This window comes from Diprion similis, chromosome 12 (assembly GCF_021155765.1).
Source record: "Diprion similis isolate iyDipSimi1 chromosome 12, iyDipSimi1.1, whole genome shotgun sequence".
Taxonomy (NCBI): Eukaryota; Metazoa; Arthropoda; class Insecta; order Hymenoptera; family Diprionidae; genus Diprion; species Diprion similis.
The window spans coordinates 3,157,831-3,301,071 of record NC_060116.1 but is presented as its reverse complement, the minus strand read 5'-3'; the positions used below and the strand labels follow the sequence as shown (position 1 = coordinate 3,301,071).

The 143,241-nt window shown below is 38.1% G+C and overlaps 13 protein-coding genes across 15 annotated transcripts in view; 8 read left to right on the top strand and 5 right to left on the bottom strand.

Moving 5' to 3' along the window:
* LOC124413263 (mucin-3A) overlaps positions 1 to 274 on the bottom strand; it is a 6,700-nt gene extending 6,426 nt beyond the window's left edge. The window contains exon 1 of the mRNA XM_046893729.1: positions 127 to 274. Coding sequence (XP_046749685.1) covers positions 127 to 129 — 3 coding nt within the window. The 5' untranslated portion in view covers positions 130 to 274. The remainder of the gene's footprint in view (positions 1 to 126) is intronic.
* Positions 275 to 3,694: 3,420 nt separating this feature from the next.
* On the top strand, positions 3,695 to 16,277 carry LOC124413264. Its single transcript, XM_046893731.1, has 6 exons — positions 3,695 to 4,005; positions 10,585 to 10,780; positions 11,779 to 12,010; positions 13,563 to 13,719; positions 14,018 to 14,158; positions 15,825 to 16,277. Exons 1-6 carry the CDS (start codon positions 3,894 to 3,896, stop codon positions 16,058 to 16,060), a joined length of 1,074 nt encoding a protein of 357 aa, XP_046749687.1. The 5' UTR covers positions 3,695 to 3,893; the 3' UTR covers positions 16,061 to 16,277.
* Positions 16,278 to 32,836: 16,559 nt separating this feature from the next.
* Positions 32,837 to 38,900, top strand: LOC124413065. The gene is made up of 3 exons (XM_046893394.1): positions 32,837 to 32,989; positions 35,167 to 35,244; positions 37,754 to 38,900. The coding sequence occupies exons 1-3, from the start codon at positions 32,837 to 32,839 to the stop codon at positions 38,717 to 38,719; spliced, it is 1,197 nt and encodes a 398-aa protein (XP_046749350.1). The 3' UTR covers positions 38,720 to 38,900.
* A 3,981-nt stretch (positions 38,901 to 42,881) lies between these two features.
* On the top strand, positions 42,882 to 45,022 carry LOC124413176 (actophorin-like). Its single transcript, XM_046893571.1, has 3 exons — positions 42,882 to 43,023; positions 43,883 to 44,112; positions 44,441 to 45,022. The coding sequence occupies exons 1-3, from the start codon at positions 42,978 to 42,980 to the stop codon at positions 44,633 to 44,635; spliced, it is 471 nt and encodes a 156-aa protein (XP_046749527.1). The 5' UTR covers positions 42,882 to 42,977; the 3' UTR covers positions 44,636 to 45,022.
* A 2,848-nt stretch (positions 45,023 to 47,870) lies between these two features.
* LOC124413175 (delta-like protein C) lies at positions 47,871 to 56,997 on the top strand. Of its 2 annotated transcripts, none has more exons than XM_046893570.1 (7): positions 47,871 to 48,045; positions 49,528 to 49,631; positions 51,435 to 51,591; positions 52,755 to 52,877; positions 52,972 to 53,102; positions 55,359 to 55,635; positions 56,522 to 56,997. In XM_046893570.1, exons 1-7 carry the CDS (start codon positions 47,906 to 47,908, stop codon positions 56,919 to 56,921), a joined length of 1,332 nt encoding a protein of 443 aa, XP_046749526.1. In that variant the 5' UTR covers positions 47,871 to 47,905; the 3' UTR covers positions 56,922 to 56,997. The 2 variants fall into 2 exon arrangements, with proteins under 2 accessions (XP_046749526.1, XP_046749524.1); XM_046893568.1 differs by having other exon boundaries at positions 47,872 to 48,045; positions 49,525 to 49,631.
* Positions 56,998 to 72,284: 15,287 nt separating this feature from the next.
* On the top strand, positions 72,285 to 75,692 carry LOC124413124 (cuticle protein 63-like). Its single transcript, XM_046893497.1, has 4 exons — positions 72,285 to 72,360; positions 73,096 to 73,329; positions 74,010 to 74,177; positions 75,381 to 75,692. Exons 1-4 carry the CDS (start codon positions 72,349 to 72,351, stop codon positions 75,513 to 75,515), a joined length of 549 nt encoding a protein of 182 aa, XP_046749453.1. The 5' UTR covers positions 72,285 to 72,348; the 3' UTR covers positions 75,516 to 75,692.
* An 861-nt stretch (positions 75,693 to 76,553) lies between these two features.
* Positions 76,554 to 77,743, bottom strand: LOC124413613 (pre-mRNA-splicing factor CWC25-like). Its single transcript, XM_046894334.1, has 3 exons — positions 77,476 to 77,743; positions 77,076 to 77,337; positions 76,554 to 76,989 (listed from the first exon to the last, which is right to left on the bottom strand). Exons 2-3 carry the CDS (start codon positions 77,276 to 77,278, stop codon positions 76,554 to 76,556), a joined length of 639 nt encoding a protein of 212 aa, XP_046750290.1. The 5' UTR covers positions 77,279 to 77,337; positions 77,476 to 77,743.
* A 4,651-nt stretch (positions 77,744 to 82,394) lies between these two features.
* LOC124413121 (tetra-peptide repeat homeobox protein 1-like) lies at positions 82,395 to 85,562 on the top strand. Of its 2 annotated transcripts, XM_046893495.1 has the most exons (4): positions 82,395 to 82,421; positions 83,358 to 83,635; positions 83,666 to 83,792; positions 84,799 to 85,562. In XM_046893495.1, the coding sequence occupies exons 1-4, from the start codon at positions 82,410 to 82,412 to the stop codon at positions 85,087 to 85,089; spliced, it is 708 nt and encodes a 235-aa protein (XP_046749451.1). In that variant the 5' UTR covers positions 82,395 to 82,409; the 3' UTR covers positions 85,090 to 85,562. The 2 variants fall into 2 exon arrangements, with proteins under 2 accessions (XP_046749451.1, XP_046749450.1); XM_046893494.1 differs by having other exon boundaries at positions 83,358 to 83,792.
* Positions 85,563 to 88,891: 3,329 nt separating this feature from the next.
* Positions 88,892 to 90,304, bottom strand: LOC124413123 (MAGE-like protein 2). Its single transcript, XM_046893496.1, has 3 exons — positions 90,157 to 90,304; positions 89,663 to 89,839; positions 88,892 to 89,494 (listed from the first exon to the last, which is right to left on the bottom strand). Exons 1-3 carry the CDS (start codon positions 90,220 to 90,222, stop codon positions 89,045 to 89,047), a joined length of 693 nt encoding a protein of 230 aa, XP_046749452.1. The 5' UTR covers positions 90,223 to 90,304; the 3' UTR covers positions 88,892 to 89,044.
* Positions 90,305 to 106,168: 15,864 nt separating this feature from the next.
* Positions 106,169 to 114,530, top strand: LOC124413612 (mucin-19-like). The gene is made up of 17 exons (XM_046894333.1): positions 106,169 to 106,231; positions 106,608 to 107,100; positions 107,293 to 107,446; positions 108,048 to 108,190; positions 108,324 to 108,806; positions 108,940 to 109,302; positions 109,443 to 109,454; positions 109,943 to 110,465; positions 110,565 to 110,794; positions 110,997 to 111,311; positions 111,514 to 111,828; positions 112,031 to 112,345; positions 112,548 to 112,862; positions 113,014 to 113,379; positions 113,531 to 113,890; positions 114,022 to 114,062; positions 114,126 to 114,530. Exons 1-17 carry the CDS (start codon positions 106,169 to 106,171, stop codon positions 114,528 to 114,530), a joined length of 4,896 nt encoding a protein of 1,631 aa, XP_046750289.1.
* A 3,924-nt stretch (positions 114,531 to 118,454) lies between these two features.
* LOC124412841 (rho GTPase-activating protein gacF-like) lies at positions 118,455 to 122,122 on the top strand. The gene is made up of 7 exons (XM_046892994.1): positions 118,455 to 118,575; positions 119,054 to 119,347; positions 119,458 to 119,659; positions 119,734 to 120,024; positions 120,206 to 120,565; positions 120,669 to 120,977; positions 121,120 to 122,122. Exons 1-7 carry the CDS (start codon positions 118,558 to 118,560, stop codon positions 121,947 to 121,949), a joined length of 2,304 nt encoding a protein of 767 aa, XP_046748950.1. The 5' UTR covers positions 118,455 to 118,557; the 3' UTR covers positions 121,950 to 122,122.
* LOC124412840 (endothelin-converting enzyme homolog) lies at positions 122,117 to 130,068 on the bottom strand. The gene is made up of 17 exons (XM_046892993.1): positions 129,969 to 130,068; positions 127,420 to 127,486; positions 126,837 to 126,934; positions 126,667 to 126,717; positions 126,540 to 126,597; positions 126,278 to 126,465; positions 125,925 to 126,162; positions 125,583 to 125,832; positions 124,179 to 124,455; positions 123,929 to 124,084; positions 123,608 to 123,843; positions 123,407 to 123,516; positions 123,268 to 123,326; positions 123,008 to 123,056; positions 122,715 to 122,901; positions 122,475 to 122,651; positions 122,117 to 122,398 (listed from the first exon to the last, which is right to left on the bottom strand). Exons 1-17 carry the CDS (start codon positions 129,982 to 129,984, stop codon positions 122,225 to 122,227), a joined length of 2,391 nt encoding a protein of 796 aa, XP_046748949.1. The 5' UTR covers positions 129,985 to 130,068; the 3' UTR covers positions 122,117 to 122,224.
* Positions 130,069 to 134,369: 4,301 nt separating this feature from the next.
* LOC124413352 lies at positions 134,370 to 136,952 on the bottom strand. Its single transcript, XM_046893879.1, has 3 exons — positions 136,909 to 136,952; positions 136,245 to 136,316; positions 134,370 to 135,326 (listed from the first exon to the last, which is right to left on the bottom strand). Exons 1-3 carry the CDS (start codon positions 136,918 to 136,920, stop codon positions 135,030 to 135,032), a joined length of 381 nt encoding a protein of 126 aa, XP_046749835.1. The 5' UTR covers positions 136,921 to 136,952; the 3' UTR covers positions 134,370 to 135,029.
* Positions 136,953 to 143,241: the final 6,289 nt, after the last annotated feature.

Below are 143,241 nucleotides of genomic sequence, written 5' to 3'. Positions count from 1 at the left end.
GAGAAATGATATGAAAATTACTTTGGCAAAATCGGAATATTTTCTCACAAATTTGATAAGGATTGAACCGGGTGTCTATCACTTTGAGTTATAAAGTATTGACTGAAATCCGGTGTAGAGACTTACCATGTCGACGTCCAAACGGTCCGAGTCACAGTCTAGCACTGACTGAGCCAGTGAGGCCTACTTTCCAACTCTCTCCCTATCTTCCATACTGGATTCTCTTTCGTCGCACCGCAGTCGATCACTGCTCTTAGACGATTTATGACGACATTATACTGCAGCCGTGTCGGAATTATAAGTGAAGATGTACCTACGCCATCGAACTTTCCTTGTTGATAGTGTATTCTGCCTTATAAGCAAACAACTTGTGAGTGCCACGCGTCGTGCGCAATCTGAGATCTGCAACGCGATGGAGAAGCATAAACGAGTAAGTAATAAATGCGGTAAAGCAATGATGAATTTCGAGATAAATTGTCTTGAATAAACGAGTGAAACTTTTCCTTGATCAAATAAATGCAGAATTTCTATCAACCCTACATTTCATTTCACATGAAATCCTTTTACTGCGGAGAAACGGCATTCCGATCAATTTACAGTTCTGCGCTTCTGGATCAAGTATTGGGTCAGGACGCGCTTTTTATACCTCAGCATCGCCTGTCTTTCACATTTCTTATCTCATGCTATTTTCCATCAATTTTATCGATTCATGGACGTTTAATTTTGAGACGCACTGATCTGCTTAATTTTCTCTTTCGTCACGCGATAACCACGCTCGAAAATTTACAGAACTTGTGTTCTCATTCAAAAACTAGATCAGTAGATACCGGAAGAAAGAAAGCGACAGCTTCCTCTGTGCCAGTGCAGTCTGGGACTCGAGATTACATGGATCTTGTTACTTGAGTTAGTTATAATTTCCCACAGTTGATGATCTGTAGTGTAACAGTGTTTGACTTTCCTCCTCCCGCCTCATGCGTACCGAGTTTGCCAATTTTTAACCGGTTCAACTGAAATGGGACTCATTCGAACGGTATCTTCACGTACTCAGGTGTACAAAAATGCGTTTCATTTCCAATAGAACATGCTTTGTGTATTTCGGTACTTGTAATATTCATTTCTATGAAATTTTTAGATTTATACTGTAAATTCTCATGTGTTAAATTCTTGTTGATGTTTCCCGATGACATGAAATTTGAAAAAATATCAGAGATACCAAAGATCTTAGAGATCACATCATGAACATGCATTGATATTCTGTTGAATGCTTAAAATAACCTCCGATTATTTCACATAAATTTTCGTTCTTGTATTTTTTGGTTCTCTTCATTTTTTATCGACTAAAATGAAAAAATTTACTATACCAAGTGAGTAGGAAGTTTCTTTGATCAAAACGATATTCTTTTACCATTGAGAGATCATGTTTTGTAGCTGCAACTGATTTTAGAAGAATCAAATTGCAAATGATACCAAATCAATGTGAATTGAATTCTCGACTTCAAGTGTTTTCACCGCTGGTAAACCGAAAGATAACAATTTATTGTGTTTTCAATTTAGGCCTGTGATCGGTTTCGCAAAAACTTTTTGGCGTTATTCATTATTACACAGAAAGTATATAAAGCACCAAACTTTGTCCGTAACCTCATAAACGCACTTTTTATAATATTAATCGGCAATGATTTCATGCAATGGCTGAAAAAATATCAGAGTATTTACGTCACCTAATATTACGGTAATGGATAGGAATAACTTTTGAAAGCCTGTAATTAACCGTTAATACGATAATAAGCAGTAAACATTTTTTTTTTTTTTTTGTATTTTAATCCAACAGTTTTTCACGAGATATCGCCAACTCTCAAAATCTCTTCCTACTTCTTTCTAATCCATGGCAGATCATCACCAAACTGTCGATTTTCGAAACCCATAACCCAGGGTCGCTTGTTAACTGCAGATAAGACAGGCCACAACCGTTTCGACCAGTAGCTGTAGGCAACAAAAAATTACCGTCGGGTGCTAAGTCTGTTTTATCTACAGTTAAGGACGGTCGGTATTAGCGGGCACTTGAATATAGGATCTTTCAGAGGAGAAATGCGTGAAATGAGGGCCACGTAAAAGCGATCGAAAAAGTTGCCGGGCAGCTTTGATTGCTTCTTCGAATCCAATGTCGGGATCGAATGAGAGATCAATTTCACGAATCCCCGGTCTTCGTTAAAGCGAGATGAATCCGTTTTTCAACAGTTTGATATCCGTATCTCCCGACTTGTACTTATACTGTGTTTTATAATTGAGAAGTTCGCATTAGCTGCAGGTATCACGGAAACAACGTGTAGAACTGACCTACAACAGTAACGATGTCGCGTTACGCCTATGTAGCGAGAAACTGAAAGTATGAATTCATATTCATAGCAATAAGAAACTATATAGGTGCTAACCCAACCACGTGCGTGTGACAAGTGGAATTTTTCAATTGATCTTTACGCTGCACACCGGGGTCAAAATGACCCCACAGCATATTTACCGTAAATTCCATACGAAGAACATCGTTAAAATCGTTGATTCATTTGTTTTTCAAAAATTCAACTTCACGCACTCAAATAAATACTTTTTTTTCTTTCACAGTATCTCTATATTATTATTATTTTTTTCTTAAATGGCTGTGTCTTGAGAATCACGTAGTCAATTTTCAACTCAATATAATGGAAATTCAGTGAATTATGATTTTTTGAGTAGAATCAACAATTTTCCGATATTTTGTTGTTTTATGAATTTCTTTTTTATATTCAAAATTTCATTTTGCTAAGGACAACCAATTTTCTTTAAAACATAACAGTTAAAGAGCATCTCAGAATTTTTTCTAGTTATTGAATGGATATCTCCGTTTCTACGCAATGACGTTTCATGTGGGGTCTTCAGCGACCCCGGTGTGACACCAGTGTTCTGTGCTCAGTGACGAAATTCAAGTTTGCAAGCACTTCTGCAATCTAAAGTCGTGTTGTAAGAAAGTGAAATGTTCAAACTTTCGGGACCAACAACTGTCAAGTTAAAAAAAAAAAAAACATATAGAATAAAACTAATCGAAACTAGAAGCCAAACCACAGCACGGACGACACCAACGCAATAATGGACAAAAAGAATGCTGCACCCTTCATATCCTAAGCTTAAGTTTCCAAACTTATGTAGGAAAGGGCGAAGCACTTTACATGGAGATACACATGACGGATTTCGAATTTGAAGTAAAAAATGATTGTCAAAATTGCTCGCAAAACTATGTAAATATATATATATACTCAATGTAATGTGTTCACTGACATTAGAGAAAAACAAATAAATTAAACTAATAGATGAATTCGGTGTTGACGTCTCTTTGAAATGATCCAAAACTCCTCCTCATCACATGCACACTGACGGTCTTCTCTTTTCGCTCATGGAGCATCTCAGGCTGCCCAAGTTGTGAAAAATCATTAAATGTACCTGCACTAGGTATCAACAGTAGCTATTCTTCCGCAAGGCTTATGAGAAAAGTGTTTCAAACCATAATACTGGAACCGAATCCCCGAGTTTATCGCCATTCGCTTGATTTCTCACTCAGTCTTCTACCTGTAAGTAGAAAAAGGTATGGTTACGAAATTATCACGATGTCGAGGGTAAAAGTGGGAGAGTGGATTACATGGTCCCAAGACTTGGCTGCTCTGCAAGTTCTTATGCTTCAGTCACTGACTCTCACCGTGGAACGCGTGCCGCCGATAGAAACTCGGTTCTGACTATTCAAGTGACTGTTTTCATTCGCGTTTAGCCATATTTGCAAGATGCACCGACGGTTCCACGCATGAAACTGGGAGAAGTTCGATATTCACCGAAATCAAAATCACTGCGTCAGCGATCAAATAGCCATCATAATGGTCGAGATGACTAAAAATTTTTCGTTTGATTACGAGCACAGTCAACATCTCATCATGAACGAGTCCTGCGACTGGAATCTGGTGCCTAGTGCGGTGGAATATATTGAGAGTGAGTAGTTTCTGAAGTTGCAAATTAACAAAGGAAAAACACGAGTGGATAAAACAACTATAAAGGGACTAGATTTAGTAGATCCATGGTTCGATACACTTCTACAACACGCTTCTTGATCATTACTTCCTGGTTACGTATGTGTTTAGGGGTTCAACGATCTCAAACATTTCTTGAATATTTGTGTGCGTACGTTTCTGCGTCATGTTTCATCTAACGAAAAGGAATATAAATAATGATAGTGAAAGATCTAGGTTTCTCTTGCCTTTCACGGTGTAGCTAGCTCCATGGCTGAGATCCGATCTAGAATAAATCGCGAGTTGCGCAGAACGTTCAGCAATCCTTGAATGCGTTTACGAGTTCGCACAGCTAACTTGCAGCCAACTACCTGCTGACGTAATTCCATACCATATAACGGAGAAAGTGCAACCTGATGCATCGCTCGTTCTTTCCGCAGAAATCTGTGTTGTCGTGTCGTTGAAAAATATAGAATGCTCAGCTATAATAATGCTATTAACTGGAATAAGTTCGTTGAAATTGCAGTGAAAATCTCTAATGTTTTCTTCAACTTCTGGACATTTATAATAATGAATCAAAGAATTCTGCCACACCTATTTGATAACATCGATGCATGCAAACACCGTCCCATTTGGTCATGAACCAACGTCAAATCGCTATCGGAGCTTAGCGTTTATGCAAATATACTCTTGACGCAAATCATTTCCTTTAATTAGCGTGTAGTTAACTGAATTCCATGCGAATCACTTTGGCACTGTATCAAGCATTACATGTTCAGTTTATCCAACGATGTCTCAAGGCTTTGCTTTCATAAGCGTTTCTCGCGAACGTCTCACCGAACTTGAAGACACTTTTCAAGAATACACTCTACAGTTCCGGTTCACGATCATCGAGAGTTCCGGAGTAACAGCAACTCCTGCTGATCTGTGTATAGTATTAATTCTAAGATGAACTTTTCTCACGCTGGAAATCATTCTACACTTACTGAAATGTCAATAATCCGTAAGAATAATTTGCTAAGTGCGATGTCTTGTGTTTACAGAAGCGTTCGAGTAGCACTTGACATTCATTTTCGTCTTCGATGTAGTTAAACAATGATCTCACGTTTAACAATGATTCGCAGCAAAACACAGTTTTTGGCCCCATGGAATACACGGTTTGAAGATTACAATAAACACTTCCGGTACACCATGGTAATGAATACTTAGAATTTACCGAATGGCCGCGTATTGATCATGAACAGCGGAGCCGTGATTCCCAAGCATCGCTAGAGGCCATTACTATTACCCAACGTGATTCCTTCATACTAAAAGTGCTCATGTCTTACACCAACTCGCTATTTCTTTCATTAAAATCTTCACGAAGTTGTCAAAATACGTTTTACTTGCAATTTAACTGTAGCGTACTGCTGTCTCAAATTCCATGACTGATTATTTTATTTTTTTCTTCTTTTTTACAAGCAACGCAAAACACGGTTTACCTACTTTCGAATAAGAATAATCAAACCCGCTTAACGTCAAAGTGAAATGTAAAAGTTTTGCCTGGGGTCTGAGTTCACAATAACGTGACACTCGTTTCTTGAATTCTGTTTGGTGATATAGAAGAGCTGTTATAACAACTCGGAACTCGGAACTTTAATTGCTTACAGTAAATCGTGTGTTTAGACTCACGTCCACCATATACGTTTAGCACACGGAGGAAATAAAAAGAAGATTTCAGAAAAATAAAGATGCAGCTTTCCAGTCTATTTTGTTCTCCTTCGCGAAGTAGAAACAAACTTGATAATAGAAAATGTGAGTTTTACTATTCTGCTAGTAATTACAATAAAAATTTTCATGATCAAATAGTCAATTTCTCTTCAACGAGATATTTTTCTGCGAACTACTGAAACTTTTGCCTTGAAGCAATTGAAATCGAAGATCACGTCCAAGGAGCAAATAATTTCATCGAGCAGAGTCAGAGATCCGTTTATAACTGGTTATACGTCAGCACACTTTCCATTGAAAACATGAGTGCATGAACCAATCATTTTTTTTTCTAAACAGTACCTCTACAACTGTTGTAATGTGCCTGAGGTGATGCAATGTACATTAACCTGGGCTAACGAAATACTCGTAGCGTATAATTCAGCGAATGACAGCGCTTATTCATCCTCGCTGTAATCACGTTGCTAATTATTGCTGAATAGCGATGAAACAGCAGCAAATAATGAGGATATTTCTTGCATCAAATCGAACCGGCAATTCGAAGTGTGAAAAATTCAGCATTGCAAAATAAATAGCTATTTATGTGGCATGCCCGTAAACCACCTGTTTTTTTGGCAAGGATAAAGATTTCAGGACGAGCTGAAGGCGAGCCGGAAGCGAGTACTGAAATTATCCGAGCCAAAAAACGGTTTACGGGCATGCCACATACAATATTTTTTACGGTGTGGGCATTGAAAAGCAAAACGAAGAGTGAGGTTATGTCGCGATCTGTTCGACGAAGCTACTTTATTCGGCAGTTTGGGATGCGCACTTCGAACTGCGCATCAAAACTCCGGAATAAAGACTTTATTCCGCAACTTTGTTCGCTGCCGTATAAAGCGTCACTTTACGGAACGAAAACTGCCGCAAAAAGTGGAATTTTCAATGCCCATGCCGTAAAATAAGTATTTATGTTTTCTTTTGCACGTACAGAAAAAGTATAAAATAGAGAAAATGAGTATAGATGTTTCCGAGGCTTAGTTCAATTTTCAGATATTCGAATCACCAGAAATGCAATTCTAATTTTTTTTGTTGCTGCGATTCATGGAGTAGATACTTTTTCTGGCGTTTTGACTGAAGAGATGTGTGATTTGAATAGTTTCTTTTGCTAAGGTGTGATGTCTAGAGTTTTCCTGTTCGTTGCTGAGTAAAGTTTGAGTCATAAAAACCCGAAATACCACCGAGTGTATTCTGATCCCAAAATTTCGTTAATTTTTAACAATTTTCAACAACATTTTTAATTTTTAACAAAAATCGTATTCAAGTTTTTCACTCAAATATTGCAGTTGCTGGAAAGTAGATAATTGAATAGGTGTTGTAAAAACATTACGTCAGTATGATCTTAGCAATACTTAGATTGAGTAACGATTGTGAAGCCGTGAGAAACTACTTAACTTCAGCATGCTTATACAATACACACAGTATCTAGTATTTTCCGTCATAGGAAAAACAGTCGATTGCATTGATCCAATCAAATGTAAAACTGTGATTGTTCGCAAAATAAATTGTGAAAAGGAGTTTTGATTAGATAATACGATGGCGCCATTTTTTCAGCAATTCAAAACTTGAATATCGATCAAATTTTATTGTAATAGTAAAAATCGCGGTATCGGTTCCAATCGATTCACAAAAATGTAAGATCCTGTGGCTCAGCGGCGAGATTTTTCCTCCAGTGCTTTTCAGAATCTCCTGATTCTTTTTCCAGAAATATTTATAGTCCCTGTGCTCTTGAGTATGTGTGGACAGTATCCACCCTGAAGGAAGTAGGTAAGAAGAATCAGTACTCAAAATAGAAACGAGGAAAAAACCGTAAGCACAACCGACTATAAATCTCTCATCGACGACACATAGCTTGTAAATGCAAGTCACGTTTACTACCACCAGTTTCCATGTGTGGGACCTTTTCGACTCAAAATTTTCGAAATTCCCACAGTTTTTTTAATATCAAGCCATCACTGGTGCAAGATTTTCGCAAATATTGACTTGTGGTTCATAAGTTATTACATTGGATCGGCGTTTATTCTTTGGACCATACATTTGATTGCAACGACGCATTTTGCGATGTACTTACTCAAAGAATCGAAGTTAATGCAGTGCTCTCGTCCATACAGATAATTTCATCCCGTGATTGTCACAGACGACAATTTCAACGCAGACTCTGTGAACCAGAACGTTAGCCACGTGGCTACGCGTTCAGCGAAACTCATCAATCCCACCTAATCAGCCGTGGTCCATAACTCTCTATGACTCTCCACACCCCAAAATTCTCGCTTTCATGGGCCAGAGACACCCGGTCACCCCACGCTCGTATTTCTACATACCGGGTGCTCGTTGTAACACGCAAACACCCGATGCATGCTGATGCTGTGGTCACTTTCAGTAATAGCGAAATTTTCCGTGTGGCAGTAAAGGAGAGTTTGGAACTTGAGAAGGTTGGTGAGTCGAAGTTGAACCCTTTCGGTTGTTTTATTATGTTACGAAATCGTCAAACACTCACAAGGAGTATTTTTCAAATTTGTAAATTCCTGTAATTTCTTGAATATTATGAAAGAACATGTATACTAAACTTATAGACAAGAGTTCAGACATCTAATTTTCATTTCAAATTGCTTAAAAATAGTCGAGGATCTAGGAGATTCATTCTGTAACAATGTCCTTTATCAAATAGAAGAAGGGGTATGTACAAGAAATTCGTTCCAAAAATTTCAAGCTATTTATTTCCAACTTAAAGAACCCTTGGTCTGAATCCAATACTTGAAATTGGCCTGAATATTTATAGTGCTTATAGAATAACAGAAATAACGATTGTCTTCGTGGTTTCAACAAAGCAAAACGATCATTTATTTTCAAACACTGCATCGATATCCATAAGCAAAAAGAAAATCGTTCGGCTCTTTTTTATTCTCAATGTCTCGTTCCGTCGAAAATTTAAGAAGCTGAGAAAACCCAGAGACTTACCAGTCACGGTGTTACGCCCCTCTTAAACCAGCGTCACTTTCAGGGGAAATATTTTTGGGTTTCTAAGAGCGAGAGAGGGACTCTTAGTTATGGAATGCCAAGGGACACCCACCTTGTGACCAGATAACCAGATACGAATATAGCAAGACCACGATACTTTTGAGGGGCGTCTGCTGCAGCCTCCGGCAACGAGTCCCCAAAGAGTAGCCAACCATCCCTCATGGCACGTTGTATACTTGTACAGATCGATGAAGAGTCCATTCCTAATCTCTAGTGGGTTAGTCTCACGTTTTTGTCCAGCTTTCAAATCACGAATAAAAACCATTGAGAGAAATAAAATTTAATTAGTAATTTTTTGAAAATAATTTACATTCTATTGTTGTCGGTATTGTAAGTTATATTTTTAACGTTTGAATGTTGTTTATTGAAAACAATGAGAACAACGCTTAATTGCGTCAACTTTTTTTTCGCAGAGAAAAGAAAAGATGTTAATATCCATTTTAATCGATTATCCTCAGATGTAAAGTTAGATTTATGGCGGGTGAAAGAAACTTGAAACCACAAAACTCCCTAAGCCGGGTTCAACTTTTTACTTGATTTATCCCAAAATCATATCGCATTTCCGATAGGCTTTTTTTGTGACCGATCGAGTTACTTTTACCATTATCTATAAAATTTGACAAAATCAGAATCCTGATTGGACTTACTTTTCAAAAGATTTCTTCAGCTGTTATTACGCTTGTCGAGGTTTAACCACCTGCATTCGTTCATCCGTTACGAGTCACTCGGTTTAATAGGAGAGTTCGGACGAGAAAGTTACAGACTGATTCATTCCCCGTGTGAAGTAATTTTCAGAGAAAAGTTAAGAGAGAGGCAGCAATATTTAGGCCTTGAGAGTTCGCTGCTTGCGTCAAAACTCAACGCGACTCTCTTCGCTTTGAAGATAGTTTCGATTCTTCGCCTATACTTACACTCACGTCCTCGTCTATATATGTGTTTACGTTACACGTTTCACCGGGCAACGACTTTGGTTGATACAGCACTGTTGTGCAATTCCAAGCAACTTCGCAATATTCTATGTATATATGCGTCATTGCTGCATATGTGCTGCGTCATTGGTATCCAAAATTATTGTCATTTACTTGTGAAATGGTTCGAATTCGATGGAACAAAAGCACCAATCCCTTTTGATTCTCATTTTCGCACAAAACATTATTTTTATCAATGGATTTGTGAAACGCTTTCAGATTATTTGATTTTGATTGAGTAATTCCGCGAATGTTTTTCGGAAAAATTCACCAATTCAGGTGACTATAAATTTGTGTTCCAATATCGTAGAGAAAATCGATATTCCGCCAATGGTCTTGTTTAATTTGTACGATTCCGCCATAACTTGTGCAATCGGTATTTCAGAATCCGTATTCTATTGTAACAAGTCATTAATTTACTGGCCATAATACGCTCAGCTAGATTTTTCGTTGCCTTTATTATTACAATAAATTGCATTACCAACAAATTTAGTACACCAACGAGTCTTCTTTCAATAATTTTCTTCTTAAAAAGTCTGAGGTAAAGAATTGATAATAAATTTTCTGCGACAAAGCTGAATTAAAAAATGACATACTTGACTGAAATTTTTTTTCAACATAAAACTTAGATATCGAGTAGCGTGTTTATAAATTTAAACATGAATCCAGACAGTAGACTTTGGTAAATAAAACCGAGTTCGGATCAACTAATCGGTGATCTCGACTCTCAACTTTCTCATTCTATACCTGAGAATATCTAATCCGCCTTTCAACGGATTACGACCAACGCGTCAGCCGGTCACAGCACGTCATAATTTTTATAATTTCAGGTTTGGGATCGTTCGGGGTTGGTCTGATCGGCGTGGGTTCCGTGCTCACCGTCCTCACCTTCTACCTCATAGTAGACGCCGTTTACAACATCACATTGCAGAATGAGACGGTTGCTTACAAGACCAACTGTCTCATCATACTTTCCATCTACCCAATCGCCAGTCTCTGCAGTCTATTAGCCACAGCCATGCCCAGGTGAGAAAAAATTCGACGTTGAAGCCGCGTTTAATAGTTCGTGTCGATTTTAATATCACCACGAAAATCTTTCGCAAAACCCTGAGGCAGTATTTGGAAATAGTGAAAAGTTGTTTATTTCCAAAGAGTTATGCGGTTTGGAAATATACATTGCTGAAATAATTTTTCGGATAACATTATTCTCTGAATCTGATTAAATTTCATGATCGAATTTTTGATTTTCTTCATTTTCTTTTTCAAACTTCATTCTACCTATCGAATAGATGACTTACAATTTTTTTTACCGTCCAAAACATTTTAAAAATAATCAAAAGATTATGTCTGATATGAATCGCAAACTTTTTTAAATTCCGGATAAAAAAAAAAAAGTTCCAGCTTATTTTCTTAGCTCTCCAAAGTACCGAGCACTTCACAAATTTCAAGCCAAGATACCTTGTAGACTGATTAGTCGTTACTTTGTCACGATTTGTATAAATTTGAATGTTTTACAAGGAAAAATTTTTCCTCCCACATTTGGTAAAATATTGGACAAAATTTTGAAATGAAAAAAAAAATAAACAAACAAAACTTACACCAAGCGGATAATCCATTATTATCTTCAATCTCCACCAGCGAGTTGAGTTCCTTCGACGTTGAGCAGTTTCCTCCGTGTACCTAGCAGCAAACATTGACACAGCAACAGTTACACAACAACTTTTGAGGGATTTGTCGGCTTGCCTCTGGATTAGTGTTGACTTAGGATTTCGTTTGTTTTTGAGGTGTGGACCAGCGAATTTCAGGCCCGAATTACGAGGCGAAGTAAAAGTTTCTTCTGGGGAATATAGAATCGACTCTAGCTGACTTCTTCGGGGTATCAAAACACGCACCGAGTTGGTTCAAAAACTCACGCACACACCTCGGCCCTAATGGGGGTTGACAGTATTGATTAATAGGCAACGGTTAGCGCCCTAATGGTCCCCGACATCGGGATCTGACTCTTTCCCTTCTCTGTCACACAGGGCCCAACTGCTGTCGGAGAGCCTGACTCAGATATGCCTGACGGTCTCCCTTTATCGGCTGTTTCTTCTCCTAATTGACTTGGGGCACAGAAGCGTCAGTAAACCGCCCCCCATGCTCCTCAAGGTTGGGCCCTGCTGCTGCTGGCCTTGTCTACCCTTCCCCAACCCTGAAATGAACAGAATCAACCTTACGTGGCTTCGGCTGTGTGTTCTTCAGTTCACCATCGTTCAGGTTAGTCTGATTCTCATGCAGAATTTGTGATACGAAATGTTGAAAACGTAATTTTATAAGAACTCTCGGTTTTTCAGACAAGAATCATTGTTTTTTCGGTTTGTTCTCACGTGCATAATCAATTAAAAATATGATAGTCGTACGAATAAGAATATTCTATATTTGACCAGAGCACAGCTCATTGTAAGAAATCAGGGCTTCGTTTATGACTGTGGCCTGAAAGTTGAAAGAAAAAAATTTATTTTCTTACTAAATGGCTAAATTTTTATAAACCTAGAATGAAAATTAATATATTCCAAATACGAGATGAAATTCCCGCAGATTTTCAGGTTTTTTTCCAGGTGATACCAAATTCCCTGATTTCATAATTTCCATGAATACTGGACACCCTGATAATGTTTCTGATTTCGGTACCAGAATGTTTCAAATCGTTTCATTATCGTCGAAATATCAAATTATTTTGTTTATACTCGACTCATCCACAATGTTATTTTTTATTTTTTTTTCTTTCACCTGAAGCTGGTTTTTCCTCTTAAGTTTTTTCCCGAAAGTTGATGTGTCACATCTTAGCTCTCGATGTGTGGCATTTGGTGGGACGAATTTCGTGAATAGGACGGAAATGCTTAACAGGAAAGAGGGAGAAGCGCGCGCTCGTCGATTCATTCGATTTACTATAATATGATTCTTTGTTGCGGCCTACAGTTGTTAGCGAGACCAACGAACACCAGCATTTTCAAAACGTTTGAACAGAAAGAGAGAGAGAGAGAGAAAAAGGGAGAAAGAGAAAAATTGCACTCGTTACCGAGATTAGATGTTACTCATTATTTTTACCTATTGCGAGACTCGCTAAATATTTCTGGTTTTCTCTCTTTCTCTTCCATTTTGAACTACATCTCTCTCTATTATAATTGATTATCATATGAATTGTTGATGTAGCTAATATAAAATAAAGGCCAGACAATTATTTTTATTATGTTTATAAGATTTTTTTGTATACTTTATATTTTACTTTTAAAAATTTACCGTGCATCCATGGTACGAAAATATATTCAACAATTCAAGTCATAAGATCATTCTAAACCTCGCATATATAGGAATAATGATTGAAATTTTTTCTTCGGAGCTCTTGTTTTATAATTAGTTTAATTTTTGACAACTTGTTCTCTTCGCTTCGTGCTCATTCTAAATTTCGCAAAAAGTTTCCATCAAAAACACTGTGTGAATACTAAAGTACAGATTCAATTCAGCTGGGTATAATTTCAGACAAGTGTTCTCAAACTTTTACGCGCTAATTGCTTCACTGTAATTTACTGCAGAGTTATACGGAGTGAAAAAATTGAGGGGAAGTTTCAAAGGCTTGCTCACATAGGCGGAATAATACATGTTCAAACGTTGGAAGATCAAATGAAATGAAAATATATCCACATATTTATACACGTTATACTCCCTAGGTGATCACGGAGAAATTTTTTACCATGATTATTATTTTCAAATACGAAACTTGTTTAAAATTATTGCATATGTTAGACTAAAGCATCGCCGAATTTTACAGGGCTTAACGAGCTGCGTTATCCTCTTCTTGGATGCGGAAGGATCTCTACTTGCACGAGTTTACGGAGCATACTTGCAGCCAATGGCTTTGACTAGTCTGCTTATTGGCCTCTACGGATTAACTGTGGCAACCAAAAGTTTGCAGGATTGCTCTCCAGGTAATTTAAAGTGTTTATAAGGTCAAAAAACAAATTATTCGCTGTATAGATTTGCCGAGAACTTCATCGTTGAATTTTAATCGCGAATGAAATCGGACTTGAAGCTTTTCAAAAGTCTTTGCCAAAGTTAGTAGGTAAATTAATTTTAATCCACTCCAGCATGCTGGTGAAATTGCAAGCTAATCAAAATTACTGCAATCCAAAAAAAGTTTTCATAAACAATCGTGGCACAAAATTCAATCCAATAATTTCGGCTTTATTCTTACGTCAGATATCGGAAATCACTAATCTTTTTCAGACCCATCCCTTCCTCGCAGGACAATGGTGTGTCAAATGGTTTTACTGTTTTCCAAACTCCAGGGATTCATCGTGAAAAGCCTCCCCAGCGCTGGGGTCTTTCCCTGCCACCCTCCGTTAACACCCGAAATTTATGCTAACCGTGAGTAAAAGTTTATCACTTTTATTACTTTCGGCTGTCGCGTTCGGTTCCTTTCAAAATAACTCGTAATTATCCAATTTGACACGAGGCGACGCTTATTCGAGCCTAAAAACACGCTTCCGCTCATGGCGGTAACGTATGTAACAAACTTACGTCCTGCATCGTCTAATTTTCTCTGAAAAGCCAGCGAAGCGAAAAGTGTTCAAGTGAGTAAATGAGGAAACCCTCGTCAATGATTAACGTCTCAGCTTTTATTAATGCCGGTTTATTTCATTGCTCGATTTAAAACGAGTTCGTATTCATCACCATTTGTTCTCAAACATTTATTTGGAATAAATTTAATAAGCCTGTAGTGATACATAAAGATTATTTCGTGCCATTTTCAAAACTGGAATGAGTTTTATTCAGTTTCATTTGGGTAAAGTCAGTGCTAATATTTTCCAAGATGGCTTTTATCAGTGATTATGAATATGAGTTTTGGAAAAAATTGGAGGAACATTAAATTTTGACGTTGTTAAATATTTTCTTGCACAAAAATCTAATTTTGAAGAGAAAAAAACCAGTTTTTATAAACAATTTTTTTCCAAAATTTTTATTCATATTAACAATTCATCGATATAACATATTTTATTAATATCGATAGATATCAGTTGAATAAATGGCGAAAAAATAGATTTCACGTTTCAAAATGGCCCAAAACGTTCGTCAACAAACTTAGAATGATTTAAACTGCCTATAAATAATTCGCAATAGTCATTCATACAAGCTTGCAACATTGAAGCAATGAAAAGAATTACACCGCAGACAGTGCAAGTGTCAAAAGTGTATTGAAAATACGTGTTTTTCAAATCACCACATATTTAGCAGCAATTAGCTCTCCGCAGAATTTTCGCAAGTAATTCTCTGCCTCTTTCCCATGTGTCGAAACGTACGAATTTTTTCTACTCGATTTTATATCCATGTAAAACTGTACTATTAATTATTTTAAAATAATCCGTGAAGAAGCTGGAATAAATGAATGAGAAAATATAACATCTTGCTAGGAACTTCTCATTATCAAAAATAAAATAAAACTTATAATCTTTCGAAGGATTGGTTTTTTCAAGTGACAATTAACCCTTACGTTGCACGCTGGGGTCAATACGACCCCACGATATGTTCACTGTGAATTGCATACGAACAACGTCAAAAATAGTCTAATTTAATCCAAAATAAATGAGGAAACATCGTGAAAATCATTAATTCATCCTTTTCCAAAAGTTCAACTACTCTCACTTAAATAAGTACCTTTTATTTTATCGCGCAGTATCTTCAAATTTTTTTTTTCTTTTCCTAAATATCTGTGTCTTAAGAGCTTTGCAGCCAATTTTCAGCTCAAACTACTTAAAATTCAGTGATTTATGATTTTTTGAGTGGAACGATCTATTATGAATTTTTGTTTTCCGATTCAAAATTTCATTTTCACGTAATGATTTTCGACCTGGGGTCTCCAGCGACCCCTATAATATGAAACTGTGGTATTAAACACAGAATATGAGCAAAAAACAAGGATTAATGATCAAATAATTCATTCCAACAAACAAAAAAATTATCCATCATTTAAAAAACAGTCTAGAACAAAGTCCACGTCAGAATTTTTCAACGATTCTTTCTTCTATAATTTTAGTAACCTACAACTTCCTGATGCTTATCGAGATGATGATGCTGGCCTACGCGGCTAGGAAGATATACGTGAAGGTGGAGGGTCGAACCGAGGAAGCGGTGATAATTGAAACCTGCGTGACTAAAAATATCCTGGTTCCGGCGGAAGTCAGGGGTAACAATGAACTGGCGAACGTACAACATCCGGTACCGATAACCGCACTCACTACATCCGAAGACGTTCACTCTCGCGTGCCCTAAATAGCTTTTGAGATCTACCGAAAAGCTTAGGGTAGGAAATATTGACTCAAATTTCTTGTTTTTCTTTCCCCACGGACTCTGGAAAAACGTTCGCTTCCGGTTTCCGCATGCAGCTCGGTTAATTCCCTGATTTCGCAAATGTGGAACTGCAGGCGTTAGACTTGAACGGACAAAAAGAAAACCAAAACACAAATGAAAGATGATCAATCTGGACTATCTTCATCGTGATAATTCAAGTTCGGATCAAGCTAACTTAAGTGAATGGAATTTATCAGCAACATATTCCTGGTGATATACGTAAAAATATTTTTTAGACAAAATGGATTAACGTTAATATTAAAAAAAAAGATTTCGTTCTTCAAAATGACTTCTATAAGTCAAAATGTCAAATGTCAAATAGTCAAAATAACTTCTATATCTACTTCTATACATTATTGTTTATTATTTTGAATTTTCAAAAAAAAAAAAATTTTCTCACCTCACATCTGAAAATTATTTTTATTTACTTTGGTTACAATTACAAAAAAAAAAAAAAAAAAAAAAACCAAAAAGATTTAGCGTATTCGAGTCCGCGAAAATTAAGTGTATTTCTTTGAATACCCGTTTTGCCCCCCCCCCCCCCCCTTGCCCCCTCTAAGTAAATTATTACATGTATAGCGAAAGAAAAAAATGACAAGACTGTACGTACCGTGTTATAATTAGTACGTATAAACTAATTACTTTCTGTAAATAATTTAATTCGTCTAAACGAACCTTATGAATAATAAATTGTTTAACTTGCACACGTAATAATATTGATGTTGGAAAGAAAAATCCAGCGCAAGTGTGTTTGTGTATATATATTATAAACATATATATTAGGGTGGCGTGAAAAAACCTACTGTTTTTTTTTTTTTTGAGTCTCGTGTGACAAAATGTTAGCTTCTGATGTTTCAAGAGCCAACTCCAAAAGACAGTTTAAAACAAAAATTTCTAAGAGGTCGCTCCACATTTTTTAAAACGTCAGAAATCGTTAAAAAACGATTTTTTTCTAATTTTTTTTCTCGTTACGGTATAATTTTATAGACAAAAAAAAATAAGTTTCTGAAAGTTTCAGTGCAAAATTTCAATTTTGAAAGGTCGCTAATAATTTTTTTTCAATATTTTGGTGCATTTCTTTAGATCTTTTCGAACGACCTTTTAATATTCATATTAAAATTTCATACATTTTTTTTCTTTAATTTGGTAAGAAAGAATCGATAACAATACACCACGACATGAATTAAAAATCGAACAAAATACTGAAAATGTAATTTTTTTAATTTAATTTTTTGACGAATTTTGACATTTTAAAAAATTTGGAGAGACCTCTTAAAATTTTTTTTTGAGCTGTCCTGTGAAGTGGACTCTTAAAACATCAAAAACTAACATTTTGTCACACGAGACTCAAAAAAAAAACATCGTTTTTTTGCGCCACCCTAATATACATATACATATATATAATAAATCCTGTATCGCACGTGGGAATGTATAAAGTAATTACCTAATTAATTGCTGTTTGTATTAATGAAATAGAGATCTGGGACTCGCAATGACGGTTTACAATTAATAATCTAGTCCGATGTAATAAATCAGTCGAACAATGAAAAGAAATAGGCGCAGCAATAAAATTGCCACCCTGCTCCGGATCCAGTCTTTACGGATCTCGTGTGAATGTGGCGTACGTCTGTAACACCGCATAACGTCGCACTAATTAGCACCCTAGGGCTCGAAATAAATCAATGCTTGATGCCGATATTTTCCCAACGAATCCTCAACGATCCCAACGCACTTCGCTCCCTTCCGACTCAATTTATTCTAGCTTGGTTTGGTCCACGATTATATATGTATATATTTATATACCTGTATATTTATATACCTTAACGAAAATAGAAACTCCTGTAGGCATTATACTCCAGACGTCTAAGGAGGAATGGAAAGGAGTCAGTGGTAGCTTAATTGCAGCTCTGACAGTAACACGTTCTTCGTCTTGTTGTTCTATACCTGTTATGCGCCACGATTTCACTATTGTTACGATATCTGAACGCTGTTGGGTCATAGCGGTTGGTGTAATTATAAACTTTTAATATATCTACATCTGCTTAATAGATGAGATTTCTAAAGTTGTACACTTAACAAAAGAAGTATTTTTACATCGTTGAAATTACGCGAATTCCTGTATTGTTAGAAAAAAGAAAAAGAAAAAAACTGAAATTTAAGATGGAGCAGAATTTTAATAATGTTTATATGAATTCAGAATTAACACAGTCTTAAGTGAACTGTGTACTGATAAGTGTTGAACACAATTTGGTTGAGTAATCATTTTTCATAATGAAAATATATTGAACTGATTGAGTGGATTTAAAAATCCAGAAGGGAAATTCAATTTCTCTTTTTTTAAAGACCATTGAAAACGTATCGTGGAATTTTGAAAAAAAGCTTGTAATTTTCGTCAAACCTCAAAACGCTCGAGGGTTTCAAAATCAAGGCAATCGTCACCTCTTAAAATAGTTTCGACGTATAATAATTAAAAGATGTGGAAATATGATGACAATCATAACGTGCATTCAATCAAATTTTGAAAAATGTAAAAATCTTCTCTGAAAAATTTTCAACGATTCCACAGCTGTACGATCTTGATTGTATAAAGAAGAAAAGCTGGCATCCAATTTGCGATTGGACAGAAAAATCCTGGTCAATCAAACTTTAGGGGATATAATTAAAATTTTGCGAGGATTGAAAAAGTATGAAAGGGTGGGCAAAGTGGGCCCCTTAAGAAAATAATACCTAAAATCAGAATAAAATGTTTAAGTCTTCATATAAACAATTATGCTAAATTATTATCTAACTTTCTCGAGAAAAAGTAATCATAAATTCAAGTTCAGAAAATTATTTGACTTTGACCAGTTGAGAGTAAAGCACAATTCGAAACGTTTCGCGTTATGAACTGTGTTCAATTAGTCGAGTAAATGATTTCCGAACAATTCATATTTAAAAAAAATTTCGGGTAGTTAATTTTATCCCTCGTTATTTAAAAAATTTCCGGCGGACAACTTTGCCCCAAAATTTTTTCAGGTATCAAAATTTTAAAGTTGTTGTTTCTGTAAAGTTTCACCGACGCGTCCCCTTAATAACACTGTTCTGCAACGAAATCCTCCTTCAAACAAAAATATGATCAAAATGAAAGTATAAAAGTGCCGAATCTATATCAGCTTTTCATTTTATGCTATTACGTATGTATATTACGTGATATGATTTTTTGTTTTGTTCAAAACTTAGGATTTCCCACACTTAGGAGATTTTTTTGAAGAATATGAAAACGCTTAAATCAATTCGAGTTCAAGGGCTTTATTATTTGTAGTTTCAGGAAGGTTTTAAAAAAATTTCATTTCAAAATTAACGACAAAATCGCGGCATGACGTATACAAATAGCAAACGATATGTGCCATTCCGCCATTTTGTCATTAATTTCAATGAAAATTTTTGAAAACGTTCCTCAAACTATAAATAATAAAGCCCTTGAACTAGAATTGCTTTAAGCGTCTTCATTTTCTTAAAAAAAAAAATAATAATCTCCTAAAAATGACAAATTCTAAGTCTTGAACAATAAAAAAAAATCATATTACGTTATATATACGTGATGACATAAAATGGAAATCTGATCTAGATTCGGTAATTCTATACCTTAATTTCTGTTGTATTTTTGTTTGAAGGAGAATTTCGTTGCAGAACAGTGTAACTACTATGCTGTGCAAATTTCTATCGCAACATTATTTTGTGACGACATCTTTAGCTTACATCGTCGCTTCCTAGGCATACCTCAAACCACCCTAACAACCCGTAACTTCAAGGAAGGACGAGATTCTCTTCGGCACGGTGGGCGGCTGGTTTTCAGCTTTGACTCACACCCCAGGGATGAAGTGGCAAAAATGTTTAGAGAGTGAAAGCGAGTCCTGCGGGGCATCGCGGGTCGTATTTCAATCGAGAAAACTGACTGTCAAATTAGTTTATTGTCGGCCGATGGTTTCTCCGAGCGGCAGCAAACTCCGAGCGAATTTCCCTCAAGGCCCAAACCAGTGGAAAAGGAGCCGAAACGGTAGCTCGATGGTCGGTTGAACGCTAAGTCAAAAAATCAACAGACTAACCTCGGCCGGAGGGTTCGGGGCCCAAGGCCCAAAGGCCCAAAGGACCCGGGTTTCCGAAGGCCCGAAGCGCCAAGGGACTGACCTGCAATCCACCCCGTGCGAAGTACGTACGCAAATAACTCTTCGGGGAAAACCTCTGGGCAAATAATTATTTTTGAACAATGGGACGCATCCCTTCCTTGGGCCTTCCTTTGGCGCTCTTTTGAATTTCAGTAATTGTAAGAAACACGTGCAAGCAGGTATGAAACTGTGAACGCGTGCTTTGTCGAGGATTCACGCGGTTGCATTTTGGCGAGGATTAAAGGTGGGATGCCGTTAGATGAGGCCTGAATTTGTTGCTTCCTTGTTTTGCTAAATCGCTAATAAAGCGAGAGATTTAGTGTTTAATTATTATTGTCTTGATTCAACAATTGAAACTGGAGGAATTTGGAGAAATGAATTGTTTACGTATAAGATTAGAATTGGACTTTATAAAAACAAAACTATTTTCATCCAAGATTTGTAAAAATTTTTCAATTAACGTAGAATAACGAATAATTTTAGAACTGTTTGTTTGAAACCGCAGTCGATTTTCCCTGCTTGTTATACATTCGTTTAACATACTGACATGATTAATTTATAACAATAGCTTATACGATATTGATTGAATATTGAAAAAATGAAATAACAATCACGATTTTCGAATAATAAAGAAAAAAAAAACATTTTTTTTAATTATTACTTATCAATCTAACATTGTCTGACGTTAAATATCCGAATGTCCCACAATAATTATTAATCTGGTAAATTTTAACTACGCCAATTTTTTTTCAGAGTACACATTTCCTCTTCGTTTCTCCGTCAGAGAAGCCTAAAACCCACGTGATGCGTGTTGTATATGTATATGTGGATGTAGATAGATGCATACGTCCATATCCACTGATCAGGAGACAAATTCTAAGCTCAAGGGACACAAAAGTTTCGCGTAAAACCCGACGGTTCTATATATCTACGTGTATATATATATTATTCTTCTTCTTCTTCTCTTTTCCTTCTTCTATATGTATATGTGTATATAAATGTATATATATGTAGGCATTGTGTAAGGCGAAGCCTAAACATCCCGGCACACGCGGTCATTTTACGACCAATTTCAGGAATAGCTCGCCATTATGAGTTCGTCGCTTACAGAAGGAGAAGAAGGGAGAGAAGAAGAAGAAGAAGAAGAAAAAAAAATAGGACATGCTATGATGGACCACGCGAGATTTCCTGGAAGTCGGATGAACTCTCGTCGGGCTCAAAAATGGGGGGGGGGGGAGGGGGGTCAAAATTTTAAGAAGAATGCAAGTGAAGTGCTTTATATCTAAATATTTGAACTGGTAAAAAGAGAATCGTTTATTTAGAAAAAGCAATAAGGCGAAGAAGTACGTGTTTGTCGATCTATTTCCGGTAAAAGCAGAAGTTCGAATTAAACGGAATATTACAATTTTACATGCCCATCATATTATTGTGAAATTTTGTAAGTTAAAAATTTTTTCTTTTTCTAAAAATCTGTTTTTCGGATTTCGGAGGTTCGGAAATCGAAGGATTCGTTGAAATTTGGAAAAATTATTTTCCAACGAAATCAATACCTTTGCTTGTCTTTTTATTTTTCAAATTTTTTTCTCCGAAATCAGAGAATTAACTATACAAGTTGAAAAGACACTGGACGAATAATAATCGATAGAAAAAAATATATGAATACGGATCAGTCTAAAACGAAAGTAGGCAGGACTTGCATGAATAAAACATCGCGCATATCATCTATAGATGGAAAAAAAAAAATTTATAATGCATTATAAGCATGCGTGTATAGAGCGGATGACTAGCGTGCATTCCTGTACATACATAAATACATACATACATAAATTCGTCGATCCTATTTTGTTATTCACGATCACGTTCCTACGCCGGATACGCAATAAGGGGATGAACGATTTTACCTCCGACGAATTTCCAAGCCAGCACCCGATCCCCGCTGCTGGGCCTGATGGGCCCCTCATTTTTCAAACGACGGAGGAGGCATACCTGCCATGCAATCTCTTTCGGGTTGGGCCTGAGGCCCCGAGGACTGGATTCTGGATCCTAGCTCGGTCTATAATAGATTTAACAGTTTCCTTGGTCTATTCTCAGACGTTTGACGGAGGAGCTGCCGAAGGGCGAAGGAAGGGATGCGATTGTTGCGTACAAATTTCGGATTGACCAGGCGTGAAATCGTTTGGCGGAGAATCGCCCTTTGAATTTTCTTCCGCCTAGGTACGTCGTCTCTTTCCGGATCGCCGAACGGCCATATTGTTTCTTGAGGATTTTATAAGGAAAACCTACCGTCAACCCCACTTTCGACTTCACAGCTGTTGTAATTACTACACGACAGGTTGGCTCGGCGATATTAATTAGCTCACGTGACTTGGCGGTAATTCTGTTTCCAACCACTGGAACTCGACTCCCTCCATCCGTGTAACGGGCTGACGTAAAACCTTCTGTCTGTACTACGAGATACGAAAACCCTCAAATTTTTGGGCCTTAAGGATAAATTAAAAGAAGAAGAAAAAAATGTATAAACGAAGCTTAATATACACATTTTTTGACAAATTATATCCCGATTAAATTGAAGAATTTGCTGATATATAAATTTTTGAAAATTAGCCACTTCTTCACCCCCTTGATAAGGTAGATTTCCTAATTATCTCCGCGTCGCGAGCGGTTTGTTTGCTCAAAGCACGACGTGGTATCGGGCGTGTAAATCTGTTAGAAATATGTGTCAATAAATTCGAAAAGCCAAGTTTTTAATAAGCTGAGACTCGGTGTCCCGCACGTGACCATCGATTCCGGCAATAAAATGCTGCCGTGTGTCGTGTAAGCTGCCAACGACAATATGAGCAACGAATTTAAGACTCGGAGGAAGTCAAGCGAGTCAAATTCCAATGCCAATTAAGAAAAGAATATATCTGGAAGCTGAGATCGTCCCATATTCGAGCTCTTGCCCAAGTCGGTGGTCTCCGAGACCGTCGAGTCGTATTTCAGGTACTAGAGAACCAGAAAATAACCATCCGTGAAACGATTTCATTCCGAGTATACTTTCCGAATGTGGAATAACGTTTTGGATTTTCTGTTCAAAGTTACTGGATTTTTTTCCGTTCTTAGATTTTTCTAATCAAACGATCAGGGCATAAATTTAGAATTTTACGTCATGTATTCCCGAAGATCTATCTATCAATTAGAATTAAAAGGTTTCCAAAACGTTTGGGGAAAAATCGTGATTTCAAAATTCAGAAGTTTTTGTTGAAAATATTAGAATTTCCGGAGAAATTTCTTTGAGTTACGTACAAAATTTATTGCTTATGTAATGAATTTTTTAACCGTACTACGTGAGCTTTTCCCAAAGTACGATTAACCCAATTTTGTGAAAATCTGAGAACCACGCAGAATTCCAAGAGTGGCAATTTTTCAATGGACGAATAATTCGCAGGTAGAAAAAAACACGTATGAAATGAAAAACGATTACCGTAAGTCGGAACGAATTTAAGAAATACGTATATTCCAGTAATACTTTTTTACACTAATTTTACGTTTCACACTCCATGTAAAATGCCTATTTTTCACGTTATATTTAACGTACAGCGATTTCCTTTTTTCTATTTCAAATACAAATTTGGTCATATTTTATGCCTCCTACTTAACATACACTGATATACGAGCATTGAACCCAGACTTTTGTCTGGAATTAGAGTTTAAAACGCATTTAAAACGCAGTGTCTTATAATATGTAAATCGCGGTGAACGGTTAGATTATTGGAACTGATTTTCCCTCATTTCCGTTTAGGCTTCTACTTTACGATTATAATTATTAAGGCGCACTGCTTCTATAATCCTATTCGAATGTGAAACTTGCCGGAATTTAATCAACGCAGTGAGAATCGATTCGAGTATTTTTGGTAAAGGCGTGGATTCGAAGCGGATGTTTTGATAAGAACGATAGATTAGTTATTGTGTGAAAATCAAAGTGAAGATTTCTAAATTCTTAGTCCTGGCATCTCGAACTAAAAACGTAACTTCCTGTTTTCACGACTTTGCGGTAAGTCGTACATATTCTATTGTAATTACCTGGGATTATCGAGGCTTTGACTAATTTCCGGTTTGATAATGTACTATTTCCTGAACAGATATAAGTAAGTGTTATTATCAATCTGTTGGATAAACCCTGCGCTGTCACACCTTAATTATGCTGGTAACAAGAATTCGAAAAGTTTCCGGTAATTTGCTAAGAAATACGTCTATCGGCAAAACTCTACCGAATCCCGAATTCTTTCTTAATTATTATATATTTAGCTATTTTAAAATTAGAACAAATTACCGAAAGTCATTAAAAACCACTTGCATTCACAGTATGCGAAAATCGTAATTATCCACTTTACTTCACGGGGTTCGATACGATAAGTAAGTAATCACCACGAATTTGCTTCAACAATTGTGGAAAATACAAAATCAAATAATTATTTTCTAGAACATACAATTTTCCAGAGAAATGAATAAAATTAATGGCAAAAACGAATGATGAAAATTTTTGAAACTCGTTTTAACTTAACCGTCGTTACCATTTGGAAATAATTCGGTTTTTGTAAGATTCTTTGATAAGATTGATAAAAAAAAATCGGTTCATCACGATATCCTTAATTTTCGACTAAAATTATCGTCTGATAATTTCGAGTGAATTTAACCGGCATGATAAGGGACAGAAAAGTTCGTGCAAGCTATTGAACTTTTATTTCTTTACACTGAATTGATACAGAGTGAAATGAAGAATAAAAAAGTGTTTTTATAATTAAATACGATTCGGGTGGCTTAATATTGTTTTTTAGAGCTTTAGTTCAGTCAAAATAGGTCTGCCTTAAAAATATTCGGAATATGATTTATTTTTGTTTACATGGATTTTCGACACTCATGAACTCAAAATTTGAGTTATTTTTGAGTTGCATAACCGGCATTTCGATAAAACAGGAAAATTTGACGTCTTTTGCATTTTCTGCAAAAACTGCTATCGATAGATAAAAAATTACTTGATCATCGTGTAGAACGGAAAATTCTACATCGACTTAAGTCTTCGTATGTCAGAATCGGAATCGGCTTAACGAATTAAAAAAAAAAGAAATTTGGTGAAATAAGTTCTTATTTCTTAAACTGTAAATCCAACTGTTTCCGACACACGAAGAGATAATTCGACGTAGAATTTTGCGCTTTACACGATGATCAGGTAATTTTTTATCTACCGATAGCAGTTTTCGAAAAAACCGCAAAACACGTGAAAGTTTGCTGTTTCCTGGAAACGCCTATTGTGCAGTTAAAAAATGACTTCAAATTTGAGTTCACGAGGATCGGAAACCACTGTACCACAAAAAAACGCAGCCATGTTCCGAACATTTTTAATTCAGACCCAACTTTGACCGAACTAAGTTGGTTTATTTCTGTTCTCACGTGAGCCAAGGATAAACAGTTCGTCGATCGGACTACCGCAATACCGAGACTGGAAAAAGCGTTGAAGTCGGTACGAAAGAGGATGTATTTGAAGGCAAAAAGGAGGATGAGGAGATAGAGAAGTATTGACACGCTATACCGTAGGCTGCGGTTGCCTAGCTAGCCGCGGTGAGAAATCATTAAAAATGAAATATTTCTACGCTACGTAGTCGCAGGAAGGCATGCGAGGCATGAGCCACAATATATCTCATGAAACTTATTAAGTCGGCAAAGAGTAATAAAAAGAGAATAAAAAACGGGAGGATTTTGGTCGGGTCCAGCCGATCGACGGTTTAAACTCGTTTTTAAACGCCGAAAATTGCCTAGCGCTAGATTATTATACTCCGAGTCTTGTAACTTTCATAATTCGTAAATAACAACGTTCCCCTCATCGGCTTGTGGGTGAGCTTCGCTTAGCATATTTTACAGAGACTGCAGCAGCACCGAGCAGCGGCAGCAGCAGCAGCAGCAGCAGCACGCGGGCTCAAAATTCAAATTAAAAATTCCGAATTATGAAATTATACTCGAAACCGGGCCCGGGAAGAGCAATTTTCGGGCAATTTTCAAGGGTCTAAAAATAATGACCTGCCTTCGGCAACCATATGGTCGTGGGCACTCGCCCCATAGCGAAAGCTGCGAGTCCAACTTCACTTCCACCATCACCGTTGAGATGAAAAGCATTTGTTCCGATTCCAAAAAAACTCATTTTACGATTCAAATATTTCTAAAGGTATAAACTTTTTGGTCTGATTATACTTGTCAATGCTTATACACTTTGTGCTTCAGGAAACAACAAATCTCTTTCTTTGCAATAATTACAAAATGTTTATCACCATGTCTACGGCTACGAAACTAATTTTTATTTTCTAATCATGAAACCAGTTGGTAACCATAACTAGAAAAGAAAGAAAAATTAAATATGAGTAGAATAATTATGTTATTCATTGACATCGAATGAAATTTTTTTTTATCCGATTAACTGTTGTTCTTTTATTATAAAAAAAATGAATTTTTTTTTTCTTTAAACCTACTCAAAATATGTAATTAAATTATATTTCTGATTAATGAAAAATTTTCATATCACAAACGATTTACCAAATACAATTGTAGTCTTGAATAAATATCGTTCAGTTCAACATTTTGAACTAATTTCTGATCTGACCGAACTCGCGAGTCGTTTAAATCTGACGCTGGTTTGGGTTTTAGGCAAGAATAAGAAGGTATTCATCCGTGTTCCACGGGTCCTGGACCAGGCATCGCGTCTGCCGTTCTCCTGTTCTGTTTCAAAGTTGCGCGCGTGTGTGTGTGTTTGTTTTTTTTCTACGTTTCATCTTCCTTTTTCTACTACTAGCCGAAGATAAGCCGCGCGCACAGAGCGTTCGACTGCCATATGTTGCCGATTTCGAAAAATGCTTTTTCCGATTTCACTGGACCGCTTAAACAGATGGCTCTACGCTGCATCATCGTCGCGGTGCGTCGTCGGGTCCTTTGGATCCTCTGCATTATCCTCATCCTCTTTTCCAAATACCGACCGTTCGAATTTAAAGGTTTACAGCTGCGCTGCCGCTGATATAATGTTGGTAGTTTTGATTTACACGACGTTTCTCAAGTGCGGCCACTTTATATTATAAGTGCCGGCATCTTCGAATCTAACACAACAGATTCAAATCGTGCGAGTCTGTCAAAGGCAATTAAGATTATTAACCGGCGGTGAGATCTGAACTGCAATGGAAACTTTTATTTCCATGGAAATCAGCTGATTCCGACTCCTGCTTCTGAGACTGATGAATTCTTAATTTATTTATCAAAGAGCACTGACTATTCGTCAACTAATTCAATAGCGATATATATTTCACTAGAATTCCCTAGTAAACATAAAAATAGAATTTTTATCAGTTTTATCATTTTTTTCTTCCCACTCGGATTACCAGAAACTCATTTCCGCTGAGAGAAATTTTAGTCAAATTGACATCTCTATAATTATGTGTCAACAAGTATTATCTTATTAGTGTCTTTATAGTTATCGATGCTATATAATTTGTTCAAGCGTAGAAATAAAAAGCGAAAAGCAAATTAAAAATCATTGTCCATAATCCGGTGATTCAGAAGGCTTCTGGTTCGCATCTGTCAAGAAAATGGATCCTATTTATGCAGTTTATGAAATATAATAAGATTTTTGAAGATCTGTTTCCCCGATTGTGAAAGCTGTGTGAAAATTTGGCGCAGAATTTAATACTCGGCACTTTCTCTCTCCTTGAAATACGCGGAAAGCTTTTCGCACGTAAAGTGAAAAGTCTAGCGAATCAACGACGAGGTTAAATATTATAATTGAAAATTTCCAGGATTACCAGGAAGGTGAGAACGCAAAGCGCCAAACGAAAGTGAGAACTATCGGGTGAGCATAAAACTTACGGATTTGCCTATAGAAAGGTCTATGTAGAACAATAGGGTAATAAATAATAATTTACAGCCGAAAACGGAAGTCACCGCATGACTCCGGCCGGCCGCAAAAGCGAAACACTCGAAGCTGCAGTAAAACTTTCGCGTAATTGCGGCCCTAAAATCCGGTCCGCAAAAGTCGGAGCATACTGTCTCGTAACTTCCGCAAAAACGCGTTCGTCGACCCGTTTTGGTGAACAAAGTTGGCCATAAAATCAGGTATTCACCACAGGACACACAAAGGTGCGCGGTGAGAAGTTGGGCGTTAAAATCCAAGCGATTTCGTCTCTGGCAGTAGCGACTAATCGTCGAAAAAGCGAGCTTAAGGGATGATGAAAAACTGTTTTACTCCGGGGTTTAGGGGAAGAAATATTCGGAAAAAAGAGATCGAGACACAGTCTCCGGTTACCACCTGTCTCCGAGTCGAACCACGGACCGTGAATAGAAAAGTAAGAGAGAGAGAGAGAGAGAGAGAGGAAGGGAGGGAGAAAAGGAAAAGAAAGAAATCCCTGCAGGATCAGTAGGTAAGACGCGCGACGCCTAATCCCCACAAAGAAAATTTGTCTCCGACGTATTTGACGCGAAAAATATTTTCAAAGGCGGGTCTATCCCCCTCCCCCCTCCTCGTCCTTCCGTCTCTTCATTCTAAGGTTTGGAACTCACGCGGACCAGGAAAATTTTCCGCTTTGTTAGGCCTCCTGCGGATTTGGATTTGGCCAAGAGACCGGGACGAGGATGGCTCAGGCTGCTGCTGCTGCTGCTGCTTTCTTGGCCCGACCCTATACGTCGAGTAAGGTGTGAGATGCGGTGTTTTTCTTCACCCTAATCCCCGAGGTTTACCCAATATTTTTCCAAACTATCGCCAGTCCGAATCTCCGAATTTTCTTTTTTGACGCGGAGCGTCTGTTTGTTATATCCCTGAAGAACCGCGCGTTCGTGTTTGCGCATGCAGCGTCTTTTGGACCTCCGTGAACCTTTTGCACCTATTGGCGAAAAATTTCCTATCTTTGAGATTTTTTAGCCGCTTGGAATGAGGGATCAGTCAAACGGATGTTAAATTTGTGAGTTAAATTCGTTAACATTCGTTTCCAGTGACATTCACTTAATTCTACCTTATCATGTGATTGTCATTGATTTTCAATTATTTTAGAACGTCCTAAACCATTTTCAATGATCACGAAAAATCATTGGAAACCACTTGTCAAACTGCAACTCAAGAAAAGTACACCATTGATGCAGAAATTGAAAGAATTTTATCGAATTCAAATGATTTGGTAAGCACTACAAGACTTACAAAGATCTCCAACAATTTCAGTTGTCTCGATTAATTCATCGTTACCTAAAACAATATTTCAGGAATCCTACTATGCTTTGCTATTCTCTTCGATCACAGTCACTCGCATTACGCTTTCTTTTAACTATAGAACCAATTTTATGTGTAGATGCAGAAACAAATCAGTTTCAAGACTTTGTTTAGTTAAAGAAATTATAATTTGCCAAGAAACGAATTCAACGTTACAGTATAACCAGAAAATGTAATATCGAGAACTAAATACTTGCTTGTATATAAAATAAAAATCTTGCGATATCAGCGTTTAACAAAAATTTCTGTCCGTCTCATTGTCTCGTTCCGAATGCTCAGCGATCAATCAATCAATCAATCAATAGATCGATCAATCAATCCCAGGGCCTTTCCAAACCCGGCCCTAAGTACATACCTGTAATTATTTGGTACCCAGGTGTGAGAAAAGTACACAATAAAATGTCGTGTCCCGAGGCCCAGGGCACAGAAAAGATGTGAGCACGGTCCTCTTTGCACCCCTAAACGGTGCACGGAGCCCCAGATGAATAGATTTCATTCTCCGTTTTCTATGCGCTGGGCGAGCTGGGCGGCGCAGCGCAGTAAGGCTGCAAGGCGAAGGGCAGCCGGCCTCTGAGGTGAGCGAAGGGCCGTTTAGCTGCGTATATTTCACCCCACAATCACCTCGCGAGACAAAATAATAAAATACCCTATTTGTACACATCCTGTGCATTGTGAAGCGACATCAGACGTATAGCTGGCGCACCCTGGAGTCCAGATACAGAAGACGTCTCCGAGGAACCCGAGGATTTCCGGTCCGCTTTCTCGTCCTCGTCATTGCCGAGACTTTTCTTCATCATAGTTTTTTACTACCCTGCATGCAGTCTAGGCGTGGCCCAGGCCGGATACGCGTTTTCGGATTCCTAGATATCATTTGTCGCCCTGACAATGTGCAGTTACACCGGATAGAATGTCCTTTCACCGAATGTTTTCCGGATCTTCCGGGGGCGGAATGCTTAAAAACTAACGCGCAAAAAATTTCAGAGCTGAATTTTTAACTGCGCATGAATTACAAACGTTAAAAATAGATTTATACATTCGTGAGAATAATATAAAATTTACAGATTCGAATAAACATTTATGCGCGTAACAGAGAAATTTTATCGCCTCTTGCACTTCGTTTTTTTTTTTTTTTTTTTTTTTTTTTATTTTTACTTTTGGGCTTGTCTGAGGTTGCGAAAACGAGTTATCTAAAATTTTGTTCTTATCTTTCACACCCAGGAAAATTAAGTGCCGCAGGAAGTTGAATTTTTCGTTCTATATGATAATCACAAAGATTCAGTTACCGCTAGTAGAGGTTTAATATTATTCGAAAATAGTTTCTATTTTCACACGGAAAAAAACTCTACTTTGCAAAAAAATACTTCGGCGTTTTTTTTTTTTTTAGACATAGTCCAAGTCTTAGAACGTGGATTTAACTATTTTAGCGTGTCGTAAAACATAAACAGAAAATTATCAGATATATCACATACTTTGTTCACTGGTAATAACTTTTAATTAAACGAAGTGTCGAAAAATTTTGAAAACTCAAATCACTCGTCATATATCCATTTTGGTACAGTGTTCAATACCTGAAGAAAGAAATGATCGTTCGCGGTAAGTTTAAGAAAATTTTTATCGCCTGCGTTATTCAGTTATGATCAGATTAACTAAAAAACAAAAAAATCTAAAATTCTATGAGTTTTCAATTTCAAAGGCTGGTTAACAAGTTAAGGATTACTTCATGTATTTTCAAATGAACGCAGTTGTAGTTGAATATTAATATCAAATGCTATTAGGATACAGTAATAGAGAGTCTATTTTTCAGAGTTTCAAATTACTTGTTGAACACTTCAACCGACTGTATAATTAAAATGATCCTGTTTTTTTTACATAGCTATACTTTTCAATTAATGCAGGTATAGAAATTGAAAAGCCGAGGCTATTAGTTGCAACTTCTGCAAGTTAATACATCCGAGACAAATTCTCAATCGAGGCTTTTTCTTTGCTACAGTTTGAAAGAAACAAAACGAAAACGAAGTTAGAAAAAAAAAACAAATAGAATCCTAAAAATGATTACAATCGGATTACGCCATCAATATTTCATACCTTTTGCGATTATTATATCTATCACATGTGTACATACATATATAATATTTATGACGGAGAAGATTGCCGCAATATACACGCAGACAGACGCTCTTCTGTAGGTATGTGTAACACCGTGATAAATTGGCACTATTAATTCGTCGAATACCAAGAATTCGGTCCATGCCTGTATAAGAGAGTAACAAAAATTCTATCCTCACGCAGTCAATCGAACCGACCAACCGACCGTTAAGGAAAAAGGGAAAACGAAGAGGCTAGGAAAAGAACTGGTGAAAAAAAATTCACCCACCTTCGCTTCAAAGCTCACATCCGTTTATTTAATTACTTTTACCCCGATCCCACGTTACAGACTTGAATTTTTCCGCACGGAAAAACACGACATGTAAATATCGTCGAAATATAATCGTCAGAGGATGTTAAACTATGAAAAGTGTATAAAAATTTCTTTACAAGTTTTCTAAATATCTTCGAGAAAACACAACAAGAAAAAGAAAAAGCTCCGAATTCAGTGGAAAAATTGATCAACCATCCAAAAATTTCCTACAACTCACCCCGATTTAATACCCCATGAATCCCATTATCTCGAAGCTTAATTCAATATGAGTAAATAAATTCGTACGAATTGCCGACTTTTTCCGTACACACGAACGAATTTTCACCCCGGGGTGATTTGTTCCCTTTTTTTTTTTTCCAGAATCCTGCAGAGCCGCATTGTCGGCGACCCACAGTAGCGACCGGGTCTCTGTGATCATCCCGGTCAATTACGAAATGAGTTTCACAAGCACACGTGCACAATGCCGGTAGAATAATATCCACGAAATAACACGCCGCAGCAGCGCGAACGGCGGGAACGCGAGGAAGACAGGCGAGCCGGGGTAATTACGAGGGTTGGTTCAGGGTGGCCGAGACCTACGGCGAGGGGGGCGGTTGGGTTCCGAGGAGTGGGGGACGGGAAGCTATAAAAGAAAAACTCCCGAACCTGGAGCCGCAGAGTTGACCTGGAATTCGAACGACGAAGAACCGCGGCCCAACGGCAACCCGGCACGGAACTCACGCGGTGACTAAAAGTTCTTTAGTGATCCTGAAGAAAAACCATCGTCATATCGTGCATAGGAGTCAGTGATTAGGTGGTGTGACTATATAGAGTAATATAAGATATAAACAACAAGGTATAAACTGTATTACCCAACGAACAAAATGAAACTTGATTGGGTATTTTTCGCCCTCTTGGTCCCTGTGACCGCTGGATTTGACCTCGGTCCGTCGATGAGAATCGCTCAGTGCAGATCTCTGTGTCTTCGGCGTCATCAGGAAGCTGAAGAATGCAAGGATACTTCGAATTGTTACATGGTAAGTTGGGGAAATTTTATACCAATTGATTTTCACTCTCGTCTGTTTCTTTTTTTTTTTTTTATTATTATTATTTTGATTTTTATCTTGAAGTTTGAATTATGGCCAAATTTCTTTTGTTTAGTCTCTTTTCTAATTTCTGCTCAAAATAGTGGGGATAATAAAACCATCCAACTGTCTTTTACTGCTGTTTAAAAAATCAATTGTTGATTTTTAGTGGGTCAATTTACTGAAAACTCCTCAATCTTGAGACGAACGTTTTTCCTTTTACACCGGTTTAAGCTAGTCTTTCCGATCACGTTCCTAAGACCCCGTATCCTTGAGACGAAAAGGGCTGCAGAAATCATGGAAGCCTACACGTCATGTGATGGAAATCCCGACCGGAGGCTAGTCATCCATAATTCATAAAAGGGGAAGGCGTAAGGTCTGCTCATTTTCCGTTCAACGTAAACAGCTTTCGGGATAACGGGAGTGCGGGGGATGAAATTTGAACGGAAGGATGATGTGTGCCACTGCCCGAACGTCGCCTCACGTAAAACGATAACGGATCTCGTGAAAATCGTAGACGCATATCTACTGCTCCGCACAGCGTGTACATTGTCTCGGTGACAATGGCGATAAATCTTTCCGTCAGTTTTATGGGGCGCCGTAGCTGAAATCATGGTGGTCCGGTGTCCCTCGCTGCAGTCACGCTGGCCCCCTTGGGACGTGCCTTCCTCCAGCCTCTTCCCTCTTCCAGGGCGACAGATGGACGCTGGTGTGGGCGTTGCTCATTTGGCGTGTGTATAATGCCACGTTGCGCACGAGGACCGATCGAGAGAAATCGATTCGAGCCGATTGATTCAAATTTATGCCCATCTGGGTGGGTGGTACGCATACCTGTCCTCTTAGAGATCGCGTCGATTGTTCCCTGTGAAATGAAGCGGTTCGATATACTCGTGTAGCGCATAAAACGATCGGCACCGCGCACAAACTTCGTACAATTTGCCTTTTTGCCTGTGCATGTGGACCGCGGTTGTCGGCAATGATCAATTGTTCTCCGGGGAGCAAGAGGAGTCGAAAGAGGAATAAAAAGGCGAAGGGAAACCACGGTAATGGAAAAAAAGAAAAGAAATAAGCAACGACTCGTGGTCCGGTTAACCGCCATCTGTCGGTGAGATCGGGAATCGAATTTCTGATGCAGGATTTTTTATATCGACTCACATTCTTTAGCTCGGTTTCTTTCTTTTCTTTCTGCTCAATTTTCGTTGCTCGTGTAGCACATGCCGAGATTTCTTCTTGAACAGATCTGCTCGACAATTGCGACTCGTCTAGTTACAAGTGTAGCCAACTTTGTAAAAATGTTACCAACATTGTGGACGGAATGAACGATGCGTAGTGCATCGCGGCGGTGCTTCTTAGGGTGCATTCCGAAATTAACTCTCATTACTGTCGACAATCTTTTATCTCTTTTAGCCTTTGCCACTTTCCTAGGGAGTTTTTAAACTTGGCAACTAGTTTCGGAACACACTTTTATAAGTAGACGAGAGGTTATGGTCGATTTTAGGGAATTTCTTCCTGTCAGTGAAGGGGTTGTTTGCTTCAGGTAGCGGGAACGGATATCAGCCAATGAAAATTAAGAAAGTAGAATCACGCGCACTGCGACTTGATCCTTTCAAGAAAAAGTCTCGGTACTTGAAATTTTTATTAAAAACTATATTGTATACCGTGGACGCAATGCATCCGACATATAAAGGAAAGAGGTGCAGCGTGGTAATCAAGACGAGACAAACCGGAGGGCGAAAAAATTGAGGAAAAATAAATCGGGGAAGCGTTTCGGTACAGTCGTTAACGGAGTTCTTCTGCTGTACACTGTTTCTCCGAAGTGGAAAATCGGTCGCTCCGACGCGACGACGCGCTTGATGAACCCCAATAAATATAAACAGAAGGCGCAGAGTCGTGATGCGGTGCTACGGTTCAGCAGAAGAGACCGTGGCCGAAGTATAACGGCGATTCGGCCCTCGATTCAAGCCCTAATTTAAGCCTCCACTTACATCGCCCAATTCATGGTCTACCTTTAACCCAAGACTTGCTCCTTTTTCCTCAACGTTTCTTCTCGTTCTTCTGCTACTCTTCTTCGTTTTTTTACACTGCGTTCATTATTTATTTTTATTTATTTTTTTTTTATTTTTTTACAGTGTTGGGAGGCCTGTGGCTTTCTGGAAAACGACTGGACTATTTGGGGATCCGTGTGTCAAGATGACGAGGAAATTTGTGTAAGTATGTTACGAATTGATACGGATATTATGAGACGCAATTCGGGGAGAGGAAACATCGCAGATTCGAGTCTTTGGATGAAAAAAAGATTATGAGATCTTTTCGAAAGACTTATGTCAGACTCAAATATCCAGCTACAGACATACGAGTACACATAGACATGTGTATTTGGTACTAAATATACTCAATACGTGCAGGAAATTCTTGGGTAAAACAGATTGGTTAGTCACCAATTTTTGGCTGAAAGACTTCTTGGTTTGGCTGCTTGGTTTCTTGATATTTTGACAAATAATCTAAATTAGCTGAATTCCGATTCTAATGACTTCGGTCGTAATTCATACATGAAATTCATTGTGAACACTGTACAAACGATCCCTATACAAAGTTAACAATAGTATAATAGTAATTTCCTAGTAGGACTCCTAGTATTTCTCTGTCTATTTTACAGCTCCTGAGGTGATAAATAATGTTGAATTCTGTGGAATAGACTTAAGCTGAAATTCGGTTTTAGCATTTCATGACTCACTGACTTTTTTTTTGCAATCTCTTTACTGACAGAACTTGACAAGACACTTCGTAGTATTTTTGGATACATTTTGGATAATAAGTTCCGTGAGGAAAACTACCAAACTATCAGTCTCGAGCATTCGTGATGAAAAAAGATTTAAAAAATTGTCTAACGAGTCAATTTCGGTTCTCTTGCCTTTCATCCTGTCTCTTCATTATCTAGACACATCTGTACGCATCCATACACTTTGTACAACCAATTTAAGAGCGGTGGAATGTAACTGACTCGTCTGCACGCGAGAGAATTTCAATCTTTAATACAGCAGGACGATGTACTGCAGGATGGACGTACAAATAAAATGAAATGGCCCAGCGGGTTGCGTGAAATTGAGCAGTTTTACAAATCAATTACTACAACAGTGAGCTCGGCACGTCCTTTCTGCCTAATTGTCTAAAATGAGACCCCGAGACGTAACGAGCCCGCAGAACTTCGTGATTCAATTTAATTAATAACATAAAACTGTGCCCGTGTGTAATAGACAGTCAGAAAGTGCGTAAGTTTGTCTGAAATATTACATATCCAAACAATTAATTCAGATTTGTTCTTCAGTTCCACGTTAGATTTTATGTCAAACATTATTTGATCGAACATTTTTTGTCCACCGACGAAAAAATGGCACGAAAATTATAAGCAATCAGCGATTAATTGTAATCGAACAACACAGATTAATTAAATAATACATTTGACGTAGCATTGAAGTAAAATTTTTGTGCTCAAAGTTTGAAAGAATTACAAAATTTTTTTTTTTCTCTTTCGTGAGTGTCAGAAGTTGATACGAAAAGTTTTTCCCCTTCGTGAAGATATACGGTCCGAAATCCGACATCCCAAGGGTTCGCTGCGTCTTCGTAAGTCACGTCCACGTAGGGTTTGATTATCTTTGAAAGAAAATCTATTCAACCTTTGAGACGCCCGAGTTTCTAAGGCGTCTACCTGCTGATTTAAACGGTAGATTGAACAGGAGAAGGACAACCCACTTTTCTGACCTAGCAGAGCGATAAAAATCTTCTTTAAATATTTGGAAAAACAGAACTACCGTTACGGGGTTTCAAATATTATCTCGGAAAGCCCATGAGAATTATGAAGTTCTCCGTGCATCACTCGCACTCTCTTATCAAGTTCTCGGCAGGTGGAACGAACGCTCACTTACGCGACAGCCATTAATGTGACTTGAAATTTTTCGACTTCCGTTACCGAATGAAAATTCTATTGTGCTAGAATAATTCTAGCGCATGCCTAATTATATAGAGAAAATGCGTTTCCGGTACTAATTATTATCGCAGAGGAAGCTAGGATCAGTACTGGATAATAACCACATTCTTACTAAAGTACTATAGCACACCGATTATTAAAATAAATAATGGTTTGCACCGCTCAGAGTCTCCGAATGTTTCGGAAAATTTTCTAAGTGACGTTACAAAGTGACATGAATCATTTTTCACTAAAAAGAGATAATACGAATTGTTTGAAAGAGTCATTAATACAAATAAGTAGCCGTTGCATTTATTTTCTATAGTAATATATCCGGATGTATGACACGGCTCGGAGTTTTTTTTAAGCTACAAAAGTATCACGAACTGGATTCAATTATTTTTCTAGTTTGTATTGGTAATTTTTAAAAAATTAAAGAAAAAGTTAAATTTGGTACTTTGGTGCATCGGAATTTTCATTACAAAGTATTATAATGATATTAAGTCTGAATATCATAAACAACCAGCAACGAATTCACTATGTACGAAACAAATTATAATTATCTTGGCGTAATATTCGGAAAAAAATGAACCAAAACTTTACTCTACTAATTGTACAGAAATTAGAAAAATTTGAGGTTTCGATCCAAAAAGCAGTAATATGCCTAAAAATCCACCCTCTAGTACCCTATGTGCGCTTGATTCAGGCCTAAAAACCCATAACTAACCTCATTTTCTCTTTGTTCCCAACAGTTATCCGGGTGTAAAACGGCCTGCGCCTACCACGCAACGAGAGTCGAGGAAGAATTCCTTCCCTCAACATTACCGGCGCCGATGGCAGGACCGGCATACCTGGAGGCATACGACGTGGCAATAGTCTTCAGAAAAGTCGAGGAGGAGTGGAAGGAGATGGATCAGATCCCCGGGGGAGGAGCCATGACGGTGAACGAGACTACGTGGGTCGTGGTCGTGGCAGAAAACGGGGTGCGGCAGTACAGCGGGGAATTCTGGAAGCCGACACTGGAGTGTTTGAGGGCGGGTGCCCTCTTCGAGGCGAGTCTGAGCTGGAGCGGCAATACCGTCGAGGACAACGAGATCGGTGACATCGACAGCCCAAAATCCGGGATGCAGGCAATTGACTTCGAGAACGACGAGGTCCTGCGGAATGCCTTGAGCTCGACACGGACTCTCAGGCCACGCGATTCTGCTGCCACGGATAGAATCAGACTCTACTTTACACCCGGAGCGAAGAGCTACTTCGACGAACAGAACGCCAGAATCCTTGCCGACGTCGGCGTGCAAGGTGAAGAGGAACGCCCTGAGATTTACGGCGAGGAGCCCAGCCTGATGGAAACTACGTCGAAGAACAGCGTCGAGAAGGGAACCGGTGGAGCCTCCTACATCGTCTCCTGGGAACCGGAAGCCGGCGGGCTCATGGGCAACCAGGTCGCTGACGCCAAGTCTACTCAGATATCTCTTCTGCCTGGAACTAAGTACCTCGTACGAATTGCGTCGAACGAAGGGCCCGGCAGCTTCGCCCTCGAGATCGATACGACGATCAAATCCGTCCAGTTCGCTCCTCTGGAGGCAGTACACGCGTATATTCAGCCCTTGGCTATTTTGGCTGGATGTGCCAGCGCCCTGAGCCTCGTCGCGGTTGCCGTTCTCCTCAAGGTTTGCAGGAGAACGCCAGTCGACGATAAGCTGGACTATGTATGAGGAGATCTTGAGGTGCCACCAAAATCGTGAACGTAGCGAGACGAAATGGTATAACGTTGCCGGCTGCGCATCCGATTGCGCATGCGCAAGCTTCGTCGTCTTCTCGTACAGGCTGGCCACTGCAAGCTTCAGCTGTTACACTCGGCCTTTGGAGGTTATGCAGACAATGCGGTTCCAGGTTAAGCAGATCACAAATAGTTGATTGGTCTTTCGGAAAAGCTCGGCAAACGTTTATTGTCAACTGAGTTGTATCTGATGACTGATGACTGCTACAAGTCATCGTATCGACATAATTTCAATTCGCCACTTGATACGGGAGAGTCTTGCAACTGACGCCCCGTTTCGAGAAAGTTGGCTCCCCTGCCTCGCAGACCGAAATATTTCCGCGGAACGATCTCGCCGACCGTTAAAGTTCAATCATTTTGCACCTGCGCTAAGTTTCACCGTTATCTCGCGGCAAAGTTGTACATATTGATACTGTGTTTATAGATTTCAAGTTTTTTGTAATGAAAAATTAGTGACTTGGCGATAATTGCTCAAATTATGTAATGCAGAGACTGTGCAAGAGTTCCTATAATTGCTATCTGTATAATATCCAGATTGTGTATAATTTATTTGTAAATATTGAAACTGTATATATACTTGGGGAAATATTAAATAATTCATATATATTTGGTAATCAAACTGTTTTCTTCAGATATTAAATCCTCGAAACATTCGTAACTGTAATTATAAGAATTCATTATTCCAATAAGTTAACAATTAAATCTACTGAGAAATTATTGTGTCACCACTACACACTGCGAATTTGATGGATAACCGATCTTGTTACAGGAATTGGCATTCGATGTATTATATTATAACTTTCTAGACTCAAATCACCTGACGTTCAGACCTTAAATCTACTTTTAAGCCGCCGGCAAGACAAGTAATTGCGCCTAACTAACGCAATATAACATACATGCGCGCAACGCGTTTAACTGTACTTCAGAAAGCAGGGAGAATTTTAAAGTCGAAATAATTACCCGGACAATCGAAAAACTGGAAACGTGGTGATGATACGAAAGCAGGCGAATTTTCTGAGGATGCGCCATCGACATTTTGGACCGAACACTAAATAATAAGACATGGATTCTAACCTCTAAATGAATTTTTCTAACTCCACCAGGTGTTTTCCAGTAATTCGGAAATTTCCTGATGCCCTATTGATCTTACCATGAGATTTCAATGTCCGTTGACACCTGAAATCTCATCCGGCGTGACATTTACATGCAAGCCTGTAGCCAACGTTCATACAAGTCAAATCTAAAACATGTCGATTCGAGGTCGTGAAAAAATGAGGAGTATTCAACTTGTTACATAGTGCGAAATTCATCAAAAAGCAATGAATGTTTCGCGCGTGAAGTTCTAGCACCTCATAACAACCTTTACTGTCATAATTTCTTTTTTTCCAAGCGCTGGTCAGTACGTACATCTTGATCCAAGTCGCTGTTAATTTTTGTCGCACTTTTTAGCTATAACAACAAACGTAAGAATTTCAAATACTCTCACATCCACACCCTAATTTTTTTTCTATACGTTTATAAATTATTTCCATGTACAAATTTTCGAATCAAAACGTAAAATTTAAACTGGAAATAATCGAGAGTTAGAAACCGGCCAAGTTGAAGTAGATCAACTTATTCAATTACATGAAAAGAAGAATTGTTTCTTTATTTCGCACAGTTTAACAATTCAAGGATATATTTGTTTACCCTGGATTTTATCTTCCAATTGAATAAATGCCGAAGTCTGTAGCCAATTGAAAAAAATTATCTCTACAACAAATTCGAAAACTTGTTTGTAAATGCGCAGCATGCTGTACATACTTCAACTGATTATTTTTTCGCGAGTACTTGAATTGTCGGCCGAGGTTACGAAAGTATGCAAATTACTAATTTGAAATCCTGCAACCTTCGATTGAACAATGTAATTTGCGCATCCTTGACACATCCATTATGTCTGGATGAATATTGGCAATCAGAAATGGAACTGCATTTTTTTACTTTTCACTTCTGCACTTTAATGGATTTTATACTTGTTCAACCCTTTCAAACAATCCGTATTTAATTGACACGAATAAGAAGAGCGCGACTAAATAGCTATTTATCTGTGGCATGCCCGTAAACCGCCTGTTTTTTTGGCAAGGATGAAGATTTCAGGATGAGCTGACAGTGAACCGGAAGCGAGCCGGAAGCGAGTACTGAAATTATCCGAGCCAAAAAACGGTTTACGGGCATGCCATATGCAACATTTTTTACGGTATGGGCATGGAAAAGCAAAACGAAGAGTGAGGTTATGTCGCGTTCTGTTCGACGAAGCTACTTTATTCGGCAGTTTGGGATGCGCACTTCGAACTGCGCATCAAAACTCCAGAATAAAGACTTTATTCCGCAACTTTGTTCGATGCCGTATAAAGCGTCACTTTACGGAACGAAAACTGCTACAAAAAGTGGAATTTTAAATGCCCATGCCGTAAAAAATTATTTTTAAGGATTAAAGTGATTCTTGATCGAGTCACCGTTGACAAATGAGGACTTAGGAGGAAAGCTTAGTCATAGTCGGTTAGGAATCGGGAGGATATTCCGGTAGCCTAAGATAAGAAGAACATAACGAATCCTCCCAGGGGTTCAGCCAATGAACGACTCATGTTATATCGTCGTTTGATCGGTTTCCATAATTTCAAATAGCCACGCAAAGCCATACATGAAGCACTCGGGGCGGAAACGAATTGTTAGCAGAATAAAATATCTGTTTCAATCATCTGAGGCGCGAGGCTTAGCCCCGGACAAAGTAGCGCGATAAAATATATTTAAAGGATTTAAAATCTGAACCTACATTGCAGAGCAGGGATTCCTAGCTGATATTATTCATGCCTATAATCGCCTTACTTCTGATCTCACCCTGAAGGAATCTTCAGCCCGTCCTCTGAATTAAAACCTTCTATTTAAACCCGAAAAGGGTGCAGTGCGGGCAGCTGGGATCGCTGAAAGTTATTTAACGTCGAAACACACAAGCCGTGAATGAAAACTCGAGCAACTTATCATTCTAAGAGGAAAGAAAAAAAATTGCAAAGCGTCTAAAAAGAGCTTGAATTTTTGACTCTACTCTATCGTTATAACGCTGTGTAAATCGAGGCCTAATCGTCGATACTGTCAATCAATTACGTCACATTCTTACAGCCTATGTTTGCCAAAATAAATCCTGCCTCCTTCTTTTTTGTTCATTGAAGGATAACGTGTCAAAATTTCAGGCTCGCCGACGATGTAAAAGTATGGAGTGAAGAATCAATCTTAAAACCAAATAAGGAACCACAAGCAAGTATCAGGTCCGTGATATTTATTCAATTCTTTTACCCCCTGGCAATGAATACGTTTTTTACAGGCATAATTAAGCAGGTGATGTGTTTATTCCTTTTTGATTACAGCGAAAATTATTCATCGTTTGGTATTGTAATTCAAACGGCATAAGATGTTCTCTTTTATTTATCTTCTGTTTCGCTCGGAATTGGTCCTATCTAATTCTTGTGTTATTCAAAAAGAAGTTCATACGAATACAGGGTGATGTTTGTTACGCAGAATTGAAGTGTTTGGAACCGTGGAACAGACAAGAGCTCTATGTTTAAGTTTTCAACAACAGTATCAGTACTTTGCATTAAAACGAGTAAAGTTTTCTGAATACATTTGATTAGTAGTTGACGGTCAAGCATTCGATGGAAAGCTTTATACAGTCCTTTTAACACAATAATTAACAAACATCTGTTAGAGTTTGAATAATCTGAGCCATTGAAATGGTAATAAAATTACGTAACGAACATTTTGGCTGATTTCATCGTCCGTATAAAATATGGTTGTATGATTTATCGACCGCAGCAAAAAATCGCGAATTAAATATTACTTTTCACATTTGGGATTGGTATAATGGCAGGATAACGCAGATGAACTCGGGACCTTGAAACAGGTACCGTCATATCTTCCTAGCTCCATCGGCGAATTACAATCCGATTTTATCTATCAATTCTGTGTATGTACAAGTGAGTGAAAAAGTCACGACGATACAACAGCTTCTCTGACACGTTGATTTTTTGCTCAACCACCTCTCAGTAGCCACGGTATTTAAGCTAGCAGTCGTCGAACATCTCGTCACTTGTAACCAGGAGCTCGATTCCGAATAACCCATAGTTACAGGACTTCTTTTCCTTCGTTAAACGATATTCAAGATGGAGTTCTACTCGGTCGTTTTGCTGGTTGTAACCATCGCTGCGGGTAAGTTTGAATTATTTCATTCTCGTGGCTCTAGCGTACATGCAGTTTTTTAATAAAATTTTTCTTAAAATTTCGGGGTTTTTGATGGAAAGTTAAATTGTGGAATGATTTTCTTTTTCGCGATCATTTGTTGTGCAGCAATTATTGAAAAATGGATATAATATTTTGTATAATATCGTAGAAGTCCTTGTTTCGATTTTCGAGAAACAAGTGATATTCAACTTTTTTCATAAGACTCACTTAGTGAGGCAAAGAGAGTTCAAAAACTTGCGACAAATTTTCTAAAGCCGTCTTCGGAGAGGACGCGACATCTGACAGTGATTTAAGAATAATACATCATATTTTCTCGTTCGAAAATATTCACAATCTCATAGAGGATCATTCCTAGGGATTCATGTTTTTTCTGCAAAATTCAATGTAATTTTCGTAGACATTTGTAAAACCTTAAAACAATTCGGGAAATTTTATTTTCATTTTTATGGCCGTTCAATTTTTTTATTTTTGTTTTCGTAAAATTTTATCAATTATTATAATATTTCTTACAAGTTCGTACTTCTTTACGAAAATTCAAGCCACTTTTATCAATCAATCAGTTTAAAAATTCTCAAGTAGTTGATTTCTTGTTTTATTTTAGATAATTCTAGATGGTTGCAGTTTTTCGTAATATTTAAGTCGTAAATTTTTCGAAACAGAATTTTAGAAGATAATATTTTCACCAGGACATCAGCATTACTCAAGTCTTTACGCAACTTGAGGCATCGTTGAAATTTCAAAAATGACTAGTTGAAAAGAATATAAATCATAATCGTGAAGAGATAAATTGAAAATTACTGATCTGCAGGATAATTTCATTTCACAGTTAACAGTGCCGAGGTAGGGAAATCGGTGCCGGAGAGTCTCGAAAAGCTGAATAAAGGAGAACTACGATACATCATTTCCTTACTGAAAGACGGAGTTCAGACCGATGTGGTGGATAGCGGAGCACGAGATGAATCGTTCAAGGATTTGGCGGAGAAGCTAAGCAAACATGATGATCCTCGCTATGGAATGATCGACTACGAATACCAAGAGAACGGATCTCCAGTCACGGTACTTTTTTATTATTTAGTTTGGCAACTGGTTGCCATGCGAGTTGAATCTCTTCTCACGTTGAATCTCTTCTCGCTTTAGAATTAATTTACGTCACACAATTTAGAATTAACATATCGTTTAGCTTGAATGTGATCGTAAGAATCATCCTGCGAGATAGGATTGATTTTGAGAATTTAATCAGTACACAGAAGTGCAGTTTTCGATCATCCTTAAGGATTGAGTCACATCGGGTTCGAATGTATCAAACAATTTACTCATTCCAATGTGAATTTATTTTTTCTACCGCCAATCATTGACCTCATCAATGTTGTTTTGAAATTCACAGAAACGAGTGCTGCTCCTCTGGAACCCGGAAGCCGCGACGCCAGAAGCAAAGAAAATTTACCGCGACGCATACAACGAGAAACAGGCTGCAGCAGCCGGAGCTGACTACTTTGTAGAATTCAACAAGAAGAGTGAATTGACTGACGAGAGCCTAGTTGCCAAACTGAAGGCAACTCTACCCATTCCTAAAGCGTAAAGTGGAAGGAAGTAATCTTAAGGGGATGCTATAGTCTGTTCTTACCGACTGCGTTAAATGTCGTATTCTAAATGCAATTCTCAACAAAAACACAACAAAATATTGTTGTGTGATTTCATTCAAATTTGCATCTAGAATCCGGCTGTTGAATCTTTTTTGTATCCATGATCCGGGAACATTTAGAGACATCCAAGTCTACGTCGGAATCGAGTATAGCATCCCTTTGAGAGAATCACCGTACGACAGTGAATCGGTGCATATAATTACTTTTGGTATATTCAGTTCAAGGTTTTACTTATCATTGTAATAGAAATGTATAATCCGTGCGCAAAGTAGCTACTGATGTAGCCACGCATGCATAACAATAAAGCGTTTCCAATTAAGCCATAAATTATGTCATCACTTCATATCAGTCTGATTCTCCAACTTTGCTTCGTGTATCAAGAACACTGAGATCTATTCCAAGTATTTCAAGTATCCAGATTCAACCACTGCCATGCTTATCATAGATCCTTTCTAAATTTCCGTAAATTCCAGGATGGAATCTTATTAATGAAAACAATAACGGATCGAAATGGAAATTTCTTTTAGACAATAATTTGTTACCGGTTGATCGAACGAATTGGACATTTCTCGTCCGTCACTCCTAAGACACTTAGCTTCAGACCGAGTTCAGCATCACAGACAGACAAAGCTCAAAACCCGTCCTGAAAAGACGTCGAGATTGCGGCTGAGATTTCGTTTCTTTCTCCAACTGTTATTACCGAAAATGTTTCTTGACTCTTATAGTCGTTGATTGGTGCCTCGCGGGGTGACCAGGAATAACGACTCAGCTCGCCTCTCTCTCGTACCCATAATGGTATCTTGGATTAGTTTGTACCTTTCCACCGTCCAGTCCTGTCATTATAAACGCTCCAGCCACCACATCGAGTTTAAGGTCAAGTTTAAGCCACCGTGTGTACAAGAAACCGACCTTGCTCTCAGCGATCTTGATAAGACTCGAGCCGTTATAAATTATGATCACGATCGGACAAAGCTAGTAGAGTGACCAAGCTCATGCCAATCACGCTTTCGCTGAAGCACTGCACGCATTTAATAAACCTTTTTTCAATGAACTGTGAATGATGGATCACGCCTTTTTTACTCGAGAATTAAAACAAAAAGCCGTGCTTTTTTATTCAATCCTGAGGGGGAGAAATCTCATTGCAGCACCAAAACCCCGAAAGGATTTTGGTACTGTCATAGCAACGGCAGAGAGTCACCGATTCCGAACACGCATTTAATGATCGAAGGCCTTGTGGCAGCATGAATTTCTCCTATAGGAAAGGCAGCGTGCCTTTCCATCACAAATTTTATAGTCACCTGATTACGATGTCGCGGACGTGTCAATAGCCACATTATGAATAAGTTCTGAAGAGAAAACCACATCACACCTACTCACAATCAACCTTCGATAAACGATTATAGCGTCTTCGTGTATTCGTTTTTTCCAGCCAGTCTAATCCATCGATCAGACAAAAGTATGATCTCGGTATTTTTTCATCGAAGGATTAGATCCTGAATATCCGATGAAGGAGATGATGTCGCGCCTTCGAGGTCGAGGGGTCTTAAAATTCCGTAACCCTCTTTAAACGGAATCGAAAATTTCATCTCGTCCCCTAAGAACCAGCTCGGATTATCTGCAACGCCTCGAGCAAGTGACCCAAGTTCTAAGGACAAAGGAACACGTTCTTAAAATTCGTAAGAAGATTGGAGTGAAACAAGGTAAAACGGTCAGGTATAATGACAACGACTGTGTTTTTGCAGACCGACCCAGCCATCTGTTGTGTTATTACAGTGATTGTGTTACGATTTATCGTCGTTGTCTTTTAGGCTCGTTTCGCCAAAATCAGAGCACAACTTTTTCACCAGTTTAAATCGACAAAGTTACCGCAGAGTCTGCGCTTAAGTAAAGTAAAATTTGTAAACTGTAGTACGTGTTTTACGTTCCACCATCATGAAATAATTTAAACAGGAACGTATTAAACTTCAGATATATTACAATTTACGAATCCGTTTTATCAAATGTCAAAAGTTTAGTAATAACACAAAGAAAAAATAGTGAAAATTTAATTGCAGCCAGAAACGAATGCAAGAATTACTCTCTAGGTGGGCTTACTTTAAATGAAGAACCCATTTCTGTAGAGTCGGTATCACCAAGAAGAAACGCAAGTGCACGTATAGAATTGTTTAGAAAAACGTTAAGACACCAAATTGCATAAAAAGATTTTTAGTTACGACGCTAAAAAATGAGGTTATGTTTAGAGATGATTTGTGCAAAATGCTCATGAATATTGTAAGAGTGTAAGGTTCTGAGCAATTAAGTACTTTCATAATGAGTTTTTTACGATAAGTAACTAAGTTCATAAGCATTATTCATTTATTTATACGTTTAAAAATGTAGCAATTTAAATAATATCCAAATTGTCAACAGTTTTGACTTCGTTTAAATAAAACTTTCTTATCCTTTCGGCGAAATTCTTTACATTTTCCCCCAGTTTTCGGTTTCTCCGTAATTCTCTAGCAGAATCGATTAATTTGCTTCTACCAATATCTCCATTCCGTTGAAACTGTGCGAATTTCTTCAACTATACTGAATTACTAATGTGTCGAAAACCTCTGAATTTTTTTGGATCCGCGAACGCTTTTCAAGGAAGATTAGAAATGCGCGGACAATTTCTCTCGACATTCCAAATTCACAGTCCAATGCAAAACTATTAGATACCCAAACGAATAAGAATGTCAAGAGGTTGACTAAGGTCTGACTTCATACTCCCACGTTACTTGCAGATTAAACCGACAAGTCTGAAGCTTAGAGAACATATTGGGGCGAGCTTGATCCAATCGAAACCACACTTTCGTGGATGCTCGAAAGTTCGAATCAAAGTATCGTCGCAGCAAGAGTCGATTCTCCGGAAGCTTCTAGAGGAGCATTGAACTTGAAGTCGGTAGTGGACGCAGAAAAACAGAAGAAAGAGTCCACCGCGACCGGTGCCTGGCACATATGACTCAATAAACTCAGCCATGTGTGGGTTCCACCCATACAAACACAGAGAAGTGCGCTCAAACATGAGAGGAGGATGTATGCCGTCGACGAACCTGGTCGGTGCACCGGTGAAGCGTCGGTGGCGAGTGCCAGAAAAGTGTGCCGTGACCTCGAATAAGGTCCCGTTATCTTCTCCTGGTTCCTCCGGTCTTCCGCCTTAGTCTTGGTCGGGAAGTCGAGTCAAGATGATCCTCCTCATCGGATTTGTATCGTTGTTGTTTGGTGTTCAAGAAGTGATCCCAGTCGCCGATCACAGTGCCGCCGCACTCCTCGCACCCTTTTTTGGAATCACTTTGCTACCAGTATCACTCGTCTCAGGTGCCAGGTACGTAATCAGTTGTACCATCACCCACGACGCCTCTGATGACGAGGACCACAGCGTGGTCGAAGCTAAGTCAAGGTTCAGGTGCAACGACTCCCAAACGTCAAATCCCGAATGGCGATTGGCCAATTCAGACTTTCAATTTGTTGATGGTTATAGTCATGCGAGAATTAAATAGTTGCCATTTTACTGCAAAAGCATTACTCTGTTATCGCAGACTTTGAAATTGAGAAAATATTATAGTCTTGTTACAATGGAGGTTAAATAAGGGTCTGCAACTTTTCACAAAATTTTGATAACTATCTTCTTCGCAAACTTATTACTGAAAGAATGCGATTCGTCGAAAATTCGCCAGTTTTTTTACAAACCTTGAAATACCGAAGTAGTCAAATTTTTCAGCTACGTGAATGCCCTTTACTCAAGCGATAGAAACTGCTTTTCTCTAGAGTCAGAGATCCTTCCGGTTCAAATCAGACCGCCGTGCAACTCGAAATCTTATACAAGGACCGTTTCTTTTTTTTTGGGACGAAATACGGTATTTCGTTAATCTCTAAGTTACTAGTTTAGGTATTTTTTGAAGATGTGTGAACTCGAACGAGTCCCAGAACGAAGATTTGACTGCTTCATACTTTTGTACTCTCATTTGATTAGTGGTTTTGGATGACGTGATGAATCAGATTTCCATAATTGAAAAAAAAAAGATCTAAATAAAACTACGTCATTATTACCGAAAGTGTATAATCGGAAAGAAAAAAATGCGTTCCAACCAAAAATCCATAATAAAATTCTTCAACTTACTTTACGAATAGATCTGTCAAACAAAAATTCTTCAAATCTGTTTTGACGTTTTTGTGATGAGACCCACTTTCCGTAATTCAGACGTCATTAAAAATTACTTTCATTGTCAAAATAAATCCGATCTTCTAGAATCTAAATGTATAAAAATTATTCTTCAGTCTTCTATACAAAGTCAAAACTAAGAAAAATATTTGTACGAAATATAAAAAAAAAAAAGTTATTCAACCTACGACTTTGAAAATATCTTACGTAGCGTACAATTTTTTTCTAATTGTCAAACTCTGCGATAATTATCGATAATAAGAGTAATTTTTTCAATCGCTGCAAACGATATGCCCGGTAAGAAATAAGTGAAGAAGCAAAGGCAAAATGATTCTCAAAAACGTCAGTTCCAGCTCGAGGTATACCAAAATACGAAATACGAAATACAAAAAGACTGGAGACTCAGTCCCCATTTCTCCGACATAATTAATGAACCAGCATTCTTGGAGAAGTAGAAGTTCATCCTTTAGCGATATCTGGACACGAGCAAAAAAAACATCCGAGTTAATGGCACTGTTCCCTGTAAGGCCTCGATATATTACAGCTTTGCTCGTCCTTCGGCCGAGGACCTAAGGCGACTTAAAACTGATTTCGATCGGCTGTAACGCGGGACTTTACGGTCTGTCTTCTTATTTTCTGCAGCAGATACGTCCCAAAGTGGAAGAAGCAGGCCTGCGAGGTCCCAGCATCCCAGCACCCCAATTCACACTACGTATGCGACGAAGCCGGAGACGTGAAATGTCTGTCAGGTAATTTGAACGCCACCGTAAAAGCTTCTGATCTTTTTCTTATCGCTATGACAATCAGGGAACGAAGAATGGTCGCTACATCCTTTTGTGAAGTTCTTATCATTATTATACCGGATCCTGTGCATTCCCCTAATTGTGAAGAAATTTTCATGGCTTTAAGGGCGATGCCAGATTCTGATCCACTGCAACTATATTGACTTGAGTACTCAATGGGAGTCAAGATACGAGCTGAAACTCAAAGTTCAAAGTGTTTTATGCCGTAATTTTTCGTTATATGCAAAGATGATTCACTATGGCATAGAGATTTTTAACTTCCATAAAATCAATTGGATGGTGTTTACGATTTTTGGATTTTTTCGATTGTACCGCCATTTAATAAATTGCAGCTCAGAGGATTCATGATTTTGTTTTAATGGGAAACGCAACTGACATCGTTTATATGTATGTTTAACATTTCCTTATAGTATTAAATGGATTCAATACTAAAACAGAAATACGTGTTTTAGTGTTTTTAGCATGAAAAAGGATTCAAACCCTCATTCATCGTATTGCACGCCTACACTTTTGATATTCTTCTTACTTCGAGACCCAGTAGCCTTGAAGTTCTGCAGTTTTTATCCGCACATTCCACAATTTATATCAAGAACTTCAGAATTAGAACTTTTTCTTCGCATTCCGAGCCTAAAAAAAAATGGTTCTAAGTATTCTTAGTATGGATACTAGATATACTGTAGAACTTCGAACTGAACCTCGAACTTATTGAAGTTTGCATTTTGGAATATTTTATTGGCTTTTCAAGTATCTGTGCTCACGTTGCAGGCTCCCAAAATAAGCAGCAAAAAGAATTTAACGATTTTAATTGCTTCTTTCCTCAACTAATCCCAACTTTTCTCCTCGAAATCAAACCGTCACGATACTCCCATGTAGACCTTTGCAATAAGCAGCATGAACTTCAAAAGTAACTCAATGTATGGGGTATTCCGTACCAAATCGGTTACTTTCGATCCTTATCATTTTTTATGTTTTTATGTTCAATTTAGGTAGCAGCTTTGAATCCCTCAATTCATATGTATTTTTTTTTATGAAATTATGTTTTAATCACATATATTTAAGCCTTCTCGAAGTTTAACATTTTTTGGAAATCTGGAAAATTTCATTTTTAGTTGCAATCATTTTGAAACTGGTAGTAGGATGAAAAAGTTTTATTCTGTTTTTTAAGCACTTTGAAAATTTTCAATTTTGAAAACTTAGTGCTTAATGTTTTAGAATATCATAACAAATTTCTAAATCGATGAAAATGACTGAGCTAATTCGGATTTTTTTTTTTATTGAGAATGCTAACTAAAATAATCCCAGTAACTAGTCAACCTTTTTATCCATAGTACAACCTCATTATAAAAACCAATATCTTAAATCAATTGACCCTGTTCTGAAATGTAAACTATTTTTGAAACAATCGCCTTCAAACATTTAGTGTAAATCCATAAAACCACAAAATTATAGCATCACTTCACGAATGTGCATTTTTGCATAAATATAGTCAATACCTTACGCCCATATGAGAATGCTAATAATTCGATATTTCGTTTCTTCAATAAAGTATCACAGCAGCATATTTTTGCATTAAAAATCTTACCCAGTAAATCATGTTTATTTCCAAGAGAAAAAAAATCGCAGATTACACTAACGAAACATTAAGTTGATAAATTTCTCTCACTATAATTCAGTATAGTCATAATGAATTTCCGAAAACGAATTTAATCGACAAAAGAATAACCCTTTCATTTCGTAAACGCTTTTCAGGATGGACCGGAGACTTGTGCGACGTGCCAATGTGCAGGAAGGGGTGTGACCCACTCCAAGGATACTGCCGTCGTCCTGGTGAATGTCAATGCAAATTCGGCTTCTACGGAGAAGACTGTGACAAATGCGTCACTTTACCGTTGTGTCAGCACGGCAGGTATTTATGAATATTACTTTTGCGAACTTAAACCGTAACTACTGGTGAATCTGTGTGTTAAATATCATCGATCATTGATCTCTCTATGACCCCAGTCGCGTACTAAAAACGTCACGGAGGGAATAACTTCTGCAGCAACCAATGAACGTCCAAATCTCATTATGAACGACTTGGAGATCGATTAAATCGATTCGCATCACCGCAAAGCGCTTTATGATATTGCAATTTTGACATTTAATGAAATTTTATTTCCTTGAGTATACTATTTTGATGTTGCACGTCTGTCTAGCCTAAAAACGGTTATATATTCGTGCAAAAAACAAGTTAACAGAAATACACGGTTGATTACTAATTGAAATAAGGTTTCAATAGCTGTGCCAGTGACCTCTGATCGAGGACCACTTATTTCCGTGACTCACGTCGCGGCGTCGTTCTAAAACTTTGTTATTTCAACGCAAATGCTCATAACGGTACGAATGACGCACTTGTGCGAAACCCAACGTATAATCGGTTCTTCATATGTCTTCCTGCAAAGATTAGACTATTTCTAATTAGGATAACACGTCTTTTTTTTGTACTGAAACAAGGTCTAAACGTTAGATACATATTTAAAAAATATACATATTCCAGTTTTCTTGCAGAGTTTTCGAAAATAATCGTGAGTGTTTTTATGCGGATACAACCTCATAGATAATCAATTATCCTCGAAAATACTTACAAATTTCTTACGTTGGTGCAACCAGAAGTCAGGTATCATAAAAATCAGCATTTTTTTTACCTTTTGTTCAAAATAACGGACTGACGCCAATTCCAAGAAGTACGAGAAAGTTATTAGTTAAAATGAAGCCACTGTAACTGTATAACTACTACAGACGATTATTTCGGTCGGTTCCGCGAAGAAACCGTAATGAGTATACTTTTTTGCTCGTGAAGTATCTAAATGAATTGATTAAAAAACCTTTTATTCTAGAGGATTTTTTAGTTCGGCAAAAAGTATTATTTAAGCCTTGTCCAGTAAGTGATTATTAAAACCATTACCCTAATCTGAATTTGGATCAGAGTTGTTTCTCGTCATCATGATCCATCTGCAGGTTCAATATCAAGACTTTCAGGTTCACGAGTTGATTTCACTAATCCAAACTCAAAATATTCACCCAATCCAGGTGCAACGTGAGCTTCGAATGTGCCTGCGATCCTGGATGGTCAGGACCTTTCTGCTCCGAGCCGATATGCAGCTCAGACTGTCACCCAGCCAGAGGATACTGCGAAAAACCAGGCGAATGCAGGTAAAAAGCTTGGCGAGGGCTGCCAACCACGAAAGACTTATCCACCGACTGTCTCTCATCCGATCGCATTCCATCGCCTCGTCTCTGTCCACAGGTGCAGACTCGGATGGCAAGGACACAAGTGTAAGGAGTGCGCCGTTCTGCCAGGCTGCGTTCACGGAACGTGTCAAGGGCCTCTTGAGTGCCGCTGCAAACCAGGGTGGACTGGTTTCTTATGCCAGATACGTAAGTGCGGTCTCAATTAGCGATAACTTCACGCGATGGAATGGAAAATCACTTTGAATCCAGCATCATAAATGGAAGAAAGAGTTGAATTGAAAAGCATGGCATCCATCATCGGACTACTCCTTGAAGAGTTTTTTGTGGGTGGTGTTACGTAACCGATTTAAGAATTCTTATGAGAATCCATCTCATTCTTTCGTAAAAAATTTATTCGATTCGAGATTTGTTGTGATATGATCGCTTTAAGGTCAAAAAGTGTGTTCTGGTCAGCTGGGACCTATAAATTATCAGATGAAATAATAATCTAATAATTTGCAAAATATGATCTCAAAGCCCGTCTCGCGACGAAATCAATGGATTAAGACTCTGTATGATGTTTTGTTCCAAATCAATTGAATGTTTCACGAAAGAATGATATGAATTCAGGTTAGAAACTCTCAAATCGATTACGTGACAAAACGATCAAAGGATCTTAACAGAGTGCCCTAGTCGATTTTGGCATTGTATAAATCTAAAGCACAAAGAAGGGCTTAATAACCCCATTCTACACACGATTCTGAACAAAAACAAAAACACACAATGCATTTTCATTTGACGTAGAAATAAAGAAACGGCATGAATTCTACAAATTTACTATTGCGATTTCGTAGAATCCGCTCACATTTTTTATTTAGATATCTCTCATCATGATGCAAATGTACCGCACATTTTTCACACGTCAGACTTAAAAAGTCATTGGAGAAATATGAGTAAAAGTATAAGATACTTTCGCTCACGATGGCTGTTCTGAATTTGCACGATGTAATGACGCAACGATTGTTTTCTTGCTACTATTTTCAGTCAAAAAGCAACGCACCTACTCTTTTTAGGTATTTTATAAATGATTTTCAATTCTCTCAAATTTACTGATGATAAATCTTAGACAACTAGATGTTGCGTGAAAATGAAGCGTCTAAATAAGTATGAAATATTAGTTCTATTTATCGATAAGAGTCACAGTGTTTGAAAAGAACACTAAGATAGTCATCCATTGCTTTCATCTTTCATTTCTTCCTCACGAACATATTTTTTACGGGAATATGCCAATAACTACACTGAACGACTAGATTCTAACCGATTCAAGGGTGCGTGTATTTGGCTCAAACACGAAATGCGATGAGAACCGTTTGATACGTCGGTAACGCACGCACTGACACTGTTCAATATCCGACCCACTCGATATGTTGGTATACGATCTTACCGACTGGTTTACCGACATATCAAACGGTTCTCATTGGATTTCGTGTTTGTAAATACCTAACTGGAACGCGCACACGCATGCCTCTTTGGTGTGACCTTAAGTTAACCTCACCATCAATCTACAGTCATCTGCATACATAAATCCCTGTCTTACATCCATCTAACGTATATAAAGCAGGTTAGATCGTGTCAAACTTAGCAATACGTTACAGGTAATATGAATTACAAGATCAGTTGAACTCCAACTGAATTATTCCTCTAATGATTACGATGCAGCTCGCACTACGTATTTGATAAATCATTGAATGTTTGACTTACTTTTTGAAACTCTCATATTTTGTTGCGCGCACAGTGAATTAGGAGAACACACAATCACTGTCTGAAAGCTCATAGTCACTACCTCTTACGTTATCCGTGATTGACCTCTCACATTCAGACGACTACCCAGTTTTATATCTATCACTGAAGCTATTTTCATAGCGAGAGAGTTCGCCGCCTAGTGGCCGTTTACAGTACTAGCATATTGATGTTTACTACGAATATATTCTTTACTTGTTAGATCAACAAAGTATTGTATTCAATCGATGTGAATTTTGTGTTGGCTAGATTCATGATTTGAACAAAGTAATTATTTGTGTCCACAAATATGCGACTTGGAGGAACAATACATAAGCTTGAAATGAAATATTTAGTTAGCTTAATTTCGAAAACATATCAAAAGGTTCACTCGAAGGAACACTTCACTCGATCGTGACACAAAGAGCTTTTGTTGAAACAAAGAATTCGCTTGACTAATTTATTTGAACAAACTAACTAAATCGAAATTGTTGAATAGAAGTCATCGTACATGGAACAAGTAAGAAATACTGGATTGCAGTAAACGGACTCCAATGAAATCTATTCCGTTTGTTCGACAATTCCTTTCCCTTCGTGTATCCAGCAATCGATTTGGCTGGTTGCACTTTACAGTGGCCAACATCGTGAGAAACATTTCATATACATTTTTTTTAACTTTAACAGCAATCTGCGCGAAGGGATGCAGCCGGGAACATGGAGGATGTCGACGTCCTGAAACTTGCAGATGCCGGGTTGGCTGGAATGGGCCAAACTGCACGGAGTGTGTTCCTTATCCAGGGTGCGTTCACGGCACCTGCAAAAGGCCATGGGAGTGTCGGTGCCAACCTGGCTGGACTGGAGATCTCTGCAATGAGAAGTTGACCTACTGTGATGAGAACCCGGATTCCTGTAAGAATAATGGAACTTGCATCAGCGTCACTCAGGAAGACGGAAATTTCAGGTACGGTCATAAGTATTCGGTTATGTTTGTAATAATATTTCTCTATTCTTTTTTGGATACGAGACCTGTTTATTCCGAAAAGGCTTTATCCACACTAAAACTGCAATATCTCCTTGAAACAATCCCCGTCGTGTTGTATAGAAAATTAACTACGGTTTACAGCTACATTTAAAACAAATGTAAGTAAAAATTAATTACTCGGTATTTTTGGAATATTCTACAGGTAATATTCTCGCGAAAAGAAACTTTCGTCAGTCTAGCTCTAGCAACTTTATTTTATTTCAAATCTCAATCAAATTTTAAACTTGGGTCGGAGTCTCCGACAATATAACATTAGTTTTGATCGATTTCTATTGTTGAAGAATCGTTTTCAAAGAATTCTGAGCAGAATAAAAGTCGATTACTGTAATTCAATATATTTCTACAAAGTTTTTCGTTATTATTCTTGTTGACGAATTTAATACTTCTCCAGTTCACCGGAAGCAGGATTTTTTAAATTTCATAATGTTTATCGTCAGACAAAACCAAAATTTCATGAGTGACAGGAAAGTAGTGTAATTTAATGAAACTAAAAAATAAGTTCACGCCGTCTGTATACTGTAGCAGCTAAATCTATAATACTGTTCTAAATCAGTTCAAAATACAAAAAATAAAACAGTATAGGATATTGTACGTTATTATAAATATTTTGCGGTTTTTTATTTGAACAACAATCAGCAGACAGAAGTTGATAAAAATTCACATTCATTGGTTCACTGGGCAGAGTCGACACTTGGCTGAAAAACCTCCTTGAATAAGCGGTGCTGGTACCCAAAGCAAGCGACTCCGCTCGAAATCAGTTCATTCCGCAGAAAAACCTCAACATCGATGTAAATTTTTATTTCAGATGCATTTGTCCGTTGGGTTACATGGGTCGTCAGTGTCAGATCGAGACGACAGTACCAGCGACGGAATTGATGCCCCCAATGCCGGTCAACACGCCGACGCAATTCGTGATGTCGCCGACGTCAACGGAGGAGAGCGTCGCGACGCATTCCAGCCTCACTGAAGAGACGCCGGTGAAACCGGATGTCGAAGAGAGCAGCCAGGCATTTGAAGAAGACAAAGTTGAGGACGACGATTCCGTCGAGCATAAGGACGAGCAGACCGTCGAACCATTGGGTCCGATTTTCATCACCGATCCTCCGACCACGAATGAACCTGCGGCAACAGCGGGAAAGTGGCCAACCGAACCTCCGACGACGGTGCTGCCCTCGGTGGACAGCGACGTCGAAAACGAGGCCTAATCTTGGCCGAGATTTTGGTCTGTTAATTTTTCTACAAAACTGATCAGTGAAATTTCATTTAGATCGTACAGGCGCGGTGAAGAAAGTTGTTCAGAAATATTTAGCGAGTTTTTTTCATTTTTTGATAGCTAATCGAATTGAATTTTCTATACGGGCTCTGCATTTTTCTCGGATATTTTGCCGTATTTTCTCCTATGATCTTCAAAATATCGGCACGTCTTTCTGCAAAATTTTCCGAGGCTTTTTGATTCTACTCATCATTAGCGTTCTGTTCTGGAGCATTAAACAATGCAAATTATTTGAATCTCAACCCTATGGTTACCTACTTTTGGTAATTGAAGAGAATGTACATTTAAACTTCGTTCAAATGAATTCCTACTTTCGATTGAACTCTGTTCAATTTGTGATATGACATGCAATTGGATCAAAGCCAAAATTCTAACGGAAAATTTGGGGATTATTATTCTGTAAATTATCAGAAATTGACATTTTTTCAAAGGACTGTTGGGATTGAGTGTCCGCCGTAGAAAGGGAGCAAATTCTCGCAAATTGATCTATAGAAAAATACAGAGTGGCCATATTCAAAGTATTACGAAAGAAATAAGCTAACAAAAATATGGTGAAAAATCTGGAAAACTACGAATGATAAAGTCTGTATAATTAAAGAAATCAACAGCAGAATTTCGCAGAAAAATTTGCACAGAACTGATGCAAAAACGGTCCAGAATCCCGTTAGTAATAACGTTGTCCTGAGCCTTCGAGATTCCTCCGCGACACAAATCCAGTTCCAATATCTAGCTTTATAACATTGTAAGCCGCCCACGTGTTGCGTTTCACATTAATCATGGATTTTATCCGCTGACAGGTTCTCAAACCTCTCTCTTTCTCTCTCTCCTTTTTCCGCCAGCACAAAGCTAGCGGGTCAGCAAGATTTGCTAAAAATCAAGTTATTACCGACTTTCTTCATTAGCTGCGGTTGTAAATAATAACGTGAAATTATCAATGAATCGGTTTTCTGCAAGTCAATACATTCAATAATAGCTGTTTGGTTAGTTAGTGCCTTAGAATTAGTTGATCATCAGCCTATCTCCAGAAAATACCGAATTTTGGCTTATATTCAGAATTCCTCTGGTGAGAAAAAAAATGTATCGTTTTCTACCAAAATCTCTACGATTGTTCAGAGAAATCAAAACACGATCGTCGTTGTCAGATAGAATATTTCGTAGAATTTCGTAATCTCTCATAGACAATTTTAGAACAGCTTACTTTTTCATGGTAATATTTGGTACACATTAATTGTTGAAATGGACATTGTTGTTTGTGGAATATCGTGAAGCTCCTGATCTAAAGAAACGACTACTGCACGTTTAAAAAAGTTTGACATCTAGCTGTGATTCACGAATAGTATTTCATACTTTCTCTAAAATATTCGTAATCGAGTAGAGAACCATGCCTGGAAGTTGATATTTACCATCGAAATTCTTTGAGACTTGTGACTTGTAAAAACTCACAGTATATACACAATTACCTGCGTGAAACTATAACTATTTTTATTCGATCATAACATTCGGTAGAAATGTATATAATTCTCCAAAAGTTGTAGGGAATTTTACTGTCTCTTTTATGGTCACTGGTTTTTTTTCTTATTTTAGTCGTAGAAAACTATCGATTATCATAATTTGCCTAGAAATTCGTACTCTATAACGAAAATTATGTTCCAATTTTTCGGGTCAATCGATTTTTTATTTTGTTGTAGACAACTGAAGATGATCAAAATTTTTGTGAATTTTCAAAAACCAATGACATTCCATCACTCCGTGTTTCCCTAGAATTTTGTAAAAGTTATTTACAACCAAGTAGTCATTAAATTCGTCCCAGCATCCCTCGAAATTAGGTCCAGGAAGCGAAAACGGCTAAGCGAAGTAGCCTACCCGTCCATGTCCCGAGATAACTCACGGTGACGTTTCGGCATCGGAATCGTTAATAGCATTTGAGGCGAATCGAGTGGCCGAGCACTCGCACACAGACAAAGAGATACCTGGATAGACCTGCGGTGTTCAACCGACTTAACGGTCTAGCGAACATGGGTTTCCTATAGATCTACCAAAGCCGGGCATCAGGAGCTCCGCAACCCTGCTTACACAGGCACGATTGGCACCGTCTGTCCATGTATAGCTGCGGCTGAACGGAACTCTGTCCAAGGTATTGCGTTGCCCACGTGTAACGCGCTGCTGGTACAAACGACCGTTACGCAATGCGACCGCAGAGCCCGTCCGTCGGTAACTGGGTTCGATTTTTGAAAATTCGTTAGTTCCGGCCCGCGTGTCCTTATCGTCTGTACGTTGTATGAAACTCAGCGTCTCTCTGCCTGTCTGTCCGTACGTTCGCTCATAACTCCAGATCGACTGAACCGATTTTGATTATTTTTTTTTCTGTGGATAGCTACAACGTTTGGCCAGGTTTTAGGCTATGTTTTGTTACAACCGGATCATTAGTTTTGGTGATATAACGACATCTATAAGCTAAGTCGAAACGGGTTCACACATTTATGCAAACGCTGATTAAACTCTTACAGATAGAGGAAAGTTATGCTCTAGAGTTTTTAAGGTCTCGACTATCTCCAATAAAAGTCCACGAGACCATATGGCTATGTCTAATAGTTATGTCACAATAAGCTTTTGAAAATATTCGTTGGCGCAGTCGTAATGGGCTGCTAGTTTATAGTTGTAAGATCGTTCAAAAATCCAACACTACGCAACACCCAGGAATGAAATTTCCGCAGACGCTGATATTTATTCGTTTATTTATTGTACTTATGTAGTTATAGTATATTATATATATATATATTTATATATTTATTTTCCACTTGTTATCTTCCCGTTTATGATCTGCATATAATAAAGATTGTATTATACCTATTATAGACTATTACTCGTTTGTCCCATTCACTAACTCCTTTTACTACAAAAATGCTGTCTCAGATATCTAACCGAAATCTGACAGAAGACAAAGAGATTTTTCTCAGAGTTCCTGCGAACAGTTCACTGCAGATATATTTACTTTCACTGAATTATGAATACAGCCGCTCACTTGAACAGGTAATCACAATTTCTTCCGCCTAAATTAGGTGTCGACAATTCTCATGTAACGATGACACATCATTAGAAGTAAAAATTAAACAAGTTTCAATATACGGCATCGGTGTTTATCGGTAATCGATTCATACTGAACAAAAATGATTCCTTCTGCAAGAACGCGGTTAGATTTCTATTTCTGGTTGCAGTTCGAAGTGAGATAATGAATAAAATGTAAAACTATTTGATCGTAGTAAAATAGCCGGGCAATTAAATATGAAATTTATGTCCAAGTCCACAAAGCGGTGAAGGTGGGGACAAATGGAGCGAAGGCTGTGTGTCGTTTCATAACGCAAAATAACCGCAGTCAGTCGGTGTGTATAACGATTGAAACAAGCCTTGCTAACGATATGACAATTATATCGGCTCATTATTTCCCGTCGATCTGTCTACGACGGCATAAAATTATACGCATACGCTCGCCTTCGATTCACGCACAAATGTACAATTGCAATTCCAGCACGCCTCCGACTTGATAAATCGTTAAAGAGCGTGTTTATCTAGTCGCATGTATGCGATATCAAAGAATCGCAGACTGGAGAGGACAACTGACCCAGTTTCTTTACTACGGAACACTAATACGGAAATTTAAAAAATCCTCAGGTGTTTTTCCGTCCGATAGTTTGCAAGGATGTTTATCCGTCATGGCGATTCCATTCGTCTTTGTATACGCTCACTTCACTATAAGTATGTGGAATTGATCATTAAATATCATTTATTAAATGTATAAATTCTCGGTTATTGTACGTCCAATTCCAACTTGGCACCATAAGAGACCCATAAGAGGCGCTCATGGAGATGCCTGGTAAGAAAAAGTAAGAATTCAAAATGCAAGAAAAGTCTGAGAAATAATTTATTCAAATTCAGAAAACAGGTGAATTGTTATCGATCGTTGTAAGTAACGAATATTTGTTTGCCGTGAAGAAGTATTTTTCAATCAAACCCATGATTCTTCACGTCAACAGATAATTGATTTAATTTCTAATACCTATTTTCCGTTATTTGAAAGATTGTTTATTGAAAATTTGAAAGAATATTCAATCGCAAACAAATTATTCGGGAGATTTAAATTCAGATAGAGATCATTCTCCTGGGTGTAGGTATTTAATTTATATACTTCAAAACCATAGTGCAACACAGATGAAATCATCGCCATAATTTTGATATTGTGTACGTAGATCTGTACCACTAAAACTTTTTATTACCATCATTAAAAGCGGTCAAATATTTCTTTTTTCCAAATCCGGACGTTGCAGAGTAGTTAAAATGAACAACTCAACTTTCTCAAGGAAATTTTTGCACAGCAAAATTTTACTACCTCGGTTGACTGGTTTTTCGAAATGCAATCGCGGTGGAGTCGCTGTTTGTGCAACGTCACCTCTTCCAGTCATTCAGAGACAGGCAAAATGAAAGTATAGAGTTATTATCAAGATTCGTATCAACAGTTCGTTCGGTCTTCAATTGTTTAATACTGATTAATTTCACTCTGTGAATTTCTTCAAATTATTCAACAATGCATCTTTGCAAAATTCAATGGACTAATACATTGAGACGGTGAAAAGAAGAGCCGTGTAGAGAAAATCTGTCTGGTTCGACATCTTTTGTAATAAGATAATTTTTGCTTTGTGTAAAATATCGTGCGATTGAATCTATTCAAAATTGTTCGATAAAAATAAATTTGCTATATTCGATTGGTTTAATTTTTGGAAAATAAATTGGTTTAATTTATGATTACTTCGTCAAGTAATCAGATGAAAAACTCATCTTCTAAAGTATAATATACATAATTCTACGAATTTCAATTACCACTCTCTAAGTTTTCGCTAATGAAAATTAACTAACCGGTTCAAAAAGCCTGGAAGTTATTCACAGGCTAAAGAACTTCATTTTCTTTATAAGACTAGCTTTCGACGAATACTTGAAAAACTCGTAGATAAAAATTTCTAAAATCCATTACAGCCATAACTTTTTTAAGTGAGAATCAAAAAGATTCCACCATTCAAAATCCACTTCTCCATTCATATTCCTCTCCACTCGAAGTTTAAAACCGCGTGTTCCCTTGAAGAGGGGAAAAAGAGGTGAGAGAATTTCATCTGAAAATAATGAACGGCTTCTCGAAGTGCCCTGAAAGCCCGATCAAAGAAGGCGGCGAAGAGCGACCTGCTTCAGCTGCTCTCCTGCTCCAGGACTCCCTTGCAGGCTGCTGCATTGTGGGAACCGCTTCTGTTTCCTCTGAGTGCTGACTGAGTGCGATAATACCCTTCACTGGATTCCACGCTCCGTATCTGACTTAAAGAACGACTTGTCAAGATCGTGATCTTTGGAACGTAACTTCGCTTCGCGATTCGCGCATATTCTCGTATATGCAGCACTCTCTCTGCATCTCCCTCTCTCTCTCCCTCTCTCTCTCTTTTCTTGATCCGCACGTACGTTTCTCTCCCTTCTCTCTCGGCGAATTTACCGTACCGCCTATGACGTGAGTTAACAATAAAAGCATCGTTAGAAACCCACGTTGCCGTACCGAGCAAACCGCTGTTACATCGCAAGAGTTGCATTGGCACTCGTTACACCACTCTGGTAGACCCTCGATTTGCATTGACGTATACCGACGGAAATTTATAGTTTTGTTACAGTCCTGGGTTTGATATGAAAATCAATTTTGCGAATTAAAATAGAAAATTTATCACGGCTTACTAAATTCGTTTCGATTAATATCGTTATTGGTAATATGTTTTCTCGTAGGTAACTGTAATGCGATAATTTTATCTTGGGGCAATAATAAATTAACGTCAAGATTTTGCTAAGCTGAAAATATTTTTCTGACTAAACAGATTTATTGTTGCAATAACTAGAAAAAATAATATTTACAAAAATAATTACACTAAATATTTAACAATATCTGAACCGTTATTGCAACGATATCTAGTTTACTAAATCCTTGTAGTAACTACAACAAATGAAAGTCTTCTCAGTGTACCTATAACAGGGCTAGAAAGTATTCATATTTCGAGTTTCCAAGTACCCAAAAATACAAATTCTTCAAATTTTCTAATGGCCAAAAATCCAGAATAGTTTGATTTCGACATGGTCACAATACCCAGTGGTTCAATTTCAGTGATTGCGTAAAACAGAACTTCCAATTTATGTATGTATGTACGAAAGGCAGAGAGGATAATTAGGTCATTTTTCAGTTAAAAAAGACAATTACAATTGTTGCGTACAATTGAAATTCTCTGTTTTTCTAATACGTAGATATAAGTTAGCGTGGATGACAGTCCAGTATTCAGTCTGACGTATTTTCAACAATTTTTGTACAAATAAAAGGTAGAAGAAAATACGTAGCAATTATTTAAGGTTTTTCTGCTTATAAATACACAACATACAAAAAATATGACATTAAAGGATTCACTTACCGAAGGATCAACATTCGAATGATATCAATTACTTTCGAAAACTTTTTGAAAGGTATTATTAGTATCAACTTCAATATCCGGAAGTTTTGCCTATTAGAGTTTTAGCCTTTCAGAAATTCGAACTATTCAAAATTTTCACCTTTCTAATTGATGAGATTCGACATTCATTCGGTGAATATGAATTTCGCCTTACAACTTAAAATTCACTATGACTTTTTGCAGGCTAACTTTGCGTAACACCAGTTAGAAAATAATATTCAAATGTAAAAACATTGATATATGTATAATGTTACAAAACTTTTCAGAATCCTCTTCTTAGTACGTTATACGTACATTTTGTACGTCTACTAACATAAATAATCATCAATCCAAACTTTGCAAAATTATATTGACTCGACTCTACTTTCGATAGAAATGTTGAAATGAGTGAACCCAAATGTTTAATCCCCGAATACTCGTATAATTAAGAGGATGCTACAGTCAGTACTTACCGACCGGGTTAAATCACATTTATTATGACTGAACGCAACTCTACATGAGATTCCAAATACAAATATCGAAAAAAAGTTTTGTTTTACGCAACAATAATGCCAAGAAATGTGTTTTTCAAAGTTTAGACTTTGAAGAATAAGCCTCTCAGAGGATTTTTGAAAATTCAAATTATTTTCGGAGTTACAGTTATCTTTGTGCCGCGCCAACTAAACCGGTCCGGCCAAAACGAATCTTTAAACTCGTTTTTCTCGAAACTACTTTTTTTGATTTGGTTGACATGATATCTCAAGTTCTGATGGACCGATTCACTTAACATTTGGTTGAAATGTTCTTTGTATATCCATCTATGGTTGGAAGCACAGGTTAACAAAAAAAACTTTGTGACTATTTTTTAAAAATTCGTAAAGGTCAAAAAACAGGGGCGCATGAAAATGTTTTTTCAAATCATCGGCATTTTGTAAAAAAAATGTTATTTTCTCTCTCCGTGCTCCGGACTATTGAGACGTCTTTACTAATAAAGATTTCTGCGGATTTTTTCTTTCGGAACACTACAAGAGTCAAAAACATGTCGACCAGAACTCGCAATTTTTTTTTTGTAGCCCACACTTTCCCACCCTGTAACTCTTCGAATTTTTTGATGAAATTTTTTTGTATTCTTGAAACATCAATAAATATCCTGTAAAAAAATGGATGGTAAAAATGTTTTTTATTTCTTTTTTATCTCAGTTAGAAAAATGCGTAAATTTGAGCCTTCTAGACCAGATTAGACCCTCAAGTCCTTATAAGAGGTAAACTGAATTCACATGATACTAGGTACTCAATGAACTCGGTATAAGGTTATAGCGCAAAGACAGCGTGTATAGCCTGCGGGGAATTCTACAAATGAATAAACATGTGTAAGCTAATCGCACGAACACTCGGCCAGGAAATTCAGTGCCAGGGTCAAAACGATCTCGCGAAGATTCCTGGTTTAAACTAAAGGTCAAGAGATCAGGAAGAAATATCTTACCGCGAATATTAACGCTTCTCAATCTATACGTACCAACATTAAGTCATCGAAAAAATACACATCGAGGCGGATTGTAATTATCTTTTAAAAAACGAACGACACGAATGTGAAAATTCATGCTGTGGGATACTCATCTCTGTTTATTCGTCATCAGCGACTGATGATCAATGCGCTAAAATAAAGGAACTAGTATTTTTGAATAAGACTACTCGATGAATTCGCAAAGTTGCAGGTTACTGTAAAATCAGCTGTCAAAGTTATTACTTAAAAAAAACACGCCACTATTTATTAACACTTTCAAATTTCCTCTGTGAGAATGTGATATTCTTTAGCCAATATGTTAGTATAGATTGTAATGTGACGTAAATAATAATGATGATACATGTTTTTAAACGAGATTTTTACTAATTAATGACATATCCAAACGTTGATATATCAGACAGAAAGATAGACCCAAAGAGAATAGAAAATATTCTAAGACAAACAGTTTGTAAATTTACATTATTGTCTATTTTTTTTTATAACCCTCTATCACACGATTAAAAATCAGTGTCAAATGAAAGATCGACTGAGGTTCAGAATTACAATGTTTAATTTTCTTAAAATTTAACTAAACATAATGTCTTAGTAAGTCCATTTTACATTTGTGTTATTTGTTACATATCTGTTAGTGAATATGACACAATTTAAAAAATTTAAGATTTTAATTTGTCGTATCGACATTTAATTTGTAATTTTTATTTTTTGTTTACTTATTAATGCATTAAAAACTAGTTGAATCAACCCAAAACTTTCAGTGGACCTGTTGAGACATTTTTTTTACCTAACCGTGTAGAAGGTGTTAAAAATTGGATGCAGCGGGTGGGGGTCAAAACTTGGAAGGTTCAATATTGCGAATTCAATAAAAAAGCGAAAGATGAATTATTCGAAATCTTGAGATACTGGTTAGCAGTTTTTCTAATCAGCAACACTTTCAAAAATCAAGATTTCGAACAATCGATCATTCGTTATTTTATTTTCGCATTTTCGACTCTTCCAAGTTTTGACCCAGTTACAAGAATGGTTTCGAATATTAGGGACGATGGTTATAATAACTAACGTTGAAAACGTTCGATCCAAAGACGTCTGCTGCAGGTGTTCGTTTCACCTCACTAATTACCTGCGGACAACATTTCATCGAGTGGAAAGTCGAGGGAACTTTTTTTTGCACAGTTACGGTGACGTAAATTATTATTCGGTAGGTACGCATTATACTCGACATGCGCTATCGGAACTTTCCTTCGAATCGCGGTGAAACGGTCCGCCCTGCAAGTCCTTGCGAAGAATGCGAAGTTTCATCGGGTTCCCCTTAATGTTTGAAGGAATAAATTAAACGAGGCTGCATCACGCCTGCTTTTCGACCGGTTCCGCATGCACACGCCCAGCTTCTGCAACGTTGTTCGATATACTTTAGCCACGCATTACGCATTACGCATTACGCATTACGCACGTACATGCATGCGGACAAAACGAGGTTACGCAACGAGTGTAGCTGGACAGGACTCGATCTGAGATAAATGTTACACTTTTCACTCCGCCCAGCGAAGAAAGCTGCGGCAGGAAATAAGACGTCGAATATTGCCAGAATTCATCCGTATTACATGAAAGGCTGAACGACGAGTTCTCTTGTTGAGAAACTGCCTCCGGCGAAAATTCTTATACATAAGTATAATTATTCATCCGCTGAATTGGGAAATACTGTGGACAAGAAGGGATTGAAGTCAGAAACGTGATTGTAACGAAATATTGGGAGAGAAATAACACTATTTTCTTAATTTTAGGATTATTTCGAATGAATTAAGATCTCGAAATACGAATTTATTTATCCAAAATTGCAAAATAACGCATGTAATAATATTATCTGATACAAAATTGCTGGAAAATCAAAGTTTTGAATCTTTTACTTCAACCTAATCAAGTGCAGCGAGAAGTTATATTGTATTGTATACATTGTGTAAGACTAACTTGTTTATTAAAGCAAAATTATAATTTCAAAAAATATTCAAGATATGCTTTTCAATAGATCTTGGAAATCGTGAAGCAGTAAAAAATCTGTAAGTGTCGATCAAGAAGACGCTATCGAGTTTGAAATTACGTAAGAATATTGGATATAGTACAGATAATTAATTCGAGATTTTTATAAATCACCTGTAAATCGATAAACCTATAAATGAACGAAGGTAAAATCTGATTTACTACGTACTTTGCTAAACTCAGGGACTCCTGTTATCAATCACCTGTCACCTATAAATCTTTGAATTTCACAAGATTATGAAGCATTAACAGAAATGAGTTTACGTAATTTCCCAGACAGCATTTGAAACTGAAAGTCGCCAAAAAAGATGTTTCAATGATATCTTACGGACTCGTTTTTTGACCGCGTAAAAATATCGACATGTCGAAAGGATATGTTTCGTGATTTTGGACGTAAAAAAAATGGACGACAAGACATTATTTAGACAAGGTTTTAACGACTTTTAGTTCTGTGCTATCCGAGAATTGAGTTCACATGGGCTCAAAAAGTGTCATACAAATTTCGCACGTATTGCCGAATTTATGTACCTACTCGTATCGTATAAATCTGCAAGCATCAATCAAGAATATCGTAAATCAAGTTGGGAATTATGCAAGACTATAAAAATACGAAAAATTATAAGATGCATAAATTTCAGTTAATTACTGCATAAAATGACAGAAAAAAGAATCTCATTAAATATTTTTTTGATTTGTGCATCGCAAAGTATTATAAATGCAACTGTATTTTTGATTGAAAATACTTTTGTGCATCTCTCGCCCAGATAAATGTTTTTTGTAGTGCATACTGTACAGTTTTTAATTACGTTCATTTTTCACCATAAACGAAAAATGTAGTCGCCGGTACAAAATGAAAATAGGATTTTATCCGTGACCAGAAAATCTAGTACGTCTTGACTATTCTTTTTAACGGTCACTCGTTTTGTATATTCTTGTAATTGTTATGATAATTTTATATTGATGCAGCAATAAATTTATTTCAAGACCTTATTTGACTAAAAAAACGTAGTTAACTAAATAAAACATACAATTGTAATTACACCAAGCCAGATTTTGTTGCGATTCCAACAATAACTTGAATTTTACGACAGTTTTCTAGTAACTGTAAACAAATATCAATTTATATCGCATTACAGGTAATAGATGACGCCTGACGCAAATGATAATTGATGCATTACAAGATATAGAGATGACTATGAATATGCGATAAATTCCCTTCCCATGGCATAATATGCATGGGAATTTTTGAGGTTCATAGCCGTCGTTTTGAGAAAACAGATTTTTTTTGCGGTTTTTTTACGGTTTTCTTTAAAACTGATATCAATGGATGAAAAATGACTTGATCATCTTGTAGAACGGAAAATTCTCCATCGAATTATGTCCTCATATGTCGGAATCAGAGACGGGTTAACAAATTTAAAAAAAAAAAAGCAATTCTAAGAATAAGTTCTTTTTTTCATATTTGATAATCGAACTCCGTTGCCGATATATGAGGACAGAATTCGATGTAGAATTTTGCGCTCTATACGACGATCAAGTCATTTTCCATCTATCGATATCAGTTTTAAAGAAAACCGCAAAAAACAAAGAATTTTTCTGTTTTCTCAAAACGCTGGATATGTAGTTAAAAAATGACTTCAAATTTGAGTTCCTGATGGCCGAAGACCACTTTTATTATTAGAATTAAAAATCGATTCGAATTTGACCTGTTCTTGAATTTGAACGCGAGTTTAATTACACTGCAGCGTAATGAGAGTATCGTAAAATTGAATGACGGAAACACTGCGGAATATGAGACCGCAACTGCTGCACAGATGATATCGGCTTTTCAATCGCGGTCAGGCCAAGCCGCGCCGTATTTCCACTTCCGGCTCGCCGAAATCAGTTCCGGGGGTATAAAATACACAGGCTATAACCACACGGTGACAGTAATGAAAATGAAAATTCTCGAAAGGGTAAAGCGTTCGTGTATTACGCGTGGTTTCTGCTATTTGTATTTTAGATTTTCTCCAAAATTTTTCACGTAGAAACCCAGTTCGAATTTGAATAAACACTTTAGGGGAAACACAAGGTAATGAATGTATTGTCACGTCAAATATGCATCATTTACAATTATTTTGCATTCTAATAGATTGTTTCAATCTTTTCAAGTTTGAGAAACAGGTCCTTTCGAATAAAAAATTAAATCATATCTCAGATAAGAGTTATTAAAAAAAAAAAAAAATTAATTAATATGCAAAAGTGTGTTGCAATAAGCACTATGATATAAAAATCCTCTAATTCTCACGTTTTACTGTTTACATGGAACCCGTTGATCAATTTCATCAGTTTTCCAAATTTTCAAATTTCAAAAAATCCAAACTTTTAACACTTCGTATCGTAAAAACAAAAAAATTCATCCTGACGTGTTTTTTCTTGTGACAAAAGTCTGATCTATCCGAAAATGAAATTCAAGTGAGTCTTGTTTATGCGAAGGAACATAAAGAATTTTTTTTCTTCATTTTCATTTTTGAAAAAGTGGACAATTTTTAATATATCCTGATATTTTCATAGTGGGATAGAAATGGAATCGAAATTAAATCCACTTACTTGAGTTTTCTAAACATATTCTACGTCCGTATGGCTTAATGGTCAAAAAATTAAAAAAGCAAGCTGAAAGTTGGTAAATCAGCCCATATAATGCTGTAATAACGTGAAACGAACGTTTATCTACCGTCACAGATCTACAAGGTAACACATATTTGTCTCGTTATTCCTGAGAAATGGATTCCGGAATCAAATATTGCACAGGCGAATATCACGCGGATAATTTTCACCAAGTTTTTAAAATTCTGCGAATTCAAACACAAAGTACTTTTTTCTTAAATTCATGTGTACTTAGAATTGATTTTTTGCGTAACACGTATTTCATATGACAATTTTTGAAATTTAATACATGAAGAATTTCACAGCGAATTGATGTAGCGACAACTTTTTAAACACTGAAAAATAAATACACTAAACTTTTTTTTAAATTACTACATGATTTTATCAACTTTATATTGAATATTCATTTTCTTTATTATACAGCAGCATTAACAGCTTTAATCATATGTAATTATAGCAATAACAAAATGTTAATTGGGTGTTAATGTTTTGAAAACATTTTAGTACTGCTAATTACCAACGCAAAGTGTACTTTTTAATCTACCATTCGAGAGATAAGAAAAATGGTGTAATTAGCATATGTTTTTCAACATTGTGCAAACGCAATTGCAAGTGGATGAGACAATTATACCTTGAACCCGATCGAGAGGCAAACAACTATTCTTGTCCCAAACGTAAAACCAAATCCGAGAATCATCTTTTTGGCTAATCGTGTACGTCTGTGCATTTCAGCATGTGAATAATAATCACCGAACGTTACATCGTGATACAAAATTCGACTCTTATTCAAACACTTGTTCTTTTTTTCTCCCACGACTTGCGATTTTATGGTAACTAATCTATGTTATAAAAATCGCTCAATTTTTTTATCTAACCGGTCAATAAAGTCACTCAATTTTTCTTCCTTTGGTTTTTTGTTCTCCATCGACATGATTCTTACAAAACTAGAAACGTTATTGCCGTCCGGACTGCAGTATTAGAAATCAAAACTCGAGTTTGGCTTTTTATGGAAAGTAAAATAGCTGATCATGCTTATATCATGTTAAACGTTGGCAATAATTTTTGGCACGTCGAGGATGTAATTAAGCCAAATTGGGCCATTTGAATGAATATTCATTTCATCAAAGAAGCTATGGTAATTGGAGCTCTAAATTACGTTTTCAAGCAGTCATCTTAATTACTGATCATTCCACTGAGTGCTTGGTTCTAAAGTCCAGAAAGCCACTGAAGCTGAACGTAGGTGATACCAGATATATGCATGTCGGATTGCTGATAATTAATTCGATCGATACTCGTATATTATGCGAAAATATGAGAATTCCCGTCTGTTACTGAAGGTCTGTTAAAAAAATTTCAACGCTTGCTTAATCGACAGTTAAAAGGTTCAAAATTTACGACTCAATCCCAATGAAGAAATTCATCTCCTTTCGAAACATTGTTGGAAATGAATTCTGACTCTGTACCAAATGTTTTAGAATCTTATCTGTGATCACTGGAGAAGATTTCGAGTACAGGCGATTTTATTCGTAGAAAATAAAAATAAATGCACGAACTGCAGATAAGTAAAAGAAAAAAAAATTAGCTATATCGCAGTTAAATAGATCCGCTTGATCATTCGGGTGATTAAAAAGTCAGGATTTATATTGGTCGGTAGTTAAATAAGGCGATAAATTTAGGTGTATATCCCAGTCGATGAAAAACTGCCCAGTCATCAATTATTTATCAGTCCGTTAATCACAAAGATCGATGATAGGATCGCAACCGCATCCTTTTCAACCTCCAACCAAATAATTTCCGAAAAATGGACCGAGTCCAGTGCGAAGAAAAAACAACTTTGCATGAACGATGTGCAATCGTGCTTTAGCATATTGAAATATTATTCAGTCCCAAAGAGACAAAATTATTGGAATCGTGAATAACAAACATTTTTTCCAACATACCGAGGCTACTAATTGACTTACTCGTCTTTGGAAGGAGACGCCATAGGGTGTATGTGTCAAGTGTCTGTCTATAGCTACAGTAAGAATTTGAAAGAAGCGAGGTTGCAGTTTTTACGATCTCTCAAAGTGAAGGATCAAAATGAACGTACAAGCAAGAAGAAACGCTTGTTAAAAAACTGCACACTTTGTTTTCAATCCGAAATCACGAGGGCATTGCGTGCACGGAACGAGCGTTGCAAAGTGTTTTGTATTTTATGGTTTTAGCGAATTTTTCATGAAACAACGCAGAAGCGTAAATCCTTAGAGTGTCCACCGTGTGATTAAATGTTACGATATGTCGTACGTGAACGTGCATTCCCACATTTGCATCGTGTTATACAACCGTTGGCTAAGCCTTGCTGCAGGATTTTCCCCGCATTTAATATATCCCTACCAGTGGTTTCCCGTGCTCTAAATGCAGGTACGCGACTACACCGACAAACACACGAACATTTTCATAGAAGACTAGATCAGCGCTAGACACACACGCACACACTCGAATGCATTGAGGTAGGTGTGGCAAACGGGCGACAATCGCTATTGGTTTCCTATTGGCGGGGTGCATAGGCAAAATGAAAGTGAACTCCCTATATAAAGGGTGGTTTTCTACCGAATAGCGTCAGAGCCGATTTCATTTACCGGTCTAAGCAGTGTATCTTGACGGTCAGCTAATCTGCCACCATGAGAGTTCTGGTACGTTTGCAAATTCAAAATTATAGGATATCATTTTTTCGCCCAAGGCGGGCTTCGACTTGTATTTTTTTATTTTTGGGGCACCCTATTTAAATTTTGGAAAAGTAGTCCAGCGTCTTTTTTGGCAGTTATAGTCAAACGATGGATAAAGGATTTGACGAGTCATTCAATTATCCTTAGACAGAAAAAATCGTTCGTCTAGCGTATTCCTTTCGAAAAAATCAGTTCTCACAAAGACCATCGATATGAGTTCAAATCGCGACAGCAATTAGTCAAATAAAATTGATCAGTTGCACCAGTAGATCCGGAAACTCGAAACGTTCAAAATAGCCTAAATTATCACTGCCCAACTGATTCTTACGCGTAATTCTTGAGCACGAGTAGAGATCAGATTCCGCGTTAAATAAAGTCTAGCCAATGTCGGAAAATAGGTTCGATCAGTAGCTTACTAGTTTAGAACAAATACTTGTCACAACCAGGCGATAAAATCCTGGTAGATCGTAAACCTGGTCGAGTATCAGATTACACGCTGAAAAAAGTGTGAGCAGACAGTCCTGAGACCGAACGATCCTCAAGGAGCAAACAAGTTTGTCGCGGCTGCCAAGCACAAGGCTTTCGTTGTCCCGAGTGGGCTACGTGCGACTTGAACAGACCAGGAAACGCTGAGTCCGCCTACACGGCGCTGGATTTCCCTCGACCCATATTCATATTGTGGCGTAATGTCTGATCCCGCAGGTCTGCTTGATGCTGGTCTCGATGGCCTTCGCCGTCGAAGACAAAGCCGTGAAGAAGCGAGGCCTTGGACTCGACCTGGGACACGGAGGATGGGATGCCGGCTATGGATATGGCGGATACGGTGGATATGGACACGGACACGGTCACATCCAAACCGTTGCCATCCAAAAGACTGTCGCCGTTCCAGTGGCTCATCCCTACCCCGTCGACAGGCCCTATCCTGTTCATGTCAAGGTATGGTGATGATTGGTTGGTTGAGGAAAAGAGCTTTTAAGCCCATGTGACATAAAGTGCATTCTTATTCGGCTTATTCCCGGCAGAAAATAAAGCCAACTGATCGGAGAACAATGAAAAGGGCATATTTGAAGCCAACAATTGACTACATGTCAACTACAAACGTTCGCAAAAGTCCAATTTATAGTCAACGGTTTAGAAGTGGACTATAAATTGACGTTCCATCGTGAAAGAACAGTTTCGCAAGACTTTGAAATTACGATAATTACCGATTTTTTTCTATTGATCCTGTTACATTCGGTATACCGAGTCCTACACGATTTTTAATTTTTGTTTCGACGTTGTCTTGGCTTGATATTTTTAAGGATGTCATGTGTATGAGGTTGACTCAGCTTCTACTTTGGGCTTATTGACAGTCATCAACGTATCTCAAACGAGCAATCACACGTCTTGCCTACTGTCTGAAAATTTTAACTGAACTTTTTTTCATCCATCGACATCATCCCGGGTTTAGTTAGTTAACGGATACATTTCGGGGAAATCGACTCTTCCATGCTTCTGAGAATAAAACCATTCTTACTATCATCCTGATATACGTTTTTTGCTGGACCAGGGAATCCTGTTCCCTGAGAGCTTGACATTTTTCATGGTTCCTAACAACAACCTCAAACTTTTTACAGGTACCAGTCGCCCACCCTGTGCCTGTACCTGTACCGGCTCCCTACCCAGTGGTCCACACCAAAACCGTCCACGTCCCTGTCGACAGGCCGTACCCAGTCCCCGTAAAGGTAGCCGTTCCAGCCCCTTACCCCGTGAAGGTGCCAGTACCAGCCCCCTACCCCGTCAAGGTGAGATATGAAAAGAATTTTTCTGACACGGTTAGTGTAGTGTGCCAGTGTAACGTGGGTGTGGTAATGATGTAGGAAATCATGATGGAACCTTACAGATCCTGCATAAAGTAGAGTACGTAATTGTTGCATGTAAATTGATACTCATGGTTTACCAAGGTGGGTTGAAGATTGATGCTTCGGAAAAAATTGAACTCGCAACCACGTTAGACTGATATCAATCTCCATTAGAATGGACGACTGGTTGTTGCAGTGTAGGTTAATTTTCATGCACAGTATTCAGGCACTCAATTGAGAAGATTTGTTAGGATAACTGACAAGTAGGAGGCAAACACGTGCTATGAATAGGGAAAAATTATGAAACAATAATTTCTCATTTCTCATTTTTTCATTTCTATTACGCCATCTGAAAAACAGAAATTCCATCCGATAATTACAAGCTAACTGAATTTATGTTTTTTTCGCACGTGTGATAGTCAACTCATACTGGCCTCGTATAGTTTATATTAATAATAATGCTGCTCTCAAAGATAAATGTTTTTTTACTCGTTCAAGGATGCATGAATATTCTTGTTTCCAAGTAATTTTTTCGATTCATCACACGATTGTCACACTAGTTGACTTGGAAGTCTTTAAATCCTCAGCTCCGCAATCTTGCATCAAAATCTGATCAAACTCTGATTTGATTTTAGAATTAATTATTGGTTCCGGGTCATTTAGGAATTTTTCTGAAAATAAAAGGTTACAATGAATAAGATTAAAATATATGAGAACTAAATGGATCATTGAAGCAGTTCTTCAACCTGCATCGAAGGATTCCGACTTCGTCAGATATCAAATAATCGATCATGATCAGTTAGAAAGCAAAAAATACTAAATTCATACAAAAGTTATTCCGGTTTCCTAAGCACAAACTTTTGCCTCTCATATTAAATTCTCACGAATTCCAACCTCAAGAGAATCAAGCGTATTTCAAAGAACCAGTCAATTGCTCCGGTGTGAATCCATTCTTGGTAAATTCCACCGGGAAAAAAAGTTCTTGAAAAATCAGCATGTGTATTCAGAAAGTGGATAACACCAAGGTAATTCTGACACAAATAAAACGAGCTACGAAATTTGGCCAACCTGAGCAAACTCTGAGAAAAATTCTTCGTCCTCTAATAGTAGAAGCACAGCCATTTAATTATTCGTTTATTTTTCTAGGTACATTCCCCAGTTCCCGTCGCCGTCCCGCACCCAGTTCCCGTCTACGTAAAGCAGACAGTCCCGGTCTATGTTGGTCACGGAGGCCATGGTGGTTACGGTGGCGCTTACGAGGGATATGGCCACGGCTGGTAGGAGGGAACAGGACGACAGTCCGAAACACCGTTATCACGAATGAAAACTTCGTCGTTAACAGAAGCGTAGAGATCACTGTAGCCTGTTCACCAAAATCGTATACCATAACGCGAAAGAGTTCGCGTGATGAATCAATTTTTTAATGTTTCATTGAAGATAATAAAATTTTTATAAATAACTACCAAAAAACTATGATGCCTTTTACTTTCCTCGATTTCATCATCGTCATCTCCACGGTTCTATTTTCTAGGTTATGGTTTTCACAACGAACTGTTTTACTTGCGATAAAACCTGAGAGAAGTAGGTATGCATAAGAAAAAACAGTTATCCTAACTCATAGACAATCGTGAGTGTCGTTGTTTCGCAAGTACCGAGGTGTGACCTCCTATAATAACGCGCCGTACTAATTATGTGCAAATGAAAGATTTCGACACATCCTCACACAAAGGACACGGGTAGATCACCTATCAGATGTTGCGTTACCCCGACCTCATCTTACGAAATTAGAACTTGCCCCTGATCCTTCCCAATACCATCTACACCTGAAAAAGAAAAAAACTTCTCGTCCTACGATGTAAAGAAAAACTCGGCAAGTAATTGAAAAATTGCATGAAAGATTTATTTGCGCATAATATAATATATAAACTGATCAAAAAGGAAAAAAAAAAAAAACAGACATGTTGAAAAAAACAGCGGCAAAATATATATCAAATACACGAGGTTGTATAAAAAAAAAAAATATTTTTAGCAAAATTAAAAGTACGACGACACCGTTTGTTTGTTTGTTTGTTTTATGTGTGTTGTGAAAAAAAAATTCATTTCATCCCGAACGGATGATCATTTTTTTTCGAGAAGTCACACCAGGGGCGAAGAAGAAGAACCAGCCTCGCACCTCTCACGACTGCGGATGTTTTCCTCGGCGGCTGTAAAAGGCAAAAGAAAACCGAGCGTCAACGAATGTCAAAGAAAAACAAAAATCTGATTCAAAGAGGAGGAAGAAAAAATCACCGGTGTATAACCCCACGACTTTCGCTTGGCTTACAGCGGCGTCTGGCCATCGAGAGCCGCACTGCCTCCCGAAGACCGGGTAGCCGAAGATCGATCGCTAAGACTCTTACTGCGAGTGGCGCCCCTCTCAGGGAATTTGCCACGTCCGAGTCTGGTGGGTTTTCTGGGGCTGTCGCGCGGCAAGATGGCGGCCATCTCGTCCATCTCGTCTTCGCCTGCGCGCCTGCGCCCTCGACGTCCGCACCTCCTCTTCCCCCTGCCCCTCCTCCTCCTCCTGCTGCTGCGTTTTCCCCTGCACTTTCCCCTGCCGTGCCTCCTTCGCCTGCGGGATCGCCTGCGTCCGCATTTTCCGCGCCTGCTCCTTCGCCTGCGTCGTTTCCTGCCCTTGCACCCTCCTCTTCTGCCACGATCCACCAAGTCGTCGCAGCTGATTGTCAGCCCCTTAGGGTTCGAGAGGTAGTAACCGCTGTGGAGGATCAATTAATTGAATTTGAGGTCATTCTTTCGTCGAATTATTTTCCTCTTTGAACTGTCATACACTTTCAAACTTACCCTTTTGCGCGATGGATCAAGCCGTAAGACATGCCGCGCTTCAGGGCCATCTGGACGTGGCGCTTCAGGCTGGGGCCTGAGACGTCGTATTCCGAGGCGATGAAGTTCATTATCTCGCGCGAAGTTGTGCCCTGGATGTCCCGCAGCTTCCGGATCGCCGAGAGGACGAGGGCGGTGTTGCGGGGCGGTTTTTTCGCTACCATTTTCAGGCTGTTCGGCTGAGGAAAGTTGGACTCTTTTTGTTAAGAGGTACTCATCTGATCTGCGAACATTATTTTCAAAATATGTGTCGGTTAATCATTTTTATAAAAACTTCTTGGATCGATAATTAACTGAGAATGAACTGTGAATTAGTCCAGTCACAAAGAGGTTCCTTTCGGAAAGTGAGAAAACTGATTACCTTTAATTAATTTTCTGATCTTCTATAACGCAACAACAGGAAGAGTCTTCGCTTGGGTAGATATTGGATCGCCAGCAAATTTAGAAAATGTTGCTTATTTTTTTTCTTTTAAGTACTTTTAAAGAAACGTATCCTCCGAGGGCGGTGTCGCGACTAATGAAAATTTACTGTTTTTTTGCAAACAACATCTTGGTGACGATCTTCGATTTTCCCTTAGTCCCATTGTCTCACCCAATCTTTTGTCAGTTTTCTTTTATTCCACAGCTCAGAATACAGGACGATTTACTCCCAAACTCACTCCGAGTGTTTTCGCTGGTTTTGTATCCTTGTCGCCATTAATTGACTCCAGCTAACGCCATCCTCTTCGCTCTGGATGAAATTTTCAACTGTCAGGTTACTTCGAAAAAAACTCCAAGCTCGGAACGTCATTTCTTCAACAATCCAATGCTCCGCTAATCGAGAGCCGATTATCCTTTTTGTGAACCAATTAGCGAACATCCTCTCATTCCGATCCTTATACCCCTTGCATCGAGAACCTTATATTCAAGCACTCGCTGGAATTGTAACAACGCTATCGTAACTACAGGGTGAAACGAAAGAAATGTTTTAGTTAAACCATAGAATCTGACGGCGAGAAGAACGCCAGAATTACCGTAAAAAATTTGTGAAGTCTATAACAGATAATTTATAAAACGCCCTGAGTTGCCAGTGAATCCTGACACTCAAATCATGAATCATTCCCATGAGAACTGCGTCTCGAAATCTGCAGTTTGATGCCAAATATGCCGAATCTGGGTACAAAATTGAACTTTCTAGCAATTTTAGTTTGACTCAAAAATTACATCAGCATGGTAATGAAGCAAACAAGATCCTTGCGGCAATTTCCAAGATAACATTACAGTAATTCCTCAACACTTTTGATATATGAAGAGCGCAACGAGATTTGACTTCAGAGTTATGAACCCCTTTGAAAGTGTCTCTTGCACCCTGAGTACAAAAGTCGAATCCCTTCTTCAATATTCCATTTTCATTAACTTTGGTCTATAAATTTCGACTTTCAATTCCATGAGTCCTGAAAAAAAAAAAAAAAAAAAAAAAAAAAAGAGTGCAGCTGGCGATTGATGTAACATTATCCAAGCACAAATCGTTTCGGTACACTTGTGTTTACGTAAGAAGCCCGAAAGGGTCGGTCATGCTGAAAAATACAGAAATGCGTCCATACGTGTTATGTACCTGTAAGTACACGATGCCTATTTACTCTGGCGAGGTATATAACACAGTGGCAAAGACTGCAGCGAGTATAAACGGCGCAACCGCGTAAAAATGGTGTGAGTTTCCGGTTTCGAAATCTGTGTACCAGCGCGCAGCGTGTTCTTTATGCAATCCACCCGGTCCTCGGTAGCAAAAATAACGGGGCTGGGAGAGGGAGAACCTTTTCACTTCCATCCCATCTTACATCCTATCCCACCTTGCAGCTCGATCTCTGTCTCCTTTTCGCGAGACAGGCAAGCGATATCTGCACCCCGTTGACATGCTTTACTTCATCGCATTAATAACGCTCGCATAAGTAGCCATTAACGATTCTTTCTACCGATTTTTTATACCCACACCTTACGCTCGACATATTTACATATATATACTCTCGGTTGGATTTCGTACGCGAAATTCATACGTCTGTATGTATATACTAGGCATATAAATGTACTTTTGACGTATCTACTCACGCACCTTTGATATATATATATAGGTATATTCATGCAGAAGTAATGATCAACGCACGCTACGTAATAGTTTCGTTAAATTATTATCATAAGTGCAAAAAATAATGGAAGTGAAACCAAAAGACCTTTAATAGCAGACGCGTCTCTAGATTGTTTTTGCTTCAAAATATGTCATAATAATTTCACGCCGGTGACAGACCGTACAATTTCGTCCAATGATTGAAATTTCGCAGATGTATAATATATATATACATATATGTAATATGGATGTATATACCTTTATATGCATGAACCTATTTCACTGTCCGTCCAGAGTGTTACGCGAACAGCACACTGCGCAACTCATCGGTTAGATTACTCCGACGATTGCCATATTTGTTTTATCCCAAAATTGTGAAATTTGTTATTGATATCTTTAAAAAGTCTTTTTGGGCCGTATTTACATTTTATTATGGTGTAGATGTTTCGTTATGATATAATGTCATCAAATACATATATATATATATATATATTGCACACCTTGGTGATATGATAAGAATATTGCGGCTGACCATTATCTTGTATCCCATTAGCTTGAACTTGGCCCAATTTTATACTTTTTCAAGTTCTTTCAATTCTCACAGGTTCAATGCCAACGAAATTTGAATTCCACACTATATGGAAAGAATCGAAATTTTCCTCAAAATTGATTGTTATATAGCTCTGAATACTAAAGCTCAATTCTATGATTGGGAATCGTAAGCGACGATTTTTTTCTTTCATATACTTATGCAATCTAAAATTCTGGAATATCATTCATGACTCACACAGAGAAATAAAGTGCTATAGAGACAAATAAATTTCAATTATATTTGAACTTACTTGAAAGTTTATAAATGAATTTTTTTTTCAAACAATGAAATTTTTTACCCTCTTGAATCTATAATTCACTGCCAAAATTCAATTTAATTCAATTTAAATTAGAAAAGTCTTTATAGTGACTTCATTCTATTTACTTTTATTCATTTTTTACTAGGTTCATGTACAATTAAAAATTCAAAGGCATCATTCATCATGCAGCACTCGAAATTTTTCTAAGTGTTTCCTATTTTATTTCATATACCGTAAACATCTCTTCGAGGCCATCGGCAGAGAAACCAACGAATCTATAATCGATTCTGATACTTAACTGTAATTGATTGATACACCAATTGTAACCGAAATAAATTTCCCATTATATCATATCTTCTGGCGACTCGACTGTTCTTCTCTATTCAGATGACACACTTGCTACTTTTTTTGAAATGTCAAATGCAAATCATATAAAATCCATTGAAATATATTACGAAACGTTCTATGTTCGGGATCCACATAATGTTTTGAAACGTCATAAATTCTGTACCAGGCCCACATATACATATACCGGAACCATTCAACCTTCACGGACCAATTTCTCCATCGGATCGCCGATGATGTTATGCTGGCCCGAATCATATTTATACGCCATCATTTAACTTCCACCGTTTATTTCATTCATCACCGAGCAGAAAAAATGATTCCGCTTTGAAAATGAGATGCTTGAAGCTAATACTGAATACAATAATAGTATTTTAATAAACCGCATGGTTTTGAGCCATGGAAAATACAAATTGAAATTTTTTCTACCCTGTGGAAGCTATCATAGATAGCGGGGTGAACTATCGGTTGTTATTTATTTAAAAAATGTCTGTTTTGCCGGACAAATATTTTCGTCTGGCTCAATCACGATGTTAATATAACGTCGAGATACATGCTGACTTCAGATTCGCAAACATATTGATAAATTACCGCCCGGTAGATCAGTGGGAGAATTCTGAAAGTTTGAGTTTCGATATTGAAAAATTTCACTAGACTACATTACGCGTATAATGTAACGTACGTTATACACAGAATTGCGTGCCATAAATAAGATTCTCGTTACGTCATAATATATAAGTCGGTATGCAACTGCTTGCGCTGAGTAGCGATGGTTTGGAACTCGTTTAGAAATTTTTCTAGCTACCCACCGAAGAATGGAACGTACCAGGTGTCGTCTTCACACGTTTAATTTTATTGCTACTAAGCGTGTATAAGAATTAACGCAATATGTATAAGATTTGCTTGCTAGAATTCAATATTGAGCAATATATGCCTGCGTCAAATCTTGTCGCACAACTGTTAAAACCATCACGTAACTAGAATCGCGAAAATTGTCATTTGTCAAAAATTTATATAAACCTTGATTAATCGGCTTGTTAATCATCGCGTAACGCGCGCCAATTAGTCATCAGAATTGCAAAAAAGATTATTCGACTACCGGACAAATTCCTCAAATATTTACTAGTGATACCTGCATTTCGAATATCTGGTTTTAATGCGATACCGAAAATATCTTTCGGTCACCTTGTCACAATTTTTGTTTACAAGAATCGAAACTCTCGTTTATGGCCCAGAAACTGACCCTGCTACTGATGATCGTGTCTCCCCTTGGGACTCACCATTCTATACAATATGCCACTTTTATTACAAAGCTTTAACTTTATTTTCGCAAGACAAAGATCCGCCAATCCCATTTGTACCAATACCTGCTGCATTTATACATATTAATGGAAACGGCCGTAGAACTATAGAATCGTTTCACACGTCTGTGAAACAATCGGTGTTCGTCGAGGTCATGGAGAAGAGATTCTTTGTTCCCTGGACGAAAGAAAAAATTACTTTCGACATTCCACTATCTTGCAAGAAGGAACGAGAGAGGGAGTACAAAAAGAAGATCATTCTCGGTTTCAAACTGAGATACGTTAAATTGGATTGAAAAGAGAGTGAACGCGATGATTAGGAGCGAATCTGTTCGGACAAAATTATCGTAAATCACGAAGAAAAATATTAAGATAAGGAAAAAAGGTGCTGGTATCTGTGTATCGAACCACTAACTAGATTTGCATATTTTGACATTCAAGGGGAAGATTGCAAGCTTCAAGATCGGAACGTCAAGGTCCAGCACCAACCCAAAGAAGTGCAACCACGTCGATGTGTGTTATTCCGCGCAAAATGAGTATCAGGTCCTCGATGTAGATCTGGAAAAATTACGCAAGGAACGCGTCGTTGCGTCGTGGCCCCCCGGGAAGGTACCTCCTGCGGAGGGTTTGCGATTCGTATAAAAGAGGACCATCTCCGAAGAGTCTTCAGTTGCAAGCTCGAAACAAGCACAGCAGCATGAACGCAAAGGTACAATTTGGCCATACTCGGTTTAACTGTTATAAACAACAAGTGATCACATTCTAACAGCATCATAAGAGGTGTTTGAAATTCGGAACTTACGTCAACACCAAACCGCGTTTTTGAGAAAGCCGTTCACCAAGAGATTACGAGACTACGATTTCGTGACAAAACTAAGGCCGTTGTCAACACGCGTTTAATACTGACCTTTCGTTCAGCGGTTCTTGATCTTAGAAACTGGATCAATTACCAGGAGACGTTTTAACACTAATCCTACCGGCACTTTATATATCCTTATTCTTCCCGTAGTAAAACCGGTCACTTGACCGGGTCTAGTACGGTTAGTTTTAAAGATCTTGGCGAATGCTGATCTATACAAACTCGGATTAGATTTATATTTTTACAAATTGTAGAAATCTTACGAGAAAAAAGAAATGAAAAAAAATTCGTATTTTCACTCATTTTATAACTGTTTTCTAAATAACGGTAGTTAAAATTCATTATATTGTTTTAATCATCTGTACTTCACGATAGTAACATCAACCAATGATTATATTCCAGAAAATGATTCGGTTGTCACGTGATTCTGACTTGATTCTTAATATGATTACAATTCTTGCATTCTCTAGCTCTTCAGAAACGAAGTATCTTAAGTCGTCGGTCTTTGTATATTAGAATGTTTGTCACAAATGTTTAAATTTAAAATTGAAATTACTCTTTTTTCCGAAATAACCCTGTCAATGGAGCATTGTGTAAAAACTTGTTCCTATTCGTACAAAATTCTGACATTGAAATAAGAATCGACCTGAAATCAAATGCTATAAGCATTCATTCGTTCGTTTCTAACAAACGCTCATTAATTGCAGTTTCAAAAAGCGTTCCTAGAGCACACTCGTACATAGTCTCGCTATCGTAAACTAACCTAATCTAAGACGCATGTTTCAGGTGATAATTTTTTTCGCCCTCGTGGCCCTCGCCGTTGCGGAGGAACACAAGCCACAAGCCAAGCTTGAAAAAGCAGCTGTAGCACCAGTTGCCGATGCTCCCAAGGCTGCAGCTAAACCAGCGGACACGAAGAAGGACAAACGAGGACTTCTTGGATTCGGCTACGGATCCGGATGGAACTCCGGTCTCGGCATCAACAGTTACTCTTCCCTGGGATCTAGCTACGGATCTGGCTTCAACTATGGATCTGGTCTCAGCTACGGATCTGGTCTCGGCTACGGATCTGGACTTGGCTACGGATCTGGTCTCGGCTACGGCTCCGGTCTTGGTTTGGGCGAAAGTGTCAGCTCAGTGACGATCACTAAGGAAGTCCCAGTGGCGGTTCCCCACCCAGTTGCCGTCCCCGTTGAGAAGCACGTCGCCGTTCCCGTAAAAGTGAGTGACCGTCAATTGCACTCTCTGCTTAAATTCCAACCTGATCCCTGAACCACTCCCTTCCATCTTAAAACGAGGAATGGAATAGCGTTACGACGATGGAGAGATCGTTGGCGTGTCTTAAGGAAGGGAAGATGTGGCCCAAGGTAGCGTACGCGGTTCACCAAGGAAGACCTCGGACTCGATCCACGCTCCATTAACCAGACGCTTATTACTTCTCGTTCCTCTACGCATGCTGAAAACACCCAATCGCTGATTCTCATCCTTACGCAATAGCTTGAATCGCCCTGTTATGCTAACGTCTTTACCAGCGTGAATTGAATCGCCTGCGTGAATGATTAGAGAAAAGAAACGATCATTCTTCTTGTCGCACTTCCTCGCTGGCTCCGTTGCCAACATTTCAATGTGTCCAATCAGGATGGTAGAGTGACCATTTTTTAAACGTTGACATTCGGTTGGTTACCACTTGTTATTAAAATCACTGCTTTGAGTAAATACACTTAGCTATAATATAGTACAAAATTTTTCAGACGTACGCAAGAAGCATGTTTGAACATTTCGATTGTACAATAGCACGTTGCAAGAGTCTAAATCCGCAATATTGTCTGTATACGTGAGTGAAAGTCATCAAGATGTAATTTCCTTTCACAGGTTACATACTCGTGATCAATAACTTGACATTCTAATCATTCTTTGACTCTCAAACCAACAAGTCATCACCTGTACTTCAGGTCCAAACTGCCACTATTACATTTGTCATAACTTTTCTCTCCAATGTCGCCTAAAACTTCGAATGGCCCCAGTGGTCCGACTTTCCCAAACTCAGAGTCCATTCACTATGATCCAATGCCTTAAAAATACCCATAATAGTATAAAACGGTTGCGCAGCAGTTGGTGTGTCACCAGCCTGTCTGGCTTATTGTCACTACCTCATTAAGTAATTTACCTTAGTTCTACATGTAATTACAGATCCAGTGTAATATCGTATTTTCTCTTTACCCCCCAGGTGCCGTACGCGGTTCCTGTCGACAGGCCATACCCCGTCCATGTGCCAAAGCCATACCCAGTTGAGGTCACCAAGCACGTACCCTACCCGGTGGACCGTCCTTACCCAGTCCCCGCTCCGTACGCCGTCAAGGTCCACGTTCCAGCCCCTTACGCAGTTGGAGTGCCCCAGCCCTACCCTGTCCCCGTTGTGAAGCACGTCCCAGTCGCCGTTTCGCACCCAGTTGTCGTCGAGCGTAACAACGGATGGAACTCAGGATGGTCTGGTGCGTCCAGCTACTCATCCTGGTAAACGTGAGTCTCGTTGTGGAAGGAGCACGAATCGGAAACTGTTTTATTCTACGAATTGATTGTGCCGATTGCACAGACTTCGTTTCCACGAAGAACCGGTTGCTGACTTATTAAAGGAAACGGAAGCAGGGATAAGGAAAAAAAGAGAGGAAGCCTTGTCCTGGCTTTTGATGGTTTTCTAACACCCTCAATTCGTTGAATTGAACTATGAATATACAAGTGCTCCTTATTCGGACATTCGAAATCGTTCAGGGCAATAGTGTTTATTTTATTAATGTTCTCATTCTTTCGAAACTTTCATTCGGCATGTATGTACATTTTTCTTTTATAAAAAAAAAAAAAAAAAAAATATACATTCATGCACGTGTTTTATACATTGCGATGCCTTTTGCATTATACATACACGTACTACGTGTGTTAGATATAATAAGAACTTTGACATTCCTGTTCAATAAAAAATGTTAAATATACATGTGAGTGATTTTTTTCGAACCAATTGTACCTTTGTTCCTAAATATTTGAAATCAACGAGTCAGCACATTCGAAAGAATTAGTTTTAGATCCGAAGATAGTCGAGCACGTGCCGAAAATTCTCGATTTAGTAAACGGTATGACTCGAAATGAAAATATTTTATCTTCTCGATTTCGTAATAATAGTTTACGAGTAGCCTGAAAAACAATCAAAATATCATGAAGTATCTGTAAACAACGATAAGATCAATTTCAAGGTATGTAGACCTCACATTACTCGTAAGCATTCCAAAATTTGATATACAAATCTTCAGTGATGATCTTCGATGCAGGAATATTTTAATACTGGAGACCTGCATAGTAATTATCTATTGTTTATATTTACATTAATCTTGGAAGCAGTGAATGGGATCGAAATGATTTTATTTCTGTTGACTTTCAACAAGAAAGTTTCGCATTGAATTGTTATTAAAGTAATATATTTATAAAATGCGAAAATTTTCCTAAAAAGGTGATGAAAAACATACCAACATACGAACAAGTTCTTGAAAATGGTTCCGCATTTAGAATTGCTTCAAAATGGTTAAAAATCTGGTATGTTGGTTCAATACCATTTTGTGATGACGCATTCTCGACAATCTTTCCGAAACACTTTTTTAATCACGCATTATGAGCGTATATTTCATATTTCGAAATTGCACTGAGCTACTATTGTTGACTTTCTAAAGAAAAAATGCCTTCGAGGGGTAAAATTGAAATAATCTACGGGCGTTTAATCACCTAAGCCGATTTTGAATAAAAAAAATCGATATCTGAACACTAATTTATAATTTCGTTTTCTTTTTCTGATAAAAATCGTAGTGGCTCATGAAAACGTTACTTTGATAAATACTTTAAGTGCAACTATAAATATAATTTATTATATATAGTGAACAAATATATAAAAGTATTTATTTTCAGCTCACCAACATCCTTCGATTGCGAGAGAACATCAACTGCGTTACGGTGGGCAAATAAATATTACATTGAATAGATACATTCGGTTATTCTTAAAAACTCTCCGCCTAGTGCCAGCGGATAGGCAACCGAAGTTACATTTGGGATCGGTACAACCATTTCTGAAAACATTTAACTTGGTAAATGACGCAGACTCGGTCACTCACTGTCTAATAAGAATATGTTTTGAGAAATAACAGTACACACTTTGAATGTAGATTGAATTGCCTATCTGCTGGCGCTGAGTGGAGAGTTAGTGAGAGTTCCAGCCTTCGAAAATTTTGAAGATAGTTTGAAAACCAAAAATTGACTAAGAGTTTATTTATCGTCAGCTGAGACAACAAACGAATTTAATCTTTTCAAATTGCTATTCTTAAGTATCTGGATCCGGAAAAAGATCTATCATTTGAAATAAAAATTTTACCATTGAAGATGGGTGTGGCAGTTGAAAGATTAACAACTTGACCACAAAGTAGTCATCAGCTGCAGTCACGTCAGAACTGGATCATTGTGGGAATCAAGATTCAAAGCTGAAGACGCATTTTAATGGGAGTATCATGCACGCTCTTTTGTTGCATACGTTGTGAATTTTGTGGACAAAAATAGGCGTACCTAGGTGAAATTAAAACGTAGGAAAAGTTAAGGGGGAATTTCTACGTTTTGGGTAAAAAAAAACGTTTCTTACGTTCACATGGTTGTTGTATATGATTTGATTATGAGACTTTCTAGGACAAACACCTGAAAGAAGTTATGCGAATAGTTTTAAACAAAATGCGGTAATTATGAAGATTTTCAGTCACGATTTTCAGTCACGCAGGTCACTGTCATCTGCGGAATTATTCACCACACCTCGATCTGCAGAATATAAGTATTGAAATTTCACATATCGTCCAGACTAATTATTCAAATACGTTGTTAAAAAGTTAATAAATATCTGGTAAAAAAGTTCATGCTGTATTCTCATGTTTTTTAAAACATATTTGTTTTATCTGTATCTAATGATTGATACATATATCAATCGTTAATTTCAGTGTTTTTAGAAATATCCCTCGAATCCAATCGTGGTATAAAGCAAAGGTGAATGTATTTCAAGCTCAAAAAAGTTAGTTGCTATCGGGTAATGAATAATGTAGTTTTATTGATCGATGAAAACGACATCTTACACGGATAGACATATTTTGTTTGTCTCCATCGATTCCTTCAAACTCTTGATACACACTAAGGTTATTATCGAGAAAATAATTAGCATTTGGAGAGAGTTGACGGATGAATAGTGTTTAATTCTTATTGTTAGCAATGACGTGGACTTCAAATTATGATATGACAATCTAAAAATGAATTCACAAGTTTTTAAAAAACAATACTCAAGGTATTGTGTACGTTATTGTATATTGATAAATCAAACAGTGACTCTCCCAGAAATTGCGACATAAGATTTAGAATAAAAATAAGTGTGCTCGAATATTTTTAGTAAATAGATATATGAGCCGAGCAAAATTTCGTATATCTTTTTGAGACTCAGATTATCATCAACAGAAAAATCTATCAGAAATTGAACCCCAACTGATCTTCTCAAGGATATCTCATCAATCAAAACTTTAAATTGGGAAATCATGATGCAAACCCGTGCGTATTTCCTAGTAACAATTGCTAAAAAAAATCATTTTTCACGTGTACCAACTGTAATTTCGAAAGTAAGCTTCATCCACTTACAATTTGAAGCCTTACCAGAAACTGTAACTTTCAACCAACACACTTCAATCTATATTTCAACGGTTTCATTCGCTGGGCGTTACTTTTTTACTCACCCAGCCATGGTTTGATCCAGATCATACTATCGGTAGACAGTAGAAAGTTGGACGTACTGACAACGAAGACCGGTTTTACTGTGATCCTGTCCAAAGGCAAGCAAACATACGTCTGCGTTGAACGGATTGCATACGTTCAGGCTCACGAACAAAGTTGCTCCGACCAGCAGTAAACAGCTTATTACGCTCGACGTAATTCATGAAATGTTATCATTGATCTAATGGCATATCGACAGTCTTGAATCTCGATAATTGCACAAAGAAACTTAGATTGATACTACTAACGTTTCACCATCGTGCCGACACTTGTCAGTATATCACGGAAGTTAGTTAGGGATAGCCTAAGGGAACACAAGGCCATTGCGAAGTTCAAATACAGATCCCATGGGAGAAAATTGTCTAGCTTTCTTACTGCAGGGCCCAAGTATGGCTGACCGACCAATACCTTCTCAAGGATGAAATCCTAACAAAGGTTATCGGTGCTCGGAGCAGCGCCAGACATGACAGGGTGTGATGACCAGCTAAGAGTTTCTTGGGTGCCGTAAATGCACTAATTTTTATTAGAAAAACACATACAAAACAAAAGCCCTACAGGGTGAATCAACAAGAAACATTACAAACAAAAACTTAACGACGACTTTGGTCACGGCGATAGATTCGTCCTTTAATCCTTCCTGGGAGTCAGTGCTGGGCCGAGTAGTCCGGCTGAGATCCGTGGAAATTTTCATTTCCGTAATTTGAGCCACCCTGGTGGCTACCCTGATCATAATTTTGTCCCTGAGACTCGACGGTGTATGAATTGTAGCTCTGTTCTCCGTGGCCGGTGCCTTCGTCGCTGCCACCGCTGTATCCACCTTGCTCGTAACCGGTCGACTCACTATGCTGTGGGTAAGGTACCGCATGGGGCACCGGATACAGGACTGGTTTGTTTATGGCAATCGGATGTGGAACTGCTACTGGCTGCGGGAAAGGTACTGGCTTCGAGACGAGGAGGGGTACTTGTTGCTGGAGCTCGTAAGGCACCGGCTTCGATATCTCGATCGGAATGTGATGGGGCACCTTCACGATCTGAGGCACAGGAACTGCCACTGGATGGTTGACCGGTACCGGAACCGGGATGTGTTGAGGAACCTGGTGAAACACGAATTGATTTAAGTAAACTGGTGGTGACACGGAATACGGTGGAACAGTGGGATCGGTATGCCATGAAGCAGATGAATCAGAGGTTCGTTTTTCAGAACAAAATCGCCAGCAAAATGGCAGTTCAGTCAGAAAACTTCAGGAGGATTGTAGACTCACCTTAACTGGGTAGGGCACAGGAACCTTGACAGCCACAGTCTTTGTGATCCGTATGATCTTAGTGGGTATTTCCTGGAGATGCACAGACTGCGAGAGGAACTTAGGTTGAACTGAGAGTCCGTGACCTCCGGAGTAGTAAGACGCCTTCGCCGTGGCCAAAGCCACCGTCACCAGAAACTATGCGATTTCAAACAGTTCAATATCACTACTTGCATAATTTTCTTGGCAATATGACAGGGAAGGAACTATTGGGGTACTGGACACCGGATGGGCTCGTTAATTTGGGCATTAAGTAAGTGGAAGTGACTTGAGTGAATACGTCAAGTCAGTATATCAATATATCAAGAAATTGGTACGAGAAATGTGGATAAATATTCGAAACTTCCGGTGAGTTAAATTTTTTATCAAACTAATAATATGGCAAAATGGTAAAATCGTGTTGCTCTTGAGTTTTAGAAGAAATAGGGGTTAAAACTGCTTCGTCGGAGACTTACAAATCGGAACATGATTGCTTTTGAGATTTGGGTGGTATTTACAGTGAGGCGAACTTCACTGACCATTTCAGAGCGTCCAGTGGCTTATATATGAGGACCTTCACCGTGACAGATCAGAAGAAAGCACTCTCTATCTAACTGACTTGCCTACGTTCGCAAGTGTCTTCTTTTTTCCGGTAACCGGGTTCGTCGCCCGCTCACTTGCCGTTTCCCGTCGAGGAAGAAAGGTCTCCTACTCCTCGTCGCGAACTCCCAGCACCTTCTCAACCTTCTCCGGTCTCCGATTCCTTGCCTGCAGCTTACTGCTTCTTCCCTTCTCCATGGAGACTGGATTCGAGTGCATCCGAGTGTGTCCACTAGTCATTATACCTGCAAGAAGTACGCTACAATTATCGAAAGAATGCTGCTTCGATAGTATCAACGAGACAATAGCTCTCAGTAACACAGTGAAACGTATCATGCGTTCAATTTTTTTGAAAAAATTAAGTTCATCGCACGATATTCCGACAAGCAGAAATTATGATAACTTTCTGACTTGCTCAATTATCATATTATTAAAACAAAAATTACAAGTATTCACTAAGAAAGAGTATTAGAAATGAGATTAACGCGAGTCAAACCATTTCTAATTCAAAATATGCTGTACAAAGTTTGGTCATTTTTGTCTCCTTAACAAGCATGTTCTGCGAGCCTTTTTCAACACTAAGGTTAATTTAGAGAAGACTCGGAATGTCATGGCTGAGTTTCCCATAGATACTAGAAAGTTCGCATGAGTTAAATGTCGGTTTATTCACACAATTTAAAACGAGTAATTCTCCAATACCCCTTGCGACAACGTCACGTTCAATTACAAGCTGATAGAACCAACACACGTTATGTGTTTTTACCTGCAATAAATTCTCTTCTGGTTCCATGCCATTGCACCCGAATTATGGATGTCAAAGCTAGTGCAAAACTCAAAGCTATTTCTCTTACAGCTATACTATGTGTCTGCGAATTTGATTGGAGATCTCTTCAACATTTTCAAAGTCATGTCAGTGTCCGAATCTTTTAAAGAATTGACTCTAAATAAGACTCGTTTATAAATATAGTCCAACAATTAAAATCACCAGCGCTTGGATAAGTAACGGTGCAGAATTCGCGGAGGAACTAAACCACGCCCACATTATGAATTTCCGCACAATTATGCACAATAAGGAAGATCTCATGCGTGTATCAGAAACCGGAAATTACACTGAAATTGATGAGTTCCGTTTTTGCGGTTTGAATCTAAGCCTGCAGTCTGTACAGCATGTCTGTGCAACTAGATAGTAGGTAAAGGAAATCGCATGTACGATTATCTTTACCATTAATAGAATAATTTTCGTCCCTGCCTTGAGTAAAGTAATCAACAATTACTTCGTCAGTGAAAGTGCAGATGACCACAGGCTTGCGATAAGCAGCCGCATTCGCGTTTTGATTAAAAAGTGAAAATTCGAAAAACATTCGTCAAGACGAACTTAATCTAAGACGAAACCAATATCGAGGAAGAAATGTTTCGGTGCAGAAGGGAATTTTAGAGAGCAGCTCGCTGAACGTCAGGTGACAACGAGGACGAGTTTTTTCTGTCTTCGTACCTCCATTAAATCGCGATATTTTTTGCCGCAATAATGGGCGCGAGATTTGAATTGCTCGACACTGGTAAGAGCTGATCTGCCGGCAGCAGTACTCCTAAATTTTCATGACTAACGACGCCATTCTGTACGAAGAAAGCAAAAAGTATGATAAAAAGATGAACGATCGCCGATCAATTCTTGTCAGTCCGGTAACGGAGCGCAAACCAGCCGTTGAATAAAAGCAAAAGTTGAACTATTATTTATCCCGTGATCTTTCTCCTCTCACTTTCGCTTGTGAGGTGTGCACCTATATTTACTCAGTTTCGATACGGGCTAAAAACATGCAATGACGGTGCGCAAATGCTGGACACTAACGATCCAAGATCAATGTCAAGCGGTACAGGTAGTACTGATCGACAACTAGATCAAGATGAGGAGAAGGATTTTTTTATTTTCTCGTTACAGCGCCGAGTTTAATTACTTACAATAAACACCAAGTTGCACTTTATCTGACCTAAACCAACAGTGAGAGGAACCGAAGTAACTGGTTCTAAAATCTGCTAGTAAACATGAATGAAGCAACACCCTTATTTTGTAAGAAAAACGAATCTGAGCAAATTCGAATAACACGAGACAAAGTGTCAACATTTTAAGAAAAGGTTTCAGAAGTAGAAAGTTTGCAATGATTAAACTCTGGTATTTTTTATCACATTCTAAAATCTTTATGTCGATTTTACTCACTGATTAGAACCCTGCGAATTTTTCAAGAAACATTTGAGAAACTTTAGATGGCAATAAAGTTAAAACGCGCGAATGTAATTGTTGACCAATGTAAGTTGTACCGAACTCATATTACTCAATACACAAATCTGTTTTTATCTACTCTGGAGACGAGCAGTGAAAATTTTTTTAGGCGATCTCTGGAGATATCTATCGAGAACGATATATGCCCCAAGACATTGAAAGTGGATACGAAACACCAGATTTTAATCATATTTAACGTTGTAATTATAAAACCTCTCCTTAAATTCCTAATATTTTAGCTTGTGATGATCGAAATTGTTTAGATTCGTTTCTTTGCATAGTATAATGATCTTGTTTCATCCACGTTTTCTATCATCGACGCAAATAACATTGCTGTAGATTTTTAGAGTTTTTTTTCATTTCCACCTTTCAATTCAAAGGCCCCGCCATTCATCCTTAACCGTGTTCTGATCACTTCAAGTCTACTTTTGCTCTTCTGTGATGACTTCTGTTCATAGCTTAATCGAAATCGGAACTAAACAGTGGAAATAATACATTTCAATCTGATATGCGATTGACTTTGATCTGCATTTATAATGATGATATTACAAAGATTTGATATCAAATCTCAATGCTCATTGCAGTTCATCGATTCAGTCAAACGATCAATTACTTCGTTGTCATATGCACACAAATTCTTTGGGTTCAACCACTTTCGAAACACTTCACACTCTCGACATCGGAATTAAACAATAGTCTGCACGTGTGTGGTGAAGTTTAGTAATGAGTTTATTAAAAGTGAATGTTTCACTTAACACCAGCTCTTTTGTTCTTTTTAACGAGCCAAGCGAAAGGCGGTAACTAACGGATATAAAAGAACCAAGCAATTCATTTTGAACGACCTCTCCTACAGTTTTCTGCACTCGCCATTGTCCTCGGCAGAAACGTAAAGGCTTCCCAAACTCAAGCCTTCAAACTCTTACTTTGAAGAAAACCGCAGACTGGATACATGATGAATATCCTGATGAATATAATCGTGGGTGTTCAGCTCCACGTGGCTATGATCTATCGAATATTTGATTCAAGGCAATATCTGTTCTACAGTGTCCATTGTTTACACTCTTTACAATTCGAAAACTAGTCTTGATTTTGTGACTGTCCGAAAACGCTTAATGGAAACACTAATTCTTGTTTTCTCATAAGATCCGGGGATTGATTATTCCATCGAAATATTGTTCCACCGAGAAGTACTTTCACTGGTACACAAAACGACCAGCTCCTCCTATACGTACTGCCCCACTTCCAATTTAACGTTGCCCGAGACAAGAGCAAAACAAAATTCTACGTGTGAACTAAATTGTTTCCATGCTTTACACCTCGTCATGAGTGATAAAGAGCGCTCCATAATCATATTCCCACTATAAGTGAAAGCTAATATTAAACTGAGTATTATTAGTTAACAACGGACCTTCCTTCTGTCATCGTGGAAGAATCAATCACACCTACATTCAAGCATCATTATTATTTACCTACAGCAAAACACATTCTATCTTCAAACGTAGTTTCAGTATCAATATTTGTTGTCTTATTAATCACCAGGAAGACACAAGCGGTAACGTATGTAGAATAAATGAAATCTACGAGAATGATCTACTCGTATAATCCTAAGATATCCAGCTGTAAAGTGAAGATCATTAGTTAAGAATGATAAATAATTTCAAATGATCTATAGCCCAGTTTACAAATGTTATTACAAATACCGTCGTTTAGAAACTCTCCCTAAAATGCTCCATTGCTAACCGTGTTGTATAATTACTTATGCACGGCTACCTTTCACTGGTGAAACCAAACTGATTAATGAATCACTCCAAGTGCGCTCGATTCCATTTCAATCTGTTTCGTTGCAGATATAATTCGCGAGTATTCAGTCACTTAACAAATACGCCTGACGTGCTGCAACTCGACATACACACTGTCCCTCTCTTTTCAATTTCCAGTATAGCTACAGACTATTCAAGTTAATTCAATTAATAATATTATGTAAAACAACTCATTTTCAATACGTAACAATAAATAATTTTCAATTGAATTTCACAGTATACAAAACTGTGATCTAGATTTGTATTAAAATATGAAATTTTACAAGTGCTAGCACAGTTCAAGTTTTCTACGCGGGATAAAAAAGCGTTTTTTTAAAACGTACACCTGAATAGTTATGCCTTCTGAATTTTCAATTTTAATTGGTTCAATTTCGATCACAACTAGCCGTGAAAATAGTATTTATCGCGAAAATTTCATCACTTTACAAACTAATTCAGTTACTGGAAGTACCATCAACTATGATCAAATTCTTTTGTCGTAAATATTCTTTTTTTCTCATGGCCAGTTCCTTTATTTTTCATTAAATTGTTTCCTATTACGGTAATTTATTCGTTTTATAGCAATTTGTATAAGTTTTTTAATAAACGTCGTATAAACTGTGTTGGAGTTTTTTGCGTCTTGGGAATTTTTTTTTGTTTTAATATAATTTCCAATTTTTAATGAGCATGGTTTAATTACAAAGTCATGTAAATTAAAAAATTTTTTAACCGACCGCTTCCGAGATTATCGCGAGAGTTTGTTGGGACAGACCAAAAACCCAACAGACAGTCCAATATTTTTATAAAGACCTGTTTTTCGGATAGTAGAGATCCGAAAACGTAAAAATTCATAGAAATTAAGTGAAAAAAAGTTATTTTCTACCGATACCAATGCTTTTCGGAAATCACGATAGGTGATTAATGGTAAAAAAAAATTTACAGAATAGCAATTAATATGTGAATTTTAAACGAGTCAAACACGGTCATTAGTTATCTCAACTCTAACGAACTCTGAATAATTCGTTTGTGATGGATAAATTCTCAGGTATAAACGTATTGAAATATCGTTATATTACCAAAATCACCGAAAATTATATTTTTCTGCTACTTATGTTAGAGTGTGATAAATCAGAGTAAATTAGTGTAAATACGATGGCGATAATTTCTTGACTAGGTAATTTTTATGAAAATATGTCACCTATGACATTAAGTTTTAGAGACGTAAGGATATTTCGATAATTAAATAATCATAAATATATTAAAAGTATTTTTTTCTTTTTTTCGATGTAAACTAATTTTACGAATTATTTCTTGTGCTACTTCGACAGTTACTATAATTAAACCAAAATGTATACGTACACCTATACAGACGGCAGCTATACCTGATCTTTCTCGATTTTTTTGCTCTTCTACATAATTCAAGTACGCATTAAAAGAATCAACCATAAATTTTTTGCAATGTTTTTAGATTAAAAGTTTCCTCCAAATTCATCTTATAAGAAAACGTATCTTCCATAGATAAGAGATACGTATTTTCATTTTCCTGTTTGTGTATCAGCATAAGAGACACATATTTTCATTGTGTTAGTTTTTCTTATGCCATCGATATGTTTTCGTTTGTGCTAAATTTCATTGCAGTTTTTTTTTTAGCTGTTGAGAAATAGCTGATTCTTGTCCATACTTGGGCTCAAATTTTTACATTGTATTGCTCATCACGGTACTTGTCATAACATTTTCGTATACCAATAACGCTCGAATACACACAGTTAACGAATCTGAAAAATTTCATAACTTCTGAATTGCTGCTCAGTCCACTTACAAATTTACGGACTATTTTTCGGATCGAAAATGCTGTACTTTGCATAAATTTCAACTAAATCGAATAGAGCACTTTTGTGTTACGAAAGATGTCCACTGATTTTCGGTAAACACTGCACTTTAACGACGGAAGATTTTTTTTCATTAAGATTATCGTAAGCTTCATGGAATACAGAAAAACTTTTTAACGAAATCTTATTTCATAGATCGACCTGATTTGAAGCTACGTGGATCTGAAAAATCCTTGAATGATTTTCTAAAAATTGTGATGGGGCAGGGGAACAATTGCATTTTCCCGTTCAATGTGACATAAAAATCCGTATTTTATGTGCACTAATTTAATAGAGAAAGTAAATGTAACTTATCGCAATCAAACACTTTCAATGTCGGATATTATTGTGCATATATCAGACTTATTCAGATGACAATTGTTTTACTGCGAAACACTGTAAAATAATTATCCCATAGAGTACATGGTATTGGAACAATTTTGATATTTTATCGCGCTTGCAGTTAGTTTCCAAAAAATATTTGAAAAATGTTTAATATTAAGCTGCAAATGGAGCTTGCAGTAAACTTACCTACCTTCAAGTTACCTCGTTTGCAATAATGACCAGCTAATTATTCCAGACTGCGAGTAGCTGATCCCGGAAGTCCTCGAAGCACGTATACCACACCCGCAAAAGACGACCAATAATTCTCGTTTGATGCTTCTTTTTTTACAATCTATACGACGCATCTGTTATCGAGCATCGCAAACATTTACACACGCAATCGACACGGGCTCAAAATAATCGGCGTGTCGTTTCTTACGGACGCCTTATTTCTCAATTTTTTCTTTTCTTTCATATTAATCTTCTTCTTTACGATGCTGAAAAGCTGTTTGACAATTTCGAAATAGCCGGCATTCGCCCGATACGAAAGGAATAGTCGAGTCGTGGTGTTAGCTAATTTCATCCAATCGCTCACGCTCAGTATAAAATCGTGTTCACCGGGTTTATTGAACCCTCTGTTATAAAATTTGCCTAAAACTTGGAAACGGGAGATGGAATAATAGAGATCGTAGATTACAGGATGTTCTATGGGAGCAAAGAAAATCTCATACTCAGACAGTTTATAATTTAAGGTAATAAAAACTATATACTATAGTCACAAAAAATATCGAACACGATGCGATGATGTAAGTAAGGTAAGTTGTGTTTATTCTGTCATTGAGCAAGCGGTCACGTGTAATTCTGGGCTTTGCGTATGTATACCTAGTCATGGAAAGAAGGCCAACAACTATCATCGTCCGGTGCTCATCTCTCGTCGTATAAACCGAATACGTGGCGGAATGCAAATTTAGCAGGTTCGTCTAGAAGGAACGTCTTCGTTCCTTTTTTTCTTTGTCACCTTTTTATGCTTTCAATTTACGCACGATGACTATGTTCCCGTAGAATTTATTACATATGATTAGGTATGTAGAATCTCACTGGTGGTAAATTTTCTGATTAAAAAGTTCACGCAATAATCAAATCCATTTTAATACACGGTGTAGTTACGTAACTCCAGAATACTGATAATCCACTTGTCTGAGTTTAATGCGTATTAATATATATATTCAATAATCGATATAAATTAAACAGTTTTGGAAGAGTCATGATTACATCGAACTTCTTTGAATTTCTATCGATGGGCAATACAGTCTTCCTGCATCAATTGCAAACATTTCTGGAAACGATTAAAAGCGTAATTTTATAGTCATAAAAAAATTATCGCCTCCTCCTCCCTCGGTTAAACAGAATTTAATTACACCCAATCAGACGCTGATATAATTTCAATGGAATTTTAGCTCATCGTATTACAGCGGTTCGTAATTTTGCTGTTTACAGGTCATAGGTAATTCATTAGTAATTCACGATCATATGGGAAAAAATTCATTACCGTCACCACGTTCACTTTTCGCCGACATAATATTTTTACAACTCATTTTATCAAGCCTAGCCTGACTTCAAACGGATACGGTAAATAACCGCAGATCGATGTTACTCTAAACCAACTTCTAGGCCCAAAAAAAAATTCACAAAACTTGAGCAAAAAATCGCTGAAATTGACATAAACAACCAAGAGTGGATCTTCTATTAGTATAAGATTGCATGTTTTTATAAATATTTCTAAGCATCCAGAATATTTTAAACAAATAATTGTATTCTGTAAATAGTTCTTTCAAATTGTACAAAACTTTTTTGTCTTTGTTCGGTATTGCAGGAATTTATATGAGGCAGAAACTATTGAAAGAATATATACTTGATACCAATATATCCATATGCTATCTAGTTGCAAAAATATATTTCCCTGGCCTTAATCCTTGACTGATCGTTACGCAAACGTCAACGTGATTTCTCTTCCTCTCAAAGTGAAGTAACAAACATTAAAGACGCCTGCAGATATGGTAAGTATATCATTTGTTTGGTACATAATTTAAATGTTTCCATACTCAATATATAAATGAGATTTCGAATCCCCGATGCCTACAATACTTACGAAACGTTACGTTAATTAAAACAATTCCAGGTATTACGTGCTTATCACTTGCTTTCGCTGCTAGTTATGACTAATCGGTTTATACTATGCCAGCTATTGCGGAGCGGATCGAAAATCATACGTTATGGTATTCCGCAATTAAGTTATCATTATTTTTCATGTACCACTGCTGTTGGTTGTTTGTTTCTCGAAACCAGTGGCGTCTTTTCAGTTCGAAAGTCGAGTGGGGCGTTGCCTTGAAATTTGGAATAAAACATCGAACAAATTGAGCCGAGATCTCTGAAGGTTGAGGCCGTGACCAATGAACTGGTTGCATGGACAGTAAAAATACACGCGGACAGTCATAAACACGTATGGAGGAATTGATAGGTGTGATCGAAAATAAAAATAGCCAGGTTTAATTTGTTCCTTTCTCAATTACGATAATATTAACTATAACAATGATAATATCCGTAGTTACTTAGGTATTGGGATTGTCACTTTGAAATGCGCCATCTGATGAAAAAAAATCAAACTAATGCAACCAGACTAACAACTGACCGTTGGCCGTGTTTTTTCTCGAGTGGATAATAGATCAGGTATAATTATTGATTACAATTCATTAATTCATGTGACACGAGTAATTTGAAACTCGAAGAATTACGATTTGCTTCCATTGAAATTAAAAACTTAGGTTATGTGGTGATTAAAGCCCGGCTCTGACGTCATGAGGACATTTTCAATACCTAAGAAGTCGAGGGAGTATCCCATGTGAATTTGCGGTAGGGCAAGGGATCGTAATCACAGTTTAATTGAGGACTGTGCCACTTTACGATTCAGTGGTCTCACTTTTTCCACCCGCGGTAATCATTCCGTAAGAGACGAACGACAACAGGTGAATTTGAATAATTTCATGCCTATGGGCGTGACTAGAGATGCTTTAAGTTTATTATCCCGTTTATTAAGGCACGATATAAGCAACATAATATTTCAACGTATAATAATTGGACAGGTTTTGAAAAGAATTTAAATTAGCCGTGTAAAATTTTGTCACCGAGGTTGGAAATTTTCAATTCCCAAGCGAAATTATTTAAAACACTACGATAATTTTTGCAATAAATGAAATCATGAAGTTTTTGACTGATACCGTTTTACATGGAAATTTCCATCTACTTTAAATGATTAATTATATAATGTAGCATATTCTCGTGCTGAGGTGTTTTCTCACTAGATGCTAATGATGCTTGCAATTTCCTAAAAATACCATCATGTGACTCCCTAATCAACGAATATGAGTTTAAAATGAGCTTGAAACGCGAATATGGATTAATTATTCAATTCAACAGTCATGAAGAGAGCATGCAGGCACACATGAAGACCAGGGTCAAAGGTTGCAATTTAATACTTTCCTGCCATCACTCGATAACAAAATTGTGTTGCTTATGGAAAGTTTGTAACACGTAACATATCATTAGTGGGACTGATTAGCAAAAAGACACTTATTGCAATTAGATGCAGTTGAAGTAACAACTGCAAGATACCGTAGCGCTTACAATTGTCAAAAGTTATTCAGAGATAGTAGTAAGTTGAAATTATTACATTTCTCATAATCGTGTGAACGTGTTTTGAAAATAAATATTCAAACAGAAAGAGTATTTAACATACCTGTACTGGTTGGTTGAAGACAAAGTTAATTATATGAAAAAAATTAATGAAATTCTATGGGCTTATTATGTAAGGTTGATTTGACTCGAAGGCAACCAACGATCTGGCAAGTATTTCATGGAAGCCACTTCTACCTTGGCTCATAATCCAAGCTGCGCTGGATTTTACCGAATACAATTTTACTTGATACAACTATCAAACCATTGCATCCAGGCCTCCGTGTGAACGACGTTCCTTGAAAGACAAAACAGTACTTCAAAATCTCCATTACAATTCGTCGCTGACTGTGAACCTTACATCCCAACACTATAGGGAACTAAAACTACAGCACCCAAAATGTGCTCCAGAAAATAGTTCTTGCGGAAGAAAGCCGTTATGTGAACTGTCAACATCCCTTGTCCACCAAACTTATGAGGGCAGATGAATACCTAAATGCAGATATTACCAAGACATAAGTAAGCCGTGAATATTGAAATGGGTGCGAATGGCAATTAAGGAATCCTTCATACGATAGTGAGTTTGTCACCATAAAGATAATTCGATGTTCAAGCCTTACTGAGATTCGATTATCATTGATCAATTTTCGGAATGAAGGGAGATTATTACAGTTGCGGGAATTCGTGCTTCTGTAGTTATTGAACTCTGAACCTCAAGAATTAACTTGGAACGCAAGAGTACAAAGAATAGTGATCATCGTGAAACGACAGATGTGCGCATTTTCACTGTAGCATTGGTTTGATAATTCACTAGCGATGGGAATTGATCTCATTCTTGACATTATTTTTCACAAATAACTCTCAATCACAACGATCTGGAGCTTCTCGCTAAATGGAAACCAACGTCGAATCAGTTTCACCGTTCACGATCGATAACTTTCCTGATCCGATCCATGTAAATTTCTCAAGGGATTGGCCTTGAAAGAACGTTTTTCACCTACAATCTTACTGACTTCGGTGCGAGTAGAAAACATGGCATTAACCTTACCCTTTGAACGGAGTGATCTTGATCTCATTCTTGACATTATTTTTCACAAATAACTCGTAATCACAACGATCTGAAGCTTCTCGCATAAATGGAAGCCAACGTCGAATCAGTTTCACCATTCACGACCGATAACTTTCCTGATGCGATCCATGGAAATTTCTCAAGGTATTGGCCTCGAAAGAACGTTTTTCACCTGCAATCTTACTGACTTCGGTGCGAGTAGAAAACATGGCATTGACCTTACCCTTTGAACGGAGTGGGAATTAGCGATTTATTGTAATAATATACATCGTTTTATCCACAAAACGTACATTTTTGCATTTTCATCTGAGATCGCTTAGCGGTTGTTCGTTACCATAGCGAGTTTAAGTCAGGCTATAAATAGAGATAAGACAACTCGAGCCAGGCGGATAACGTACATCACCGTATCGATACTGCTGGGATAGGCAGTTAATCGCGAAGAGCCTGAGGGCTTCCTCTTGTGCGCCATGGCGAATCACCAAATATCAACGGTGTTAAATGTTGCGTTACTTTCAAGGAAATATGAAATGCAATATTTACTACCTGAAATTGATAATGGCACAGACCTTTGACACAGCAGATAATTTTTTTCGAAATGTCGCATTAATTACATATTCTGCATTTATTTTTACGCATATGGGGCATTCCACGTCAAATTAGCAGCCCATCTATTCCACCCACTTCGATTTTGATAATTTTTTAGTACGATATTCTTACAGACCCAAAAAGGTCTAGGAATTTTTTTTAGATTTTCTTTAGCGCTCGTGAAATTGAAAAATAAAATTGTTAAACCAATTCTGAAAACGCCATTTTTAAAAATGTGAAAGATTTCACACTGATTCTGTGATTCAAAATGTGATTTTTGAGCACCACTCTATAATTGGATCTCAATATTGACTATTTTTTTCGTAACCTTTTATTTTTACTAGTTTTAGATCCATTCAGAATCGTGAATAGAAAAAACAAGAAAAAAACTCCAATTCCGGCATGGAAAAACTAAAAACTTATGGAAAAATAGTAAATACTGAGATCCCATTATCGTGTGGTGCTTAAAAATTACATTTGAAATCATAGAATTTGCGTGAATTTTGTCAGTTTTTTAAAAACGGCGTTTTCGGAATTGGGATTCATGTTCTTTTCAAATTTCATCGGTAGCTAAAAAAATCGGTAAACCATTTCCGAAACCCTTTTGGGTCGGTAAGAACATCATGCTAAAAAATAATTGAAATCCAAGGGGATGAGGTACATGGACTGTTACTTCGACGTGGGGCATTCCACTTCAAATCGACTTGGGTCTGAAACTTAACCTCTCCGATTTGGCTCGCGGTTTTTTATATGATTCTTTTGACTCGTGAAAGAATTTTTTTTTTTTCCTCAATTTTAAAAATCCATCGAAATTAGTTACAATTTTCAAAACCTACCACATTGGTCGAAAAAATTAAAAAATCTGAAATAATTCTAAAACATCATCTGTTAGATATAAAAATTATTGAGCACTGAGCTTTCTCCAAAGTAAACGTAAAAAAATTAGACGGAAGATTTAGTCTACTGTAAGCTGTTCCTCGAACATTTGTATATGTGACAATGGATTTTTGAGAATTTTATCAGATTTTTAAATTGTGTCGATCAATATGATCGTTTTAAAAAATTGTAGCTAATTTCAATGGATTCAGCAACTTTTTTTGAAAAAATCAGTCCTTTCCAGAATCAAAAAAATAATATAACAAATCGTGAACCAAATCGGATAGATCAAACTTGAGACCCAGGTCAATTTTACGTGGAATGCCCCATATGTATATATGTGCCTGCGTAATTTAGGAGGAGACCAGATTAACCCGTGAATACAAACTCGTTAATTGGTTATATTTCTACGGTTGGCAAGTTTACGGTGACTGCCATCAGAACTTGTAGAAGGATCTAGAAAACTAACCAGTTATCTCCCCTGCTCAAATTCAACTTGCGGATATGGGCTTAGACCGCCATTTGCTATGCATGGCTTAGCATGGCTGGCCATCCCGTCTAACACGAAAATTATGTAATATGTCCTCTGCCAGAGTCAAGGACGCGATGCCGATTCAACGAAAAAATATCTTCTCTCAATACCATATAATTGGCCGGGTATATGTTAATTTGGGAAAAATAACATTAAGGATTTTACCATACAACCAAAGCTATTCTTTGAGTCAATTTTTATCCACATAAGAATTGCTTCAAATTTACTTAGGCAGTAGCGCAACGATAATCGATAACGGCGTTTGGCTGTCATTGCGCATGTACCTCCGGGCTAATTACAATAGTTAAGTTTTTTATTCTTTTCTTGCGTGCAAGTTCATGGGGTTAATTTATTTTTATTTAACTTTTTTACCACCTGTATTGTAAGTGTCTCTAAATATTCGTGCAAAAGAAATGGCAATGACCTCACTTCGATTCTTTCATCCTTCACACACACACACACACATAGACTAGCATAGAATGATTTTTCGTATTTTTTATTGTCTTTTTATGTATGCTAGGCTCAGGAGATTGAATTTTATTTATTTGATTTCTATCCATCCCTGCATAATTACATTCGTGTTAATGATCGCATAACAAAAAAAAAACAAGGTTCTTGCCGATATTTCACTAGATTAAACGTATTTTTATTTATACATCTACGTCTAGGAAGGTACGGAGAGTAACATTTTTTCTATAGAATACATTAGAATATCTTTGCACCAGATTTACTGAAAGTTTGCATACGTCGAAGTATTTTGCATAAAGTTCTCTCTTTCGCTATACTTAAGTTACTAATACTTGCTCGGTGTTGAAACTATTTACCACGTTCCGGTTCTGCGCGTATGTACTCAGTTCATTCATTTGAAATTACCAAAAAATGTATCATTTTTATGCATCCGATTTTTTGTATTCTAAACACGAATTGGCGAAGGATCATATCAATCATAACCACAAAAACGTGATTAAACATTCACCGGAATCGAACTTATATTTTTAGCGGGATTTGGCAGGCACACCCTGCTGGCTAAGCCCATTGCTTCAACTGATCACTATCGGAGAAAACTCTTCACAGCCAATAACTTTACAAAGTCATAATTCTGATCGTGAAGTTAGTTTTTCTAATATTAAGCCTTGGAAATTGTGAAACAAAACTTCGGACTTGGAAAAAAAAAGAAGATGTAATTGGGTGAAGATACAACCATAATTAGAGTTCGTAAATATCCATAGACTATACAGCTGAAAAATTTATTTCAGACAACCATAATTTTCATATTAGGAATTTTCAATGAGTTATAACAAAAAATTGTTGTCGAAAATTAGATCATAATCAATATAACGAACCACGGGGAAAATAAGATTTAGACATGGTCAGGCGCACGTATCGATTCCATATAGATTTTTCAGAATGAAAAAAAGATTCTGTGTTATTAACAATGGAGGTAACTGATAATTCAAGGTGATGCTGTGACGCTACCTTTTATACATTGTGAGAAACATGTTGGCTTAAATTTTCAACATCTGACAACTCCGAAAGGACAATTGGTCACTAGGTACAAAATAATTTCCATCTTATGAGGCGTATCTCGTTCACCACTAAATGCAGGGAAGCTTTCTTTGGGTATCCTATAAATTGATTACTTTCCTTCTATTCTACCCGCGAGGTATAGTATCGGTGGAATAAAAAAAAATTCGGACATTCTCTTTGTTGTGACTGACATCTTTTCACCTGAAGACTTTTGGAACTTTGTTAACTTGTATACTCTTTCACGATGGTCAATAATTCTGACAATTTAATTCAAATCCCTGGTCACTGATAATAAACTCAAAATTTCATAATATTCTTCTCGATCTTTGTCTTGGCACTCTATGTATGCAGGCATTGCCTACGTCACGACGCAGACATCAAATGTTCCACGAACACGCTAGACAAGAAAAATCATAGGCTTTCAATTTACAATCGCCTCAAACGGTTAACTATCGTCGATGAGTTTAGCAAATTTCTTATACTATGTAAATCACCTTCAAAATGACCAATGGCACAAAATGAAAAATTCTAGTTCCCTAAATTTGATTGGATCGCGGAATCATTGGGAGGATCCTTCCACCGTATAAAAGGTCGAAATCACCCGAAATCACCGGTCAGTCTTCTGTTCACATTCGTCGTTGAACATGAAGCTATTTTTAGCGGTGAGGATTTCTAAACAATTTTTTTTCGTTGTGGATAAATAAGTTCTTCCTTCTCTCTTGAGACCTCTTGAGTGGGGATATCAAATATATTGGATTTAATTGATCGATAATTCAACGCAATCAACATAAAGAATTTTACGATCTTACAAATCATTTAGTCTTTTGTATTGATTTTATTGCAGTTACCTTATTTTTTACTAATCAGTTACAACCTCTATCATTATTAAGCGGTAGTAATTATGACTACAGTATTTTAACGAGGCGATGCTATTTCCAGAATGTCATAATACCAAAATTACTTTCAGTAATGATTGAAGTATAACACAATAACAACATATGAAAAAGGGACTATTACAGCCGGTTTAAACCACTAACCGGTCGCTACTTAACTTCTCCTCACACCTTGTCCAATTCAACGTTGACAAAAACTATATTTACATCTTATATTTATGATTACCTCAACATGAAATCCAGTATTCTTAAGGCACTGACCGACAGCCTGGAGTATAGTATAAGATAACCATTCGATCCATAATTCAGCCCATTTTTAATCTTACTCTTGTTTTTCTTTCCAGTTTTGCCTTCTGGCCGCGGCTTTCGCCGCCCCCTCAGAATGGTCCAACACGGACGTGCTTCACGGTAATGAACGTTCCGCTCCTCCACCTAACTTGGAAACCGCCTACGATCAGTCAACTTCCACGTTGGGCACATCGGATGACATCGAAAGTTCCCAGAAAATTTTGAGCGTCCCCGAAAAAGTCGCTTCCGAGGTACTTTTTGATGAATCCCCTTTCTTTTGTTATCGTCAATTTGGAGATACTGATACATAAAGAACCCGATTTCGATCAACTATTAAGTAATTCTATTAGTGATCTTTCACTGACCATCACTGTGACAAAAACAAACATTCATTTCTTACTCAGCAGGTGATAGTTGCACTGTACTTAGCACTCTCTCTTGATTCTGGAAAAGATCAGATTGACAACTCATTTGAAATTGTTTTTTTTTTTTTTTTTTTGTTCTCATATTTACGTGGTTGCGTTTGAATCGGTCTAATAATGACCGTCTGTGGTTTGTTCAGGTACATGAACAGGTCGTACCCATCGAAGGGAGTAACATCGCTTTGCCCAAGGACGAGTCAAGTATTGCTGTCAAATCTGAGGGTATTCCATCAACCAGCACACTAGAACAAGGACAAGCTGTTGAGGTTGTCCAGGGGATCGTCAAGCCTACTGAGGAAAGTAAAGTAGAATTGAAATCCGTAGAGATTACTGCTGAACCTGCTGAAGTAGCGGCTGTCGAGGCTGTACAAGAAACGGCCAAGCCTGCTGAGGAGAGCGACGTAGAATTTACATCCTCAGTTGTCGATACTGAACCTGCTGAGGTAGCAGCTGACGAGAGTGACCAGAAGATAGCCGAAACGACAAAAAAAGATCAAGTGAAATCTAAGACTGCCAAAAGCTTGGACATCTCAGCCGAGGAAAAATCTGTTTATAGCACTGCTGAAAAAGCAGTCAAGTCTGGCGATGAAATCAAAGTAGGATCTGAATCCGAAAGCTTGAAAGCTCCTGCAGGTAATATCACGCAAATCAATTCCAACTAACAATTAAACAGAGGAATATGAATATAAAACGCTGAAACTTAACACTTGAAAACTCTCAATATAGACGTACTCGTATTTTCTCGCCCAACAGATGCTTATCAGACTGCCGTCGATGCTGCTACTATTGGAGGCAAATCATCTTTCAAGCCATTATTTGATCAAGGTCGCTCTACGTTCGGTGCCACCCCAACCCCATTTCAATCTAATTTTGGCACTCTTAACGGACCTGGCTTTGACAATGGCTTATACCGCTCTCCTCTTGCCGGCCAGTCCTACTATTCATCTGGCTTCGGTGCACTCCCCGGTTATACTTCTGGCCAAAACAGATATGACCCGGCGTTCAATCGCGGCTTTGGATCCTTCGGTTTTGGTGCCAAGGAATCAACCAAGTCTTCTGACACACCTAAGGTAGATGTCAAGTCCGTCAGCAGCGAAGCTTCTGCAGGTAAGTTCATGTGAATTGTACGCAACGTCAAGCGTCTTTGCTCGAATGTGTTTGCAAATGAATTGGATTTAAAAACAAGTCATACCCGAGGTACCTGTGAGTATGTTCAAAACACGTTTTTGTCATATAACAGATGCCGCCACGGCAGCCGTAAAATCCGCTGTCGCAGACGATTCGCCTGCCAAGGCACCTGGCAGTAATTCCGAAACAGCCGCTGCTGGTGTTACGTCTCCCTTCCAAACCAAGCTCAGCTCACCCGTTCAGCCTGGTTTTGGATCTGGCTACCGTTCTCCCTTCGGAGGCCAATCCTATTATCCGTCTACCTTCGGCGCAGTCTCCGGTCCTACCCCGACCTTCAATAATTTTGGCCAAAACAGATATGACCCAGCGTTCAATCGCGGGTTTGGATCTTCCGGTTTTGGCCAATCCTATTATCCGTCTACCTTTGGCGCAGCCTCCGGTCCTACCCCGACCTTCAATAATTTTGGCCAAAACAGATATGACCCGGCGTTCAATCGCGGCTTTGGATCCTTCGGTTTTGGTGCCAAGGAATCAACCAAGTCTTCTGACACGCCTAAGGTAGATGTCAAGTCCGTCAGCAGCGAAGCTTCCGCAGGTAATTTCATGTGAATTGTTCGCAATGTCAAACATCTTTGCTCGAATGTACTTGCAAATTAATTGGATTTAAAAACAAGTTATATCCGAGTTACCTGTGAGTATGTTCAAAACACGTTTTTGTCGTACAACAGATGCCGCCACGGCAGCCGTAAAATCCGCTGTCGCAGACAATTCGCCTGCCAAGGCACCTGGCAGTAATTCCGAAGCAGCCGCTGCTGGTGTTACGTCTCCCTTCCAAACCAAGCTCAGCTCACCCGTTCAGCCTGGTTTTGGATCTGGCTACCGTTCTCCCTTCGGAGGCCAATCCTATTATCCGTCTACCTTCGGCGCAGTCTCCGGTCCTACCCCGACCTTCAATAATTTTGGCCAAAACAGATATGACCCAGCGTTCAATCGCGGGTTTGGACCTTCCGGTTTTGGCCAATCCTATTATCCGTCTACCTTTGGCGCAGTCTCCGGTCCTACCCCGACCTTCAATAATTTTGGCCAAAACAGATATGACCCGGCGTTCAATCGCGGCTTTGGATCCTTCGGTTTTGGTGCCCAGGAATCAACCAAGTCTTCTGACACGCCTAAGGTAGATGTCAAGTCCGTCAGCAGCGAAGCTTCCGCAGGTAATTTCATGTGAATTGTTCGCAATGTCAAACATCTTTGCTCGAATGTACTTGCAAATTAATTGGATTTAAAAACAAGTTATATCCGAGTTACCTGTGAGTATGTTCAAAACACGTTTTTGTCGTACAACAGATGCCGCCACGGCAGCCGTAAAATCCGCTGTCGCAGACGATTCGCCTGCCAAGGCACCTGGCAGTAATTCCGAAGCAGCCACTGCTGGTGTTACGTCTCCCTTCCAAACCAAGCTCAGCTCACCCGTTCAGCCTGGTTTTGGATCTGGCTACCGTTCTCCCTTCGGAGGCCAATCCTATTATCCATCTACCTTCGGCGCAGTCTCCGGTCCTACCCCGACCTTCAATAATTTTGGCCAAAACAGATATGACCCGGCTTTCAATCGCGGGTTTGGATCCTTCGGTTTTGGTGCCAAGGAATCAACCAAGTCTTCTGAAACTGCTAAGGTAGAGGCCAAGGTCGTCAGCAGCGAAACTTTGACAGGTAATTTTTTGTAATCTATTTAACTTCAAGCGTCTTTACTTGAATACCTTTGCAAGTTAATTAAACATAAGAAAAAATCTGATAAGAAGCACCTGTGTACATGCTATTACAATATCAAAAGTGATCGTATCATTTTACAGGTACTGCCAAAACTACCGTGAAATCCGCTGTAGTGGAAAACTCGATCACCAAGGCACCTGCCAGTAGTGCCCAGCCCACCATTGCGTCACCATTCCAAACCCAGCTTAGCTCACATGTCCCATCTACCTCCGTCTCTGGTTACCGTTCTCCCTTTGCAGGCCAGGCGTTCTTACCTCCCGCTAGTGCAGATCCTTCCCATACTCCAGGAATTACTAATTTAGGCAACATCAAGTACAACCCCAGCTTCCGACCGTACGATAGTTTTCGCGCCGATGCAGTGAAGACACCAATTGCTATAGCTGAGAAGATTAATGTCAAAGACGAGCCCTCCAGCAATGCAGCTACTGCAGGTAATTTCGAACATGTCCTATTCATATCAAAATCTCTTTGTGAAATCCGTTGTACCCTTATCAAGTAAATGAAAAGGGTCAGCAGACTCGAGCTACCGTCACATACGCTTCAAATGGACGATTGTTACATTTTACAGTCGCCGCGAACCCTGCCGCAGAAACAGCTCCTGTGAAAGACAATGCTGCACCGACTGGAGTACAAACCGCTGATACTAGCAAATCAACTGAGGCATATACTCCCAACAAGGACAACTCGCCAGCTCAAGTACCTGCGAGCGATACCGCAAAATTCACAGTAGAATCTGATCTTGTCCCCAACTCCCCGATCGACGGAGTAGCAAACAGTGGTGCTGCCGTGCAATCCGTTCCTGTCACGAGTGATTCGTCTGCTAACGTACTGTCCAGTGGAGTTAGCAAAGCTGCCGTGCAATCCACTCCTTTTAAAGACTATGGTGCCAGTCTGACCGCAAGCAGTGTTGGGGCTTCCTTACAATCCAATACCGACTCTTCACTGAAATCACCGGTGGCTACTGCAGCGCCCTCCAGTAATTTCGGCGAGGTTTCCATAGAAGCCGCACCCGCCAAAGAAAATTCCATTGCCAAAGTTGCTTCCAATGAAGCCAGTACAGCCACGAACAACGTCGCCACACCTTTCCATTCAAAATTCGGCTCTTCGTTCGGATCTGCTACATCCACTGTTGGTCCTTCCAAAACTAGTAGTCCAAACACAGGCGTTATTACATCTCCTTTCCAGTCAAAATTCGGATTTAATGCCGACGGATCTGCGTTCGGTTCCAACTATCGACCAGCCTTTTACAATCCAACCCCCTATGGTGCAGCTCCCGGCTACAACCGTGAATTTAACACGTTCGGATACAACAAGTACAACCCAACTGCGTATCCAGGCTACAGCTCCACTCAATTCGGTGCCCAAGGACCAGTCAAGTCCGCTGATGCACCTGCTACAGTAGCCAAACCAGTAGGCAGCGAAGTCGTTTCAGGTAATTTTGAATAGCTTCTTTCTGCCTTCAGATTTTCCACCAAGCACCATTCTTCATCAATAACCTAATGACGTTGAGAAAGCGGTTGTACCAATGCACCTGTATTTCTATTTAACATGAACGTAAGAAACTAGTGTATCTTACTTTACAGACAGCGAGAAAGCTCCCGCATCAACCGCAACCGATGAGTCTCCAGCCAAAGCACCTTCTAAGGAATCCAGCCCACAGGCAGCTACTGGCAATGTGGCAGCATCCACCCAATCCAAATTTGGTTCTTCTGCTGAATCCACTTTCATTCCTGACAATCGCCCGGCCGTTGCAAGCCAGTCCTACAATCAATACCCCGTTGGTGCAGCTCCCTTCTACAATACTGGATCTAACACATTCGGATACAACAAATACAACCCAACTGCGTATCCAGGCTACAGCTTCACTCCATTCGGTGCCCAGGGACCAGTCAAGTCCGCTGATGCGCCTGCTACAGTAGCCAAACCAGTAGGCAGCGAATTCGTTTCAGGTAATTTTGAATAGCTTCTTTCTGCCTTCAGATCTTCCACCAAGCACGATTCTCCATTAGTAACCTAATGACGTTGAAAAAGCGGTTGTACCAATGCGCCTGCATTTCTGTTCAATATAAACGTAAGAAACTCGTGTATCTTACTTTACAGACAGCGAGAAAGCTCCCGCATCAACCGCAAACGATGAGTCTCCAGCCAAAGCACCTTCTAAGGAATCCAGCCCACAGGCAGTTACTGGCAACGTAGCAACATCCAGCCAATCCAAATTTGGTTCTTCTGCTGAATCTACTTCCATTGCTGACAATCGCCCGGCCGTTGCAAGCCAGTCCTACAATCAATACCCCGTTGGTGCAGCTCCCTTCTACAATACTGGATCTAACACATTCGGATACAACAAATACAACCCAACTGCGTATCCAGGCTACAGCTTCACTCCATTCGGTGCCCAGGGACCAGTCAAGTCCGCTGATGCGCCTGCTACAGTAGCCAAACCAGTAGGCAGCGAATTCGTTTCAGGTAATTTTGAATAGCTTTTTTCTGCCTTCAGATCTTCCACCAAGCACCATTTTCCATCAGTAACCTCATGACGTTGAAGAAGCGGTTGTACCAATGCGCCTGCATTTCTGTTTAATATAAACGTAAGAAACTCGTGTATCTTACTTTACAGACAGCGAGAAAGCTCCCGCATCAACCGCAAACGATGAGTCTCCAGCCAAAGCACCTTCTAAGGAATCCAGCCCACAGGCAGTTACTGGCAACGTAGCAACATCCAGCCAATCCAAATTTGGTTCTTCTGCTGAATCTACTTCCATTGCTGACAATCGCCCGGCCGTTGCAAGCCAGTCCTACAATCAATACCCCGTTGGTGCAGCTCCCTTCTACAATACTGGATCTAACACATTCGGATACAACAAATACAACCCAACTGCGTATCCAGGCTACAGCTTCACTCCATTCGGTGCCCAGGGACCAGTCAAGTCCGCTGATGCGCCTGCTACAGTAGCCAAACCAGTAGGCAGCGAATTCGTTTCAGGTAATTTTGAATAGCTTCTTTCTGCCTTCAGATCTTCCACCAAGCACGATTCTCCATTAGTAACCTAATGACGTTGAAAAAGCGGTTGTACCAATGCGCCTGCATTTCTGTTCAATATAAACGTAAGAAACTCGTGTATCTTACTTTACAGACAGCGAGAAAGCTCCCGCATCAACCGCAAACGATGAGTCTCCAGCCAAAGCACCTTCTAAGGAATCCAGCCCACAGGCAGTTACTGGCAACGTAGCAACATCCAGCCAATCCAAATTTGGTTCTTCTGCTGAATCTACTTCCATTGCTGACAATCGCCCGGCCGTTGCAAGCCAGTCCTACAATCAATACCCCGTTGGTGCAGCTCCCTTCTACAATACTGGATCTAACACATTCGGATACAACAAATACAACCCAACTGCGTATCCAGGCTACAGCTTCACTCCATTCGGTGCCCAGGGACCAGTCAAGTCCGCTGATGCGCCTGCTACAGTAGCCAAACCAGTAGGCAGCGAATTCGTTTCAGGTAATTTTGAATAGCTTTTTTCTGCCTTCAGATCTTCCACCAAGCACCATTTTCCATCAGTAACCTCATGACGTTGAAGAAGCGGTTGTACCAATGCGCCTGCATTTCTGTTTAATATAAACGTAAGAAACTCGTGTATCTTACTTTACAGACAGCGAGAAAGCTCCCGCATCAACCGCAAACGATGAGTCTCCAGCCAAAGCACCTTCTAAGGAATCCAGCCCACAGGCAGTTACTGGCAACGTAGCAACATCCAGCCAATCCAAATTTGGTTCTTCTGCTGAATCTACTTCCATTGCTGACAATCGCCCGGCCGTTGCAAGCCAGTCCTACAATCAATACCCCGTTGGTGCAGCTCCCTTCTACAATACTGGATCTAACACATTCGGATACAACAAATACAACCCAACTGCGTATCCAGGCTACAGCTTCACTCCATTCGGTGCCCAGGGACCAGTCAAGTCCGCTGATGCGCCTGCTACAGTAGCCAAACCAGTAGGCAGCGAATTCGTTTCAGGTAATTTTGAATAGCTTCTTTCTGCCTTCAGATCTTCCACCAAGCACGATTCTCCATTAGTAACCTAATGACGTTGAAAAAGCGGTTGTACCAATGCGCCTGCATTTCTGTTCAATATAAACGTAAGAAACTCGTGTATCTTACTTTACAGACAGCGAGAAAGCTCCCGCATCAACCGCAACCGATGAGTCTCCAGCCAAAGCACCTTCTAAGGAATCCAGCCCACAGGCAGTTACTGGCAACGTAGCAACATCCAGCCAATCCAAATTTGGTTCTTCTGCTGAATCTACTTCCATTGCTGACAATCGCCCGGCCGTTGCAAGCCAGTCCTACAATCAATACCCCGTTGGTGCAGCTCCCTTCTACAATACTGGATCTAACACATTCGGATACAACAAATACAACCCAACTGCGTATCCAGGCTACAACTTCACTCCGTTTGGTACCAAGGAATCAACCGCTGACAAGGTTTCATCCGAAGTTAAAGCGACTAGCTACGGATCTCCTGCAGGTAATTCTAAGTATCTTATTTCCAACTACCAGCCATTCTATGAAACTTTCGCCAACGACTTGATGATGAGGCGGTGACATGCTCAAAACGTCAAAATCTCAATTCCAAACTCACGTTTATTGAATTTTTTGAAAGTGCAAACGCTACCAATGGATGCAATAACGCCAAGAACACCAAATCAAATTTACCCTTCGAATCTACCCCCAACGCTGGCATATGTGGCGCAACTAATACAACCTTCCACTTTTCAGCTTTTGGTTCAGTTTTTCCGTACACCACAGGCTACAATGCCTACAACAATGCCATCGGAAACAAGTACGGACCCAACGTTCATACCGCCTACCCAGGTTTCGGCAGCCACGACGGAAGTTATCGATACAATAGTTTCTATGGCAAACCTAAGAATCACCAGGGTTACCAAGGCTACTTCGGTGCTGATTATCCTGCTCACCCCTTTGGAAAAATTGCTGATTCCCGCTTACCTGCCGGCGTCAATCAACAGTACTACATAGATCACCCCACGAACGTACCTTACCTACCGTCCTTCCAGTCCCGTACTGGTGCTCTGACTCCAATTCCAGCAACTTTTACGGATACTAAACCAACGTCATCATCGATTGAATTCAACCGCGAAAAATGAGATGCAAAATACAGTTGCCTCGTCGATTGCATTGGCGATGCTTAGTCAAAAGACTTCTCAATGACATCATCAATGGGGTGAATTTATTCGACTGTTTGTAATGATTTCCATGACATAACTGACTCGTAGAACTGAACGTCTGATTTCATGATATTTAACTGTTGAATAATATTGATTAAAATAACAATTCTCATACGAATGGCGCTCTTAAACGTGTCACGTTCATGGAAGTTCAAAATGAAGAGGTCACTCGGGAGTCTTGTGTAATTTGTGAAACGATTTTTTGGTGCGATTGAAAAACCATATACGTATTCTATTTTTAAAGCAATGAACTTCAATGAAAGTAATTGTATAAGACGCAATACATGAAGTACAGTATAATATTAAGAAGCTATATTTTATATGCCAATAAATATCGTTCATTATGAACATTGTTGTTCATTATTGATTACATTCCTTGCAGAAAATTCGCGTCATAACCGAACAATACACATGTTTCAGAAAATACGTCAGTGAAATCTTCTTACGTTACACTTTTTCTTATAAAAAATTTCAACAGTTTCACAGCTCTTCTAAGAGTGTAACAAACAAAAGTTGGCATCAAATTTGCAATCTGATGATAAGCTATCAAATTATGCCAGTTATTTGCGATGGACAATATTCAAATAAATTTTTAACCAACCAAGTTTTAAGGTATAAAAAAAATTCAATTTTATAATTAATATTTATTTTAAATTTGCACATTCTATCATGTATTCATTTATCATTTTAATTCTTTTGCAAATAAGTGGCATTGTCTAATATTTAATCATGAGATTGCGAGCTGGACGCCAACTTCTGTTCTCTACTCAACCAGGACAGCTGTGGGACGATTCTCAAATGTTTTGAAAAATTATGCGACGATTGAAGGTCTTATTGGAAGGATATTCCCAACCAAAAGTGAGTCTCGGCGGGAATGGTAAACACTTCGCGATGAGACCAAAATCTGAAAATAATCAACCGTAAACAGGTCGATAAACGAATTATCATTCGTTTTGAATAATAATAATGCCAAAAACTTGTTAATAAAATGTTTGAACAAAAATTTGTTCAACAAATCTCTAGAGAAATTTGTTTCATCTCATACGGAATGAATGCATTATTTTTCGAAATACTTCTGAACTTTTTTAGAGTTTTCGACGGTTTTGAAAAAACCGGTCTCAAGAATTTTCCAACCGTTAGAAATGAATCAAAAGTTTTGAACTTTTAGATAGGGTTTCGTAAATGGTTGTACATTATACTCCAGAATTCTTAGAGGCATGGACCGAATAGTTTTATAAATAGAGCGTTTGAAAATTTTTGAAAACGGAATTATTCAAAATCGCTGGAAATTCAAAAGAAATTTAAAGGTACTCCAAAAAATCAATGAATTCATTCTGTATAAAATAAAACAAATTTCACTAGAGATTTATTGAACAAATTTTTGTTTAAACAATGTATTAACAAGTTTTTGGCATTATTATTAATGTTCAAAACTAATGATAATTCGTTTATTGACTCGGTGATGGTCAATTTTTTCAGAGTTTTATCTCATCGTGAAATATTCAATATTCAAACTGAGACTTACCTTTCATTGGTTACATCCGTCCAATAAGACCTTAAACCAAGGCTAAGAAATTTCCTGAATTCGAGTAATCCAAACCGACGAAAACATTTATTTCATTAAACTTGACTGGTAACTAAAATTCCAGGTCAATCGAAAAAGTTTGGAGATTCACTGACGTTTACCCTTTATAATATATGCTCCAAAATTACTCTCTAATGTCTTAACATGAATAATTCAAATCAATCACACTTACGTCTTGGACACAGCATCGAACCTCATTACCATAATTATTTAAAGAAAATCACTTCAATCATCCATATCACAATTTATAACAGTAACATTTAATTACACCTATATGTTTAGAGAGATAGCGATAGATATGGTTCGTTGACGTAGGATCCGGGAATTAGTGATAGAGAACAGGAGTGAGTGAATCGGGAAGATGATTAAAGATACTTGATGATTAGTGAACAAAAAGAAATCCTGTATTTGAGAAAGATACGCGATACGAACCGTATCACAATAGATCAGCCAGACAACTGAGGGCTTACAAAATCTAGAGAATACACATAGATAATACGCAGACCTGATTTTGCAACATTAGACAGCACATGAAGTACACTGCTGATCGGTTACAAGGTGCGATACGGGCAAGCAGTTAAATTTGAGGTAGAGACGAACAGGCAAATAGTGAAAGGAGAAGAAAATGTGTGCTATACAATACTTTGACTTGAACTGTCAAGTTCGCTACTTTTCCGAAACGCTATATGATTCATATGTACTGTGTTCCCAGGAAGAGCAATTTATTCAGTTATAAAACTGCTGACAATGGGTTCACAATCTGCCGTCAACTATAGTGTTATGTTACCACAAACGCATGGATACCACATAAAATTGTTTATTCTAGAGTATCTATACTTATGTCACTCAAGTAATTGATATCCGAAGTACATCCCTGTGTTTACGTAAACAACAAAGATTACTGGACCTTCTCAATAGCCATACTGTCGTAACCAACTCGGTTCACATTTTTTTTTTATAGTTTAAGCTTCCTCAATAACTGAAAAAGATTCAGAGTTATACTGCCACTTTCATCGTGTAAAGACATTCGCTTGGTAAACACCTTGATTGCCTAATAGCCGTAGCGTCGTTAAGCGCTTATCGTACCGATTTATAATTTTAACGTTATTTATATTCGTACGAGAAATGAATTGCGAAGTTGAGATTGTATACATGAATGATACTTCACGGATTTTCAAAAGATGTGCATCTCATCTGTAAGAATCGCATCAGCGTAATACCGCTCAGCTCTATAATCGTTGCATCACTGCCGTATATACTTACGGCTGAAATTTCGGAATCCACACTCGCATGGAGCTGTAGTCTCATAAGGCGCAAAATCGAAGAATTCGTTGCGTCAGTGAAGTGTGAATATTTCACCCGGAGTGAATTTTAGCTTGACTTTCGCATTATTCAATTCATATCCTAATGAAGCATTCTCTTATCTGTTCATCTGAAGTTGCTTCAATAACCAATATCAATAAAATTTAATCAAAATCGAATTATTATTTTTCGCTCAGTTGGCAACATACTTATTTGCAATACTCGCTCAACTACTTTTCTGTTGAAGCCAGTTTATTGTGTCGTGATATTTGTTTTTGCCAACATTACGACATCCGGCCAAGTATCATAATATATGATAAAATCAGAGTTTACATGAAGTGCAGCGATCGAGACACTTAGAATTCTACGCGTATAATATAATGTACTTGCGATCAGTTAGCCGCTTGCTTACCTGGTAACTAATCGTTCATCTCGACAGAAGAAGCGTCATTCACGAAAGTATCTTATTATCAGGGTGTAAATATAACCGGTGGAGTATTTCCAATGTAGTATACCCACAAAAACTGTCTTGAAAAAGTATTCACATGATCAGCAGAAAACATACTTTCTTGATCATAGTAGATAGAACTACTTCTGAATTAATTATTGTCGCACCTCAAATTCTCAAATTCATGCACTCAGATTATGCATATCATAAGTAGGTGAGAAATGGTGCATTATAAAAAACAGAAATCATTTTCACTTTTGCTCTCATCAAGCCATAAATTATAACTGTATAGTTAGGACTTTATATTCTAGGATGTACATATTAACGAATTCAAATGCCACGTATCGATATGTAAATTAGCTTCCGAATGCGGTTTGTGGTTGTTTGCTCTGTAGCAAAGCCTGTCGGCGACATTGAGTGCCAAAAATTATTAAAACAGTTGGCTTCAAACTCAAGTAAGGAATAACTACATTTAGAAAAAAATCTAGTTCTGTCAATGCCACTGGATTGCAAAATGTTTGGGAGGATCTTCTCGACGTATAAAAGGTCGAAGTCATCCGAAACCACTGCTCAGTCTTCTATACACATTCATCGTGGAACGAGCGTCCAACATGAAGATACTTTTACTGGTGAGGAACTTTAAATGATTTCCCCTCTCTCTTGACTACCGTGATTCTGCCGTAAGTGACGTCAGATTTGGCATAATGAGATTATTTCATGAATAAGCTAGTAAAATTATTCAGAAGTGTTGTATCCCAGATCAGTAACATTATCAACGTGCCTCGATTTGACTTGTTTGGTCGTAAATTGTTTAACCAGTTGGCCATGGCCATTTCTTACATCATCGTTACCCGATATCGCGATACTAGTTGGAAAATGTCAATCCCAATAAAATTAAATGCAACGAAGGACTTCTGGGATTAAATGCTCCGGAGTAAAGCAGAATCATCGTCGTCGATGATCTTGCCCATTTTCTGATATTCCTGCGATCAAACATCGTTCAATTCTAGTTCTTCAAATTTCATAATGATTTTTTACCCTTTCGTAATTCCTAACTGAAAAGCTGCTCTTATCAACAATTCACATTCAACGGACATTTTTTTGCAGACCTGTCTTCTGGCTTCGGGGCTTGCCGCACCCGCAGAAAAGACCAAGCGGGACATTCTTCCTGGTGACTCACGCTACAATGCCCAACATAACCACCACCACCACCACCACCACGAGGACCATGACCACCACCAGAACGAACTTGAAATCTCTAAGGCTCTGGACGGCTATTTCGGAACTTACGACAGCGCACTGACAGGATATGGAATTCCCGGTTTGCAACCAGGAATTCCTATCAGCAGCAATAACTTTGGAAGCACAAACTTGGATGCTGTTGAGATCGGCGGTACAAAGGTGCAGATTATATTCATTAATACTGTATCAATTTAGAGTTCACACCTAAGGGAACTTTCGCCAGCATGAAGAATTAAATCATCTAAATAAAAGAATGTTTTTTATCCCAGAACGCCAAACAGATCGAATCCAGCACTGAGAGCAGCCTCAGTGTACCTAAGGTAAGCTCAGTCACTGTTGTGAAATCTGAGGGCATATCACAAGCTGGTAATCTGGCACAATTAGGGAACATTGGTATCAGCAAAGGACTGGCCAATAACTTTGACAATGCTGTAATATCAACTACAGCTGCTAGTGTCGAAGCTTCTTCAGGTAATTATTCGTTCAATAATTTGTATCAATTTCTCCAGAAAAGTCTTTACACACATGTTTGTTTCACTTCACAGTTCCAAGTGCGTATATCGAAGAAGTTACCAAATCATCCTCTGGTGACGGCATCTCAACTCTCGGTAGCTTCGAGTCACCCTTCCAATCTGAGACAGGTTCATCTTTTAGATCTTCATTCGATTCCGGCCTCAGCAGTGCCTTCGGGGGCCCAGATTTTTACTCGGTACCCTCTAGTGTAGGACCTTTCAACGCAGCAGACTTAAGCACGTTCGAGCAATCAAGTTTCGACACCTTCGGTTCCAGCCTTGGCTTGTCTTCAGACGTTAACAAGGATTCTGCGGTATCTACTGGTGAGGGCAAAATTTAATCCACATTCAGCAGTAATACAGTTTCTCCGACCAATCCTGAGTGATTTATCTGCTCGAAACATACACCATTCCAAAATAAACTTGACATGAAGGAAAGACATATGTGCTCAAGCCGATCAAAGTATCGGAAAATCTCCGAAGCTACGTTCGCCTTACTTTACAGATACCAGCAAGGAAACCGCAGAATCTGCTTCAACAAAAATTAAGTCATCGAGCGAAACAGTCTCCAGTGAATTCGGCTCAGCCAATGGTGGCCTGGCAACTCCTTTGCAGCCCCAGTTCAGCTCCTCTTTCGGTGCTAACTTTAACTCTCGACTCGGTTCCTCGTTCGGAGGACCATCTCTGTTCTCATCCTCCCTGGGCGCAGCACCTTTTACCACTACAGGCTTCAACACCTTCAAGCAAGCAGGTTCCAACCCCATCTTCGGTTCCAGCCTGTCTTCAAGTATCAACAAGGAATCAGCAACTTTGACTAGCAACGCAAAAGTAGAATCCAAAGCCCAGAGCAAGGCGGCTTCTTCAGGTAACCAATCATAATAATTAATCGAGAGAGGCAAAGAGATACCCTGAAGTATCCAACTCATCTATGTATAAAAATCTACTCGTGACTGTGTTTTATTTTACAGATTACAACAAGAAAATCACAGAATCTACTTCTACAAATGTCCAGACAGCTGCCAAAACGTTGCCCGCTAGTTTCGGCTCATCTGTTGATAGTTTGTCAACCCCTCTGAAATCCAAGTCTGACTCTTTCTTCAAATCCTCCAGTCCTTCCTCCGGAAGCACATCAGGCTTTAGCACATTCACGCAAGGCAGTTATAAGCCCAGCTTTGGTTCCAGCTTTAGCTTCTCATCGGAAGCTAATAAAGAATCCGCCAAATCAACCAGCGCAACAAACGTAGAATCCAAATCAGGCAGCAGCAAAGTTTCTTCAGGTGATTTCACGTTCCCCAATTGTACCAAGTGTTCTAGTATATCATTTACCATACCTAACCAGGTCAGATTAATCCAACCATCACCATAAAATTAAACACATTTTTAAGGAACTTCAGAAGAGACGTTCGTTTTACTTTTCAGATGCCCACAAGACGACAGTAGAATCTTCAGCTGACGCAGCCAAATCGTTCACTGATGCAATCTCCAGTAAATCTGGCTTGGATATTGATACCTTGTCACCCCTCTCGGAAACCAATTTTAGATCGTCTTTGGGATCTACTTTCGGCTCTGGTCTTTCTTCCATCGGAGGCCCATCCATCTACTCGACCTCCTTTGGTGCATCACCTTCCGACACTCTCGGCTTGACGAGGTTCGAAAGTCCCAGCCTTGAGCAAACTTACACCTACACCCCGAGCATCGAAGGCTATAACAATAACTTCGGAATCTACAATAACAATTATGACAGGGCAAACGGTTTCCAGAATGCTGATTACAGAACTTATCTTACCGGTATACGCGGTTATTCTGGATTTGATCAGAGTTTGGGGGACACAACACTTAACGGAAACGTCCAAGTTAGCTACCCCCAGTCATACTCTTCAGACTTCACGGGAGGCGTACGTTACGCAGCCCCTCAGTCCTTCCAATTCCAATCTGTGTCCCCCACCCCCCAAAGCGTAACCCCTTTCCCATTTCCCACATCCGTCTCGGTAACCGAAGCACCTACTCAGTTGAATTTCGATTCTTCACGGTCGTACTTGTCGCCATCAATCGAACAATCCGTACAGCCGAACTTCTACGTTTCTCCAGATCAGCAAAACCTCTTTCGGAACTATCAAAGCACTGTCTTCTCGGTTCAACCTACTCCCTCTACTTTCCCAAGGCTGAGTCAACCTGAGGTTAAGATTTCAGAAAGTTCTCTCTCGGGAATCACCCAGCAAACAGATGCTGATGGAGGCTACATTTACTAGGTTTAGAAAATTTTACTCTTGTTTGTAAAAAAATCCCCTGACTCCACTTAATAGAAGTAACGATGAACAATTCAAACGTGGGTACTATAGCCCTACTTAGCATTGGTGGTATATATGCTTGCCGTCTGTAGGGTTCAACCTGTTATACTCAAATAAAATCGATTTGCTATAAATATACTTTATTATTATTTCTTTAAATCCTGATGAAAACGTCACCCACCTCCTCTCAACACACACCTTTACCAATGTAATTAAACAAGTAATTATTTCTTAAGTCACCACAAATGACACTTCTTTTCTGGATTCATGTTTGAGCCAACAGGACATTTAAAGGCATCGCTAAACTCTACGGAGTTTCTTATCACCGCTACTAGTCGTACATGACCTGGGCAATGGGTGTCCATTAGCATCCATCTCAACGCTGTCGCTGTATACGACTCGCACCATATCTAAAATGGATACACATACTATTTTGAGTAAATTCTTAATTGACAACGGCCACTTTCTATTATGCTATTTACGTACATGACCAAAGGCCAGGAATAAGAGCTGCTCGGAGGACAGATGAGTGAAGCCCGGAAGTGTTTCTTCTGCACCGTGTCTTGCTTTCCATCTCCTGTAAGCCCAAACGGCTTCCCTCAATCCACCATTATCAGCAATATTCTCATCCAATGTCGATTCACCATCAATGTAATCATCCACCTGTTTTTGAAAAAAGTACATGAGAATCTATTTCCTCTCAAATAGCAGCAGATTGATTCATACCTTCTCTTCGTAGTATGTATTATAGTGATCGACAAAGCACTGAGTCTTCTCCGTGTATTCACTGATGGTTTCGTTACTCCACCATTGCCTGAGATTTCCAGAAGTGTCAAACTGCCTTCCGATGTTGTCAAAGCCATGCGTTAGCTCGTGTCCAAGCACGGTACCGATTGCACCGTAGTTCAAAGCTCTGAAACAGTACTTATAGCGTGAATATATTGAGGCTCTTCACTATACCCGACTAAAATAAGCTTATTAACAAGAGTTCTTTACTGCTGAGGTATATTTAATCTTACTCTAAGCCCAACTCGTAGAATGGGAATTGCAATATTCCCGCTGGTACAGCTGCGTCCGAATAGTTCAAAATAATTTGAGGAGGAAAAGAAGTTACACAACTAATATTAATGACTAATTGATTTTGGTACACGCCTAATGTATACGTCGATTAACGACTCGAAGTATGTTCGCGCATGTGCCCGATTGGAGGTCAAGCTTCCACCAGCAGCTCATATATTCTCTAAACATTCCATGCCATCGAACAAAAATGAATACTCACTTATCTGGTTAGCTTGAAAGGTATGGAAGGCATTGACATCAGTAGGATCCGTAGCCCAACTGTAAAACCCAACATGATAATGTAATTAATGGGTAAATGTATTTTCCTACTTGAAATCCTGGCTTCTAATTGAACATACTAAGTTTCATTGTCGAAATTCTCTTCGTGAAGACTTTCCAGGACATATTTCCATCTCAGTTTTACTATCTGCAGCATATTGTCGAGGTAAGCATCCTCGATCATGTTTATCTAAAACAATTTCGTCGTACGTCATATAAGAATATCGGGGAGGCTTAAGTAATCCAAAGTGTCATTGTTAAAATCTTATTTGAATACATACTCCTTCGTAATACTCATTTAACTCTGCTTCTTCAAAAAGCCAGTGTGGATGGCCAATGGCTGAAGCCATCTTCTTACTCTTCTCTAGAGTAGCTGCCTTCGTCTGTGCATCCATCCAGTCAGCTTGTTTCACTAGGGATGCGAACGCTGCCCTGATATCCTCCAACATCTCCACAACTTTTTCACCCATTTTTTCGTGAAACTTAGGATCCACAAATAGCCACGAAACCGCCATGCCTAAGAGCGAGGAACCACAGAAGAACACCTGAGATGGAATGCTTTTGATGACACCATCACAAGACAATATAATGCACACGCTAACCCATCAGGTGATTCACAGAGTTCACGCAATGCAATGATCTTGATTGCCAAACTTCTGCGTCTGTGATGCTCAACAAATACTTATCCCAAGCTTTTCTCAAATTTTCGCTCGAGTGAGGTGCCACTATATCAAGAACGACCCACCAAATACTTGCTTCTATAACAACAATAAAGAAAACAAACATTTCGATATTTTTTTGTAATGCACTTACTCGGGCGAATGAATTATTTCCAACCGTACTAAAACTCACCCAAAACTTCGTTATCGGTAGCTGATATTAAAACAGCGATCTCTTTTAAGTAATCCAAGTCCTCCACGAGCACCTTGTCCTTCCTCGTCAGATCGAGACCGGGAACATCCTTAAAGACTTCTTCTATAAACGGCCTCCAAATTTGTCTAGGTGTCAGACTCAAGTTAACATCCTTGATGTATTCGTCCGTGACCTTTTGAAGATCGTCGACATACATATAATCTTCATATTGGAAGTCAGCCTCGGAAACAGTATCGTTTGAATCTCCATGAGTCAACTAAACAATTTATAACATTATTCAATTAGTCCTAAGTTCACGAGAACCGCATCGATTGATACCAAAATCATAAAAATTCGTATATTCGTTCTCGAAATATCGTTGGATAAAAAACTGGACGGTGGGATTCTCGAGACCTTCACATATGGAGATTCACTAGCCTTACCTCTACGAGGAATAGAGGGGACCGGTTTTGGACACAGACGACATTTCTCACCAGCTGCACTACGCCCCGCGAAACCAATAAACTGACGCATTTGTTTATGTTTGTGTTAATTTTACTGATAAACCATACAGACAACGCGATTTAAATTTTGCGTGCAACTTCCGGAACGTGTCCTTCGTAGTTTCAATACTTCTGTGATCAAGTTTCTTTTTTTCAACTAATTATTTTCAATAATTGACACAACACTTCATTTCACCTTCCATACGAGTCATGCATGAAAATTTTATTTTTACGGCATGGGCATTGAAAATTCCACTTTTTGTGGCAGTTTTCGATCCGGAAGGTGACGCTTTATGCGGCAGCGGATAAAGTTGCCGAATAAAGTCTTTATTCCGCAGTTTTGATGCGCAGTTCGAAGTGTGCATCCCAAACTGCCGAATGAAGTAGCTTCGTCGAACAGATCGTGACATAACCTCACTCTTCGTTTTGCTTTTCAATGCCCATACCGTAAAAAATATTGTATGTGACATGCCCGTAAACCGTTTTTTAGCTCGGATAATTTCAGTACTCGCTTCCGGCTCGCCTTCAGCTCGTCCTGAAATCTTTATCCTTGCCAAAAAAACAGGCGATTTACGGGCATGCCACATAAATAGCTATTTCTCTATTAGTTATAAAGCAACGGTGTAAACGCAAATTTTCTAATCATTCAAGTGTATCTCTCCAGTTGTGGGGAGAATCTTAGAAGAACGTATTATTTTTCTTTACATTCTCATGAAACTAGTGAACCTCCTTAAAGCGCCCAAATCTAGAGAAAATTGAACTTTTTACTTTTATCATATAAGAGCTTCTCTACGTTTCTGAATACAGATCGGTAAGAAGTTAAAAACCAGCAGTTTTTCCCCGGGTTTCGAAAAGGTTCTAAAGATGTTAAAATTTAAGATAGGCTTGCATCCACTCTCACATAATAAAGTTCTTCACTCATCCGATAGATCTGCTCTACCACACGAGCTATTTCCGTCTCATTCGGGTATCCGCTATCATTCCAGTTACAGATTTTTGCTGTTCCGTTAGTCGTCACTTCCCTGATGACCTCCGTCATATAGATTTGTTCAAGAGGCATTAAACCTTCCTCGTCTTCATCATTTAAGTCTTTCTCAATAGCTCTCTTTCGTGTCCTGATGCGTTGTATTCGCTTCTCTAATTCTACATCCCTGAAAGCAATGATCGATGGAATACAAATCCAAACCACGATGGGCAAGTTGTAAAAATCCGAGGCTCTCGCCATAGTCTCGATTTCTGTTACCTGGGTAAAGGGCTGGCTGTATATGGCATTCCGAGCAATATGATATTCCTGCTATTATTTTTGGGATCAGGAATGATATCAAGACCGAAAAATACGTCTCTACCCAGAGTTTTCTTCAATCTTGCCAATTGGTTGGTAAAATTTCCTGGTGTGCCAGAAAATAGGGCCGGTATCTCGGGCAAGTTCAACTCTTCCAACAAATTCTGCAGCGGCCAAAGACCCAGAGAATTCAAGGATACTAAAAATTTGTTACATAATTGAATTACCGTTCAGTAGACTACCTTCGGCCAGATATAAATTATACAATTTCCCAATCAATGACGAAGGTGGCTTAGATGTTAATATCAACCCACCGGCGTCGAGGCAGCTTGTATACAATTTTTTCGCCTGTACGACCGCCCACGGTGTTTCGACTGTTGTATTTTCTTGCAAAAGGTCTCGAATGGTTCTTGCCACTCGAGCAGTCCGTTCACTAAACCAGGAATTCGTCGAGCTGCTGTCTGGCGTCGGATGCTCACGCGACCATCTTCCACAAGCGTACCTGAGAAGAATTTCAAGGCTAAAATTGAAAGGAGAAATTTTTGAATTTTTATTGAAAGAATAAATTTAACTCACTCGTAAAAGTTGTCGCATGGATTAACAGACGTATTCATGGACTCCTTCAAGCTGGCAGCTACGGGAATTATTTATACCATGGTAATTAATAATTCAGTCGCCAATGAAATATCATCAAGTTACCAACCTATTCGTATACACTCTTCAGAACTGCAAATCTCAAACCTCGGATGAGCATCTGTAAGACATAGGTCAGACGGCCAGAAGAAGCAAAATTATTCGAGTATTTAAATGTCAATTAAAAAAAAAATTTTTATCGAGTAAACCAGGAGAAGCAGGATCATAATTTTTACTCACAGGCTAGAAAAAGAGCTATGATTACTACCAGAGACAGCATGGTAATACCCAGTAAAGCCAACGTTATCTTACTGTGTAGCCTATGTTGCGCCTGAAACCTGAAACGTGAATTATCCTGTGTTGACTAACGACAATATCTACTTGAATACATAGATTGTAAGGAGAACGAAGTCGCGGGGAGTCACGGTGAAGGTTCATGTAAAATTCAATTTATGCACCACTTTATACAGTCTACAATTACGGCAAACCTTGCAATATACCGCCTGGTACGGAAAGTGTTGAATTTATCCTTGCAGCAAACGTTACAGTGCCGTATAATAAGAGTGTTTAATTTCAATTAAACTAATTTTAATATTCAATGCAATCTAGAAAAGATTGAAGAACGTCACGTAACAATTTTTGGGGTATGCATATGAATGAAATATGAATAGTATTATCATCAAGCCTTCGGTCGATTCATCTTCAGAGTTTTATGCAATAAATTATGCAATGTATGTATACATGGTGTACTATAGTATATATATATAATGTAGAATATATGTATAACTGTGTAAGGCTGTCAGTTAAATAATACATTTCTCACATTGTGCCCCTGAATTTAACTGGTACAAGGTTTTTGTCACTGCCAATAGAATACGGAGATACAGCCCCTGAAATCGAAAAATAATTAATCTAAATTACTGCTGTACAAGTTTTGTGACATGAGTAATACATTGTTTACTGTAAAAAATAATACCGTTAAATAAAAAAGAATATTTGAATCCTACTAACAGACGGTGGTAACCAAAGTTTTGACAAAGAATCAAATTACTTTTTGTTAGAAACAGTTTTTGACATGTATGTTGAGTTACTTAGATGCTATTAAGCTTCGACATTAAAACTTCATCAAGTAGCATTAGAGAAAGATATTTTTCTATGCTGAAATTTTTATATCCTTTGATATTCACTGTCTCCTTTAAGGCAGAAGCTCATTGGCTATAGTCTGTTGACTGCGTCTGACCATGGATTATAAAATGACGTAACCTTCTGAGAATGCCATTCGATGCAAAATATTGGACAATCATATAAATGATAGTAAACTGTGAAGGAAATGCAAGGTGCATACGATTAAACAATTAATACAATCGGCCATGTAAGTTCTCAGAAAGTTTTGCATACTACCCATGACTACCAACCGTTGATTACAATTTATAGCTCTTATTATACTACAAAGGTCACAACAAATTTAATATTCTTGCGAAAGTATGACACCAGGTATTTCTGAGCGCTTCAAAACTACTCGCCCAACGTCTAACCTTGACCATCTCCGATTTGGTCGATGTTTTTGTGTCATAATCCGTAACTTGAATTATACTCATGCAGAAACTTTTGTCAAAATTTCCTCTCAACTTATTAATTTTCGTAAAGAGCTCAAATCATGGAGGCTGAGTAGAAACTCAATGATTTTCGTGGTCATTACAAGAACTTTCTCTTCTAATCGGAAATCAAAAATCGGAAAGTTAAATGCAGTGCGGGGAAAAAATAATCAAGAGAATGTGAAAAAATATAAATCTCAAAGCAATGATAAGATAGAACAGGAATTGATTGTAAGATGGTTGGGGTTTATATATTCCGACTAATCAACGGCTGAAAAATGGGTTGAATTGTAGGAACTTATATCTCGACCTCTAATCATTGAACTCAATTGGAGTTTATTTCATTCACGAGTATATAGATCGAGCTTCTTGTACATGTTTTTTTCCTTCAAATTTTGATAAACAATCTGATTTTTTGTTTTAACAATACAGCGACCGTTTGAAGTTGAAATTCTTTTTTTCATCCAATATTTACGTTTTTATCCAATAATACTTTTATTCAGCTTAAAGTTTGTTGTTTCAAGAAAACTGATGGGAGCGAAGAAGATAAGTTAAACTATCCAAAAATAGTGTCTCTAAATTTGAAGCAAATCGATTCAGCCCTTTTTGAGATTTAGCGTGCACTCCAAAACATGTCACCGAACAAAATGCTTAGTATTATTATAAATAACGATGCGTCCTATCAATTCAAAATCAATCTATAAACTTCTTCACGTATAACCCCTTAACCGAGTGTCTATGGAGTGTCTCGTACATGGGGAAAAATCTTGGGTCACAAACGTTATTGATAGTGAAAAAATGTAAATATCATACACAGTTATGCAACAGGCAAGATACATAATCCGTTACGTATTATTGAAATTATCAAACGCTCGTCGAGTATGAATACTTAATGGTAAGTTTCAATACTTAAACGCATCTTGGACCATCATACTATAAGCGTAGTACGCTTAAGTACCACAACCGGTATACGCAATGAACACGAGAAACCGAAACTACTTTTGGAACAGCTGATCTTCACCGACCAGAAGAAAAAAAGAAAGAAAATAAAATCTTGAGCAAATACTCGAAAAACTGAAAAACTTGATGATTCACAACACAGTAAAATAAACCCTAATCCAACAAACTTTGTCGAGACATCAGTGATGAAATCGCGAAAATAAACAGAAGAGACAAATAACAGGTAAAATAATTTTAAATGTAGAAATGTGTTTCGCCACCGTACTTAACAAACTAAATCACAGCTACCGGTAGGTAAATATAATTGAGAAAATGAGAAGTCCTGGCACACATAGCCGTATATAATCAACGAAATTGGCTCAATTACAACTCTATGCACCGCCTGCATGACTGGTGGAGAGCCATGTGGAGCAGAAGGCAATGAAGAAACGGCGTAAACGTTCGGTATCGTTAAGAGTGTCGTAATTCTAGCTCGTTTCGACGATCAGTCGTCAGAACACTGGTATATTACAATATACAGCCGCACCTACGTTACGTATATCTATATATTTACACATACGGTGTCGAAGCACAAGTGCAACAGCAATCGTATAGCAGCCATAAATCCGTGCGGATTTTCCGTTCAGTATAACCGGATAAACGGTGAAAGGAGAATTCTCTCTATGAACTTGCGCTTGGACTATAGATCCGACTGTGCAACCCAAGACACACATCTACACACGTATGGCAGGTTGTATAAGATACTCCATAATTCAACCGACACTCTAAGGATCCCTATCTCAAGGCCTTCTCTCATCCTCTGATCCTTCCAACTCACCGTGGTTAGTATCCATGTCAGGTGAGCGAATGCCAAGAACGGTGGATCGAACTGGTGAACGGGCAACTGTCCACTGACCAACAACTGACCACCGACTCCCCGGAGACAACCGGGTGTATCGTCGTTACTCCGTACAGCAACACACCCTTCCGTTTTCCCAAGCTAGGTAGTAGCGGACATAAGCAAAAAGCAAGATTATTCGGGGGCGAGTAAGACAATGTGAGACTCTTTAAGTTCTTGGTTAATGCTCTTTTACTTATCAACAACAAGTAATCAACTCATCAATAAATTTCGCTACACGATCACAGTGCCAATGATAAAGCCTTACTGCCTTTTTATTTTTCCTGTGCAACTGATGTTCCATGAGTTCTAGTTCCTGGGCTTGAAATGCTGAAATGTTAATGGTAGCCCGCCGAGGTGTTTATTGCCTCTGATCGAAGATAGAGGTGTTGTTAATTTTATCTTCAATATGGCATGTTGTCGTCGACTAAATTACTTTCTTCATTTTCAGATCAAGGCAGATTGTTACACAGAAAATTTTATCGACGATTAGGGAGTCCTTAACATTAGTGTCCAGGATGGTGACACATAGGCCTGGCATTATGGTGTATCCATGTAGAAACACCACCGTTGGACATATTATACGTTTCAAATATTTTTTGGTACTGTAAATCCATTCAATTATGAAAACGTACTCTCTAAATATGAATCAGTCGACAGTTTACTACTAGAAAAAATCAATGTGTGTGCACTGAAAAGTCATTGGATCGTCAGTGCATAGGTATGTACTAGTTTTTTCTATTGGTGTACTTATAACTATGGATCAATAAATTTTCACTGATTAAAATTTGGAGTGTACCATTGTATAGAAAATATCAACCCAACTATCTGGTGGCATTAGGTATGCATTTTGATAAATTACGCGACAAATAACGAAAATATCTGCCGCAGTCGATTAATACCAGGCAGCAATTTTCGCTGAATACTAATCACTGTTTATAGAACAGAGTCAACAACATCACCGCCGTACACGTAAATGTGCCATTAATTATTAATCTAGGGTAATCACGTATCTATCTATAGCATGTGCAAAGTGTGTAAACCTGAGCCATAAACCACGTATATAATATGTATGCATATACGATATGTCCTTACACAGCTGGTAAGAGAGTACAGCCTAGCTATAGTCGAAGAAATATTAAAATCGATTCACATCGAGTAATCTGGTTTTAGCTTGAACTAATTGATTTTCAAACCCCATATTGAATTTGTTTTCTTGTTTAAATGCAGTTCACCAAAAGGAAAAACATTTGAGGAAACGTATGGCACACACTCGATAAGGTCTGAACAAAATATGGAATGAAGATTTAAAAGTTGCAATTGAAGTTAGAAGTTTATTCAATCATAATAACGTACCATATTTTAAGTAAACCATTTATTTCATTAATATCAATCAGATGTTCATCATTCGTCAGATGTCAATGCGTTATAGCTCATTTTACTTGTGATTAAAAATTCCTTGAAGGAGTTAAGTATTTTAACTACGAGTATTACATGTGGAAAAAAACCTGTTGCACTTACACATGCGCAGCGGTAATTATATGGACATCACTTTTTTGAAATAGAAATTACAGGGCTCGCGGTGAGAATTAGGTACTTATCATTATGCTGAAGTTATATACATTCGCGAATGTTCTTTGTATCTGTCAAATACCGTAATCAAAATAAGTTTAACTCCTATAAATTCTGTCCATATAATTGCCGGCTCGCGTGTTAGTGCAGCAGTTTTTTTGCCACGTAGATAGATAACATCGATAGAAATTTTTGGTTGTGATTACTATACAGTCCTTACCAGCTTGATTGCTTATTAAAACCGAAAAATTTGATTCCGGTTTCAAAATAAAAACAAGTTTCGTAAATATAACTAGTAAATCTAGTATGAGTTGCGTATATTCTTTCTAATTGTAATCACTTCTATACTTTCTTGTAATAATTGTGATAATTTCATATTGGTGATACAATAAATTAAAGCTTCGTTAAACTAGAAAAATATAGTTAACGGAACGAACGGATTTAATGTTGCTATATCAAGAAAATGTATTGACATCTATGATAAAACTAATGAGGTAATCATACCGCATTTACTAGTATTTCGAACGATATTCAAACCAGCATTGTAACAGTATTCATTTTACTAGAATATTCGATTAACTCTGTGAAACAAAAAATTTCTGCATGAATAATGAGCTGCACTTGCTGTAATAAGCTCCGATTAATCAAAATCGAACGAACCACGAGAATTTGGCTCTACGCTATTCAAGGGACTATTTTAAGCCTGTGAATAAAGACATAAGCCTTAGGATTAAAAAGTGGAAAACATGACTTTTCAAAAAGCATTACTTTATAAATTAAAATTACTTTGTAAAAAATGAAATAGGACTATTACTGTACGTTAACCAAAAGAAGAAATTCCTCTTAGCGTGGGCAAATAGCCGACAATCGAATTCCGCAAAAAATGATATGAATCGTCTGCAATAGAAAATGACAAGCCAGGAAGATACGCCAAACTCGTGTGTATAATAGACTCTGACACTTGACGATGAAATTCCCTGAAAGACCCGGCGTCCATCTAAAGTGTACACATATGTCCACAAGTTTTGTTTGATCAGGAACTGTCTCCTCGCGTAAAACGACGATGCAAACGTATAGGCGAAGAGTTTTGTTTGGTCACCATGTTTCCATGGCAGCTAAAAATTGATTTATATTTTCCGTGTTAGTAGATCAATGAGCCTTCGTAAGTGCTCTTTATCAGACTGTGGCTTTAGCCACGAAATATGACATGCACAGGTGTATGTATGTACAATAAGAATAACCAGATCAGACAATAAAACATTTTGTCCTGACTTAGCCTGACGATTCGATCGAATCGTGAACTAAATCGCAATAATTTTAACATATCTGAAAGTCAAAACTAAATACAGGCTCGACTGTTTTATGTGTTATCGATTTAGCTCGTGTCTATTTACTTTAAACGTTATTAACCTACCTTTCCTCGATTCATTTACCTCCGCGTTTAACTATAGAGCAAAATAAAATAAATAATGTAAAGGACCGTCGCAAATTCTTGCGTATACAAATAAGGACCGAGCGCGAGTATGATTAGCGCTACAAGTGGATAAATTCGTCCCTATCGACAGGACTTGCACTATCGTTGACGGCTGGCCTGGCGGTCATTTTCCACCAGTTTCCGAAAAAATAATTATTTTTACCCAAAAAGTTCATCCTCTCGGTGTAGGATAAGAAAAGGTTATTTTTTGCACTATCACTCGTTATAATAGTTTGAGAAATCCCGTAAACCGTTAATTACGATTCTTAGCGACAGGATGATTCAAAACGATTGGTTCATATCCTGCTGGCGTAGGTAGGATAAAATGCCCGTCGGTTGGTACAAATACGGTTTCTATCTACAGAAGTTCCATATGTGTCATTCCCTGCATTATTAGTAATTAGCAAACTTTCGATCGCATCAGTTCTGTGCTTGGAAATAGCATCAAGCTATTTCAAACTGACAGTATAACGTCAAGGTTTGAGCAGAGTCTTCGATCCTCTCACATCTATACATGTAAAATATAAATCGATTTGAGAGAATACGAATTTCGAGATATTGAAAATTGAAACAAGAAAATGCTATAACCGCTACTATATATAATGTATATTTATAATGTCGTATTTTTTATGTACGTATATCGACACACCTCTTACCAAAAGTAGCACATTTCATACTTCTTTCGAAAACTAGTGTGTATTAATGCAGATTAGTAAGAGTGTAGTATTGCTGGGAATAAACGTCTAAAAAGACTAATTTAGTCATCTCCAATAAGATGCAATATGTAGTAAAACATCTGTAAAGAACCTGTAAAAAAGCATTCATTTTTCTAAAATCTGCATCGACAATAGAATTTCGAAAATATTTATAAGTTCATTTTTACGCTAATAAACGCATTTATGCATCCGCAAATTGACTTTTATTTCGGCTGCCGCACACCGTTACAAATCTTAAGAAAATCATTATTGCATTAATCAATCGAGACATGATAGTTTTCGCGAGGATAACTGAAACGTGCTACTTTTCATAAGAGGCATCGATATAGGGTATCGGGTATCAGAAAATAATAACAAAAGCTATATCGTTATCACAAGATGTAAGATTTACTTTTTATTAGAAAATAAATTACAGCGAGGGCGGAAAAGTATACAATAATATACAATGAAAAGGGAGTGGGGAATTTTTTTGGGGTGAATATTTTTCGAAAGCAATTGTTGTTTGTCTTCTTCGATATCACATGCCGCACAAGAAGAATACGCAATTGGAGTAATTTATAAAAAGTCGTTTTTTTTTCGTTTTTAGTTTGAAATTTTTTTTATGCATATATGATTTTTTTTTTTTTTTTTTTTTTAAGAAATAAAGATTTTTTTTAGTTTGAGTGCCTGGTCTGCAGTCCCTGGATTATTCACACGATTCGCGCGACATTAATTAACGCTCTTATACTGTATATTATAATTCCTAGGAAACGGAGAGTTCTTCGAAGTTTACGCTGATGAAATTTTTATTCTTTTTTTTCCACGCCGTGATTGTAGCTGTGACATAATCATTCATTTGCGAGAGAGAAAAACAAGGAGTATTTATAATTATATTAATAATAATAATATTCATAATAATAATCCAACTATTAGCATCAACTGCAAGATTTTTCCGAAGATGACTTATTCCTTCGTCTTTACCTCTTCTCGAGTAAAACTAAACCAGTGAATATCTTTTGAAACTGATTATAATATTATCGATGCTATACGAAATTCAACTCCAATAGCTGTTGCAATGTTTTTCGCTGATAAAATTTATTCAATTCTTCCAAAATACTCTGGCCGTATTGATAAATAAAAGTAAATACAAAAAGTCAACATACATCCAGGTGATTATTCATACGTAGGGCGTTGATTTGTCTAACGTTAGTGAAAAGCCGGGGACTCGTTTATTAGACGGTGGTTTAATTAATCCCTAATTTACCAGGGATGGGCTGGTGCGGCATGAACCGTCTTGTGGACGACATGCTTGGCGATGACTGGCTCGGGTTCCGGATGTGAAACCTCGACGCCGATCAGATGGGGATGACTGATGTGGACGTGGCCAACGGGCAGCCTGACGGACTGCGTGTGGGGCACTTTGATGTTCAGAGGCTGCGGGTGCAGGGCCGGAATCGGGGCTGGTTGGGCGACTTTTACGTACTGGGGATGAACGACCGGAGCATGCGCCACTGCGTGAGAAACCCCGACGTAGTGATGCTCGGGAGCAGCGACCACCTGAAATTTAATTTTCCTTTAATTTTTCTCCTCGTACTTATCACGCTGTATCGCTGACTGCGATAGCTATGCAATAACAAGTCTAGAAGGGGAATAAAACTCTTGGAGTCCTCTGCGCCGATGGATTTATCGATAGAGAAAGTCGACTCGCGATCTGCCGGGTCACTGCATCACAGGAGTACGTCAGACGACGTTTAAAGCTTGCGCAATTGCGGAAATTCCGCAATATGTACAATGTCAGTTAGAAAATTTATCGAAACATGCATTTGAAAGTATGAATTCTCTTTGCCCGCTATCAATTGATTCTCTCTCGTTACAGGCAAAATATCGAGAATCCAAGCGCTTATCTCCAGTAGCAGTTTTAACCTCGAAATAATGCTTAACCAGTGCCTGTGCTCATTGGTTAACATATAGGTGGGTTGGTGTACCAGTCAATCAAAGAATAGTGTACCTAATTTTAAAAAAGCAGGCCTTAGCTGCTAAACAACATGCCTTGAAAATGCATGCTGTTTTAGAGACGAACAACACGATGCCATGTGGTACGATAGCATTTCTTTTCTTTCAATAACCTCACGGAACAAATTTATAGAAATAAAACAAATATAAAACACAGTGTATAATGGTTCATATCGAAAACCAACTCACACCAAGTGGCTTGAACGAAACGAAGCGACCGATTGCGCATGCGTCGCGCGACCTGCTTGCCATTGGTTCGTTGAACTCGACCAGGGATGCGAGTGATTTCGCGCACGCGTGTTATACTGTTTCCTTTCACGAGAAACTCGGTCTAAGAATTGATGCAACGTGATGTGGTAACAGTGTAAGCGAACGGGTGAAGAATCGTGAGAGCGAGGAGAGTGCAGCTTAATTAAAAGCTTTAAATTGATTCTTTCAAAATCAACGACATTAAGACTTTACCTGTGGTGCCGCCCACGGGTCGATCAGACCAGGGTGTGCGCTGACGGCCACAACAACGGCGAACAGGACGATCTGAGAACAAACGAAAAATTGTCTTGTAGAATCATTACCATGTTTAGACTTTCGACTAGAGGAACACATAAAATAAATATAGAAGTTCGTGTTACATGTACCTATCGACAAATTTCATATTACTGGTGTACAGATGACGGGTAACATAATTTTTTATTATCATTAATCATGACAAGTCAAAAAAAGACCGAAAAATATATCGAAAGAATCATATTGAGCTAGTTGAATATCACCGCGTTTCAATAAACTTTTTGATGCGAAACGAAGGATAGGAGCAATGCGAACAGTATGCGGTAATCGATATTGGATACCATGAATTCCTGCGATATGCGCAAACGAGAGAATTTAATACGCTACCATCAAATAACGTATCGGCACTTGAATCTAACTGTACGAAATACCATAAATACATTTCAACAAACAAGAGCTCAACGAATAGCGAATATACAAATACTTAAATGCATTCAAAATTTCCAACCGACGAATAGGTTCAGAAAACGTGGTGCAGAAAGCACCATGTGTGGTTCTGTACAACCGATGCTTAAAAACCGTAGAAACGATCTTAAGAAATATCTAGTGTCTAGTAACTTACAGCGAGCTGCATGGTGGAGAGTTTTTCTTGTACGATTTACTGGAAAATACTACTTGTCCAAGGGGCAGTTGCGTTTGCTTTTATACTGGGGCCTTGCCCTGCCCAGGCCCAGTAAAGTACGGGCGGGGGCCCGCTGCAATTGCAATGCAACGAGACCGCCTCAAGACCCCTTTCACCTCGCCTGCCGACCCTTCTGGCCCCTTATTTGGCTCTTATTACCCCCTAAATCTGACTTTATTGTGCTTATCCAGCTCTGCCATCCATATCTTCCAATTTTCGTGACTTAATTCTAGGAACCAATATTCCGGACAAGAAAAAGAGGAGAGCATTCTTTGAACAATGGCGTTTCTGGACTGCCCTTCAAAATTGTTATCTTTGTCGCCATCGATATAACCACCTATTTCTACACACATTTATCCTTATAGAAGTTGAATGCCTCGACAAGAGGTTACCTGTACCTTGGCACGGTTTACTTTGAAAACGTTTGCATCTCCCTTTGGACTATCCTTGCCATTTTAGGAAGACTAGCTATTCGTGCAACATTTTGTCAGATAGTCAGATCCTCTGGTGCCATCTTATCAACCATGATTGTCGCTAACGCTAAATGCGAGGCCAGTTGCAATAATGAAGAGTGCCGAAGTTTTTGGTTCATTTAACTTAATGGTGTTAATATGGCGCCGAAAAAATTGTGCAAATACCAGTACACTAAGAAAAATCTGTCAAACTTCGATTCTTCAGCACCAAGTTCGAATCCGATAATCAAATGAAATTCTCCTAGAACATTAATTTCAGCTTTTATAGACATTGACGGCATCTTCCGGTGTAGCAAATCCAAATAGAACGCAGTGACGCAGTGCACCTTTGTAAATTATACATAAACGTGTTGCTACATTGTATTAACTTGGCAAAAGTACACATCTTTAGCTGTAAGGTGTCATCATTGCAACGATTTTCCAAGAGAAGTGTTACACGTGAATCGCGAATTACGAGGCTGCATTGTTCCTACGTTTACAGTAGGTTCGATGAGGAAAATTGTTAGAAACTGTAGCCATGCAGTACAGTCCATTGCAGGAAGGTTGGAGTGGTAAATTTATGATTGCAATTATGCAAGTATATGTATAGCCACCGTACACATGGACAGAAGCGCGTGGTTATGAATTCTTGCAAAATGTTTGAAAGCGTAAGCGCTACTGGGTGCTATATTTTGTAATAAGCCTTATCGGTTATGCATGAATCATTATATATAAGAACGCCGGAAACACGCTAAACAACGCGGTAAAGTTGCAGTTCGGTGCGCAGAAATCGAAAGTTTATTTATTACCGTACATCGGCAAATCTGAAGCGAATGCATCAAATTCTACACTTCCGGTGTATTCAACTCTCATAAAAAAGACTAGATATATCCAGTCACTCCTTATTCATATCCTTGTACCTATGTTTTAGCAATATATTAATAACATTAGTGTTCTCCGATGAAAAAATTGTATGCCGATGGTTTTTCATCATTTCTCTGGACCTAGAAGGTGGAGAGTGACGTGAGTAATGAAAAAAAATTCGTTATTCAGTATATATGTTTCAGTTAGATAAAACGAGGTTGCGATTAGTTGGTTAGTTAGTCGGGCACTATAAGACTATGTGCTCCAGTTTCGAATCCAAGGATGGAGATTGCACGACTTCTAAAGTGAGTCCCCGGAGGCAATACGGATTCACATACCTGCGACCGAGCCGATACTAAAGTCTAGAAAGTACACTGAAATCCCGTCTCTACAATCTACTTCCAAGTTTTACAATTCTCAAATAAGCCTTTTACTTTTTCAGGTAAAATTACTATCGATTATTTCTTCTTGTTCAATCCAACGCGTAAATCGCAACGCCAATGTTCGATATCATAATTCATAAATCTCCCGCGTCTGTTGTGTTAAACGCCGGGGCTTCACCGAAGTTGCGCGCCACACCATGCACAGAGGTTCGATATTTCCATTTGCATAATGTTGTTTGAAGACGGTTAATCATTGGATTCAATCGATAAACAATAATTGTTTAATTAACCGATTGATGTTTCGTCGAGTTGGTTATCTTTTGGCGATAAGTGATTGCTCCTTTATTACCTACACGTCTATCAGAATAATTGGACACTAATTGGAAAGAACTCATCATTATGCAAGGTACACGATGGAGTTTACTTAGGAAATTCTAGAGAGTTCAAAATAATTATTAGAGGCCGGAAGGACATTTTTATTTCACAGAGTTCACAAAAAAAATTGATTTCCCAATCCACGGGAAACTCAGTTCGATCACTTTTCATCGTTCGCTTCGAAGAAAGGAATGCTCCTCGTACCGGATTGCCGGCGTTCGTGATCTCGATTAAATAACACGTCGTAATACTCTGCAGTTGCCTCGTGGGCATAGCGTTGACGAACGGCATAAAAAATTGTAAGTGCACATAGTATAAATTATAATGATGAATTTTACTTCAATTAGTTCTAAATTACGGTTTGAATGAAGCCGAGTAAAATTCCTTTCATTTTTGCTAACCATACACGAAGTGTCCAATTCTGAATCAATAGTATCGGAGTTCCTCAGAAAATAAACTTTATACGTTACACGTGAAGTAGAGCGTCGATTATCCAAACTAATTGGGTTCGGATGGTCGAAAATTTGGATAACCGAACAGCTTCATTCTGTGAGAAAAAAGTCGCTGATTCTTTCAAAGTGATAAAATATATTCATTTTGAACCGATTGAAACGCCATTAGACGCTTCATCTATTTCGTTGGAGACAAGTCGAATATTTCCTTCTGCTTTACCACGTAAGCTCAATCATCATATAATGTAAAATTCAATGCCATATCTCGTTTTTACACAACTTTGGGAAAAGGTGAAGATTGCCAGTGGAAAAAGAATGCAAGTAATGAATAACCGGTTGGATAACCGAATATTCAGCCAGATAAACGAAATCGTCAATCATATAATCCACGATCTGGTCTACGATTCGGTTAATTGACGTTCAGATAATTGGTATTTTAATTTATTCCCATGAAAAACTTCCTTTGAGTCGTAGCGGTAAGTATTCTTAAAAATAATTCTTTTTGGTTTTTTGTTATTTCCGATAGTATACTACTTAAGTTTCAATACTCAAGATTCATTATTGCCAAATAATGTAAATTATTATTGTTAGAAATAAATTTATTGAAAAAATCATGAAAATTTAAGGAATAATTTATTTATGAGAAAGTTATCCCTCTATACGTATAAATTTTTTACATAAATTATAAGTTTCTGGGGTTGCCGATTATGAATGTAAAACAGATTTCGAAAATTCAGTATGGCCAATACAATCAGCGTCACAAAAACCCCTGGATATAGTTTTTTGACCGTATTGAATTAAATTTTAAATTTTCGTCGACCATATTGGATCGGCCATTTTGAATTTTTGCCATTTGATTTCAGATTCGTAATCAGTAACTCCAAAAACAATAGAATACTATCTTGTTATCAAAAATTGACTTAGCACAATAATATGTAACTCGAAGGATTAAAAGGAAGACAGAACTTCAGTATAATTACAACTTTCTCAAAAAAATTAGGGAAAGCCTTTTTTTTTTTGAGAGTAGAAAAAAAATATTCTAACTGAAACCCACCGAACCTTTCTAATTTGAAGCATTTTATTACACAAAATGTATATTTTTAGCTATCCTGATGAGGCATTTGATGTGAGATACCTTCTCTGTGTTCTACTGATACGTGTTCTGTTCCAACCTGAAAACACAATATGCCATTCCCAACTCATTATTGGATTAATGGTATTGATGTACAACATGGCGCCTGCAGAATTCATAGGAAATCATCATACGGATTATCACCATATGAAATATTTATCTAGTTCTGCCTTTAAGCAATTTACTGGTGAACTGAAGGATAGCAAACTCCCGGAACTCGGGTTTAAGGATCGTATTGCACGCAAAGGAGTTACAGCGAGTAGAGAAAGCAAAGGTTTCTCTGTTAGCATACAACCAAATAATACTATATTTCATGGGTTATTAAAAGAATTGAAATTGGAGTACAAGCTTCAAAGTATATCAGGTAAGATCCACATGAAAATATTGCTATAAGTTATACGAAATTTATTACGATCTATAACGAGAACTCCTCCTGTGGTGAATGCAGTGGTAATAACTCACAGTGATTTGCATTCACGATGCAAAAACCTTGTACTCAGCTCGGAATATTAATTGGAAAACAGCATTAATTTTCTCACGAGATGGCATAATAATTTCGTTGCGAGTTGAAACGTTGCGTCATTCATACCGCAGATATTATAGTCTAGCCTATCGGCAGTCGGGCAGCAAAAACGATGAATTTATAAATAATTTCACCTCAGCTTAACCCAGCAGATCTGGGCTGGCTTCCCCTATGCACTTTCGACAGCTCTAACTCGAGCGGCATTTGATCTTTGGAATCGGCATTAGGTTACAGAAGTACCAAAGTTGCAGTTTGATTGGTCTAATTCTACTACCTCTACAAAATGCATAAGCTGCATGGATATAAATGAGAGAGAATGTCTTTTTTCAATTTCGAATGCATACATTGCTGTAAATTTTATTTCTTTAACCACCTCAAGACAGAAAGTTGAGAACGAAAGTCGAAACCTCAAGACACAATTCCGTTTAAAAAAAATAGAGTTCAGACATTGAGAGAAGTTGTACTTGATTAATTATTATTACATGTGATTTAAAGTGAAACACGGAAGAAACTTTGTAATATAGTTTTACGTCGTAAAAGTAACACTAAATAAATTTTTTAGTCAAATCTCATAGGCTAAATTCAGAACACGTTCTACTTGGGCATAGTAGTGATTCTACTATGTTTACCAAATTCATACTCCAAGATTGCGACGCTCTGTCATTTTCTATAATTGCATGCAAATGTTATTCCCAATTTTCTCTGTAACTTTGTAATGTTTCACAAAATTGTGCAATAGTCGCTGCAAATTTTTCACGGTATTAATAGATACTGACCGGCTACCTGAAACTGTCTCAATACTTTTTCATTTCTCTGATTGTGTGAAATGTAAAGCCTTTAATAAAATTTTCTCAATAACTGCACGGTGTCATCTGCTATACCATACATGCAACCTGCACATCAGACGACACGAGTCAGCTTGAATCTATCAGAATTCACCTTACAAGGTGTATAGTCGTTCCCACACTCACGCTGTATTCCACTGTACTGTAAAAACTCCCCGAACAATGCAAAAAAGCACTCTAACGTCCTATTACTCGAAAGTGTTTTTTTTTATCGTACTCTTGGATAAAAAGAATCGATAAACTATGCTTTTGTCCATTTTGTCACATAAAGTATAATATAGCGTGCACCAAGGAGTCAGTCTTTTTACGTCCCGCGTATTTGCAAAATTTGGCTTCAGTTCGCGCAAGTGCTCGCCTACGACTCATATTGCAAACTTACGGTCGAATCGACGTAAAACGACCCACTTCGTCTCCTTGATGCCAAATGTACCATTGTTTAAACACTAATTTTTTCTCAAGACTTACTTGGCCGGTTTGTTTGAAAATTTAATATATTATTGGGGGAGTCAAGAACTTTTATAAGTACACTGAACAGATTTTTAGCTTACTAAATTCATGATAAAGAAAATTGTTTTCTCTTAAATTTTTGTTTTTCACCGTGATACTTTTCGAGCAAGGTTCTGAAATTTTTATATTCACATTCCTTCAAGGATTTGTCAAAACCCTCATTTTTTCAAACTTTCGCAACGGTACGCCGTAACTACGGAAAACAATTTTAAAAAACATTTTTTCTGGAAAATCTGAATTATTAACCAAGATTTAGCTGTATTATTTATACTGTCATTTATGTAAAAATACAATTTACAATAATACGATTAAAACTTGGTCAATAATTCAATTTTTTTTTTTAAAGTTGTCAATTTTTTAATTATGACGTACCTTTACGAAAATTTTGAAAAAATACGAGTTACTTACTAAAGAATCTCTAAGAAATGTAAAAATGATCATTTCATAATTTTACTCGAATGGTATCACAGTGAAAATCAATAATTACACAAAATGGATAGTAATTTAATGACTTTATTAGGCTAAAAATCTGTTCATATAAGTCCCGATAAACGGTATACTTGTGCAAGGGATGGGTTAGTGACCATAACTATGCAATATGCGTCAGCCGCTGTCCTACCCTTACCGACCGAGTGAACTCATCCGTTTTCTTCCTATATTAAATAAACAAACTAACTAAATGGGCTGAAATTTCGACGGTACATAGCTCTTTTGTAGCGGAATCGAAGAAGGTTACCCAT

What these genes read in the sequence shown, in the direction of transcription:
- LOC124413123 (XM_046893496.1), bottom strand. Translation starts at nt 90,222, where the DNA reads ATGGTCAGTGAAGTTCGCCTCACTGTAAATACCACCCAAATCTCAAAA. An exon ending in AAGCAATCATGTTCCGATTT is followed by an intron (nt 89,840 to 90,156) that starts GTAAGTCTCCGA and finishes GAAATCGCATAG; the next exon opens with TTTCTGGTGACGGTGGCTTT. An exon ending in CTGTGCCCTACCCAGTTAAG is followed by an intron (nt 89,495 to 89,662) that starts GTGAGTCTACAA and finishes GTGTTTCACCAG; the next exon opens with GTTCCTCAACACATCCCGGT.
- LOC124412841 (XM_046892994.1), top strand. An exon ending in GAGCAAGGCGGCTTCTTCAG is followed by an intron (nt 120,566 to 120,668) that starts GTAACCAATCAT and finishes TTTATTTTACAG; the next exon opens with ATTACAACAAGAAAATCACA. An exon ending in CAGCAGCAAAGTTTCTTCAG is followed by an intron (nt 120,978 to 121,119) that starts GTGATTTCACGT and finishes TTTACTTTTCAG; the next exon opens with ATGCCCACAAGACGACAGTA.
- LOC124413065 (XM_046893394.1), top strand. Translation starts at nt 32,837, where the DNA reads ATGAAACTTGATTGGGTATTTTTCGCCCTCTTGGTCCCTGTGACCGCT. An exon ending in ATACTTCGAATTGTTACATG is followed by an intron (nt 32,990 to 35,166) that starts GTAAGTTGGGGA and finishes ATTTTTTTACAG; the next exon opens with TGTTGGGAGGCCTGTGGCTT. An exon ending in AAGATGACGAGGAAATTTGT is followed by an intron (nt 35,245 to 37,753) that starts GTAAGTATGTTA and finishes TGTTCCCAACAG; the next exon opens with TTATCCGGGTGTAAAACGGC.
- LOC124413175 (XM_046893568.1), top strand. Translation starts at nt 47,906, where the DNA reads ATGATCCTCCTCATCGGATTTGTATCGTTGTTGTTTGGTGTTCAAGAA. An exon ending in TCACTCGTCTCAGGTGCCAG is followed by an intron (nt 48,046 to 49,524) that starts GTACGTAATCAG and finishes TATTTTCTGCAG; the next exon opens with CAGATACGTCCCAAAGTGGA. An exon ending in GAAAAACCAGGCGAATGCAG is followed by an intron (nt 52,878 to 52,971) that starts GTAAAAAGCTTG and finishes CTCTGTCCACAG; the next exon opens with GTGCAGACTCGGATGGCAAG.
- LOC124413264 (XM_046893731.1), top strand. Translation starts at nt 3,894, where the DNA reads ATGGTCGAGATGACTAAAAATTTTTCGTTTGATTACGAGCACAGTCAA. An exon ending in TTTGCAGGATTGCTCTCCAG is followed by an intron (nt 13,720 to 14,017) that starts GTAATTTAAAGT and finishes AATCTTTTTCAG; the next exon opens with ACCCATCCCTTCCTCGCAGG. An exon ending in ACCCGAAATTTATGCTAACC is followed by an intron (nt 14,159 to 15,824) that starts GTGAGTAAAAGT and finishes CTATAATTTTAG; the next exon opens with TAACCTACAACTTCCTGATG.
- LOC124413352 (XM_046893879.1), bottom strand. An exon ending in ACCCGTGGGCGGCACCACAG is followed by an intron (nt 135,327 to 136,244) that starts GTAAAGTCTTAA and finishes ATTAAATTTCAG; the next exon opens with GTGGTCGCTGCTCCCGAGCA.
- LOC124413124 (XM_046893497.1), top strand. An exon ending in CCTATCCTGTTCATGTCAAG is followed by an intron (nt 73,330 to 74,009) that starts GTATGGTGATGA and finishes AACTTTTTACAG; the next exon opens with GTACCAGTCGCCCACCCTGT. An exon ending in CAGCCCCCTACCCCGTCAAG is followed by an intron (nt 74,178 to 75,380) that starts GTGAGATATGAA and finishes TTATTTTTCTAG; the next exon opens with GTACATTCCCCAGTTCCCGT.
- LOC124413612 (XM_046894333.1), top strand. Translation starts at nt 106,169, where the DNA reads ATGAACGTTCCGCTCCTCCACCTAACTTGGAAACCGCCTACGATCAGT. An exon ending in CAGCAGCGAAGCTTCCGCAG is followed by an intron (nt 108,807 to 108,939) that starts GTAATTTCATGT and finishes GTCGTACAACAG; the next exon opens with ATGCCGCCACGGCAGCCGTA. An exon ending in AGGCAGCGAATTCGTTTCAG is followed by an intron (nt 112,346 to 112,547) that starts GTAATTTTGAAT and finishes CTCCAGCCAAAG; the next exon opens with CACCTTCTAAGGAATCCAGC.
- LOC124413176 (XM_046893571.1), top strand. Translation starts at nt 42,978, where the DNA reads ATGGAGTTCTACTCGGTCGTTTTGCTGGTTGTAACCATCGCTGCGG. An exon ending in GGTTGTAACCATCGCTGCGG is followed by an intron (nt 43,024 to 43,882) that starts GTAAGTTTGAAT and finishes TTCATTTCACAG; the next exon opens with TTAACAGTGCCGAGGTAGGG. An exon ending in AGAACGGATCTCCAGTCACG is followed by an intron (nt 44,113 to 44,440) that starts GTACTTTTTTAT and finishes TGAAATTCACAG; the next exon opens with AAACGAGTGCTGCTCCTCTG.
- LOC124413121 (XM_046893494.1), top strand. An exon ending in ACGTCGCCGTTCCCGTAAAA is followed by an intron (nt 83,793 to 84,798) that starts GTGAGTGACCGT and finishes TTTACCCCCCAG; the next exon opens with GTGCCGTACGCGGTTCCTGT.
- LOC124412840 (XM_046892993.1), bottom strand. An exon ending in CATAGCTCTTTTTCTAGCCT is followed by an intron (nt 126,718 to 126,836) that starts GTGAGTAAAAAT and finishes TATGTCTTACAG; the next exon opens with ATGCTCATCCGAGGTTTGAG. An exon ending in TATTCCTGGCCTTTGGTCAT is followed by an intron (nt 122,399 to 122,474) that starts GTACGTAAATAG and finishes TATCCATTTTAG; the next exon opens with ATATGGTGCGAGTCGTATAC.
- LOC124413613 (XM_046894334.1), bottom strand. Translation starts at nt 77,278, where the DNA reads ATGGTAGCGAAAAAACCGCCCCGCAACACCGCCCTCGTCCTCTCGGCG. An exon ending in TTGATCCATCGCGCAAAAGG is followed by an intron (nt 76,990 to 77,075) that starts GTAAGTTTGAAA and finishes GATCCTCCACAG; the next exon opens with CGGTTACTACCTCTCGAACC.